General features: G+C 39.3%; 1 protein-coding gene and 1 long non-coding RNA gene across 2 annotated transcripts; one reads left to right on the top strand and one right to left on the bottom strand.

The window, feature by feature from the left end:
- Positions 1-44,391: 44,391 nt before the first annotated feature.
- On the top strand, positions 44,392-113,247 carry ZNHIT6 (zinc finger HIT-type containing 6). Its single transcript, XM_055402307.2, has 10 exons — positions 44,392-45,259; positions 46,375-46,440; positions 46,527-46,633; positions 46,722-46,807; positions 55,614-55,717; positions 86,820-86,888; positions 87,858-87,938; positions 89,505-89,582; positions 104,486-104,610; positions 108,539-113,247. The coding sequence occupies exons 1-10, from the start codon at positions 44,568-44,570 to the stop codon at positions 108,577-108,579; spliced, it is 1,449 nt and encodes a 482-aa protein (XP_055258282.2). The 5' UTR covers positions 44,392-44,567; the 3' UTR covers positions 108,580-113,247.
- Positions 113,248-134,104: 20,857 nt separating this feature from the next.
- On the bottom strand, positions 134,105-135,680 carry LOC129540496 (uncharacterized). The gene is made up of 3 exons (XR_008682665.2): positions 135,428-135,680; positions 134,559-134,654; positions 134,105-134,305 (listed from the first exon to the last, which is right to left on the bottom strand). It is a non-coding gene; the product is annotated as an uncharacterized LOC129540496 (long non-coding RNA).
- Between the last annotated feature and the right edge of the window lie 8,499 nt (positions 135,681-144,179).

The raw sequence follows: 144,179 nt of genomic DNA, 5'->3' as shown, positions 1-144,179 counted from the left end.
GCAACCAGGGGTGTATGCAGAAGAAGACTGAGCCCATCAGAAAGGCCAGATGCCATTGTTCAGGGGGCACAGAATGAGATGCAGAGGATTGCCACAGAAGGCTTTTTTCCCAGGTGTGCTCTCAGGCAATAACCACAGATGCCATCTTGGGCTCCAGAGGCAGGAGTAGGCTACAGCTGCTAGGAGAACCAAGAACAGGCACCATTCACTTACCCAACCATCCTAGGAGCACTCAAGGACTGCTGCTAAAAGACACATAAACAGGCACCAATCACTTCCTTCTCAACACAAGTCCCAGGAGCTCACTGCCACTGAGAGACCCAAGAGCAAGGGCTCACTGCTGACCCTGTGGCATGGGGCCCTGGCACCTGCACACCCCTTATTAACGGGATAATGGTCAGCCCACAGTGAAGAAAAAAGGCAGCAAATACCCATACTAACAGCAGGCTTTGTGCAAAAAATATTAAATATACACCAGCTATGCAGGGATGTTCCCGTATATACACAGCCTTCCAAAAAATACAGTAGATAAAGGTTTCTCCTAAATTCACAGAATAAGAGAAATATAAGTAAAATAAAGAAACAGAAGGAGAGACTGGTTCAAGATGGTGGAAAAGAAGGACGTGCACTCATCTCCTGCGAGAGTGTCAAAATCACGACTACCTATTGAATAACCTCAGACAGGAGGACTCTGGAACCCACACAAAAAAAGATACTCCACGTCCAAAGACAAAGAAGAAGCTGCAACAAGATGGTAGGAGTGGTGCAATCATGATAAAATCAAATCCAATATCTGCCAGGTGGGTGACCCATAAAATGGGTAACAATAATACCAAAGAAGTTCTCCCACTGTTGTGAAAGTTCTGAGCACCATGTCAGGCTTCCCAGCCTGGGGATCCAGCAAAGAGCTGGGAATCCCCAGGGACTCTAACTTTGAAGACTAGTAGGATTTGATTACAGGATTTTCACAGGACTAGGGCAAACACAGACTCCACTCTTACAGGGCATATATGAAATCCTGCCCATACCAAGACACAGGGAAAGGGAACAGTGACCCCACCAGAGACTAAACCATACCTATGTGCTAACTAATGTTGGAGGGTCTCCAGTGAAGGCCTGGGTTGACAGTACCTAACCAAAGGGACAGAGGCACTTGCAGCAGAAGCTCTGGAAGGTGCCTTTTGGCATAAGTCCTCTTGGAGGTTGCCATTAATCCTACCATAGAGCTCCTAGACCCCAAGGCTGGGCCTCTTCAAACCAAACAACTAACATGGATGAGCACAACCATACCAAACAGCAGATAATTGAGTTAAAATTTTACTGAGCACAGCAAGACCCAGGTTTTTCCATCAACAGTTACTCCTATCAGGAAGCTTACACAAGCCTCATAGCCTCATCCACCAGAGGGCAACCAGAAGAAGCAAGAGGAATCACAATTCCATAGTAGCTAGAACAAAACTACATCACAAAAAAGGTCATCAGAATAAAAAGGAGAGGGCTATGTCCCAGATGAAGGAACAAGATAAAACTCCAGGAAAACAACTAAATGAAGTAGAGATAGGCAAACTTCCAGAAAAACAATTCAGAATAATGATAGTGAAGATGATCTAGGATCTAGGAAAAAGAATGGAGAAGATGCAAGTAATGTTTATCAAAGACCTACAAGAACTAAAGAACAAACAGACGAACAAAATACTAGAAGAAATCAACAGCAGAATAACTGAGGTAGAAGAACAGACAAGTTACCTGGAAGACAGAATGGTGGAAATCACTGTTACAGAATAGAATATAGAAAAAAGACTGAAAATCAATGAAGACAGCCAAAGAGACCTCTAGGACATTCAGTTCAGTTCAGTTCAGTTCAGTCGCTCAGTCGTGTCCGACTCTCCACGACCCCATGAATTACAGCACGCCAGGCCTCCCTGTCCATCACCAACTCCCGGAGTACACTCAAACTCATGTCCACAGAATCGGTGACGCCATCCAGCCATCTCATTCTCCGTCGTCCCCTTCTCCTCCCGCCCCCAACCTTTCCCAGCATCAGAGTCTTTTCCAGTGAGTCAACTCGTCGCATGAGGTGGCCAAGTATTGCAGTTTCAGCTTTAGCATCAGTCCCTCCAATGAACATCCAGGATTGATCTCCTTTAGAATGGACTGGTTGGATCTCCTTGCAGTATAAGGGACTCTCAAGAGTCTTCTCCAACACCACAGTTCAAAAGCATCAATTCTTCGGCGATCAGCCTTCTTCACAGTCCAACTCTCACATCCATACATGACCACGGGAAAAACCATTGCCTTGACTAGACGGACCTTGGTTGGCAAAGTAATGTCTCTGCTTTTTAATATACTATCAAGGTTGGTCATAACTTTCCTTCCAAGGAGCAAGCGTCTTTTAATTTCATGGCTGCAATCAGCATCTGCAGTGATTTTGGAGCCCAAAAAAACAAAGTCTGACACTGTTTCCACTGTTTTGCCATCTATTTCCCATGAAGTGATGGGACCAGATGCCATGATCTTTGTTTTCTGAATGTTGAGCTTCAAGCCAACCTTTTCACTCTCCTCTTTCACTTTCATCAAGAGGCTTTTGAGTTCCTTTTCACTTTCTGCCATAAGGGTAGTGTCATCTGCATATCTGAGGTTATTGATATTTCTCCTGGCAATCTTGATTCCAGCTTGTGCTTCTTCCAGCCCAGCGTTCCTCATGATGTACTCTGCATATAAGTTAAATAAGCAAGGTGACAATATACAACCTTGACGTACACCTTTTCCTATTTGGAACCAGTCTGTTGTTCCATGTCCAGTTCTAACAGTTGCTTCCTGACCTGCATACAGGTTTCTCAAGAGGCAGGTCAGGTGGTCTGGGATTCCCATCTCTTTCAGAATGTTCCACAGTTTATTGTGATCCACACAGTCAAAGGCTTTGGCATAGTCAATGAAGCAGAAATAGATGTTTTTCTGGAACTCTCTTGCTTTCTCCATGATCCAGCGGATGTTGGCAATTTGATCTCTGGTGCCTCTGCCTTTTCTAAAACCTGCTTGAACATCTGGGAGTTCACGGTTTACATACTGCTGAAGCCTGGCTTGGAGAATTTTGAGCATGACTTTACTAGCGTGTGAGATGAGTGCCATTGTGCGGTAGTTTGAGCATTCTTTGGCATTGCCTTTCTTTGGGATTGGAATGAAGACTGACCTCTTCCAGTCCTGTGGCCACTGCTGAGTTTTCCAAATCTGCATTAAATGCACCAAAAAAAAAAAAAAAAAATCACATTGTAGGGAGTCCAGAAGGAGAAGAGAGAGAGAAAGGACCTGAGAAAATATTTGGAGAGATAACAGATGAAAAGCTTCCTAACATGGGAAAGGATATAGTCAACCAAGTCCAGAAAGCACAGAGAGTCCCAGGCAGGATAAACCCAAGCACCAATACACTGACACACATTGTAATCAAGCTGATGAAAATTAAAGACAAAGATAAATTATTAAAAGCAACAAGGGAAAAATGACAAATAACATATAAGAGAACTCCCATAAGGTTATCAGCCGATTTCTCAACAGAAACTCTACAAGCCAGAAGGGAATGGCACTATATATTTAAAGTGATGAAGATCCTAACAGCAAGAATACTCTACCCAGAAAGACTCTTGTTCAGACTTGACAGAGAAATCGAAAGCTTTCCAGACAAGCAAAAGTTAAAGAGAATTTGGTACCAGCAATCCAGCTGCACAACAAATGCTAAAGGAACTTTTCTACGTAGGAAACATAAGAGAAGGAAAAGACCTACAGAAAATAAAGTAAATGGTTTAACTACACCAACCAAAAGATATAGACTGGCTAGGTGGATAAAAATATGTGCCTGTATGCACTTCCACTTACCACATTTTATTTAACCCCCCAAATTGTATGTAATTATTTTATATTGTTAGGTTAATCATGTTTCCATCATGGTTTTCAATTGTAATTATCTTTTATTTTTTGTCTAGCTGTTGATTGTGAAAACTGATAGACATCTTTAACTATTGTGATTATTCACTGAATACCATTGTATCATGATTGGGCAACAGAAAATAACAGAATTCAATATCACTGAAAGTACCAGTTAATAGAAAAACATGTAATCACTTTTTAAAATCCAGATATATATCAGAATATTCTTGGAATTGCTTCCCTGGTGGCTCAGATGGTAAAGGACCTGCCTGCAATGCAGGACACCTGCGTTTGACCCCTGGGTCAGGAAGATCACCTGGAGAAGGGAACAGTTAACAACTCCAGTTGTCTTCCCTGAAGAATTTCATGGACAGAGAAGCCCAGTGGGCTATAGTCCATGGGGTCACAAAGAGTCAGACCAACTGAGAAACTAATTTTTTGAAAAATATAAATCCCCAGGTATTGCTTTTTTCTACAAAGCTCCACATGCGTTTCTAACAAGCAGCCAAACTTAAAAACAAGGGGAGTACATGATGATCTTTGACCTTTATCTAGTTTGTTTCGCTTTATCGATTTCATTTTCAATGCTCCCATTTCATTTAGCTCCTCTATTCCAATTTCTCCCTCTTTTTGTTGTTGCTGCTTCTCAAGGCTGTATCAAGTGTAAGAGAAAAGCTTCTGTACACATATATAAATATAAATAGTATGCATAATATACATATTTTTAGAAAACTTATGAATTTTTGCATAGATAAAAACTGTATGACATTTTTTATCTTCCACTGTTTGGCTTAGTATGAATAGAATGCTAGATTTCTAATTTATATTTACTCAGAAGTTTGATATAGTTCCATGTATTTTGGTATCTAGTATTATTTGTAAAAGTCTAGAAAGTTTATTACCTGAGTGATTAAAAAAGATTTTGAAGAGGCTTGAAATTTCTAATCCAATTTTCAGAGCATAAAGCAATACTAGGTAGTAAAAAATGTAAAAACCAGGAAATTAAAATGTGATATAGTTTTATTAATAAAGTACAGATTTTGTTCAAATTACACAAAATTTTATGCTAGTGTCCGTTATTTGTTTTCATACCTTATTCAAGATTCCACATTGTATATAATTGCATTCAGAGCATCTTCAGATGCATGCAACAAATTCTGATTCATTCTCTTCATTTTTATTTGGTTAAAGATATTTTCTAAATTTCCTTGTTATGGCTTCATAAATAAACGTATCATTTAAAAGTGGACATTTAATTTCCAAACACATGGGGGTTTTAAAGTTTTTTTTATATTAACTTCTCATTTAAATGCTTACTTCTCTGCAATCAACCTCTATGTTTCTTCAGTATTCTAACCTTAATGAGGCTTTCAATGGCTAAGTCAAAGATCTCTCATCGTAAATGTCACATTGCACTTGAAAATAGTGGGGTTGTTTTATTTTTTTTTCTTAAATTATGTATCAGATTTTTTTTAATTGGAGGCTAATTATTTTACAATATTATATTGGTTGGTTTTGTCATACATTGACATGAATCCGCCCCGGGTGTACATGAGTTCCCCTTCCTGAACCCTCCTCCCACCTCTGGGTCATCCCCGCACACCAGCCCCAAACATCCTGTAACATGCATCGACCCTGAACTGGTGATTCGTTTCACATATGATAATACACATGTTTCAATGCCATTCTCCCAAATCATCCCACCCTCACCCTCTCCCACAGAGTCCCAAAGACTGTTCTATACATCTGTGTCTCTTTTGCTGTCTCATATACAGGGTTATCATTTGCATCTTTCTAAATTCCATATATATGCGTTAGTATACTGTATTGGTGTTTTTCTTTCTGGCTTACTTCACTCTGTATAACAGGCTCCAGTTTCATCCACCTCATTAGAACTGGTTCAAATGCATTCTTTCTGATGGCTGAGTAATACTCCATTGTGTATATGTACCAAAGCTTTCTTATCCATTCATCTGCAGATGGACATCTAGGTTGTTTCCATGTCCTGGCTATTATAAACAGTGCAGCAATGAACACTGGAGTACATGTGTCTCTTTCAATTCTGGTTTCCTCAGTGTGTATGCCCAGGAGTGCGATTGCGGGATCATATGGCAGTTCTATTTCCAGTTTTTTGAGGAATCTCCACACTGTTCTCCATAGTGGCTGTACTAGTTTGCATTCCCACCAACAGTGTAAGAGGGTTCCCTTCTCTCCACACCCTCTCCAGCATTTATTGCATGTAGACTTTTGGATAGCAGCCATTCTGACTAGCGTGAAATGGTATCTCATTGTGGTTTTGATTTGCATTTCTCTGATTATGAGGGATGTTGAGCATTTTTTCATGTGTTTGTAGCCATCTTTATGTCTTCTTTGGAGAAATGTCTGTTTAGTTCTTTGGCCCATTTTTTGATTGGGTCGTTTATTTTTCTGGAATTGAGCTGCAGGAGCTGCTTGTATATTTTGGAGATTAATCCTTTATCCGTTGCTGCATTTGCTATTATTTTCTCCCATTCTGAAGGCTGTCTTTTCACCTTGCTTATAGTTTCCTTTGCTGTGCAGAAGCTTTTGATTTTAATTAGGTCCCATTTGTTTATTTTTGCTTTTATTTCCAATATTCTGGGAGGTGGGTCTTGGAGGATCCTGCTGTAATTTATGTCGGAGAGTGTTTTGCCTACGTTCTCCTCTAGGAGTTTTATAGAATCTGGTCTTTTATTTAGCTCTCTAATCCATTTTGAGTTTATTTTTGTGTATGGTATTAGGAAGTGTTCTAGTTTCATTCTTTTACAAGTGGCTGACCAGTTTTCCCAGCACCACTTGTTAAAGAGACTGTCTTTTCTCCAGTTTATATTCTTGCCTCCTTTGTCAAAGATAAAGTGTCCATAGGTGCGTGGGTTTATCTCTGGGCTTTCTATTTTGTTCCATTGATCTATATTTCTGTCTTTATGCCAGTACCATACTGTCTTGATGATTGTGGCTTTGTAGTAGAGCCTGAAGTCCGGCAGGTTGATTCTCCCAGTTCCATTCTTCTTCCTCAAGATTGCTTTGGCTATGCGAGGCTTTTTGTATTTCCATACAAATTGTGAGATTATTTGTTCCAGTTCTGTGAAAAATATCATTGGTAGCTTGATAGGGATTGCATTGAATGTATAAATTACTTTGGGTAGTATACTCATTTTTACAATATTTATTCTTCTAATCCACGAACACGGTATATTTCTCCATCTATCAGTGTCCTCTTCGATTACTTTCACCAGTGTTTTATAGTTTTCTATGTACAAGTCTTTTGTTTCTTTAGGTAGATATATTCCTAAATATTTAATTCTTTTTGTTGCAACAGTGAATGGAATAGTTTCCTTAATTTCTCTTTCTATTTTCTCATTATTAGTGTATAGGAATGCAAGGGATTTCTGTGTGTTGAGTTTATATCCTGCAACTTTACTGTAATCATTGATTAGCTCTAGTAGTTTTCTGGTAGAGTCTTTAGGGTTTTCTGTGTAGAGGATCATGTCATCAGCGAACAGTGAAAGCTTTACTTCTTCTTTTCCAATTTGTATTCCTTGTATGTCTTTTTCTGCTCTGATTGCTATGGCCAAAACTTCCAGAACTATGTTGAATAGTAGTGGTGAGAATGGGCACTCTTGTCTTGTTCCTGACTTTAGGGGAAATGCTTTCAGTTTTTCACCATTGAGGATAATGTTTGCTGTGGGTTTGTCATATATAGCTTTTATTATGTTGAGATATGTCCCTTCTATTCCCACTTTCTGGAGGGTTTTTATCATAAATGGATGTTGAATTTTGTCGAAGGCTTTCTCTGCATCTATTGAGATAATCATATGATTTTTATTTTTCAGTTTGTTAATGTGGTGTATTACATTGATTGATTAGCGGATATTGAAGAATCCTTGCATTCCTGGGATAAAGCCCACTTGGTCATGATGTATGATCTTCTTAATGTGTTGTTGGATTCTGATTGCTAGAATTTTGTTAAGGATTTTTGCATATTGTTCATCAGTGATATTGGCCTGTAGTTTTCTTGTGTTGTTGCAAGAGGGTTTTTACTATGACCAGTGTGTTCTCTTGACAAAACTCTATTAGCTTTTGCCCTGTTTCATTTTGTACTCCAAGGCCAAATTTTCCTGTTACTCCAGGTGTTTCTTTGACTTCTTACTTTCACATTCCAGTCCCCTAAGATGAAAAGGACATATTTTTTTTTGGTGCTAGTTCTACAAGGTCTTGTAGGTCTTCATAGAACTGTTCAACTTTAGCTTCTTCAGCATTACCGGTTGGGGCAGAGACTTAGATTACTGTTATAGTGAATGGTTTGCCTTAGAAACGAACAGAGATTATTCTGTCATTTTTGAGAGTGCACCCAAGTACTGCATTTCAGACTCTTGTTGACTGTGATGGCTACTTCATTTCTTCTAAGAGATTCTTATCCACAGTAGTAGATATAATGGTCATCTGAATGACCACTCGTTCCAGTCAGTTTTAGTTCACTGATTCCTAAGATGTTGATGCTCACTCTTGCCATCTCCTGTTTGACCACTGCCAATTTACCTTGATCCATGGACCTAACATACCAGATTTCTATGCAATATTGTTCTTTACAGCATCAGACTTTCCTTCCATCACTAGTCACATCCACAACTGGGCACTGTTTTTGCTTTGGCTCAGCCTCTTCATTCTTTCTGGGGCTATTTCTCCACTCTTTTCCAGTAGCATATTGGGCACCTACTGACCTGGGGATTTCATCTTTCAGTGTCATATCTTTTTGCCTTTTTTTTTTTTTTTTACTGTTCATGAGGTTCTCAATGCAAGAATACTGAAGTGGTTTGCCATTCTCTTCTCCAGTGGACCAAGAGACCTATGAGATATGCCCGTTCCGTTCCATCACTCAGTCGTGTCTGACTCTTTGCGACCCCATGGACTGTAGCCTACCAGGCTTCTCCATCCATGGGATTCTCCAGGCAAGAATACTGGAGTGGGTTACCATTTCCTTCTCAAGGGGATCTTCCTGACCCAGGGATTGAACCCGGGTCTCCCGCATTGGAGGCAGACGCTTTAACCTCTGAGCCACCAGGGAAGCCCATGAAATATGCCAGTCTATGCCTAATAAGGATTCCAGAAGGAGAAGAAACATAAGATGTAATTGAAAATGTATTTGAATAAATTATGACTAAATACTTGCCAAACCTAAAAAAGGAAACACATATAAGAAGCAAAAATGATACCAAACAGATCCACATCAAAATATATAATAATAATGGCAAAAGTTAAAGTTAAAAAGAAGATTCTAAAGGCAGCAAGAGAAAAACAGTTAATTACAAGGGGACCTCAATAAATCTATCAGCTGACTTCTCTATAGAATTGCTACAGGCCAAAAAGGGTTGGGAAAATACACTCGACATCTTGAAAGGGAAAAATCTGCAATCTAGAGTACTCTATCCAGCAAGATTATAATTTAGAATAAAAAGAGAAAGAATTTCTCAAGAAGCAAAAGAGCAAAACCAGAAAAAATACAGCAATATTATACCTATCCTAAAAGAAATATTGAAAGGCTTCTCTAAATAGTAAAGAAGAATACATAAGAAAGAAAAAATCACACTTTAAAGTTAATCACCTAAACACGCCAGTATACAGATCAAAAAAGGAAAAATATATATATATTTGTGAAAGCAAAGATAAACACAAGGAACAGCAAAGGAATGAAAAGAAAACAGGGTACCAAAATCACAAAATATGGGGTGGGAGAATAAGAAATAGTAGATTCTTTATTTGGAATGTGTTTGAATCTAAAGCAAATAGATATAGGAAAGGGTTAAAACAATTTAAAAACATACAAAGAAGAACTTAACTAAGCCTTCTCAAACTTTTCCCAAAAAGTTGAAGAGGAAGAATCACTCCCAAAGACATTCTATTAATGCAACATCACCCTGATACTGAAACCAAACAAAAATGCCACCAAAAAAGAAAATTACAGCCAATATCTTGATGAATACAGATGCAAACATTCTAAACAAACTACTAGCAAAGTGAATATAAAAAAATACATAAAAAGATCTTACATCATGACTAAGTTGGATTCACCCCAGGGGCACAAAGCTTGTTAAAAAATACTCCCAGCAATCAATGTGCTATATGTTGATACAACATGTGATGCTGTATACATTGTGATGTGAAACAACACATCAAGAAAATACAAAACCACACAACCACTGCAACAGATACAGAATAAACATTCAATAAAATTCAACATCCACTCATGCGAAAAACTCTTACTAAAGTGGATATAGAGGAAATATATCTCAACATAATAAAATCTATTTACAGCAAACCCACAGCCTATAACATACTCAATGGTGAAAAGCTGAAAGTCTTCCAGCTGAAATCTATAACAAGACAAGGATGTGACCTCACCAGTTCTCTTCAAAACAGTATTGAAAGTCCTAGCCACAGCAATCAGACAACAAAATAAGTAAAATGTATTCAAACTGGTAGAAAGATATAAAATTGTCTTTATACGCAGATAATGATACTATGTATAGAAAATCCTAGAGACTCCACAAAAAACAACTAGAAGTGATAAATGAATTCAGCAAAGTAAAAAGATAAAGAGGTTAACATACAGAAATCAGTTGCATTTCTATACACTAACATTTCTGCTAAATGAAACAGCAGATATCAAGTGTAAACAAATAATCCCCTTTAAAATGCATCAAAAAAGAAACCTTGAGAATAAACTTCACCAAGATGGTGAAAGATTTATATGACAAGAACTATAAAACATTAATAAAGAAAACTGAAGATAAATCAAAGAAATGGGGAGATATCTCAGGCTCCTGGATTGCAAAAAGTTGGTATTGGTATTATTTAGATTGGTATTATTAAAATAGCAATACTACCCAAAGCAATCTACAGATTTAATGCACATCATATCGAATTACCCATGACATTTTTCACAGAACTAGACCAAACAATCCTAATATATATATATATATATAAAGAATTGTCAAAACAATCCTGAGAAAAAGAACAAAGCAGGAGGCATAAACCTCCCAGACTTCAGACAACATTACAAAGATACAGTAATCAAAACACTGTGGTATCTGCATGGATCACATGGATCGTGGATCACAGTCTTGTCGTGGTGAAGGGGCTTGCATAACTCAATGAAGCTGTGAGACATGCCATGTAGGGCCACCCAAGATGGAAAGTCATAGTGAAGAGTTCAGAGAAAACATAGTCCACTGGAGGAGGGAATGGCAAACCACTCCAGGATTCTTGTCATGAGAAAGCCATGAACAGTTTGAAAAAGCAAAAAGATATGACATCAAACATGAGCCTCCCAGGTTGGAAGTTGTTCAGTAGGCTACTGGGGAAGAGCAGAGGGCAATTATTTATACCTCCAGAATGTATAAAGCAACTGGGACAAACAAATGGATTTCTCTGGTGGTGAGTCTGATACTGCAAAGAATAATACTGCATAGGAACCTAGAATGTTAGGTCCATGAATCAAAGGAAATTGGACATGGCCAAGCATGAGATGGCAAGACTGAACATCAACATCTTAGAAATCAGTGAAATAAAATAGATGGGAAGGGGCAAATTTAATTCAGATGACCATTATATTAATATCCACTACTGTGAGCAAGAACCCCTTAGAAGAAATGGAGTAGCCCTCATAGTCAAAAGGGTCTATAATGCAGTATTTGGGTGCAATCTCAAAAACGACAGAATGATCTCAGTTCACTTCTCAGGCAAACCATTCAGCATCACAGTAATCCAAGTCCCTGCTGCAACCATTAATGCCGAGGAAGCTGAAGTTGATTGGACCCATGAAGACCTACAAGACCTCAGGACTATAACAACAACAGAAAAGATGTCCTTTTCATCACAGGGGACTGGAATGCAAAAAGTCAAGCAATACCTGAAGCAAGAGGCAAGTTTGGCCTTTAAGTACAAAATGAAGCAGGACAAAGGCTAACAGTTTAATCAAGAGAACACTCTGGCCATAGCAAACCCCCTTTTTCAACAACACAAGAGATGATTCTATACATGGACATCACCCAGTGGTTACTCCCGAAATCAAATTGATTATTTTCTTTGAAGCCAAAGATGGAGAAGCTCTATAGAGTCAGCAGAAACAAGACCTGGAGTCAACTGTAGCTCAAATCATTGTGTCTGACTATTTGCAACCCCATGGACTGTAGCCCGTGAGATTCCTCTGTCCATGGACTTCTCCAGGCAAGAATACTGGAATGGGTAGCCATTCCCTTCTCCAGGGATTAAACCTGGGTCTCCTGCATTGCAGGCAGATTCTTTTACTATCTGAGCCACCAGGGAAGCCTCCTTATTACAAAATTCAGGCTTAAATTAAAGATAGTAGGGAAAACCTCTAGACCATACAGGTATGACCTAAATCAAATCCCTTATGATTATACAGTGGGGGTGATAAATAGATTCAAGGGATTAGATCTGGTAGACAGAGTGCCTGAAAAAATATGGAGGGAGGTTTGTAATATTGTACAGGAGGCAGTGACCAAAACCATCCCCAAGAAAAAGAAATACAAGAATGCAAAGTGGTTGTCTAAAGAAGATTTATAAATAGCTGAGGAAAGAAGAGAAGGAAAAGACAAGGTAGAAAGGGAAAGATATACCCAACTGAATGCAGAGTTCCACAGAATAGCAAGGAGATAGGAAGTCCTTTTTAAATGAACAATGCAAACAGAGGAAGACAATAGAATGAGAAAGACTAGAAATCTCTTTATGAAAATTGGAGAGATCAAGGGAAATTTTCATGCAAGGATGGGCATGATAAAGGACAGAAACTCATGAAGACCTAACAGAAGCAGAAGAGATTCCAAAAAAGTGGCAAGAATACACAGAAGAACTACAAAAAAGAGGTCTTAATGACCCAGATAACCACATTGCACAAGGACATCAGGGGATGAGATGGCTGGATGGCATCACTAATGCAATGGACACGAACTTAGACAAACTTCAGGAGATGGTAAGGCACAGGGCGACCTGGAGTGCTGCAGTCCATGGGGTTGCAAAGAGTTGGACATGACTGTCAACTGAACAACAACAACCATGACACTGTGGTCACTCACCTACAGTGAGATATCCTGGAGTGCGAAATCAAGTGGGGCTTATGAAGCATTACTACAAACAAAGCCAGTGAAAGTGAAAGAATTCCACCTGAGCTAGTCATCATCTGAAAAGATGATGCTGTGAAAGTGCTGCACTCAATATGTAAGCAAATTTGGAAAACTCAGCAGTGGCCACAGGACTGGAAAATGTCAATTTTCATTTCAATTTCAAAGAAGGGCAGTGCCAAAGCACGTTCAAACTATGGAATAACTGCATTCATTTCACACGCTAGTAGGATAATGCTCAAAATCCTTCAAGCTGGCTTCATCAGTAAGTGAATAAAGAACATCCAGATATACAAGCTGGATACAGAAAAGAAAGAGGAACCGGAGATCAAAATGCCAACATCCACTGGATCTATCCATTGGACAGAGAAAGCAAGGGAATCCCATAAAAACTTCTGTTTCATTGATTACTACGCTAAAGCCTTTGACTGTGTGGATCACAACAAACTGTGGAAAAGTCTTAAAGAGATGGAAATACAGATCACCTTACCTGCCTCCTAAGAAACCTGTATGCAGGTGAAGAAGCAATAGTTAGAACCAGACATGGAACAAGAGGACTGGTTCAAAATTGGGAAAGGGGTACAACAAGGCTGTATATTGTTACCCTGCTTATTTAACTTCTATGCCAAGTACATCATATGAAATGCCGAGCTGGATGACTCACAAGTTGGAGTCAGGATTGTCAGCAACCTCAGATATGCAGATGATACCACTTTAATGGCAGACAGAGAATAGGAACTAAAGAGCCTCTTGATAAGGATGCGAGAGTAAAAAAAGGTTGGCTTAAAACTCAACATTAAAAAACTAAGATTATGGCATTGGGTCCCATCACCTCATGGCAAATAGAAGGGAGAAAAGTGGAAACAGTGACAGATAGTCAAAGCTATGGTTTTTCCAGTAGTCATGTACAGATATGAGAGTTGGACCATAAAAAAGGCTGACCTCCAAAAATTGATGCTTTTGAATTGTGGTGCTGGAGAAGACTCTTGAGGGTCCCTTGGACTGCAAGGAGATCAAACCTGTCAATCTTAAAGGAAATCAACAGTGGGTACTCAATTAGGATTGTTGTTGAGCTCTAATATTTGGATCACTTAATGCAAAGAGTCAACTCATTAGAAATGACCCTGATGCTGGGGAAGATTGAAGTCTTTTAAAAGGAGAAGGGGGTGTCAGAGGATAAGATGGTTAAGTAACATCACCAACTCATTGAATATGGATTTGAGCAAACTCCAGGAAACAGTGAAAGACAAGGGAGCCTGGTGTGCTGCAGTCCACGGGGTCTCAAAGAGTTGGACACAACTTAATGACTGAACAACAACAAAACATATAGATCAACACAACAGAGAGCCCAGAAATAAACCCAACACCTATGAACAATTAATGGGGAGAAGACAGTCTCTTCATCTAGTGGTGCTGGGAAAGTTAGAAAGCTGGATGTAAATCAATGAACTCAGAACACGACCTGACACTGCATAAAAATAAAATCACTTGAAGATTTAAATATAAGACACAATTAACTCCTAGAAGAGAACATAGGCAAAACTTTCTCTGACATAAATCATACCAATATTTTCTTAAGTCAATCTCTCAAGGCAACAGAAATAAAGCAAAAATAAAAGGGAAATAATCAAATTCATCAGCTTTGGCACAGCAAAGGAAGACATAAAACAAAAAGCCAACATATATTGGGAGAAAATATTGCAAATGATGCCATCAACAATGCCCTTAATTTCCAAAATATACAGACAACTTTCATAATTCAACAACAAAAAACAAACACCCCAGTCATAAAATGGGCAAAAGACTTAAATAGACATTTCCTCAAAGGAGACATACAGATGGCCCATAAACACATGAAAAGATACTCATCATCACTAATTACTAGAGAAATGAAACTGCAACGAGCTATCACCTCACACCAGTCAGAATGGCCATCATTAAAAAGTCTACAAGTTGTAAAATAATGAAATTAGAACACTTTCTAACACCGCACAAAAAAATAAACTCAAAATGGATTAAAGACTTAAATTTAAGACCAGATACTATAAAACTCAAAGGAAAACATAGGCAGAACACTCTTGACATAAATCACAGCAAGATCCTCTATGACCCACCTCCCAGAGTAATGGAAATAAAAGCAAAAAGAAACAAATGGGACCTAATTAAACTTAAAAACTTTTGCACAACAAAGCAAGGTGAAAAGGAAGCCTTCAGAATGGGACAAAATTATAGCAAATGAAACAAGTGACAAATTATTAATCTCCAAAATATACAAGCACTCATACAGCTCAATACCAGAAAAATAAACGACCCAATAAAAAAGTGGGTCAAAGAACTAAACAGATATTTTTCCAAAGAAGACATACAGATGACTAACAAACACATGAAAAGATGCTCAACATCACTCATTATCAGAGAAATGCAAATCAAAACCACAACGAGGTACCATCTCACGCTGGTCAGAATGGCTGCCATCAAAAAGTCTACAAACAATAAATGCTGGAGAGGGTGTGGAGAAAAGGGAACCCTCTTACACTGTTTGTGGGAATGTACAGCCACTATGGAGAACAGTGTGGAGATTCCTTAAAAAACTGGAAATAGAACTGCCATATGACCCAGCAATCCCACTGCTGGGCATACACACTGAGGAAACCATAATTGAAAGAGACACATGTACTCCAATGTTCATTGCAGAACTGTTTACCATAGCTAGAACATGGAAGCAATCTAGATGTCCAATGGCAGATGAATGGATAAGGAAGTTGTGGTATATATACACAACAGAATATTACTCAGCTATAAAAAAGAACAAATTTGAGTCAGTTCTAATGAGGTGGATAAAACTGGAGCCTATTATACAGAGTGAAGTAAGTCAGAAAGAGAAATACCAATACAGTATACTAACGCACCCCACGTCCAACAGGCGGTGGCTGCGCGGGCGCAGGAGGGCCGAGAGGAGCTACTCCATGTTCAAGGTCACGAGGGGCGGCGTTGAGGAGATACCCATCGTCCAAGGTAAGGTACAGCAGCTGCACTTTGCTGGAGCGGCTGTGAAGAGATTTTCCACGACCAAGGTAGGAAAAACCCAAATAATACGGTAGGTATTGTGAGGGGGCATCAGAGGGCAGACACACTGAAATCATAATCACAGGAAACGAGTCGATCTGATCACATGGACCACAGCCAAATGTGGTCCACTGGAGAAGGGAATGGCAAACCACTTCAGTATACTTGCCTTGAGAACCCCATGAACAGTATCAAAGGGCAAAATGATAGGATACTGAATGAGGAATTCCCCAGGTCGGTAGGTGCCCAGTATGCTACTGGAGATCAGTGGAGAAATAACTCTAGAAGGAATAAAGGGATGGAGCAAAAGCAAAACCAATACCCAGTTGTGGATGTGACCAGTGATAGAAGCAAGGTCCGATGCTGTAAAGAGCAATATTGCATAGGAACCTGGAATGTTAGGTCCATGAATCAAGGCAAATTGGAAGTGGTCAAACAGGAGATGGCAAGAGTGAACATAGACATTCTAGGAATCAGTGAACTAAAATGGACTGGAATGGGTGAATTTAACTCAGATGACCATTATATCTACTACTGTGGGCAGGAATCCCTTAGAAGAAATGGAGTAGCCATCATGGTCAACAAAAGAGTCCAAAATGCAGTACTTGGATGCAATCTTAAAAACGACAGAATGATTTCTGTTCGTTTCCAAGGCAAACCATTCAATATTACAGTAATCCAGGCCTATGCCCCAACCAGTAATGCTGAAGAAGCCGAAGTTAATCGGTTCTATGAAGACCTACAAGACCTTTTAGAACTAACACCCAAAAAAGATGTCCTTTTCATTCTAGGGGACTGGAATGCAAAAGTAGGAAGTCAAGAAACACCTGGAGTAACAGGCAAATTTGGCCTTGGAGCACGGAATGAAGCAGGGCAAAGGCTAATAGAGTTTTATCAAGAGAACACACTGGTCATAGCAAACACCCTCTTCCAACAACACAAGAGAAGACTCTACACATGGACATCACCAGATGGTCAACACCGAAATCAGATTGATTATATTCTTTGCAACCAAAGATGGAGAAGCTGTATACAGTTAGCGAAAACAAGACCAGGAGCTGACTGTGGCTCAGACCATGAACTCCTTATTGAGAAATTCAGACTTAAATTGAAGAAAGTAGGGAAAACCACTAGACCGTTCAGATATGACCTCAATCAAATCCCTTATGATTATACAGTGGAAGTGAGAAATAGATTTAAGGGACTAGATCTGATTGATAGAGTGCCTGATGAACTCTGGACGGAGGTTTGTGACATTGTACAGGAGACAGGGACCAAGACCATCCCCATGGAAAAGAAATGCAAAAGAGCGAAATGGCTGTCTGAGGAGGCCTTACAAATAGCTGTGAAAAGAAGAGAGGCGAAAAGCAAAGGAGAAAAGGAAAGATATAAGCATCTGAATGCAGAGTTCCAAAGAATAGCAAGGAGAGATAAGAAAGACTTCCTCAGTGATCAATGCAAAGAAATAGAGGAAAACAACAGAATAGGAAAAACAAGAGATCTCTTCAAGAAAATTAGAGATTCGAAGGGAACATTTCATGCAAAGATGGGCTCGATAAAGGACAGAAATGGTATGGACCTAACAGAAACAGAAGATATTAAGAAGAGGTGGCAGGAATACACAGAAGAACTGTACACAAAAGATCTTCACGACCAAGATAGTCACTATAACGTGATCACTGACCTAGAGCCAGACATCTTGGAATGTGAAGTTAAGTGGGCCTTAGAAAGCATCAAGACGAACAAAGCTAGTGGTGGTGATGGAAATCCAGTTGAGCTATTTCAAGTCTTGAAAGATGATGCTGGGAACGTGCTGCACTCAATATGCCAGCAGATTTGGAAAACTCAGCAGTGGCCACAGGACTGGAAGAGGTTAGTCTTCATTCCAATCCCAAAGAAAGGCAATGCCAAAGAATGCTCAAACTACCGCACAATTGCACTCATCTCACACGCTAGTAAAGTCATGCTCAAAATTCTCCAAGCCAGGCTTCAGCAGTATGTAAACCGTGAACTCCCAGATGTTCAAGCAGGTTGAAGGCAGAGGCACCAGAGATCAGATTGCCAACATCCGCTGGATCATGGAGAAAGCAAGAGAGTTCCAGAAAAACATCTATTTCTGCTTCATTGACTATGCCAAAGCCTTTGACTGTGTCGATCACAATAAACTGTGGAACATTCTGAAATAGATGGGAATCCCAGACCACCTGACCTGCCTCTTGAGAAACCTGTATGCAGGTCAGGAAGCAACAGTTAGAACTGGCCATGGAACAACAGACTGGTTCCAAATAGGAAAAGGGGTACGTCAAGGTTGTATATTGTCACCTTGCTTATCTAACTTATATGCAGAGGACATCATGAGGAACGCTGGGCTGGGAGAAGCACAAGCTGGAATCAAGATTGCTGGGAGAAATATCAATAACCTCAGATATGCAGATGACACTACCCTTATGGCAGAAAGTGAAGAGGAACTCAAAAGCCTCTTGATGAAAGTGAAAGAGGAGAGTGAAAAGGTTGGCTTGAAGCTCAACATTCAGAAAACAAAGATCATGGCATCTGGTCCCATCACTTCATGGGAAATAGATGGAAAAACAGTGGAAACAGTGTCAGATTTTATTTTGGGGGGCTCCAAAATCACTGCAGATACTGATTGCAGCCATCAAATTAAAAGACGCTTGCTCCTTGGAAGGAAAGTTATGATCAACCTTGATAGTATATTAAAAAGCAGAGACATTACTTTGCCAACCAAGGTCCGTCTAGTCAAGGCTATGGTTTTTCTCGTGGTCATGTATGGATGTGCGAGTTGGACTGTGAAGAAAGCTGATCGCCGAAGAATCGATGCTTTTGAACTGTGGTGTTGGAGAAGACTCTTGAGAGTCCCTTATACTGCAAGGAGATCCAACCAGTCCATTCCAGAGGAGATCAATCCTGGATGTTCATTGGAGGGACTGATGCTAAAGCTGAAACTGCAATACTTTGGCCACCTCATGCAACGAGTTGACTCACTGGAAAAGACTCTGATGCTGGGAAAGGTTGGAGGCGGGAGGAGAAGGGGACAACGGAGAATGAGATGGCTGGATGGCATCACCGACTCTGTTACATGAATTTGAGTGTACTCCGGGAGTTGGTGATGGACAGGGAGGCCTGGCGTGCTGTGCTTCATGGGGTCGCGGAGAGTCGGACAGACTGAGCGATTGAACTGAACTGAACTGAACTGATACTAACGCATATATATGGAATTTAGAAAGATGGTACTGAGGACCCTATATGCAAGACCTCAAAAGAAACACAGATGTAAAGAACAGACTTTTGGACTATGTGGGAGAGGGCAAGGGTGGGATGATTTGAGAGCATAGCATTGAAATATGTATGTAAAACAGATGACCAGTGCATATGTAAATGGAGAAGGAAATGGCAACCCACTCCAGCATTCTTGCCTAGAGAATCCTGTGGTCAGAGGAGCTTGGTGGGCTGCCATCTATGGGGTTGCACAGAGTTGGACACGACTAAAGCAACTTAGTATGCATGCATGCTTTGGAGAAGGAAATGGCAACCCACTCCAGTATTCTTGACTGGAAAATCCCAGGGACAGAGGAGCCTGGTGGGCTGCCGTCTGTGGGGTCCCACAGAGTCAGACATGACTGAAGTGACTTAGCAGCAGCAGCATATGTAAAATAGATGACTAGTGCAAGTTCGATACATGAATCAGGGCACTCAAAGCTGGTGCTCTGGGACACTGAGACAGATGGGGTGGGGAGGGAGGCAGGAGAGGGGTTCAGGATGTGGGGACACATGTACACCCGTGGCTGATTCATGTCCATGTATGGCAAAAACCACCGCAACACTGTAATTAGCCTCCAATTAAAATAGATAAATTAATTTTTTAAAAGCCTACAAGTAACAAATGCTGGAGAAGATGTTGAAAAAAATGGAACCCTCTTACACTTCCTGCACTATTGGTAGGAACATCAACTGGTACAGCCATGATGGACAACTATATGGTGGTTTCTCAAAAAAAGTAAAAATAGAGTTGCTATATGATCTGGCAAGCCCACTCCTCAGCATATAAGAAGACAAAACCATAATTCAAAAAGATACATGCACTCCTATGTTCATAGAAGCACTCTACACAATAGTCAAGACATGGAAACAACTTACATGTCCATCGACAGATGCATGGGTAAAGAAGATATGGACATATATACAATGGAATATTAGCTATAAAAAAGAACAAAACAATGCCATTTGCAGCAACACGGATGCAACCAGAGATTATCATACAAACTGAAATACATCAAAGAGAAAGACAATTACATGTGGAATCTAAAATACAACACAGAGTATCTATGAAACAAAAACAGACCCACAGATTCAGAGAACAGATTTGTGGCTGCAAGGGTAAGAGGAGTAGGGAAGAGAAGGAATGGGAGTTTGGGATTAGCAGATACAAACTATTATATATAGAATGGATAGACAAGGTCCTACTACTGTATAACATCAGGAACTATATTCTATATCCTGTGATAAACCATAATGGATAAAAATATGAAAAAGCATATATATATTCTTTTACATATACAAAAAAATTATGTATGTATAACTGAGTCACTTGTTATACAGAAGAAATTAACGCTACACTGTAAATCAACTATACTTCAGGACAATTAAAACAAAATAAAGGGAACCAAAAATTTAAGAAAACAATAACAATCATTAATGATTTACTTATGTTATTTTTTTTTAATGTGAGGAACTGTACTAAAAGTGTTCATGCATTTAATCCTAAAATAAATTGACATATGAAGAACTGAGATTTTGCCCAAAGTCAAATGGCTGGATGGCATCACCGACTCAATGGACATGGGTTTGGGTAGACTCTGGGAGTTGGTGATGGACAGGGAGGCCTGGTGTGCTGCGATTCATGGGGTCGCAAAGAGTTGGACACAACTGAGTGACTGGACTGAACTGAAATGGCAGAAAACTTGCAGAGATATAATTATAACCTAGCTCTCTGTGATTTCACTGCCCCTCCTCTGTAACCAGGATAACTTATTTCATCCATGTATGTTCCATTACTATTCTATAAATAGCTTGCATTAGTTAAAAAACCCAGATAATAGCCCTATTTTTTCTATTTCAATTTGCTGCCATGTAACTGGTGTGAATGATACCTATTTCAAAATATTAATAGTAATATTTTCATTAAAAAAGTAATTCATTAAAAAAGGAAAACTTTAACTTTATGAATTTTATATTTAGTTTTTCTCAGTAACATGTTTTGGATTTGTAAAAGATATTAAGCCATTTAACAACCAATACAAATGCCGAGATGCTATACAAAATATTCAGATAAAGTAATATTCAATTGTCCCTTAATATCTCCTATATAATTCAAAATACCACAGAAAAACTTTCAAGTTTTCCTACAATGAAAAATTTAAAACTTTGTACAAAATGTAATTAGTAAACACAAACAAAGTTTTTGGTTTAACAGTTGGAAGTGAGAAATTAAAACAAGCAGAATTTGTTTAGTTTGGTTTCAAAACTAAATATTCTGGCTAGTAAAAATTGCTATTTTTAGGTTTTAGGTATTAAAAAGATAAAAATTAAAAAAAATTTTTTTTCCAGAAAACTTTAAAATCGTTTTAGGAACCTATTCCACATACTTCTTTGCAGCAAACACAATGCCTTCTGTATTAGGTCCTAGATTCCTCTGATAGCAATGACCCAATTACTGGATTCTTCTAAAGGCTCATCAATTATGACTAAACCCTCCTGAATCATGATTTATTAGATCCTTATCATGCTTTTGCCAATAAAAGATCCAGCCAATTCTTTGGGAACTGTTACTTGTGTTGTAATAACAAGCCCATCCAAATCACAGAACGTCATGTTCCCCTGCTAAAGAATAATCATACCCAGAACCAACCAGTGGTTTCTTCCCTGACCACTTGCTTCTGTGTCCCAACCTAAGAACACAGGCTCAGGAAATGAATCTGGCTCCTGACTGCCCAGGAAATGAAGGCACGCAAGCTTCTCTCCAAGGCCTATTAGGCCTTGAAGACCTGGCCTCTGATCACTTGTCAATCTACTCTCCCTCCTTTCTAACCAGAGTCATTATACTCCAGTAGTCCACACCTAACTTATCTGCTGTTCCCTAAACATGGTACACTTTTTCATTCCTCTGTCTAGAAAGCTTTCCCACCTTGACCTCCTGGCCGATTCCTGCTCATTCTTCAAGTCAGCTCCTTAGGAATGCTCTCCCAACTTTCCCTACAAAGGAATGCAAGCTGCCTCTTCTTTATATCACATTTTATCCTCTACACTTGCTTTACTTTATTGTTACTGCTTTTCACATGTTTGTCTTCCTTCGCTTAACTGTGACTCCTCTGAAGACAGTACAGATTTTAATGTTGATAATCACACAGAATAGCTTGGTGCATGATGCAAACAGGTGCTCAAGTCCTTCAAGTCTTCTTGTGTGCTGTAAACTAGACACGGTGACCCAAGTTGGAAATTTAAAATGAGCAAAACGGCAAGGTGTCTGTGCTTAATGAGTTCACTATCTGGAGAGAAACTAGTGTTAATAAAATGATAATATTCATGAATATATCATTACAATTTGAAAGAAACACAGAAGTTCTACTGAGGCTGGAGCAGAAGGAGGAAGAATAGCTAAGGAAGGCTCTCCTAGGAAAGTAGTGCTTACTGGACATCTAGAGGATGAGTAATTAGAGATGAGGCTGAGAAGCTATGGGCCAGAATATAAGGGGTCTTTGCAAACCAATAATAAGGATTTAGGTCTTTTGTCCTTAGAGCAACATTAGGCATTCAAGAGTTTTAAGGTGTTGACTGACATTATCAGACTTGTATTTAGCAAAGATGCTCAGGCAGCAGTCTGGAAAGTACACTGAAGAAACAAATATTTATTGACTGAATTAACAAATTAATAAGTGAACTAACACACTTAGCTAATTCTTGATTATTCACATTACGTTGCTGCTGCTGCTAAGTCGCTTCAGTCGTGTCTGTCTCTCTGTGACCCCATAGACAGCAGCCCACCAGGCTCCCCCTTTCCTGGGATTCTCCAGGCAAGAACACTCATTAGGCCCATCTAATTAGAATTTCCTTTTTCTCCTTTGCTTTTCGCTTCTCTTCTTTTCACAGCTATTTGTAAGGCCTCCTCAGACAGCCATTTCGCTCTTTTGCATTTCTTTTCCATGGGGATGGTCTTGGTCCCTGTCTCCTGTACAATGTCACGAACCTCCGTCCAGAGTTCATCAGGCACTCTATCAGATCTAGTCCCTTAAATCTATTCCTCACTTCCACTGTATAATCATAAGGGATTTGATTTAGGTCATATCTGAATGGTCTAGTGGTTTTCCCTACTTTCTTCAATTTCAGTCTGAACTTGGCAATAAGGAGTTCATGATCTGAGCCACAGTCAGCTCCTGGTCTTGTTTTCGCTAACTGTATACAGCTTCTCCATCTTTGGTTGCAAAGAATATAATCAATCTGATTTCGGTGTTGACCATCTGGTGATGTCCATGTGTAGAGTCTTCTCTTGTGTTGTTGGAAGAGGGTGTTTGCTATGACCAGTGCATTCTCTTGGCAAAACTCTATTAGCCTTTGCCCTGCTTCATTCCGTGCTCCAAGGCCAAATTTGCCTGTTACTCCAGGTGTTTCTTGACTTCCTACTTTTGCATTCCAGTCCCCTAGAATGAAAAGGACATCTTTTTTGGGTGTTAGTTCTAAAAGGTCTTGTAGGTCTTCATAGAACCGATTAACTTCGGCTTCTTCAGCATTACTGGTTGGGGCATAGGCCTGGATTACTGTAATATTGAATGGTTTGCCTTGGAAACGAACAGAAATCATTCTGTCGTTTTTAAGATTGCATCCAAGTACTGCATTTCGGACTCTTTTGTTGACCATGATGGCTACTCCATTTCTTCTAAGGGATTCCTGCCCACAGTAGTAGATATAATGGTCATCTGAGTTAAATTCACCCATTCCAGTCCATTTTAGTTCACTGATTCCTAGAATGTCTATGTTCACTCTTGCCATCTCCTGTTTGACCACTTCCAATTTGCCTTGATTCATGGACCTAACATTCCAGGTTCCTATGAAATATTGCTGTTTACAGCACCGGACCTTGCTTCTATCACTGGTCACATCCACAACTGGGTATTGGTTTTGCTTTTGCTCCAACCCTTCATTCCTTCTAGAGTTATTTCTCCACTGATCTCCAGTAGCATACTGGGCACCTACCGACCTGGGGAATTCCTCATTCAGTATCCTATCATTTTGCCCTTTGATACTGTTCATGGGGTTCTCAAGGCAAGTATACTGAAGTGGTTTGCCATTCCCTTCTCCAGTGGACCACATTCGGCTGTGGTCCATGTGATCAGATCGACTCGTTTCCTGTGATTATGATTTCAGTGTGTCTGCCCTCTGATGCCCCCTCGCAATACCTACCGTCTTATTTGGGTTTCTCTTACCTTGGCCGTGGGATATCTCTTCACAGCTGCTCCAAGAAAGCGCAGCTGCTGCACCTTACCTTGAGGGTATCTCCTCAAGGCGGTCCCTCCTGACCTTGAACGTGGAGTAGCTCCTCTCGGCCCTCCTGCGCCTGCGCAGCCACCGCCTATTGGACGTGGGGCAGTTCCTCTAGGCTGCCGGCCCTGGCCTCAGGCGTGGGGTAGCTCCTCTCCGCCGCACCTCTTTGCGTGGTCGGTTGCGCCACAGCTGCTGTCTCTCGCGGCTGCGCCGCTGGGGCCTGCGTGTCTCGCGGCTGCGCCGCTGGGGCCTGCGTCTCTCTGTATATTGTCACCTTGCTTATTTAACTTAAATGCAGAGTACATCATGAGGAACGCTGGGCTGGAAGAAGCACAAGCTGGAATCAAGATTGCTGGGAGAAATACAATAACCTCAGATATGCAGATGACACCACCCTTATGGCAGAAAGTGAAGAGGAACTCAAAAGCCTCTTGATGAAAGTGAAAGAGGAGAGTGAAAAGGTTGGCTTGAAGCTCAACATTCAGAAAACAAAGATCATGGCATCTGGTCCCATCACTTCATGGGAAATAGATGGGGAAACAGTGGAAACAGTGTCAGACTTTATTTTGGGGGGCTCCAAAATCACTGCAGATGCTGATTGCAGCCAGGAAATTAAAAGACGCTTACTCCTTGGAAGGAAAGTTATGACCAACCTAGATAGCATATTAAAAAGCAGAGACATTACTTTGCCAACCAAGGTCCGTCTAGTCAAGGCTATGGTTTTTCCCGTGGTCATGTATGGATGTGCGAGTTGGACTGTGAAGAAAGCTGATCGCCGAAGAATCGATGCTTTTGAACTGTGGTGCTGGAGAAGACTCTTGAGAGTCCCTTGGACTGCAAGGAGATCCAACCAGTCCATTCTAAAGGAGATCAATCCTGGGTGTTCATTGGAGGGACTGATGCTAAAGCTGAAACTGCAATACTTTGGCCACGTCATGCGACGAGTTGACTCACTGGAAAAGACTCTGATGCTGGGAAAGATTGGGGCGGGAGGAGAAGGGGATGACAGAGAATGAGATGGCTGGATGGCATCACCGACTCTGTGGACATGAATTTGCGTGAACTCCGGGAGTTGGTGATGGACAGGGAGGCCTGGCGTGCTGTGATTCATGGGGTCGCGGAGAGTTGGACACGACTGAGCGACTCAACTGAACTGAATTAGAATTTAAATTTTAATAGTATCTTCTTGGTCCATTGGTCCAGCATTGTCCAGTGAAAATTTAATGTGAGCCACATACATAATCTAAAATTTTCAAGTACCTACATTTTAAAAAATAAAAACAAGTGAAAATAATTTTAATAATGTATTATACATAGCCCACTGTATCTAAAATACTAACATGTACTCAATATGAAAGTTATCAAATTTTATACTAAATCTGTGTAATCCAATGTATTTCACATTTATACTACATGTAACCCAATGTAAATATTTCACACTTATACTACATCTCAACTTGGATCGGTATATCTCAAGTGGTCAATAGCCACTGTGGCCAGTGGTACCATACTGGACAGTGGCAGCTGTAATGCCTTCCCCAAGTGGTTTCCAAATCTGATTATACATCAGAAGTATGAACAAAGACACCTGTTAAAAATATTTCCTAATTAGATCTCTCCATTTTGATTAACTATCTCCAGGAAGAGGCCCAGAAATCTGTTTTTGATCAAGTACACAAAGTGACAGTGATGAACATACATATGGGAATGTCTGCATTGCCTCAAAGTTGGGAATATAAAGAAACCTCTGGGAATATAGTGAAATGTTTTGCATCCTTGGAAAATTTGAGCAATGTCACAGGAAGCCCAGTAGGAAGGATCTTTGACTTACCTTTAAAGTAATTTCAGAAATTCATGATCATGACTACCTCCTAAAAGTTCAATCTGTAGGATTCAGTTCCTGAAAAAGAAATGAAATTAACAACACTACTGCCTTCCTGAGGGACCCAAATCTAATCCTTGACATGTCATGTAAGTGAGAGGGTGATAATGGATCTTGGAGAATAACTCAGAAACTCTAAGGAAAAGAAACCCCTGGGAGAGGAAAGGGAGATGGATACCATCGTAGTGGAAAAAGGAAAGCCTGGTATCACAGATGGACACTGATTTAGGTAAGGAACAGAATGGAAAGATGGGCTCTCTGATTATGCCCTTTTCTAATCATATCATCCTGGCGTATCACAGCACACCCCAACTCGAGTTGGGCATGAAAACAGCAGGTCCAGTCCAGCACCTATCCAAGCAGGCAGAGTTACATAGGGAAGCTGATATTTACACATACAGGTAGGCTTGGAACAGTTCTGTCCTTTACTTCCCTCCACCCTGGGGTCTAAATGATGCCACAGAATACAGCAGTTAATGGAGAAGGGATAGCAAATTCAGGGATACTGGGGAAAAACCTAGGGGCACGTTCTCTTCAAGGAAAGGCAGAATGGAACTAGCAGAGTTCAGATTGTAACACAAACGGCTTTTCACCCTGAGGTTCCTCTTTCCTGTACCATCTCAAAAAAAAAAAAAGAAAAGAAAAAAAATCACATCAGAGGAATCACAGTCCAAGTCTCAGGTTTTTGATCCTCCCTTTCAAGTATGAATTACAGCTGAAGTTGCTGGTACTCCCAAGGGAATATGAGATCATAGGAAAAATATTACAATTGAGGAGTATAAATCCACAAAACAAATTTAAAAAACAACTGGACAATTTGTCCTAGAGGAGCAGAATTACTAGACCAAAACCTAGTGAGAAATCGTAAACGAGTAAAAGAAATGCCACCAAAAAGACAAGGGAGAATATTAGGAATATGAAGCACTAATAAGCTTCTGGCTTCCAGTTATTTCACTGGTTATGAAGAAAACAGTCATTGAAATGAACTAAGCAGATAGATTGCTGAAGATTAGATCCCAAAAAATAACAAATTAGTAAGGCAGAAATTAGTTGGGGATCTCTGCCAGAAATGTATCTAGAAGCAATGAAAAGATGGGAAACATAAAAGTTAAGGGATAAGAAGAAAACCCTGAAGACAAAACTTTATCACATTTCAAGAAAAGAGAGCTATAGACAAATATCCCTGATTAACATACATGGAAATATAGAAACAGAATACAGCAAATTCAATCAGATATACATTATATATAACATATATAATAAAATAAATTTAGAAAGGTTTGAGGATATAAAATCAACATAAAAAATCAATTGTATATCTATATGCTAGCAATGATGTATCTAAAACTTAAACTAATCCTTTTCAAAATCACATTAAAAAGAACACTTAGGAATACATTTAGCAAAAGATATGCAAAAAATTTTACACAAAAAACTACAAAGCATTGTTAAATGAAACTAAAAGACAATCTAAATGAGTGACATTCCATTTTCATGGACTGTAATAAAACACACCAGAAGAGCCTGGCAGGCTACAGTACATGAAGTTGCAAAAGAGTCAGAAACAACTTGGAGACTAAACAACCACAATAAAATATTACCATTAAGGTGCCAGTTCTCTCCCAAATGATTTATCAGTTCTACACAATCTTTGTCAAAATACCAGCAAGCTCCTTTGTAGAAACTGATAAACTGATCCTAAAATTTATATGAATATGCAAAAGACCTAGAATAGCCAAGATATTTTTACAAAATTCAGTTCAGTTCAGTTCAGTCACTCAATTGTGTCCGACTCTTTGCGACCCCATGAATCACAGCACGCCAGGCCTCCCTGTCCATCACCAACTCCCGGAGTTCACGCAAACTCATGTCCATCGAGTCGGTGATGCCATCCAGCCATCTCATTCTCTGTCGTCCCCGTCTCCTCCCACCCCCAATCCCTCCCAGCATCAGAGTCTTTTCCAGTGAGTCAACTCGTCGCATGACGTGGCCAAAGTATTGCAGTTTCAGCTTTAGCATCAGTCCTTCCAATGAACACCCAGGATTGATCTCCTTTAGAATGGACTGGTTGGATCTCCTTGCAGTCCAAGGGACTCTCAAGAGTCTTCTCCAGCACCACAGTTCAAAAGCATCGATTCTTCGGCGATCAGCTTTCTTCACAGTCCAACTCGCACATCCATACATGACCACGGGAAAAACCATAGCCTTGACTAGACGGACCTTGGTTGGCAAAGTAATGTCTCTGCTTTTTAATATGCTATCTAGGTTGGTCATAACTTTCCTTCCAAGGAGTAAGCGTCTTTTAATTTCCTGGCTGCAATCAGCATCTGCAGTGATAAAAATAAATCCAGCAAGGAATTAGAACCTGTGCCTCTGAGTGAAACTGCAGCTTGCCCTCCATCTACTGCTGGTGACCTTCAGCTCTACCATCTCCCACATCCTCTCCCTCCTCCAGTCAGTAACTCTTCTTGTCGGTTCAACTGATGCCAGCCCCTATATGCCAGCAGTATTACTGTATTACTATACTTTAGAATACTGTACTTTAAGATTTAAAATGTTTCCTTTATTCTTTGTGTTTCTTTGCTTTCTATATATTATTTGTGTGAAAAGTATTATAAAGCTATTACAATATTTGTTGGATACCTAGGCTAATTTTGCTGGATTTAAATGAGTTGGCCTTAATAAACTTGCTCTCAGAATGGAACACATTCATAGATAAGGGACTTACTGTATTTACAATAGCCAAGACATAGAAGCAACCTAAATGTCCATCAACAGATGATTGGATAAATGGCTGCTTTCCACGGAAAAAGCAGTAACTTCATAAAAGCCTGGACCAGACCTACCTGCGGGTATTGGAGGGTCTCCTGGAGAGGTGGGGGGTGGGGTGCAGCTTTAAGTCAATGTGCCCACAAGGAAACTGGTGGCAAAGGTACCAGTGATTATTCATTGGTGAGAGCTCTTCTTGAGAAAGCCATTTGGACACTAACGCCTGGTCCCACTCAAGAAAACATACAGATGGAAAACAAATACATGAAAACATGCTCAACATCGATAACTATTAGAGAAATTAAAATCAAAACTACACTGAAGTATCACATTACACTGGTCAGAATGGCCATCATCAAAAAAAGAAAATGTACAAACAAGTGCAATCCTTATCAAACTACCAATGGTATTTTTCACAGAACTAGAAAAAAAATTTCACAATTTGTATGCAAATACAAAAGACCCTGAAGAGCTAAAGCAATCTTGAGAAAAAAAAACAAACAAACATGGAGCTGGAGGAATCAATCTGTTTGACTTTATACTACAAAGCTACAGCCACCAAGACAGTATAGTACTGGCACAAAACAGAAATACAGACCAATGGAACAAGATAGAAAGCCCAGATATAAACCCATATACCAAAAGTCACCTTCAATTCAGTTCAGTTCAGTTCAGTCACTCAGTCGTGTCCGACTCTTTGCAACCCAATGAATCACAGCATGCCAGGCCTCCCTGTCCATCACCAACTCCCGGAGTTCACTCAAACTCACATCCATCAAGTCAATGATGCCATCCAGCCATCTCATTCTCTGTAATCCCCTTCTCCTCCTGCCCCCGATCCCTCAAAGCATCACAGTCTTTTCCAGTGAGTCAACTCTTCGCATGAGGTGGCCAAAGTACCTTATCTTTGATAAATGAAGCAATAATATACAATGGAGAAAAGATCCGTGAAAGTAGAACACTTCCTAATATGATACACAAAAATAAACTCAAAATGGATTAAAGACATAAATATAAGACCAGAAACTATAAAATTCTTAAAGGAAAATAGAATACTCTGACATAAATCACAGCAAGATCCTCTATGACCCACCTGCTATGGGAATGGAAATAAAAAACAAAAATAAACAAATGAGATGAAATTAAACTTAAGCTTTAACACAGCAAAGCAAACTATAAACAAGGCAACAAGACAACCCTCAAATAAGAGAAAATAACTGCAAATGAAACAACTGACAAAGGATTAATCTCAAAAATATACAAGCAGCTCATTCAGCTCAATCTCAGGAAAACTATCAATCGAATCAAATCAAATCAAAAACTGGGCAAAAAAACCTAAACAGACATTTCTCCAAAGAAGACACACAGATGGCTAATAAACACATGAAAAGATGCTCAACATTGCTCATTATTAGAAAAGTGCAAATTGAAACTGCAATGAGGTATCATCTCACACTGGACAAAATGGCCATCATCAAAAAATCTACAAACCATGAAAGCTGCAGAGGGTGTGGAGAAAGGGAACCCTCTTGCACTGTTGGCAGGAATGCAAATTAATACAGCCACTATGGAGAACAGTATGAAGACTCCTTAAAAACTAGGAATAAAAGTACCATATGATCCAACAATCCTACTGCTGGGCATACACCCTGAGGAAACAATAACTGAAAAAAACACATGTACCCCAAAGTTCATTGCAGCACTATATACAACAGCTAGGACATGGAAGCAACCTAGATGTCCATCCATAGATAAGTGGGTAAAGAAACTGGTACACACACACAATGAATATTCAGTTCAGTTCAGCTGCTCAGTCATGTCTGACTCTTTGCGACCCCATGGACTGCAGCACGCCAGGACTACCTGTCCATTACCCACTCCCGGGGTTTACCCAAACTCATGTCCATTGAGTCGGTGATGACATCCAACCATCTCATCATCTGTCGACCCCTTCCCCTCCTGTCCTCAATCTTTCCCAGCAAGAGGGTCTTTTCAAATGAGTCAGCTCTTTGCATCAGGTAACCAAAGTATTGGAGTTTCAGCTTCAACATCAGTCCTTCCAGTGGAACACTGAAGAAATCAAAGAGGAAATCAAAAAGTATCTAGAGACAAATGAAAATGAAAAATGATCCAAAATCTATGGGATATAACAAAACCAGTTCTAAGAAGGATGTTTATAACAATAAAATCTTACTTTATGAAATAAAAAGAATTTCAAATAAACTACCTAACCTCAGACCTAAAGCAACCAGAGAAAGAAGAGCAAACAAAATCCAAAGTTAGTATACAAGGAAAGAAGTCATAAATATCAGAGCAGAAATAAATGAAATAAAGACAAACATAACAATAGAAAAGATCAATGAAACTAAAAGCTGGTTCTTTGAAAAGATAAAATTGCTAAACCTTTAGCCACTCATCAGGAATAAAAGGGAGAGGTGTCAATAAATTAGAAGTGAAAAAAAGTAAGTTACTACAGGCATTATAGAAATACAAAGGGTCATGAGAGACTACTACAAGGAACTATATGCTAATAAAATGGGGCAACCTAGAAGTAATGGACAAATTTTTAGAAAGGTACAATCTACCAAGACTGAATGAGGAAGAAAATAGAAAATATGAACAGACTAATCACATACTAAAATTGAAACTGTGATTTGAAAACTTACAACAAAATCCAGGACCAGATGGCTTCACAGGTGAATTCTATTAAACATTTAGAGAAGAATGAACACCTACCCTTCTGAAAACATTCCCAAAAATTGCAGAGGAAGAATTCCCAAATGCATTCTTGTACGTAGAAAACTATAAAACACTACTGAAAGTAATCAAAGAGGACACTAATAGATGGAGAAATATACCATGTTCATGGATTGGAAGAATAAATATTGTAAAAATGAGTATACTACCCAAAGTAATTTATATATTCAATGCAATCCCTATCAAGCTACCAACGATATTTTTCACAGAACTAGAACAAATAGTCTCACAATTTGTATGGAAATACAAAAAACCTCGAATAGCCAAAGCAATCTTGAGGAAGAAAAATGGAACTGGGGGAATTAACCTGCCGGACTTCAGGCTCTACTACAAAGCCACAGTCATCAAGACAGCATGGTACTGGCATAAAGACAGAAATATAGATCAATGGAACAAAATAGAAAGCCCAGAGATAAATCCACGCACCTATGGACACCTTATCTTTGACAAAGGAGGCAAGAATATAAACTGGAGAAAAGACAGTCTCTTTAACAAGTGGTTCTGGGAAAACTGGTCAGCCACTTGTAAAAGAATGAAACTAGAACACTTCCTAACACCATACACAAAAAGAAACTCAAAATGGATTAAAGAGCTAAATGTAAGACCAGAAACTATAAAACTCCTAGAGGAGAACGTAGGCAAAACACTCTCCGACATAAATCACAGCAGGATCCTCCAAGACCCACCTCCCAGAATATTGGAAATAAAAGCAAAAATAAACAAATGGGACCTAATTAAAATCAAAAGCTTCTGCACAGCAAAGGAAACTATAAGCAAGGTGAAAAGACAGCCTTCAGAATGGGAGAAAATAATAGCAAATGTAGCAGCTGATAAAGGATTAATCTCCAAAATATACAAGCAGCACCTGCAGCTCAATTCCAGAAAAATAAATGACCCAATCAAAAAATGGGCCAAAGAACTAAACAGACATTTCTCCAAAGAAGACATAAAGATGGCTAACAAACACATGAAAAAATGCTCAACATCCCTCATAATCAGAGAGATGCAAATCAAAACCACAATGAGATACCATTTCACACCTGTCAGAATGGCTGCTATCCAAAAGTCCACATGCAATAAATGCTGGAGAGGATGTGGAGAGAAAGGAACCCTCTTACACTGTTAGTGGGAATGCAAACTAGTACAGCCACTATGGAGAACAGTGTGGAGATTCCTCAACAAACTGGAAATAGAACTGCCATATGATCCCGCAATCGCACTCCTGGGCATACACACCGAGGAAACCAGAATTGAAAGAGACACATGTACTCCAATGTTCATTGCAGCACTGTTTATAATAGCCAGGACATGGAAGCAACCTAGATGTCCATCTGCAGACGAATGGATAAGAAAGCTTTGGTACATATACACAATGGAGTATTATTCAGCCATTAAAAAGAATACATTTGAATCAGTTCTAATGAGGTGGATGAAACTGGAGCCTATTATACAGAGTGAAGTAAGCCAGAAAGAAAAACACCAGTACAGTATACTAAGGCATATATATGGAATTTAGAAAGATGCAAATGATAACCCTGTATACGAGACAGCAAAAGAGACACAGATGTATAGAACAGTCTTTTGGACTCTGTGGGGGAGGGTTAGGGTGGGATGATTTGGGAGAATGGCATTGAAACACGTATGTTGTCATATGTGAAACGAATCACTAGTTCAGGGTCAATGCATGTTACAGGATGCTCAGGGCTGGCGTGCGGAGATGACCCAGAGGGAGGATAAAGGGAGGAGGGAGGATAAAGGGAGGAGGGAGGTGGGAGGGGGGTTCAGAAGGGGGAACTTATGTAAACCCGGGGCGAATTCATGTCAATATATGGCAAAACCAACCAATATAATATTGTAAAATAATTTGCCTCGAATAAAAAATAAATTAATTACTTAAAAAAAAATAAAATAAAATTTAATGAATTTAGAAATCTGAATTAAAAAAATAAGGATTTTTCAATATCCTCAAATCAATCAGTTATGACACACCACATCAACAAACCAAGGAATAAACACCATACGATCATCTCAATAAATGGAGAAAAACCTTTTGACAAAATTCAACACCCATTCATGATAAAAACTCAATAAAGCAGGCATAGAGGGAATGAACCTACCTCAACATAATAAAGGCCATATATGTCCTACAGGTAACATGATACTCAGCTATCATACTCAATGGTGAAAATTCTCCAGCCAGGCTTCAACAGTACGTGAACCATGAACTTCCAGATGTTCAAGCTGGATTTAAAAACAGCAGAGGAACTAGAGATCAAATTGCCAACATTCAGAAAACTAAGATCATGGCATCTGGTCCCATCATTTCATGGGAAATAGATGGGGAAACAGTGGAAACAGTGTCAGACTTTATTTTTTTGGGCTCCAAAATCACTGCAGATGGTGACTGCAGCCATGAAATTAAAAGACACTTGCTTCTTGGAAGAAAAGCTATGACCAACCTAGACAGCATATTAAAAAGCAGAGACATTACTTTGCCATCAAATGTCCATCTGGTCAAAGCTATGGTTTTTCCAGTAGTCATGTATGGATGTGAGGGTTGGACTATAAAGGAAGCTGAGCACCAAAGAATTGATGCTTTTGAACTGTGGTGCTGGAGAAGACTCTTGAGAGTCCCTTGGACTGCAAGGAGATCCAATCAGTACATCCTAAATGAAATCAGTCCTGAATATTCATTGGAAGGACTGATGCTGAAGCTGAAACTCCAATACTTTGGCCACCTGATGCAAAGAGCTGACTCATTTGAAAAGACCCTGATGCTGGGAAAGATTGAAGGTGGGAGGAAAAGGGGACAACAGAGGATGCGATGGTGGGATGGCATCACTAACTTGATGTACATGAGTTTGAGCAAGTTCTGGGAGTTGGTGATGGACAGGGAAGCCTGGCGTGCTGCAGTCCATGGGGTCACAAAGAGTCGGACATGACTGAGCAACTTACTGAACTGCAAGGTGAAAAGCTGAAAACATTTCCGCTAAGATCAGAAGCAAGACAAGGATGTTGATTCTCACCACTTTTATTCCACATAGTTTTGGATATCCTAGCCAGAGAAATCAGAAGAAAATTAAATTAAAATGAATCCAAACTGGAAAAGGAGAAACAAAGCTGTTACCGTTTCCATATAACATGATACTTTATATAAAAAATCCTAAAGATTCTACCAGAAAACTATTAGAGCTCAACGAATTCAGTAAATTTGCAGGTTACAAAATACACAGAATTCTGTTACATTTCTATAACAAGGAAGGGGGAAAACCCCTTTCACTATCATATCAAAAAGAATAAAATAACTAGGAATAAACCTACCTGAAGAGGCAAAAGAGAGACGCCCGGCTCCGGCGGCGCAGACGCGAGAGACGCCCGGCTCCGGCGCAACCGACCACGTGCAGAATAGTGGCTGAGAGGAGCTACCCCGCGCCCAGGGTTAGGGCGGTGGTCGAGAGGAGCTGTACCACGTTCAGGAGGCGGTGGCTGCTTGGGCACTGGAGGGCCGAGAGGAGCTGATCCACATTCAAAGCAGAAGGGGCGGCCTTGAGGAGATTCCCCTCGTCCAAGGTAAGGTACAGCGGCTGCGCCTTGCTGGAGCAGCTGGGAAGAGATACTCCACGATCAAGTGGAATATAAGAATCCAGTGTTCTGGGGAGGAAGGAACAAGATGGCGGAGGGATAAGACGGCGAGACCACTTTCTCCCCCACAAATTCATCAAAAGAACATTTGAACGCGGAGTAAACTCCACAAAACAACTTCTGAATACTGGCAGAGGACATCAGGCTCCCAGAAAAGCAGCCCATTGTCTTCTAAAGGAGAGAGAAGAAATCCAGCTCCACCCACCAGAACACCGACACATGCTTCCCTAACCAGGGAAGCCAGACAAGTCACCCGTCCAACCCCACACACAGCGAAGAAACGACATAATTAAGAGAACTCCACAAACTGCAAGAAGAGGGAAAGGCCACCCCAAGCAAAGCAATATAAGCAAGATGAAGAGGCAGAGAAATACCCAACAAGTAAAGGAACAAGATAATTGCCCACCAACACAAACAAAAGAAGAAGATATAGGGAATTTACCTGATAAAGAATTTCAAATTTTGATGGTGAAAATGATTCAAAATCTTGAAAGCAAAATGGAGTTACAGATAAATAACCTGGAGAAAAGGATTGAGAAGATGGAAGAAAGATTTAATAAGGACTTAGAAGAAATAAAAAAGAGTCAATATACAATGAATAATGCAATAGATGAGATCAGAAACACTCTGGAGGGAACAAACAGTAGAATAACAGAGGCAGAAGACCGGATAAGCGAACTAGAAGATAGAATTGTAGAAATAAATGAAACAGAGAGGAAAAAAGAAAAACGAATTAAAAGAAATGAGGACAATATTAGAGACCTCTGGGACAATGTTAAACGCTCCAACATTCGAATCATAGGAGTCCCGGAAGAAGAAGACAAAAAGAAAGACCATGAGAGAATACTTGAGGAGATAATAGTTGAAAACTTCCCTAAAATGGGGAAAGAAATAATCACCCAAGTCCAAGAAGCCCAGAGAGTCCCCAACAGGATAAACCCAAGGCGAAATACTCCAAGACACATATTAATCAAATTAACAAAGATCAAACACAAAGAACAAATATTAAAAGCAGCAAGGGAAAAGCAGCAAATAACACATAAGGGGATTCCCATAAGGATAACAGCTGATCTTTCAACAGAAACTCTTCAGGCCAGAAGGGAGTGGCAAGACATACTTAAAGTGATGAAAGAAAATACCCTACAGCCCAGATTACTATACCCAGCAAGGATCTCATTCAAATATGAAGGAGAAATCAAAAGCTTTACAGACAAGCAAAAGCTGAGGGAATTCAGCATCACCAAACCAGCTCTCCAACAAATGCTAAAGGATCTTCTATAGACAGGAAACACAGAAAGAGTGTATAAACTTGAACCCAAAGCAATAAAGAAAATGGCTACGGGATCGTACTTATCAATAATTACTTTAAACGTAAATGGGTTGAAATTTTCAAAAAGGCTAGGAAACAATTCTCATAGCCATCAATAGTTCAGTGTTGAGTTCATGAATAGTTTTTAAAGTTTGGGACAAACTGTAGTATTTGCTATTTGAAGTACTATTTGTAATTGGCATATTACGATGTAACATTGGTCTTCATTTCCAACTTAAAATGCCTAAAAATGCCTAACAGGTTTTTAGATTTGTGAATTTTAGTTGAAATGTATTTTACGATGTTACTAAACCTGCAGAAATATTGAAATATTTCAGAGAACTTATTCACTGTACATTTAATTTATTTTATTTATAAAAGTTATGAACTGTAGAAAGTTTTACTTGTTGGGTCAAATGCTTGTTGTTTCAAATGCTTGTTGCATTTGAAGTGCTAGTTACAAGAAAATCAAATACCTTCAATGTATAAATGCTATTAAGTTTTTAAAGGACTCTGGAGTATAAGTAAGTTTGTTTAAAGAAATTTAGTCTGTTCAACTTGAAAATAAATAAATAAATAAAAATAGTTTTATACATTTAAAAAAAATAAAATAATGTATGTGGATTCAAAAAATATATATTTAAAAAATAAAAAATAAAATAAATACTGGATGAGGAGAAAAAAAAAAGTAATTGTGATTACAACTATGCAAAGAAGTTGATAGGAAAAAGAAGGAAACATTTAAAAATGCTAACAATGATTGCATTAGGATAGTATAATAATTTTTTCTTCTTTTTCTCTACATTCTGTAAAGGTAATTATATATAGTATATACATATTATATGTAATTATTATTAATCATTAATGTATTATTTTAATAATAAATATAATGTATATTTAATAAATAATTATATATAATATATAATATTATTTAAAATGTTTATATATAATAAATAATATGTATCATATATTATATTATATATAATATAACATGTTATATAATAATAAATATATAATAAAAAAGGTTGAAATTAAAAAATAAATAAATAAATAAAATTATGCACTTGAAAAAAAAAATAATAAAGATCCCTTGGAATAAGAAAAAAAAAATGAAGAGGCAAAAGATCTATACTCATAAAACTATAGACAGTGATGAAAGAAACTGAAGATGAGATGAACACATGGAAAGATAAATCATGTCCTGGACTGGAAGAATCCATATTGTTAGAATGACTATACCACCCAAAGCAATCTACAGATTCCATGCAAATTACTGATGGCATTTTTTGCAGGTCTAGAAGAAAAAAATTTTTAAATTTATATGCAAGCACAAAAGAGCCCAAACAAGCAAAGCAATCTAAGGGAAAAAAATGGAGCTGGAGGAATCAGCTTCCCTGACGTAAGCCTCATAAGCTGCAATAATCAAAACAGTACAGTACTAGCACAAAGACAAACTTATAGATCAACGGAACAGGACAGAAAACCCAGAAACAAACCCATGCAACTATGGTCAATTAATCTATGACAAAGAAGGCAAGACTATACAGTGGAGAAAAAATATTACTCTAAGTAAATGGAACTGTTAAACCTGACAGGCATATGTAAAGAATGAAATTAGAACATTCTCTAATACCATACCCCAAAATAAACTCAAAACAGAAGCAGAGACCTAAATGGAAGTCTGGATACTATATATCTCTTTGAGGAAAACATAGGCATAAATTTAACTCTGCATAAATCAGACATAAATTGCAATAATATCTTTTGGGACCCACATCCTAGAGTAATGAAAATAAAAACAAAGATAAACAAATGGGACCTAATTAACCTTCAAAGCTTTTGCATAGCAAAGGAAATCATAAAACAAAAAGGCAACTCACAGAATGGGAGATAATATTTCCAAACAAAGTAACTGTTAAGTAATTAATCTCCAAAATCTACAAATAGCTCATGCAGGTCAATATAAAAAAAAAACAATTAAAAAATAGGTAGAAGATCTAAATAGCTATTTGTTCAAAGAAGACACAGATAGCCAAAAAGTATATGAAAAGATGCTCAACCTCGGTAAAGAATCTCCCTGCAATGCAGGAGACCTGGATTCGATTCCTGGGTCAGGAAGTTTCCCTGGAGAAGGAAATGGCAACCCACTCCAGTATTCTTGTCTGGAGAATCCCATGGACAGAGGAGCCTGACAGTCTACAGTGCATAGGGTCACAAAGAGTCAGACATGACTGAGCAACTAACACTAATAATTAGAGAAATGCAAATCAAAACTACAAGGCAGTATCACCTCACAACAGTCAGAATGGTCACCATCAAAAAGTCTATAAGCATTAAAAGCTGGTCAGGGTGTGCAGAAAAGGGAACCCTCCCACACTGTTGGCAGAAATGTAAACTGGTACAACCACTGTGGAGAACAGTTCAGGTTCCTTACAAAACTAAAAACAGAGCCACCATACAATCCACCAATCCCACTTGGGGGCATATATTCGAAAAAAATGACTCTTAGAAAAATCCATGCACCCCAATATTCACTGCAGCACTATTTACAGTAGACAAGACATGGAAGCAACCTAAATGTACATCAGCACATGAATGGATAAATATGTGGTACATATATACAATGGAATATTTCTCAGCCATTAAAAAGAATGAAATACCATTTGCAGCAACATGGATGGACCTAGAGATTATCATACTAAGTGATATAAATCAGACAAAGACAAATATCATGTAATATCACTTATATATAGAATCTTAAAAAAAATGATACAAAATAACTTAATTACACAACACAGACTAACAGGCATAGAAAACTTCTATTTACCAGAGGGGAAAGGTGGTAGAAGGGATAAATTAGGAATTCTAGATTAACATATATATCCTGCTATATATAAAATTGATACTCTACAAGGTCCTAGTGTATAGTACAGGGAATTCTACTCAATATTCTCTAATAATGTATATGGGAAAAGAATCTGAAAAACAGAATATATATTATATGTATAACTGAATCATTTTGCTGTACACCTGTAACACAACATTGTATATCAACTATCAGTTCAGTTCAGTTCAGTCGCTCAGTCGTGTCCGACTCTCCGCGACCCCATGAATCACAGCACGCCAGGTCTCCCTGTCCATCACCAACTCCCGGGGTACACTCAAACTCATGTCCACAGAGTCGGTGATGCCATCCAGCCATCTCATTCTCTCGTCCCCTTCTCCTCCCGCCCCCAACCTTTCCCAGCATCAGAGTCTTTTCCAGTGAGTCAACTCGTCGCATGAGGTGGCCAAAGTATTGCAGTTTCAGCTTTAGCATCAGTCCCTCCAATGAACATCCAGGATTGATCTCCTCTAGAATGGACTGGTTGGATCTCCTTGCAGTATAAGAGTCTTCTCCAACACCACAGTTCAAAAGCATCGATTCTTCGGCGATCAGCTTTCTTCACAGTCCAACTCTCACATCCATACATGACCACGGGAAAAACCATTGCCTTGACTAGACGGACCTTGGTTGGCAAAGTAATGTCTCTGCTTTTTAATATACTATCATATCAACTATACTCCAATATAAAATAATTTTTAAGAAGATTAAAAACAATGTGAAACAAACTTTAGCTTGTTTCAAAGTATTACAAAAGATAAATCTAAGAAAAAATTTATAAAACCTATGTTTAAACAATAGCATCAAGAAAAGTAAGTGTATGCAATCCCTAGGTGACTACTTAGAAGGATAATATTCATTTGGATAAATATATCTAAAAATAAGTAGTTTTAATACACTATGGTAACATAATGTATACTCTCCTAATAAGCTAAAAGACAAAGTCTCACTTTATTTCATTAGAAGAAAACTACTCTGAACTCTGGTAACCCATGGCATAGCTGTTAAAGTGAACCAACTATGATTTTGGCAAAGGGCCAGCTGCCAAAGTGAGCAGGGCAGCGCACTATGACGCCTTGTGCAGGGATGGTGGTCAGAGATGATAGGGACAGCATGAAGTTTCAATCCTGTACTGAAGGAGCTGGGCTTGTCCTACTCCATTGAAGTAGAAAAAGGGAGGGGGATGAGTCTGAGGAACTGGATAGGAATTCGATGACAGCCTCACAAATATCTTCTCCCTACCCCCAACCCAGCATCCCTGCCATGTTTGTCCTAGTAGGCAATAACCTTGCTCTATACTCAGACAACCCAAAGTTCTCTCCTCTAGGACCGCTCAAGTCCTCCTCCTCCTTCAAAACTGCCCTTTAACAATATCATCACAACCTCTGCATGCATGCATGCTCAGTCACTTCAGTCACGTCTGATTCTTTGCGACCCTATGAAATGGCTCCTCTGTCCATGTGATTCTCCAGGCAAGAATCCTGAAGTGGGTTGCCATTCCCTCCTTCAGGGGATCTTCCCCATCCAGGGATCGAACCTGCATCTCCTGCATTGTAGGCAGATTCTTTACCCCTGAGCCACCAGGGAAGCCCCATAACCTCTGATGCCTCCATTAAAACTAGTCTTACAGTGTTAACTGTTTAACTCAGGTAAGTGATTAGCTGTGATGCTCTCAAGAATCCTTACTGGTTTAACAATTATCCCTCCAATGACCGTTACAAAACACACACAGATTACAAGAACAAATGTAGGAAAACGACAAATATCCAAAATACTCCAAAGTGTTTTTACTTCTGGTGTCTGATTTGTAGCTTCACAACTTGCCCTGTAATCTTAAATGGAAATCCAGATGGTTTTATTCTCTTGAGGATAAACATATCCTCCTATTACTATCTTCCCCCAAATTTTGTCTTTAGCAAGGCCATGTGGATTCCTTGTTATTTAGCACTATTCCTAGCATAAACATGTAATCCGGCCTGCAAATCTGAGACAGGCTAGGCCATGAGACCTGAGACCCTTTGTTGCAGTGCTTGCACTTGGACAAAAGTCTCCTCCAGCAACAAAATACAAAGAAACCATAAGGGACTAAAAATATAACTGCCTGCATGGGCAGCTGGGGCAAATTATGAACAAGACACAAAAAGACCAAAAACCCAACAACCCCTTCTAAAGAGTCTGGAACAAAAGCAGGAAACTGTGCACACACCCAGCACACAGCACCACCAAGGGGGTAAGCAGACCAACTAAGTGACCCTTTAATCCCGGAACCCTAGACCCTACCTTTAACCCACAGAAGGAACCAGCTTGCCCTGGAGCACCCCTCCCCCATTCCCACCAGTGAGCAAAACCACCTGTTACTTGCTTTCCCTCCCAATAAAGCCTTGCCTGATTTTCTTGCCTGGTCTCTTAGCAATTTCTGTTTATGAAGGAGTCCAACAAACTTGATTACTAACAGGGTTACCAGTAAGGCTCTCTTTGACTCAATGGGCAGCCGGTACCTCTAAGTATCTCAAAAAAACACTGTCATGACTTCTCTGTAAGCCTCTTTACCTTAACCCGTGAGAAAATTTCACAAAACGTTCTCAGCTTACTTCAGTGCTACTTCCAGTGCTACTGAATCAGTGCAGCCTCAACTAAAGTTTCAAAATGTCCTCATTCTGCTCACCCACTCCTTCATCAAGTGATAACAGCTGAGCATCCTGCAAACCAAAACAGAATTTGAGGGAATGGAAGAAAGCAGCCCACAGCTAAAAATCCGTTTCTTTGAAGTCTCCTTATGCACAGAGAAAAATAATGTATCTCATAGACACTATGTAATGATTAAGTGAAAACTCTTAATGCTCAGTATGTGATCAGTTCAGTTCAGTTCAGTCGTGTCCGACTCTTTGCGACCCCATGAATCACAGCACGCCAGCCTCCCTGCCCATCACCAACTCCCGGAGTTCACTCAAACACATGTCCATCAAGTCGGTGATGCCATCCAGCCATCTCATTCTCTGTTGTCCCTGTCTCCTCCCACCCCCAATCCCTCCCAGCATCGGGGTCTTTTCCAGTGAGTCAACTCGTCGCATGAGGTGGCCAAAATATTGGAGTTTCAGCTTTAGCATCAGTCCTTCCAATGAACACCCAGGATTGATCTCCTTTAGAATGGACTGATTGGATCTCCTTGCAGTCCAAGGGACTCTCAAGAGTCTTCTCCAACACCACAACTCGAAAGCATCAATTCTTCAGTGCTCAGCTTTCTTCAAGTCCAACTCTCACATCCATACATGACCACTGGAAAAACCATAGCTTTGACTAGATGGACCTTTGGTGGCAAACTAACGTCTCTGCTTTTTAATATGCTATCTGCTGCTAAGTCACTTCAGTCGTGTCCAACTCTGTGTGACCCCATAGACGGAAGCCCACCAGGCTCCCCCTTCCCTGAGATTCTCCAGGCAAGAACATTGGAGTGGGTTGCCATTTCCTTCTCCAATGTGTGAAAGTGAAGTCGCTCAGTCGTGTCCGACCCATTGCGACCCCACAGACTGCAGCCCACCAGGCTCCTCCATCCATGGGATTTTCTAGGCAAGAGTACTGGAGTGGCTTGCCATTGCCTTCTCCTAATATGCTATCTAGGTTGGTCATAATTTTCCTTCCAAGGAGTAAGTGTCTTAATTTCATGGCTGCAATCAGCATCTGCAATGATTTTGGAGCCCAAAAAAGTAAAGTCTGACACTGTTTCCCCATCTATTTCCCATGAAGTGATGGGACCAGATGCCATGATCTTAGTTTTCTGAATGTTGAGCTTTAAGCCAACTTTTGAGTTTTAATTTAACTTTTTGAATTTTTGACCCGGTCTTTAAATATATGTGATATATATAGATATATAGATATATCTACATTCTAAAGATAATTCAGTAGGATGCTATAAATGGGGAACTAGCTGATACCGGCTGTTATTGACAAATAACTGAAAGAATAAAAATAATGCCTTCTTTCTATCTGAAACCCATCAGGATTCCCGGTAATAATAGAGATGATATGTTGTTTGTTTCATCACTGCTAGCTTATTTCCATACATTATTACACGTAACATAAAAATAAACTAAAAGATTTGTAATACCATCGTCTCTGGAGTACTGCTTAAGAAACTGAAGCATGGAGAGGAGTTCTATTAGGTGTTTCTTCCATTTTCATGCAAGCTTTGAACAGAGTAGAGTAGGTCTTCACATTTGAATGCAGCGACGACTTCGCTTCCCTCCCTTATCCTGAACTCCTCTGGTCTCTTAAATCGGAAGCGTATAGCCTGGTGCAGAAGGCACCGCCTCTCCAAGGGAAGGGTTTGGTGAAACCCCGCCCCGGAGGCGGGATCTAAGTGGGCGTGGTCTCAAGCGGATCCAGGGAAGATCTGTGCGGGACTGCCGCAGAGCCGTAAAGAGCTCCAAGAGTCGTGAAAGGGCACGGCGCGGAAGCGTTGCCTTACGACTGTTCGGACAGGCGCGCCGGGTCGGCGTTCACTACTTACTACTTCTCTGATATGCACGTGGGCCGCTCTTCGTGGTTTTGCAGGTAACTCAGCCCTCTTGGCGTGAACCAAACACATTGAAGCACGGAGTGGCAACGGAGGTCAAGGATCTTGAGCTGATGGATTTTGCTGCTGAAAGTGAAGAGATGTCGGGAGGAGGTCTCCAGAGTGAAGCTGAGGGGGCGCGGCTAAGTCTCGAGTCAGATAAGGAGAGAGTAAGGACGGAGGAGTCCGGCGATGGAGAGGCGGAGAATGGTCTGACCGGAATGGAGAAGACAGGGGCAGGGGAAGAAGAAAGTATACGAAGAGCAGAGGAGATGCGAATGGACCTAACGGTTGTGAAGCAGGAAGTAATGGACTGGTCAGAAATGGTAGAAGGTACGCTGAATGGCCAGTGGGTAAAGCAGGAGGGGGACGGACCTGAGGTGAAAGAGGAAAAACCAGGCACATTGGAGGTGAAGCAGGAGATGGATAGTAGTTTGATGGTAAAAGAAGAAAAGGTAGAAGAAACAGAGATAAAGGAAGAGAAAGTGAAGGTGAAGGAAGAAGAAGTGATGGACTGGCTAGAAGTGAAGGAAGAGAAGAAAGATAGCTTGGTAGAAGTGAAGGAAGAGAAGAAAGACAGCTTGGAGATTAAACGTGAGGAAGTGTCTCTTGATCTGAATATTAAAAAGGAGGAAATAATGGATGAAGTGTATGTAAAAGAAGAGAAGTATTTCCCCAAAGAAGAAATGATGGATGATACAAAGGTGAAAGAAGAGGCTCAGATAAATCCCTCAGTGGGCTCCAAGCGGAAACTGGCCATGTCAAGGTAGGGCAGATCTGTGAAGGTCTTTTGTTGTCTAGGTTGAAAGAAACTACACGATCAGTAAGGTGTGGCATAATGAAAAATAAGCCGGGAGTCTGAGTGGTGGGGGGAGGGGTGATTAGAAAAGGAGGGTTTTGTAAGATAACAACAAATTCTGTGAAAATATGTGAGGTTGGTCCTAGTGTCCAGTGGCCAAGTTAGGAAGTGAAAATTCTTGGGACCAGAAAACCCTTGGAGCAGAATCTGGCTTGACTTTGTATGCCCTTGGCTCAGTATTCTTTTGAGGCAGGATAGGTGTGAGGAACAGTCTAATAAAACCAACAAGGGCGAAGTGGAGTAAGTTAAAATTAGGCAAAATACATTTGAACTCACTCAATTGGCTAGTTTCTCAATGGGTACTGTGAACATTTATTGCTTTTGATTTAATTTCTTTATAGTGTGATCATGTGGCAGCATAGGAAATAAGCGTAGTCAGATTCTTGGGACTATTTCTGTCTCGAATACAGTGAGTCAACATGTAGTTTGCTTGTGTGTTTGTAGTTTGATTGTCATTGTACACTGATTGTAACTCAAGTGAAAGATCAGTTGGAGACAGATGATGGGTAGTTGTATTTCTAGAGTTTTTTGATGCCCATTCTCAGTTGGATGAGGAACTGTGGAAGAAAGATGCAACTGCTGCTCTCTAAATTTGCCTGGGTCTTCTTTTTCTGAATGTTTCTGCCTTTAAGATATATAAACAGCTCATGGGTTGGCTTCTGGGTATGTGCACACACACAGTTAACAGTGTCAGGAATTACAAGTTAAAATATCAATAAGTGATCTCACTGTCTGATTATATAGAAAAGGAAGTCACAGTGAGATTCTTTTTTAAATTTAATACATGTTGTCTTGAATTACCTATCATTAAACAACATTGTAAATGTAGTGTCATTTAGAGATGGTTTCCTAGAGGAGAATTTTCTAATGATGTTTGGCAGCTGTCCATTATTTCGTTAGAGTTACTTGCATCTACTTTATTCACTGTGACTGCATGTCTGTAAATTGTGATGGATTAAAAGTTTATAAATAAATATATAGAATTAATATTTGATAATTAAGTTTCTGGTGGGCTTTTGTAGATGTGAAACTTGTGGTACAGAAGAAGCAAAGTACAGATGTCCACGTTGTTTGCGGTATTCCTGCAGGTATATATGTAATTTTCTACCTTATTATCTCTGCCTGTACCCTTTTTACCTCAAAGCATTAAAGTTCCTTCTCTTTGTCCCTTCAGTTTGCCCTGTGTAAAGAAACACAAAGCAGAACTAACATGTAACGGAGTTCGAGATAAAACTGCGTATGTTTCAATACAACAGTTTACTGAAATGAATCTCCTAAGTGGTAAGCCATCTTATGTATAGCACATTGATGCTTCCTGGCCATAGGCATATATCATTTATTAATTTTTCTGTTTTTTTGAAATTTGTAGATTATCGATTTTTAGAAGATGTGGCAAGAACAGCAGACCATATTTCTAGAGATGCTTTCTTGAAAAGACCAATCAGCAATAAACATGTAAGTATTTCTTCTATTCTTTTCCAGTTAGAGTTTCTTCTAATCAAATAGATTGTTTTTTTCTTTTTGCACTCAACAGATAATATATATTTAGTGGCTGCTATGATCCAGGGCTATTCCAGTTGCTAGGGATACAGCAGTGACCAAAACAAAATCCTTCCCCTTATGGTACTTGTATTATAGTGGGAGAGACAGGGGATGTGTACAGGAACAAATATAATTTCAGATAGAGTTAAGTGCATGTGAAAGATAAAGAGGACGAAAGGAGGTTAAAGAAAATCAAAACGGTGTTTGTGGGGGAAGGGGGTTCTGAGAGTAGTCGGGAGAGTCTTCTCTGAGAGATGACATCAAGCAGCAATGTGAATGATGAGAAAGGCAGTCACGTGATCGTTTGAAGGACGACTCTACAGGCAGAGACAAAAGCAGAAGTATAGAATGAATCAGGGTCAGAGTTAGTGTGTTTGAGGGCTTAAAAGAGGAGCCCAGTGACTGTAGCATAGTTGAGTGAGGAGCATGTTGAACGGTGAGGTTAAAGAAACTGATGAAGTCTCCTAATGTATTCAAAGTAAAAATGGAGGCCATGGGAGGCAATTAAGCATGTTTGCTTTTTGAAAGATCACTCTTGAGGCTCTCTGGAAAGTGGACTTGAATAGGCAAGAGTGGAAGATTGGAAGCTGGGAGATCAGTTACAGAGCTATTGTTGTGGTTCTGGTCACAGATGATGTTAGAATATTGGGAAGTGATTAGATGTGTTCTATTTAATTGGAGTATAGTTGATTTACAGTGTTGTATCAGTTTCTGCTGTACAGCAGAGTGAATCAGCAACATGTATAAATGTATATCCCCTCTTCCTTGAATTGCCTTCCATTTAGATCACCACAGATCACTGAGTTCCCTATGCTATACAGGGGAAGTGATTAGATTTGAATTTGGAAAGAAGTGCTAATAGGACTTGCTATTTTAATAAACTTGTTATACTCTTTAATTTCCTTTTCATTCCTTAAGCACTGTGCAAAATTAAAAGCTTACATATTAGAAATATTTTCCAACTGCTATTGTTCTAAAAATTATTTAATATTATTTAATCACATCATGGAATTATCTTTGTTTTTCAGAGACCATAGTGGTATTGGAGTTGCAGAATTTTAATACTCTTTAAACAGTTTATTTTATTGGTATTATTGGTACAGACATGACATTACACGTATCTGAAAGAAAAATTACCATATATCAAGTTTTTTTTCTCAAGCTTGCTGCTGCTGTCAAGTTGCCTCAGTCGTGTCTGACTCTGTGTGACCCCATAGACGGAAGCCCCCCAGGATCCCCCGTCCCTGGGATTCTCCAGGCAAGAACACTGGAGTGGGTTGCCATTTGCTTCTCCAATGCATGAAAGAGAAAAGTGAAAGTGAAGGCGCTCAGTCATGTCTGACTCTTTGTGACCCATGGACTGCAGCCTTAGACATAATTAAATTATATACTTAAAGGATAAATTGCTTTTTGCTTTTTAAATATTTTCTTTTTATGAAATATGGCATGCATATAAAAAAGCGTAAAACAGAAATATACCATTTAATAATAATTATGGAGTGAGCATCCATGTAGCTACTACCTAGATCTAGAATTAGAACATAACCAGCTTCTCAAGAATTCCTGCCGCCATGTTATGCCCAACCCAGAACCATTCTTATTCCTGGGTTTTCTGTAATAAATTTTATGAAAAATGCTATAGTGAACACTTTTGTTTAGGAATTGTGGTTTGCTTTTGCATGTTTTTCTGGAGTTCATACCTAGGAGTGAAATTGCTTTGTTGTGGAGTATGCATATCTTCAATTTGAGTGTATGTTACCAAAATATTTTCTAAAGTGGTGATGGCAGTTTATACTCACAGTATTTAAGTATACCTGTTGTCACATCCTCTCCAGATATTTGACTTGGTCATAGTTTTTAAGCTTTTGTCAGTTTGATGGCTTTGTTACTTTATTATGATTTTTAATCTACAGTTGTCCAATTCATAATGAGATTGAAAGTGAAAATAAAAGTTGCTCAGTTGTGTTCGACTCTTTGCAACCCCATGGGACTATGCAGTCCGTGGAATTCTCCAGGCCAGAATACTGGAGTGGGTAGTCTTACCCTTCTCCAGGGGATCGTCCCAACCCAGGGATAGAACCCAGGTCTCCTGCATTGCAGGCAGATTCTTTACCAGCTGAGCCGCAAAAGAAACCCAAGAATACTGGAGTGGGTAGCCTATCCCTTCCCTAGTGGATTTCCCAACCCAGGAGTTGAACTGGGATCTCCTGCATTGCAGGAGGATTCTTTACCAGCTGAGCTATCAAGAAGCCTCTTAATGAGACTGAGCACCTTTCAAATATCTTATTGGCCTTTGGATGTTCCCCTTTGTGATGTATGCCTGTTAAGTCTCTGTCCATCTTGTCATTGTTCTGTTGTTTTTTCCTACTAGTTTTCTTTGTATTTTTAGATGCTTATGTTGATTGTTATAAATCCTTTCATTCTGTGGCTTGTGTTTGTACTCTTTCATGTCTTACGGTAAACAGCTTTTTAAAATTTTAATGTAGTAGAAATTGTCTTGTGTTTCCTTTGTAGTTAATAGTTTTATGTGTTTATAAAGAAATCCTTCCTTTCCTTGAGGTTATAAAGCCGTTCTCCTGTAAATATTTTCTGAAAGCTTTGTAGTATCACGTCTCCCATTTATGTCTGTAAACATGGAACTGATTTTTGTCTATCTTGTGAAGTCGAGGTCCTATTTAATTTTCCACATGAATAATCTGCTTTTTCTAGCACCAGTTATTGAAAAGTTCATCCTTTCTCTACTGCTTTGCAGGACCATCTTTGTTATATATGAGGCATCCACATATGCTTGGCCTGTTTGTTTCTGGCCTATCTGTTCTATTCTGTTAAATCTCTTGTCTCTCGCAACTATTGTAGTCTTTCATGAACTCACTGAAGAAGTAAATCTTCTCACTTTGTTCATTGTTTAGATTAGACCACAATCATTTTTCTAGAATATTTGATAGAATATTGTGTGAAATACAGATGTGGCTCTTCGTAACTTTATACAGATATAAAAATCAGCCAACTGCTTTATAGTCCTACCTTCCCCACTTGGATATTTTGATTGGATTTGCATTTATTTTGTGGAGTTACTTGGGTGATTGGATTTAGTGGCATTGGATATTTAAATCCTTGATAGTTGTATCTCTGCATTTATTTGGGTCTTTAACATCTCTGTAATTTTCTCAGTGAAGGTCTTGCACATTTTTTGTTAGACTTATTCTTGAGTACTTTATTTTTTCATAGTATTTTAATAGTATTTTCTTTAGAAAATTTTTATTATCTCTTTGTTGGTATTCAGGAATGAAAGTTTTTGTTGTTGTCCATTTTATGGTAGTTCAGTTCAGTTCAGTCAGTCAGTCGTGTCCGACTCTTTGCAACCCCATGAATCACAGCACGCCAGGCCTCCCTGTCCGTCACCAACTCCTGGAGTTCACGCAAACTCACGTCCATCGAGTCGGTGATGCCATCCAGCCATCTCATTCTCTGTCGTCCCCTTTTCCTCCTGCCCCCAATCCCTCCCAGCATCAGAGTCTTTTCCAGTGAGTCAACTCATCGCATGAGGTGGCCAAAGTATTGGAGTTTCAGCTTTAGCATCAGTCCTTCCAATGAACACCCAGGATTGATCTCCTTTAGAATGGACTGGTTGGATCTCCTTGCAGTTTAAGGGACTCTCAAGAGTCTTCTCCAGCACCACAGTTCAAAAGCTGTGATCAGCTTTGGTGATCAGCTTTCTTCACAGTCCAACTCTCACATCCATACAGGACCACAGGAAAAACCATAGCCTTGACTAGACGGACCTGGGTTGGCAAAGTAATGTCTCTGCTTTTTAATATGCTATCTAGGTTGGTCATAACTTTCCTTCCAAGGAGTAAGCGTCTTTTAATTTCCTGGCTGCAATCAGCATCTGCAGTGATTTTGGAGCCCAAAAAAATAAAGTCTGACACTGTTTCCACTGTTTCCCCATCTATTTCCCTTGAAGTGATGGGACCAGATGCCATGATCTTTGTTTTCTGAATGTTGAGCTTCAAGCCAACCTTTTCACTCTCCTCTTCCACTTTCATCAATAGGCCTTTGAGTTCCTCTTCACTTTCTGCCATAAGGGTGGTGTCATCTGCCTATCTGAGGTTATTGATATTTCTCCCGGCAATCTTGATTCCAGCTTGTGCTTCCTCCAGCCCAGCGTTCCTCATGATGTACTCTGCATAGAAGTTAAATAAGCAGGGTGACAATATACAACCTTGACGTACTCCTTTTCCTATTTGGAACCAGTCTGTTGTTCCATGTCCAGTTCTAACTGTTGCTTCCTGACCTGCATACAGGAAGTTTTTGTTGTTGTCCATTTTATGGTAGTAGCCATATTAAAATCTATTCCAACACCTTATCTATAGATTTTTTGAGGTTTTCTCTGTAAACAGTTCATCACGATTTGTTTCTAGTTTTCTGTCCTTATTCTCTCTTTTTCTTACCTTATTAGAATAGCAAGAACTTCCAATAAAGTAAAATAGTAGTGATGATAGTAGATATTTAAAGTCCACTCCTGAATTTGATGATTTGCTCAAGGGGTTCACAGGATGTAACATACAATTGAACTCATGGCTGAAGTTTATTACAATGCAAGAATACAGAGCAAACTTTGCAAAAGGAAAGTGTGTATGGGGCCAAGCCTGTAGGAATCCAGCCCCAAGCTTCCCAAATTCCTCACCTATTGGAGTCATACAATACACAGTTAATTTCCTCAGGCGACAGTTTGTGATAACTAATGTTTAAAGTTTATTGTCTACCAGGGAAACTCATTAGAGACTCATTGCCCAAGGTTTTTATGAGGACTGGTTGAAGAAGCATCCTTAGCCTAGCAGTTGCCAAGTTCCATACACCCAGAAGGAAAGCAGATAAAAACCACATTTTTATACAATTTCAGCATAATGAAGCAGAACCTACCATTTTTCCTACCATTTTAGGAGAAATTTTTTGTCAGTGTAGGATCCATTTACCAGTCAAATTGCCAGACCTCAGCCAAGAGCAAACCTTGCCAACAGAACTTTCTAAGGATAAGTTTCAGGCCTCGTATATTAGCTCTTTTCTATATCTTTGTTTTATAACCCTGATCATAGAGGGAAAAGATTTAAGATTTCCCTTATAAGATTTCATTTAAGTTTACTTTTCAGTTTTTTGTGGGTATAGTTTGATATCTAGATTAAAGAAGTTCTGTTCCCAGTTTGCTAACACATGTTAACATGAATGGTGGTTATATTTTATCAAATCTTTTTTCTATATTTTATTATTCTTTTAGTATATACTAATAAGAATACGTGACGAGTTGACTCACTGGAAAAGACTCTGATGCTGGGAAAGGTTGGGGGCGGGAGGAGAAAGGGACGACAGAGAATGAGATGGCTGGATGGCATCACCGACTCTGTGGACATGAGTTTGAGTGAACTCCAGGAGTTGGTGATGGACAGGGAGGCCTGGAGTGCTGTGATTCATGGGGTCGCGGAGAGTCGGACACGACTGAGCGACTGAACTGAACTGAACTGAACAAGAATATGAATAATAATCTTTTAGCTGATTTTCTAAGCTAAACTTGCATGGTGTATTATTATCATATGATGCTTTTTATACTTGGCAGAATTCAGTTGTGTTATATATGTGTACGCATTATCCTTTCATTCATTTTGCATTTCTGTTCATGAGTGAGATAACTTCTGATTTTCCTTTTTGGTATTCTTAAGTTTCTCTGTTGATGTGATTCCAGTTTCATAAAATTATTTAATGATGTTCCCATTTTGTTCTTAAATACATTAACGTTGGGATTATTTCTTCCTTGGGAATTTGGTATAATTTTTTAATAGGCTGCAGAAGTTTATTCTTTACTATTAATGGGACTGTTCAGGTTGTTTCTGTCTTAAGACTACATTTTCCTAAGAATTTGTTCGTTTTACCTAAATTTTCCAATGTATTGGCATAAAGTTCTTCATAACATTTTCTTTAATGGGTCTGTAGGAATTGTAGTATCATTTGTGATATTGCTTACTTGTGTCTTTTGTTCTAGATCAGTTGCTATTACCGATTCCTTTTCTATTTAGTTACTGTGTCCTCTTGACTTCTGTTATATCCTTATTATTTTTAGCTTAATTGCATTATGGTCAAAGAACATATCTTTTTCTGAGTTCATTTTTTAAAAAATACATTAAGACTTGTGTTTATGTCCTAGCATATAGTCAAATTTTGTAACGTTCGCTGTTTTCTTGGGGAAGCGGGGGAAGTATTCTACAATTGCTAAATGTCTTATTTTAAACATATTCCTTTAGGTCAGGTTTGTTAAATACGTTGTTCAAATTATAACATTACTGATTTTTTTGTTTGTTTCTTTCTTTCTTTCTTCTACCAGTTACTGAGAGACATATGTTAATACTTCCCAATAGATAAAATCAGAAGGATTTGTATGTTTCTTCTTGCGGTTCAGTTAGCTTTGCTTAATATGCTTTAAGGGTACATTATTAGATGCATTCTTCAGGAAATTATTGGTGTGTTTACCCTTTGGCCCTTATGTTGTAACCCTTTTTGTCTCTAGCTTTTTGTGTATTTGTCTGTTATTAAGCTATTTCACTCCTTTGGTGTGTTTTGTCCCTGACTTTTACTTTAGGCCTTTCTGTATCCCTGTGTTCTGTGTGTGTCTTTTCAAAGTACCATATAGTTGAGTTCTAGTTTTTCTCCATTCTGACAATCTGTAACTCTTACCTGAATCTCTTTTTCTCTTTTGGTTCCTGTATACTGAGACTTACTTTCTTCTTTATTTTTTTTTTTCATTGTGGTGGCTTCTGTTGTTGCAGAGCTCAAACTCTACAGTATATCGGCTTTAGTGGTTGCAGCATACAGCTCAGCACCTGTGGCACTTGGGCTTAGTTGCCCCTTGGCATATAGGATCTTAGTCCCCTAACCAGGGATCAAACCTTCATTGGCAGGAGGATTCTTATTCAGTAGACCACCAGGGAAGACCCCCTTATTTTCTTATATTGGTTATGCTTGTTTATTTTTTGTTGAGTATTCTTTTATTTTTCCCTTTAAAAATTACTTCTGAGAATTATTTGAAGGCTGGAATAAATAAATAGGCCTTCTTTGATTCTACCAGGTACCTAGAAACATTGCAGATCTAGACTATCTTAAACCAGGTTGAAGGTTTAAGATTACATTAATCCCAAAGCAAGGCAAGGGGAAGGCAATGGCAACCCACTCCAGTACTCTTGCCTGGAAAATCCCATGGACGGAGGAGCCTGGTAGGCTGCAGTCCATGGGGTCGCCAAGAGTTAGATACGACTGAGAGACTTCACTTTCACTTTTCACTTTCATGCATTGGAGAAGGAAATGGCAACCCACTCCAGCGTTCTTGCCTGGAGAATCCCAGGGACAGCGGAGCCTAGTGGGCTGCCGTCTTTAGGGTCGCACAGAGTCAGACATGACTGAAGCGACTTAGCAGCAGCAAAGCAAGGCAAATCATTTCAAGTCTGAGCATGGACTGCCATGGCCAGGCTAGACAATTTCTAATGGATTTTTTTTCCCCCCTGTTCCAGTCAAACTAATAAAAAAATTCTTAGCATGCTCTGGTCACCCTTACCCTGAGGGTGTATTATTCTGTGACTCAGTTTCATTTCATTTGAGAGTAGTTTCCACAAACATTACTGGATCTTGACCGTCTTGCTGAGGAGGCTCTAGAAAGGGGAAGCCTATATTTGCCATAATTAGCAAAAGTGGCTTCAGTGCTTTTTGCTTACTTCTCTGAGTTTCACTTTTCATTAAATATTGGCCTGTAGTTTCCCATTTCTGTTAGCTCTTCAATGCTTTTAAGGTGATCTTTAAAAATATTTACACACACACAAATATATATAGCATTCTTAGATGTTTTCAGTAGGAAAGTTGGTTCCTTATAATCACTGTCATTACTTAAACCAAATTTCACATGCACTGTGAAATTGCTTGTAATTTCTTAAGTCATTTTCTTACTGACCCTCCCTTCCCCTTGACTTATGACTTGATTGTCTAACTCTGTACATTGCAAAGTCTAGATGCCACTCACTTAAAAAGTTGCGTTTATATTTTGCCACTTCTTTGAGTGATCTTTCTTCTTCCTTGATGATATTACTTCCTTAAGCACTCTCTGGAGTTGACTAATTCAGCTCCACCAAACTATGTGGTCGGTGGAATAATACATGTCAGAGCTATAATTCTCATACCTCATTTTGTACATCCTACATTAGTGGCTACTTTTAAGTTAAGCCTTGTAGTAGGCAGCGCCATAGTTCCTTCCCTGAATGAGCTACCTGCCTAGTAGTAGAAGCAGGCATATATATAGCTAACTATGGTATGAAACCATCAGTAAAAAAGAAGAAAAAAAAAACTGTATAGGTAATTCTTGTGATTGCTAAAACCTGTATTTTTTTTAAAAATCCCCATGAAATTCTTCTTTTGGCTTATAGGATATATGGTTAAAAGCACAGACTGAAATTAGACAGACCTGGATTTTAATGTAGACTTTACATCTCTGAAATAGCAGAAATGAGAGTAATAATAATACCTGCTTCATAATATTGTGAGGATTAAATGAGATATTGCTGTTTAGTGTAGTTTGTGAAGCGTAAGTATTTGATAAACCTTAATTTATGTTTTAAACATTGTTTTATGTGCTTTTGAAATTTAAGCTATTTGAAAATTAATTTGTCTATTTGTTTTTGTTTGTTAGATGTACTTTATGAAAAATCGTGCTCGAAAGCAAGGTATTAATTTAAAACTTCTACCCAATGGATTCACAAAAAGGAAAGAAAATTCAACATTTTTTGATAAGAAGTAAGTTTCTGACTTCTTTTTTAGCATATTAGATGTTCTAATTTGATGAGGAGCATCTTTTAAGGTTTGGTTTGCTTGGAACATTGCTCCTCAAAGTGTGGCCTATGAGATGTTTGTCATTGATTGATACAGGACAAGATGACTGCAGAAATTGGACTTAAGCATTTAAGAACTTATGCTAGTTTTATGTCATGTGACTTTAACATTTTTTGTTTGCTCCCTATGTATTTGTATGTATTTGAGAGAGAGAGATGGAGAGAGAGAAGGAGCTTGAAGAAGCTTCAAAGACAAAACAAGAAGTCAAAGCAGAATTTCTGCATATTTTTAACCAGAGGAGCTTGACTTTTATACTCCTTTCTACTTTGGAATTCCAAATAGTAATTCGAGAGTCAGTGATGGAGAAGAAAGGAACTTGGAAAACATTTCAGTTCAGTTCAGTCGCTCAGTCGTGTCCGACTCTCCGCAACCCCATGAATCACAGCACGCCAGGCCTCCCTGTCCATCAGAAAATCTGAATAGAGAAAATACATTAGAGATTAGTTTCTTGCTCTCTGAAATTGCTAAGTCAAAAAGGCCCCATTCGTACAGAGGAGAACAGGATCCCAAAGTACTGTAAGTAGCCCATTAAATTATTAGATAGTACCTTTACAAAGTCAAGATTCTGGTTTTAGAATCAAAAAGCCTGAGTGAGTCCCTCCCTCTTTAGCCTCTTAGTAACTGCAAGGCTTTGAGCAAATTACTTCCTTTCTCTGGGCTCTATCTGTATAATGGTGGGGGTTGAGCTAGGTAACGCTACAGTTCCTTTAAAATTTTACTACGTAAATTAAAAAAATGGAACCATCAGAATTATCATTATTCTAAAAGTCTTCCACCTTTTCAACAGATGTTATATTTTTAGAGAATGGTGTTATCCACTTACATACTTCAGAACAGATGGTTATAAATAAAGGTGGTTTTCTCTTTTTCTGGTTGGTTTCCAAGATTATAGTAATATTTTGCATTTATTATACTTCTCTGTTGGCTCAGACAGTAGTCTGCCTGCATTGCGGGAGACCATGTTCGATCCCTGGGTCGGGAAGATCCCCTGGAGAAGGAAATAGCAACCCATTCCAGTATTCTTGCCTGGAAAATCCCATGGATGGGGGAGCCTGGCAGGCTACAGTCCATGGGGTCACAAAGAGTCATACACCACCGAGCGACTTCACTTCACTTTGCATTTATCAAATAAAAGATAATTCACTTGTGTGTTTTGAAACTGACGTAGAAATTGACATAATTTGTTTGAAATTTAAAGTAACCGGTTTGTGCCTTCTGAAATATAAAATATATTCCTGTTTTATGAAAGAAAACATTCAGAGCCTCAAATGTAAAACTTTGAGGTCTTTAGATACATAAATGTTTGTGGGAATTTTTTTCCAAGATTACTACATTCAGTGTATCTTCTGAGTTTAGATTACAAATTTATGCTGTTATTTTGGAATACCTCATCTGTGAAGTAGCAAATCAGACTCTTCTTGCGTTATGCCTTTTACTCATGAATTTACAATGATTTGGGCTTGATGTTTTTATATTTTTAGTGTCTTGCCATGAAGAGATTAGCAACATAGAACACAATAGACTTTAATTAGTTTTTCAGCTGTTTTTACCACTGTAAAATGGAGCTAATGATAGTTACTGTGTAGTCCTGACCTTAGTGTGTTAATTTACTTAGACACTAACTTGAGGGTAGGAAGAAATCAGCACATAGTAGCAATTGTAAAAGTAATAAAGCCTCAGCATAAAGAGTTTAAAGGAAAAATAGCAACTGTAATTCCACTATGTAGAGACAACCAATGATAATATTTCATGTTTCCTTCTCATCATGTTTGCTTCTTTTTTTCAATTAATAAAATAAAATGTAATATTAAATACTTACATAAAAGTATAAAAATTTGCCTGACTCTCAAGTTAAGCATTACTTTATAAATAAAGGTACACTTTTTTTCTACAGCTAGCTTTTTCCTATTTAGCAATATATTATGAACTTCATGCTTGTTAATGCAAGTCTGCCTCATTTTATTTTTTTTTTTTTTTTTTTTTTTTTTTATAGTTAAAAGTATTTTTATTAAAAAAGCACAAATGCAAAGAAATGAACAGAGGAAAATTTATGCGTCGAACCTGGACTGGTCACTTATGATAATATACATGCTACAATTCCATTCTCCCCAATCATTCCACCTTCACCCTCTCCCACAGAGTCCCAAAGACTGTTCTAAATGCCTATGTCTCTTTTGCAGTCTCTTATACAGGGTTCAGGTTACCATTTTTCTAAATTCCATATATATGTGTTAATATACGGTATTGATGTTCTTCTTTCTGGCTTACTTCACTCTGTATAATTGGCTCCAATTTCATCCACCTCATTAAAACTGATTCAAATGCATTCTTTTTGATGGCTGAGAAATACTCCATTGTGTATATGTACCAAAGCTTTCTTATCCATTCGTCTGCAGATGGACATCTAGGTTGCTTCCATGTCCTGGCTATTATAAACAGTGCTGCAATGAACATTGGAGTACATGTGTCTCTTTCAATTCTGGTTTCCTCAGTGTGTATGCCCAGGAGTGCGATCGCTGGATCATATGGCAGTTCTATTTCCAGTTTTCTGAGGAATCTCCACACTGTTCTCCATAGTGGCTGTACTAGTTTGCATTCCCACCAACAGTGTAAGAGGGTTCCCTTCTCTCCACACCCTCTCCAGCATTTATTGCATGTAGACTTTTGGATAGCAGCCATTCTGACTGGTGTGAAATGGTATCTCATTGTGGTTTTGATTTGCATTTCTCTGATGATGAGGGATGTTGAGCATTTTTTCATGTGTTTGTTAGCCATCTTTATGTCTTCTTTGGAGAAATGTCTGTTTAGTTCTTTGGCCCATTTTTTGATTGGGTCACTTAGTTTTCTGGAATTAAGCTGCAGGAGCTGCTTGTATAATTTGGAGATTAATCCTTTATCAGTTGCTTCATTTGCTATTATTTTCTCCCATTCTGAAGGCTGTCTTTTCACCTTGCTTAGAGTTTCCTTTGCTGTGCAGAAGCTTTTGATTTTAATTAGGTCCCATTTGTTTATTTTTGCTTTTATTTCCAATATTCTGGGAGGTGGGTCTTGGAGGATCCTGCTGTGATTTATGTCGGAGAGTGTTTTGCCTACGTTCTCCTCTAGGAGTTTTATAGTTTCTGGTCTTACATTTAGATCTTTAATCCATTTTGAGTTTATTTTGGTGTATGGTGTTAGGAAGTGTTCTAGTTTCATTCTTTTACAAGTGGCTGACCAGTTTTCCCAGCACCACTTGTTAAAGAGACTGTCTTTTCTCCATTTTATATTCTTGCCTCCTTTGTCAAAGATAAGGTGTCCATAGGAGCGTGGGTTTATCTCTGGGCTTTCTATTTTGTTCCATTGATCTATATTTCTGTCTTTATGCCAGTACCATACTGTCTTGATGACTGTGGCTTTGTAATAGAGCCTGAAGTCTGGCAGGTTAATTCCCCCAGTTCCATTCTTCTTCCTCAAAATTGCTTTAGCTATTCGAGGTTTTTTGTATTTCCATACAAATTGTGAGATTATTTGTTCTAGTTCTGTGAAAAATATTGTTGGTAGCTTGATAGGGATTGCATTGAATGTATAAATTACTTTGGGTAGTATACTCATTTTTACAATATTTATTCTTCCAATCCACGAACACGGTATATTTCTCCATCTATTAGTGTCCTCTTTGATTACTTTCACTAGTGTTTTATAGTTTTCTATGTACAAGTCTTTTGTTTCCTTAGGTAGATATATTCCTAAGTATTTAATTGTTTTCGTTGCAACAGTGAATGGAATAGTTTCCTTAATTTCTCTTTCTATTTTCTCATTATTAGTGTATAGGAATGCAAGGGATTTCTGTGTGTTGATTTTATATCCTGCAACTTTACTGTAATCATTGATTAGCTCTAGTAGTTTTCTGGTAGAGTCTTTAGGGTTTTCTGTGTAGAGGATCATGTCATCAGCGAACAGTGAAAGCTTTACTTCTTCTTTTCCAATTTGTATTCCTTTTATGTCTTTTTCTGCTCTGATTGCTGTGGCCAAAACTTCCAGAACTATGTTGAATAGTAGTGGTGAGAGTGGGCACCCTTGTCTTGTTCCTGACTTTAGGGGAAATGCTTTCAGTTTTTCACCATTGAGGATAATGTTTGCTGTGGGTTTGTCATATATAGCTTTTATTATGTTGAGGTATGTCCCTTCAATTCCCACTTTCTGGAGGGTTTTTATCAAAAATGGATGTTGAATTTTGTCGAAGGCTTTCTCTGCATCTATTGAGATAATCATATGATTTTTATTTTTCAGTTTGTTGATGTGGTGTATTACGTTGATTGATTTGCGGATATTGAAGAATCCTTGCATTCCTGGGATAAAGCCCACTTGGTCATGATGTATGATCTTCTTAATGTGTTGTTGGATTCTGATTGCTAGAATTTTGTTAAGGATTTTTGCATCTATGTTCATCAGTGATATTGGCCTATAGTTTTCTTTTTTTGTGGGGTCTTTACCAGGTTTTGGGATTAGGGTGAAACGAAAGGCTGTGAAACGAGACAAAGAAGGAAACTACATAATGATCAAAGGATCAATCCAAGAAGAAGATATAACAATTATAAATATTTATGCACCTAACATAGGAGCACCGCAATATGTAAGACAATTACTAACAGGTATGAAAGGGGAAATTAACAATAACACAATAATAGTGGGAGATTTTAACACCCCACTTACATCTATGGATAGATCAACTAAACAGAAAATTAACAAGGAAACACAATCTTTAAATGATATAATAGAACAGTTAGACCTAATAGATATCTATAGGACATTTCACCCCAAAACAATGAATTTCACCTTTTTCTCAAGCGCACACGGAACCTTTTCCAGGATAGATCACATCCTGGGACATAAATCTAGCCTAGGTAAATTCAAAAAAATTGAAATCATTCCAAGCATCTTTTCTGACCACAATGCAGTAAGATTAGATCTCAGTTACAGGAGAATAACTATTAAAAGTGCCAACATATGGAGACTGAACAACACGCTGCTGAATAATGAACAAATCATAGAAGAAATCAAAAGAGACATCAAAATATGCATAGAAATGAATGAAAATGAAAACACAACAACCCAAAACCTCTGGGACACTGTAAAAGCAGTGCTAAGGGGGAAGTTCATAGCAATACAGGCACACCTCAAGAAACAAGAAAAAAGTCAACTAAATAACCTAACTCTACATCTAAAGCAACTAGAAAAGGAAGAAATGAAGAACCCCAGGGTCAGTAGAAGGAAAGAAATCATAAAAATTAGGGCAGAGATAAATGCAAAAGAAACAAAAGAGACCATAGCAAAAATCAACAAAGCCAAAAGCTGGTTCTTTGAGAAGGTGAATAAAATTGACAAACCACTAGCCAGACTCATCAAGAAACAAAGGGAGAAGAACCAAATCAATAAAATTAGAAATGAAAATGGAGAGATCACAACTGACAACACAGAAATACAAAGGATTATTAGAGAATACTATCAGCAATTATATGGCAATAAAATGAATAACCTGGAAGAAATGGACAAATTCCTAGAAAAGTACAACTTTCCAAAACTGAACCAGGAAGAAATAGAAAATCTGAACAAACCCATCACAAGCACGGAAATTGAAACTGTAATCAAAAATCTCCCAGCAAACAAAAGCCCAGGTCCAGACGGCTTCACAGCTGAATTCTACCAAAAATTTAGAGAAGAGCTAACACCTATTCTACTCAAACTCTTCCAGAAAATAGCCGAGGAAGGGAAACTTCCAAACTCATTCTATGAGGCCACCATCACCCTAATCCCAAAACCTGCCTCATTTTAAATAGTATATTTCAACTATGACTACTCTATCGTAATTTATTTATTACCATATTCACGAACAGTTGCTTAATTTGTGGTTTTTAATTATTACAAACAATGCTGTTGTAAACATCCTTGAACAGATTGTTTTGCATGCTTATGTGACTTTTCTGTAGATCGATCCCTGATAAGTGGCATTACTGGGTCACAGATTACATGCATTTAAACTATTGAGAGAAACTCCAAATTGTCCTCTCAAAAAAAGTACCACTTTGTAGCTTTTACAAAAATGTATGAGTACCTATTTTAGTTATCAGTCAGTTCAGTTCAGTACAGTCGCTCAGTCGTGTCCGACTCTCCGCGACCCCATGAACCACAGCACGCCAGGCCTCCCTGTCCATCACTAACTCCCGGAGTTCACTCAAACTCATGTCCACAGAGTCGCTTATGCCATCCAGCCATCTCATTCTCCGTTGTCCCCTTCTCCTCCCGCCCCCAACCTTTCCCAGCATCAGAGTCTTTTCCAGTGAGTCAACTCGCCGCATGAGGTGGCCAAAGTATTGCAGTTTCAGCTTTAGCATCAGTCCCTCCAATGAACATCCAGGATTGATCTCCTTTAGAATGGACTGGTTGGATCTCCTTGCAGTATAAGGGACTCTCAAGAGTCTTCTCCAACACCACAGTTCAAAAGCATCGATTCTTCGGCGATCAGCTTTCTTCACAGTCCAACTGTCACATCCATACATGACCACGGGAAAAACCATTGCCTTGACTAGACGGACCTTGGTTGGCAAAGTAATGTCTCTGCTTTTTAATATACTGTCAAGGTTGGTCATAACTTTCCTTCCAAGGAGCAAGCGTCTTTTAATTTCATGGCTGCAATCAGCATCTGCAGTGATTTTGGAGCCCAAAAAAATAAAGTCTGACACTGTTTCCACTGTTTTGCCATCTATTTCCCATGAAGTGATGGGACCAGATGCCATGATCTTTGTTTTCTGAATGTTGAGCTTCAAGCCAACCTTTTCACTCTCCTCTCTCACTTTCATCAAGAGGCTTTTGAGTTCCTCTCCACTTTCTGCCATAAGGGTAGTGTCATCTGCATATCTGAGGTTATTGATATTTCTCCCAGCAATCTTGATTCCAGCTTGTGCTTCTTCCAGCCCAGCGTTCCTCATGATGTACTCTGCATATAAGTTAAATAAGCAAGGTGACAATATACAACCTTGACGTACCCCTTTTCCTATTTGGAACCAGTCTGTTGTTCCATGTCCAGTTCTAACAGTTGCTTCCTGACCTGCATACAGGTTTCTCAAGAGGCAGGTCAGGTGGTCTGGGATTCCCATCTCTTTCAGAATGTTCCACAGTTTATTGTGATCCACACAGTCAAAGGCTTTGGCATAGTCAATGAAGCAGAAATAGATGTTTTTCTGGAACTCTCTTGCTTTCTCCATGATCCAGCGGATGTTGGCAATTTGATCTCTGGTGCCTCTGCCTTTTCTAAAACCTGCTTGAACATCTGGGAGTTCACGGTTTACATACTGCTGAAGCCTGGCTTGGAGAATTTTGAGCATGACTTTACTAGCGTGTGAGATGAGTGCCATTGTGCGGTAGTTTGAGCATTCTTTGGCATTGCCTTTCTTTGGGATTGGAACGAAGACTGACCTTTTCCAGTCCTGTGGCCAGTGCTGAGTTTTCCAAATCTGCTGGCATATTGAGTGCAGCACTTTCACAGCATCATCTTTCAAGACTTGAAATAGCTCAACTGGAATTCCATCACCTCCACTAGCTTTGTTCGTAGTGATGCTTTCTAAGGCCCACTTGACTTCACATTCCAAAATGTCTGGCTCTAGGTCAGTGATCACGTTATCGTGACTATCTTGGTCGTGAAGATCTTTTGTGTACAGTTCTTCTGTGTATTCCTGCCACCTCTTCTTAATATCTTCTGCTTCTGTTAGGTCCATACCATTTCTGTCCTTTATCGAGCCCATCTTTGCATGAAATGTTCCCTTGGAATCTCTAATTTTCTTGAAGAGGTCTCTTGTTTTTCCTATTCTGTTGTTTTCCTCTATTTCTTTGCATTGATCACTGAGGAAGTCTTTCTTATCTCTCCTTGCTATTCTTTGGAACTCTGCATTCAGATGCTTATATATTTCCTTTTCTCCTTTGCTTTTCGCCTCTCTTCTTTTCACAGCTATTTGTAAGGCCTCCTCAGACAGCCATTTCGCTCTTCTGCATTTCTTTTCCATGGGGATGGTCTTGGTCCCTGTCTCCTGTACAATGTCACGAACCTCCAACCAGAGTTCATCAGGCACTCTATCAATCAGATCTAGTCCCTTAAATCTATTTCTCACTTCCACTGTATCATCATAAGGGATTTGATTGAGGTCATATCTGAATGGTCTAGTGGTTTTCCCTACTTTCTTCAATTTTAGTTATACTGTGCTTTAATTGAATATTATTAAACTTCTTTGCCTATCTGATTAGAGGTTGAATTCTTCAACTTTTTCATTCAGATAAGGATATTTTTATCTCATCTTGATCAGTTGCATGCATTGTAAATGTTTTTACCAGTCTTTCTATGCTTAATTTTGCCTTCCAGTCATCTTTGATGGATTTTAAAGAATTGCTAAAAAAAAGAAAGGTTCTATAAAACATAAAGATAGTAAAGTGGAGTGGTTAAGAACACAAACGAGCTAGGCTGCCTGGGTTCAAATGTCTGACCTTCCTCTTCCAGCCATGTGGTACTAAGCTAAGCCACCTAACTTCCTTGTGTTTCAGTTCCTCATCTATAAAGTAAGGCTAGTAATAATAAACTAGGGATAAGCCAGTTTTCATTTCCATTTACAGTAACTTAGAAATCCTATTTAAACATTTTACTAGCACTGAATTGTCTCTTTTTTAATATTTGTTGCTATTTTGGAAGGTGGAAATTGTTTTAATTTGCTTTTACTTAATTGCTATTTAGATAGGGAGTGTTTGCCCATGTGTTTCAAAACAATATTTTAAAATTCAAATGTGAAGTTTGACTTAATCCAATCTGTGGTAGTAAGATAATCTTAGAACTGTTTTGATTAAGTAATTCAGATCCGTGGGACAGAATTTTTCCATTTGTTCTTTGTTAAATTGCCCGTTATTATTTCTAAATGGAAAATAATCATGCCACAAACTGAATTTAAAATGTCTGTATTTGGATATTCCTTGAATAATAAAGCATGAAGGTGAGTTCCCATTTAGTTAATAGCCATACTTATTAGTTAGTCAATAGTCTGCTCAATTGGTTAATAGCTTGGAAGTCTTTTGAGTGTGTCCTTATACTCTGTTCGTTTTTCAGCATTTTCATCAGTGATTTAGGTCATGATTTCTTATCTTGGTGCTGCTAACATATTGAACCACAGAGCTCCCTGTTGTGAGTGTGCATTTTAGGATGTTAGCAGCATCCCTGGCCTCTGCTCACTGGATATCGGTAACACACACACAGAGGCATTCTTTGTGATACCTGTGGTTTCTCAGACATTTGTATGAAAATGGTAAAAACTTTCAATGATCATAATGTTATCAAAGAATTATTTTTACCTCCCATATCTCCGATAGTCTGTTTTTAAGAGAATTGTTTATAATGCTTTTTTAAACTTTAAGAAGTGGTTAAAGTTTTGACTGAGATAAACATGAATTTGAATATTGTTTCTACACTTGATATATGTTAGGTGTCCTTGGGCAAAAGTGAATTTGCTAGATTGTTGATGGGAATAAATGAAATAATATTAAAATAATATCTAGCACTTACTAAGTAGATAATGTGCAGCAATAAAAGATCTGCATTTTCGTACTGGAAATCTTTGGGAATACATTTACTATATTAAATTCATTCCTAGTAGGTCTAGGGCAGCATTATAATCAAACAATACCATTTCTGCAGTGAAACCTCCAAATGTTTAAAATGGGAAAATAATGATTATAAATGAGCTCAGTCAGTTTTTTGCTGCTAGAGGAGTTATGAAAATCTTTCAGCTTCAGAGATTCAGGGCTTGGAATTGTTCCCATGTGATTTTGGTCCTGTACTAAGATTATTGTAATTACTCCCTAGGCATTAAATTGGTCCTTTGCTTATTTAAGCAGCTTAAGCTACAATATACACAAAAACTCAAATTGAAGTTATTTAAAATTGAATGTTCCAGTGGTAACTTTTGAGCAATCTGAGTGAAGAATTCTTTGTGGTAATTTTGTAAGTTTTCTGTAAAGTTTGAAATTATTTGAAAATAAGAGGGTTTAAAAAAAAAAAATTGAATACCTAACCCCCCTCTGCCCCCGCCACCATGAAGTGTGACTAATGTACATTGTGCCTGAATTAGCTCTGTAGGACTAATAGCAAGTTATATAGTAGCAAATGCATTAATACCTTAGAATCATAGGTTCATTTTAAGCGAGGCATTCTTTATGGTAAAAGTTTTTGACCAGTATGACTTCAAATCTCCAAAATCATATGCAAAATTATGTGATATATACATTTTTCTAAGACTAGCAACCATAATTTTCATTTTATAGTTGAAGTGTGATATAACACTAACCAGCCTGTGATGTCAAAAGTATATTTAATAGCTGTAAATTTTAAAGGTCTGGTAAATTTGACTGGTGAATTTGTCATAATGGATAACTTTAATAAACAAAGAAAAGTTAAGAGATGTTTATGTTAAGAATAACTTGAGCCAATACAAAATAGACATTCTCTGTTAAAAATAGAGGAGCTTGGTAAGAAAATGGTATAAGGCTCCCCTGCTTATTTTAGTCATTGTTATTCAGCCACTATGTCATGTCCAACTATTTGCAACGCCATGGGCTGCAGCACTCAGGTCTCGCTGTCCTTCAGTATCTCGTGGAGTTTGCTCAGACTCATATCCATTGAGTCAGTGATGCCATCAAACCATCTCATCCTCTGTCGCCCTGTTCTCCTGCCTTCACTCTTTCCCAGCATCAGTGTCTTTTCCAATGAATTGGCTCTTTGCATCAGTTGGCCAACGTTTAGAGCAGACCCCAAACTACTTCTTTTAAATAGTGACTTTTTCAGAGGTAAATGCTCTGCCTCATCTTTTTGTATGGCGTATAACTTTATATGTATTCTCACCTAGGGCTAATCAAAAACTGTTGAAAGAATAGGAAAGATCTGTGTGAAGAAAACAAATTCTACTGAATGGTTTTAAAAAGTCGAGCATTTATTTCCAATATTCTGGGAGTTGGGTCTTGGAGGATCCTGCTGTGATTTATGTCGGAGAGTGTTTTGCCTACGTTCTCCTCTAGGAGTTTTATAGTTTCTGGTCTTACATTTAGCTCTCTAATCCATTTTGAGTTTATTTTGGTGTATGGTGTTAGGAAGTGTTCTAGTTTCATTCTTTAAACGAATGGGACCTAATTAAAATCAAAAGCTTCTGCACAGCAAAGGAAACTATAAGTAAGGTGAAAAGACAGCCTTCAGAATGGGAGAAAATAATAGCAAATGAAGCAACTGATAAAGGATTAATCTCCAAAATATATAAGCAGCTCCTGCAGCTCAATTCCAGAAAAATAAATGACCCAATCAAAAAATGGGCCAAAGAACTAAACAGACATTTCTCCAAAGAAGACATAAAGATGGCTAACAAACACATGAAAAAATGCTCAGCATCCCTCATAATCAGAGAAATGCAAATCAAAACCACAATGAGATACCATTTCACACCAGTCAGAATGGCTGCTATCCAAAAGTCTACATGCAATAAATGCTGGAGAGGGTGTGGAGAGAAGGGAACCCTCTTACACTGTTGGTGGGAATGCAAACTAGTACAGCCACTATGGAGAACAGTGTGGAGATTCCTCAACAAACTGGAAATAGAACTGCCATATGATCCAGCAATCGCACTTCTGGGCATATACACCGAGGAAACCAGAATTGAAAGAGACACATGTACTCCAATGTTCATCGCAGCACTGTTTATAATAGCCAGGACATGGAAGCAACCTAGATGTCCATCTGTAGATGAATGGATAAGAAAGCTTTGGTACATATACACAATGGAGTATTACTCAGCCATTAAAAAGAATGTATTTGAATCAGTTCTAATGAGGTGGATGAAACTGGAGCCTATTATACAGAGTGAAGTAAGCCAGAAAGAAAAACACCAATACAGTATACTAACACATATATATGGAATTTAGAAAGATGCAAATGATAACCCTGTATAAGAGACAGCAGAAGAGACACAGTTGTATCGAACAGTTTTGGGGACTTTGTGGGAGAGGGTAAGGGTGGGATGATTTGAGAGAATGACATTGAAACATGTATGTTGTCATATGTGAAACGAATCAGCAGTTCAGGGTCAATGCATGTTACAGGATACTCGGGGCTGGTGTGTGGGGATGACCCAGAGGGAGGATAAAGGGAGGAGGGAGGTGAGAGGGGGGTTCAGGAGGGGGAACTCATGTATACCTGGGGCGAATTCATGTCAATGTATGGCAAAACCAACCAATATAATATTGTAAAATAAAAAAAAAAAAAGTCGAGCAAATGGGGGGAAAGGACCTTGTTATTAGCTGACCTAATATTATAGAAATAACATTTATTTCTTAAATGAATGATCTTTAAACCTGATATGATCCTAATGAAATCACAAATGAAATTGTTTTTTATTTTGGAAAAAAAAAATTTTGCGGGGGGAGAAGGAAAGGATCCATAAAATGACCTAGTTCATTCTGAAGAATAAACATGGGAGAAGCACCAGGAAAAACCAGGGGAAAAAAAGAGGAATAAGGCTGGGCTTATTAAAATGTATGAAATTTTAGTAAAGTTTTATGGTATTGATGTAGAAATCTACAGTGAGATTATAGAAAATAGACATGGGGCTATTTAGCAATGTAGTATATGATCAGATAGAGATAGCATTTCAAATTAGTATAGATAATGACTTATTCAATAAATGCAGTTGACACAGCCTGCCATTTGACGATTTTTTTTTTTACTAGAAAGTCCAGTCAGTTCAATTCCTCAGTCATGTCCAACTCTTTGCAACCCCAGGGTCCACGGCACTCCAGGCTTCCCTGTTCCATCACCAACTCCCGGAGTCTACCCAGACCCATGTCCATCGAGTCGGTGATGCCATCCAACCATCTCATCTCCTGTGGTCCCCTTCTCCTCCTGCCCTCAATCTTTCCCAGCATCAGGGTCTTTTCAAATGAGTCAGCTCTTCGCATCAGGTGGCCAAAGTATAGGAGCTTCAGCTTCAACATCAGTCCTTCCAATGAACACCCAGACTGATCTCCTTTAGGATGGACTGGTTGGAACTCCTTGCAGTCCAAGGGACTCTCAAGAGTCTTCTCCAACACCACAGTTCAAAAGCATCAATTCTTCGGCGATCAGCTTTCTTCACAGTCCAACTCTCACATCCATACATGACCACTGGAAAAACCATAACCTTGACTAGATGAACCTTTGTTGGCAAAGTAACGTCTCTACTTTTTAATATGTTATCTAGATTGGTCATAATTTTCCTTCCAGGAGTAAGCGTCTTTTAATTTCATGGCTGCAATCACCATCTGCAGTGACTTTGGAGCCCAAAAAAATAAAGTCTGACACTGTTTCCCCATCTATTTCCCATGAAGTGATGGGACCCGATGCCATGATCTTAGTTTTCTGAATGTTGAACTTTAAGCCAACTTTTTCACTCTCCTCTTTCACTTTCATCAAGAGGCTCTTTAGTTCTTCATTTTCTGCCAGAAGGGTGGTGTCATCTGCATATCTGAGGTTATTGATATGTCTCCCAGCAATCTTGATTCCAGCTTGTGCTTCCTCCAGCCCAGCATTCCTCATGATGTACTCTGCATATAAGTTAAATAAGCAAGGTGACAATATACAGCCTTGACGTACTCCTTTACCTATTTGGAACCAGTCTATTGTTCCATGTTGAGTCCTAACTTTGCTTCCTGACCTGCATACAGGTTTCTCAAGAGACAGATCAGGTGGTCTGGTATTCCCATCTCTTTCAGAATTTTCCACAGTTTATTGTGATCCACACCGTCAAAGGCTTTGGCATAGTCAATAAAGCAGAAATAGATGTTTTTTTGGAACTCTCTTGCTTTTTCGATGATCCGGAGGATCTTGGCAATTTGATCTCTGGTGCCTCTGCCTTTTCTAAAACTAGCTTGAATATCTGGAAGTTTACGGTTCATGTATTGCTGAAGCCTGGCTTGGAGAATTTTGAGCATTACTTTACTAGCATGTGAGATGAGTACAATTGTGCGGTAGTTTGAGCATTCTTTGGCATTGCCTTTCTTTGGGATTGGAATGAAAACTGACCTTTTCCAGTCCTGTGGCCACTGCTGAGTTTTCCAAATTTGCTGGCATATTGAGTGCAGCACTTTCACAGCATCATCTTTTAGGATTTGAAATAGCTTAACTGGAATTCCTTCATCTCCACTAGCTTTGTTCGTAGTAATGCTTCCTAAGGCCCACTTGACTTCACATTCCAAGATGTCTGGCTCTAGGTGAGTGTGAGTGATCACACCTTCACGATTATCTGGGTTGTGAAGTTCTTTTTTGTACAGTTTTGTGTATTCTTGCCACCTCTTAATATCTTCTGCTTCTGTTGGATCAGTACCATTTCTGTCCTTTATTGAGCCTATCTTTGCAGGAAATATTCCCTTATATCTCTAATTTTCTTGACGAGATCTCTAGTCTTTCCCATTCTGTTGTTTTCCTCTTATATCTTTGCACTGATCGCTAAGGAAAGCTTTCTTATCTCTTTGCTATTCTTTGGAACTCTGCATTCAAATGGGTATATCTTTCCCTTTCTCCTTTGCCTTTTGCTTTTCTTCTTTTCACAGCTATATGTAAGGTCTCCTCAGACAGCTATTTTGCTTTGTTGAATTTCTTTTTCTTGGGGATGGTCTTGATTCCTGTCTCTTGTACAGTGTCACAAACCTCCATCCATAGTTCATCAAGCACTCTGTCTATCAGATCTAGTCCCTTAAATCTATTTCTAATCCCTTGAATCTATGTGTCACGTTCACCATATAATCATAAGGGATTTGATTTAGGTCATAACCTGAATGGTCTAGTGGTTTTCCCTACTTTCTTCAATTTAAGTCTGAATTTGGCAATAAGGAGTTCATGGTCTGAGCCACAGTCAGCTCCTGGTCTTGTTTTTGCTGACTGTATAGAGTTTCTCCATCTTTGGTTACAAAGAATATAATCAATCTGATTTCAGTATTGACCATCTGGTGGTATCCATGTGTAGAGTCTTTGCTTTTGTTGTTGGAAGAGGATGTTTACTATGACCAGTGCATTCTCTTGACAAAACTCTATTAGCCTTTGCCCTGTTTCATTTTGTACTCCAAGGTGAAATTTGCTTGTTACTCCAGGTAGCTCTTGATTTCCTACTTTTGCACTCCAGTCCCCTATAATGAAAAGGACATCTTTTTGGGGTGTTAGTTCTATAAGGTCTTATAGGTATTCATAGAACTGTTCAACTTTAGCTTCTTCAGCATTACTGGTCGGGACATAGACTTGGGTACAGCGATATTGGACTTCCCTGGTGGCTCAGATGGTAAAGTGTCTGCTTACAATGTGGGAGACCCGGGTTCAATCTCTGGGTTGGGAAGATCTCCTGGAGAAGGAAATGGCAACCCGCTCCAGTATTCTTGCCTGGAAAATCCCATGGACGGAGGAGCCTGGTAGGCTGCAGTCCATGGGTTCGCAGAATCGGACACGACTGTGCAACTTCACTTTCTTTTCACTTTTACAGCGATATTGAATGGTTTGCCTTAGAAACGAAAAGAGATCATTCTGTCGTATTTGAGATTGCATCCAAGTACTGCATTTCAGACTCTTTTGTTGACTATGATGGCTACTTTATTTTTTCTAAGGGATTCTTGCTCACAGTAGTAAATATAATGATCATTTGAGTTAAATTCACCCATTCTAGTCCATTTTAGTTTGCTGATTCCTAAAATGTCAATGTTCACTCTTGCCATCTCCTGTTTGACCACTTCCAATTTGCCTTTTTTCATGGACTTAACATTCCAGGTTCCTGTGCAATATTGCTCTTTACAGCATTGGACTTTACTTCTATCACCAGTCACATCCACAACTGGGTGTTGTTTTTGCTTTGGCTCCTTCTCTTCATTCTTTCTGGAGTTATTTCTCCACTCTTCTCCAGTAGAATATTGGGCACCCACCGATCTGATGAGTTCATCGTTCAGTGTCATACCTTTTTGCCTTTTCATACTGTTCATGGGGTTCTCAAGACAACTATACTGAAATGGTTTGCCATTCCATTCTCCATTGGACCATGTTTTGTCAGAACTCTCTGCCATGACCCATCCATCATGGGTGGCCCCTACACGGCATGGCTCATAGTTTCTTTGAGCTAGTCAAGGCTGTGGTCCATGTGATCAGCTGGTTAATTTTCTGTGGTTGTGGTTTTCATGCTGTCTGCCCTCTGATGGATGGGGATAAGAGGCTTATGGAAGCTTTCTGAAGGGAGAGACTGACTGAGGAGGAAACTGGGTCTTGTTCTGATGGGTGGGGCTGTGTTCAGTAAATCTTTAATCCAGTTTTCTGTTGATGGGCATGGCTGTGTTCCCTCCCTGTTGCTTCACCTGAGGCCAAGCTTTGGTGGAAATAATGAAGATAATGGTACCCTCTTGGAAAGGTCCCATGCAGGCGCACTCAGTGCCTCTGACCCTGACGCAGGCCACCTCTGACCCACGCCTCCGTGAAGACTCCTGGACACTCATGGGCATGTCTGGGTCAGTCTCTTGTGGGGTCACTGCTCCTTTCTCCTGGGTCCTGGTGCACACAAGGTTTTGCTTGTGCCCTCCAGGAGTTTGTTTCCCCAGTCCTGTGTAAGTTCTGGAAGTTCTGTGGTGGGGTCAGTGGCAACCTCCTCCAAGAGAGCTTATGCCATACCCAGGTCTGCTGCACCCGGAGCCCCTGCCCCTGCAGCAGTCCACTGCTGACCCGTACTTCCACAGGAGACACTCAGACACTGTTCTGGCTCAGTTTCTGTGGGTTGGGCATGCATTTTGTGCCCTTCCCTGGTCTCAACAGCTCAGTTGACCAGGTGCTTGGCGAGCGCACTTTCTCATGTGGGCTGTGCATCTTAATCACCTTCCGGGTCCTGGCTGCGCAGCAAGAGCATGTGTGCTGTATGTCTCCTCTGGAGAGCTGATCTCAGGCTGCAACACTCCTGGCAGATGTCAGCCATCCAGGATCTCAGGAAGAAGTGGTTAGCAGCTGGGAGCCTGCTCACAGTTTGGTGGAAGATACCCTCTTTGGGGCTAAGAGCCCCTTGCCTTCAGGCTCTGGCAGTGTCAGGGCTGCCTCTCTGCCTCTGGGCGGGGAGGGACTGGTACACTGCTTGCTCTCCTTTGGGATTTGCTCAGTCCTTTGTGCTGTGATCAGGCCAGGCTGCATGTTAGATTGTTAGGTTAGAGCCTTTCCGGAAAGGTTCTCTTTTCTACAGTTGCGGTTAGGCGTGTATTCTGTGGGTTTTTTTTTTCCCTCTAAGTTATTTTGCCTTCTGAGATGCCAGAACTCCCCACAGACCTACCTGTGAGAGGGTTTCCTATTGTGTGGAAACTTTACGACTTCCCAGGACAGGTCTCCATCCCTAACTGGTTTGTCTCTTTGTCTTTTATATTTTGTCCTACCTCGTTTAAAAAAGAATGGGCTGCCTTTCTGGGTGCCTGGTGTCCTCCGCCAGTGTTCAGAAGTTGTTTTGTGGAAGTTGCTCAGCCATCAAATGATCTTTTGATGAAGGTCCAGGTGAAATTAAAATCCTTCTGATTTTGAGATATAATTGACATACAACTCTGTGTAAGGTGTACAGCCTAATGATTTGATTTACAAACATCATGAAGTGATTATCATAATAAATTTAAACATCCCTCATCTCATAGATAAAAAATTAAAGATATAGAAAAGTTTTCTTGTGATGAGAATGCTTACTCTCTGAGCAACTTTTACATATAACACACTGCAGTATTGGTTATATGTATCATGTTGTTTTTTTATCTCCTTAGTGCTTATTTCTCTTGCAACTGAAAGTTTGCACTTTTTGACTACCCTTCTCCAGTTCCCCTTCTTTCTCCCTTCTCTCAGGTAACCAGAAATCTGATCTCATTTTCTATGAATGAGTAAATTTATTTTGGAAGTCTAAGTGACCTACAACATCATGTTAGTAAAATCTAAAACTTGGAATAAAAATATGGAAATATTTTCATAATTTTGAAGAGAGAAGCATCCCATCCAAAGCCATTAAGGGAAAAATAACTAAATTTACATAGCTTTTTAAAAAAAAAGTGTATAGCCTGAAAAGACCATAATAAAATCAAAAGACACCCCCTCTCCAGAAAAATCTTTGACATATATGACAGAATGTTTATGCATTGATAAGAAAAAAGACGAGTAACTAAGAAAGGACGAAGGATAATAATAGATGGTCATAGAAAGATGTGTATGTATGTGTGTGTGTGTGTATACACAGAGTATGTGTCTGACAAACATATATTAATAATATCTAATACAGTGAATGTGTGAGCTACCTGGACCATTTTCTTCTTTCACTGTTCTTGAGAGTAAAAATGTATGAGTCATTTTAGAAGGCAGTATTTCTAAAAACGTTATACATGCCTATTCAAGGAATTTAGCCTACACATGCATTAGTACAGTTCACAGAGATATACGTACATATTTATCTAGTGCAGTATGGTTTTTAATAACGCAAAACCTGGAAACAACTTTGAGTATCCCTGAGTAGTGGACTGATGATGCCTTCATACAATGGAATTCTGTGCAACCATTAAACAAAAACAATTAGATATAGAAGTATTGTCATGCGATGACATCCATGATAAATATTCAGTGAAAAAATAATATTGGAGTTTAGTTGTCTGAAAGATAAGAAGCTAAATAACTTTTACTATTGTTGTGAAATTTACATGCAGTGAAATGCACAAATCTTGTGTATATTTGTTGAGTTTTGACAAATGCATATATACCTGTATAACCAGTCCCTATAAATAGGTAAAACACTGTTAACACCCAAAAGATATTTCCTAGTTATCTCCTTTCCTCCCCAGACAACCTATTCTAATTTTTCCCCTGAAGATGAATTTTGCCTGTTTTAAAATTTCATATATATGAATCCTATAGCTCCACCCTTGCTTTTGAACAATAGTTTAGCTGAATTTGAAGTATCTCAGGGTCACATTTTAGTACTTCAGTTTAATTACTTATTACACTGTCTTCTCACTTATTTTGCCGCTATTGAGAACATTGTTGTTTTATGTAGCCTTTCTATATCAGTTGCTCTTCAGTTCTTCATTTTTGTCTTTGGGTGATTTATCTTCCTTTGGTGGTGGTGTACTTTCTGCGTAATTCTGGAAAATTCTAATATGTTACCTTAATTTTTTGCTTCTTTGTTCATCTTTGCTGTATTCTGGGCAATTAATTCAGCTGTATCAACCAAGTCACTTTTCCCTCCTTGTTGTGTCTAATTAATCTGACCTTTAGCCCATGCACTGGATGGGTTTTTTGTTTCAGTTACTTTTTTCATGTCTAGGAGTTATGTTCCTTTTTCAAATGTATCTGGTCTTTTAAGTAGAATGTTTTCCTTTCTCAGGTTTTAACCTCCCTTTTTATTCAATAATTTAATACATCTGTTATCTGCATAAATAATTCTGTCTGAATTTCTTGGAAATTTGCTACAGCTATCTGCTGTTTCTGCTGATTTTCATTATGTTGGCTTATTTCCTTGTTTTTTTTCTAAAATGTAATTGTGAAGTCAAGTTCATGTAGGAGGTGGTATGCAATTGCTTATGCCAGATACCCCATTTTACCAGTCCAGGACACTCTAATTTCTTAGTTTGCAGTTTATCAGACTATACTATGGTAATGATTTGAACTCCAAACCCATTTGAGGATTTCATAGTTATTCATTCTCAATTGAAACCTTTCCCCCACCCCCTGATCCTTTCTCTCTCCCTCAGGCTTAAACTGAGATGAACAGGTTTCCTCCTTATCTCCCTTTGCTGGTAGGCAGAATTTTTCAGGTTCACGCTTTCACTAGTTTTATGCAGTGATCTCAATTTAAGGTCTTCGCCTTATGTGATACCAGTATCTTGTCTCATGTTACCCTGTGACTGTTGAAACATAAGCCTTTTGATTACCAAGCCTCTTGGTTACTCAGAGGCAAAGGCCTCTAGAGCAGATGTAGTTTCCTCATTCCACTATGGTTTTTAGTTCCTGCTTCCTTTTGGCTCCTGAAGATTTTTCTTACTTTTTGATGAGCTCAGTACGTTTGCTGTATTTCTCCAGGATTTCTTATTGAGTGCTTTGAGAAGATTTTCAGATTATCTTCTTTACCATTTTGCACTAATTACTTAAAATAAGTAGTAGCCCAGAACAAAGGGAACATCAGTTGTTGAAGAGAGATGGATCAGGAAGGCATAATGACTTGTTCACTGAACAGTTCTACTCTTAGAAATGTATCTGGCACATATAATCATATGTATAGAACATGAAATATGTACAAGGATATTCAGTGCAATGTTTTGATAGTAAGAGAGTAGTATGAATCTAAATACCCTTCAATAGTGGATTACTTAAGTAAATTATGGTGTGCCTTTATAATGGGAAAAAATTCAGCAACTCTAAATGTATGAATATGGAGTGGTTGCCAGAAATACTAAGTTGTATTTTAGTTTGTTTGTTTTTTTTATAGGAAGGCATGGGTAGCAGACCTGGAGATTATCCTGATTGTGTTTGAATAACATCTCATTTGGTTGCCTAAGTTCCTTATTTTATTTTCCTGGGCTATTAGGGTCTGAGCTGAGGATTCAGCAGTGAGGGGCAATATATTTTGAGTTGTCATTTGGAAAAAAAGAATTGGACTGAGGACTCCTCCCCAGTAATATATTTACCTTATCTCCAGGCATATGCTCTCTTGTGTGGTCTAACCTCTTATTCCCTAGGAGTGGATCCAACTTTTGACCGTCCTCTTCTGGCAGTTTATCTCCACATGACCCCGACCCTCAGTTCTAAGCAGCCCAGTCTATCTTCATTCCTTTACCACTGTCAACTTAGAACTGAGTTGCTATCTTACTTTTGGCTCAGAATTCTTAGGCTTTCTGTCTATGGGTCTCTCTTAGAGTGTTTAGATAGTAGAAGTGTGTCCATTGTTAAACAACAGTATGAATTGGTATTTGAGCTCCAGTCCTGTTTTAGAAGCTAGCCACTAGATGTCTCTCTTGTAAAGAAATAACCTTTTACAGAGTCTTAAAATTACTTTTTGTAAAAACGTCTACGTCTATATGTGTATAACTGAGTCATTTTACTATATAGCAAAGATTGGCAAAACATTCTAAATCAACTACACTTCAGTTAAAATTTTTTTCATTACTTTTTTGAATAAAATTATAACATTCAATTTATATTGCAGTGATATACCTATCCATCATTGTAGCACTTTTTTCCTTCAACAATTATATGGCAATACATTTCTTAAAGGACAGGTTTTTGGTTTTGTTTTTGTGGGTTTGAGCTTTTTGTTTTGTTTTGGGCATGGTGTTTTATAAGTAGTATAGGTTTTTACCTTGCTGCAAACTGACTTTAGAAAAGAACAAAAGAAAATGAAATAATGGGTTTAGCAATTATGGTCGTGATGAGAGAGGTGCATTAGAGACTATGACATAGTAGAGAATATGATATAGTACCTACTATAGCTCTGTGGTTTCTTTCCCATAACTGTTGTAGTTTGATGGAAGAATTTCAAAGCAACAACAAGGACTTAATGCCTCTATTCTTTCACACTGTTCTTCTAGTGGTTCTTCGGTTAATCAGGTGTTTCCTTATTGGGGCCATGTAGACAATGGTAAGGAAGTTTTTACTCCACAGCATCAGAGAGGGTGTACCTTTCCACGGCAACAGGCAGCATTCACGCAAGTGGAAACCAAACGTTGTTGATCATGTTACGGTCCCTATATTGGTTCAGTTAGGGAAGTCTGTCCTCAGTCGCCACGTCTGCTTGTTCATCTCAGGAATGAGTGCCTTTCCACTTCCTTCACTGTAGCATCTGTCGTGTGTAGTGTCCAGCAGCTATCATCTTGTCCCATGCAGGCCCCTCTTGCCTCACCCGGATTATCGGGGAACCTCTAAGGAACTCTCCCTACCTTCCTTCAGTGTCTCCTTACCTCAGTCACTCTTACACGTAGATGCCAGTACATCTTCTGAAAGCGTGTGTTTACTGTGATGGTCACCTGCTCAGAATCCTTTAATACTTCTGTACCCACAGGAGTCATTAGCTCAGAGATACGTTTACTGGTCACAGGCAGAATTGCCAGTAGGTGAAATCTGTCACCTCACCAGCTTTGGACTCTCTGAAGCTCTCAAGTGTTTCACCCTTTTCTGTGACCTAAAATTACCTTCCTTTATCCCTCCTACCTGCCCCGCATTTGAAATTGCTACTTTTCAGGCAGTTGGAAATATCTCTTTCAAATATTTCTTACTTGAAGCAGTATGTTCCTGTTCCTCTAAGGATTGGGATCCATACTGAATAGTAGATTTTCATAGATGTCCCCACCTGATTTCCTAGTGTATTCAACTAAAGGTACCCAGAGTGGTTATATTCTTAAGCCTAGAATGCCTTCCCCTTTCCTGTTTCCTAGACATCTGGGAAAGTACACGTGGTAGCTCATCCTCTCCATTATTTCTCCTTTGCCAGGGTTCCTATGGTACGTATTTCCTCCAAAGTTAATGTAAAACAGATGCCTGCATTTAGTGCTGCTGTCCGGTTTTTGGTATGCGTGTATCTGTTCTCCTTTCTGTATTCTAGTGTTTCTGTTGACATTTTGAACAGGACAGATTTTGTTGTGTGGGACTTCCGTGTGCATTACAGGAAGGTTGGCATTTCTGGTCCCTGCCCACTGAAGTGCTCCCCAGTCTCGGAACAATCAAAACTGCCTAGCCACTTCCAAATGAGGTTGGTGCCACTCCCGGTGGAGAACTGCCTTACTAAGCGCTCAAATATATATTAGTTATTTGAAGCAAAATGTACTTTTTTCATTTCGATCTTTGCCTACTATATCCGTTTTCTTAATACACTGTCTACCACATACTCCACAAACAGGTTAACCTGTTTCCTACTATTATCATGTAGTAGTGAAACTGGTTTTTAAAAGAGCGAAATATAACTGGAATTTTTCAAAGTATTTCATAATGATGTGAGGCATAAAATTACGGTTTTCATTCTCCCCAGTTCCAGTAACCCTTTGCATTCACTCTTCCAAGAACACTTACTATGGTACCAATCCTAACAAAATAGATGGGCTATTTTTATGAAGATAGTTATGTTTATTTTTGAGGCTTTAAATTTAAAAGATAAAAATTTAAATTTCAAAAGATAAAATGCCTGTGAGTGAAGAATTATGTGCATTTATTTATTATTGAAGGGTTTCACATTTTTGTAGATTTTCTTTCTGCTTTAAGTTAAAATAAGATTTTATAACCCACAGTGGAATAAAATTCCTTTTACCTGATATTCCATAGAGTGTTATTTGCTTTTTGCAAATTTTATAGCAGTTGACAATGTATTGATTAATCTATCTTCACTATGGCTTAGAAATACAAGAAGGAACCTAGAAAGAAAATGTAATCCCTTGTATGAAACAAGATGCTTTGTTTGCATGAAATAAAATATTCAGTTCAAACCAATTTGAGCTATAAATGTGGTGTATTGTTGAACTTTGATTTCTGGAAAGTTCATAATGCTAGATTCAGCATAAACTCTTAAGAGTTAAAGTGCTGCCTGGTTCAAACCCTAGCTCTGCCACTTTCCAGCAGAATAATAATGTTGGAAGAGTGCCTGACTTGTCTTTACCTTAGTATTCTCTCCTTTAAATGAAATAGTAACTTTTATCCCCTAGAATTACAAGAATTAAATTAATTGATACATATAAAACACTTAGAACAATGCCTGGCATTCAGGAGGCACTTAATAAACTAGTCAACCCTCTGCATCTGCCAGTTCTGCATCTACAGATTCAGTCAATCACAGATTAAAAATATTTGGGGAAAATCCTGGAAGGTTCCAAAAAAGCAAAACTTGAATATGCTATACACCAGCAACTGTTTACATAGCATTTATATTGTATTAGATATTATAAGAAATCTAGAGATGATTTTAAAGTATTTGGGAGGATGTGTGTAGGTTATATGCTGATAGACATTTTATGTAAAGGACTTGAGCATCTTCAATTTTGGTATCTATGCAGTGGGGTGCAGGGGAGAACTGAACCAATTCCCCCAGGATACCAAAGGATAACTATTGTTATTGCTGTTGCTACTAGCTAGTGCTTTCTGATATAAGGCTTCACTGGTAGTTTGCATAACCTGTAGACTTTTCTGAGTTAATAAGTGGTATGGGTTCGATGCCTGGGTCAGGAAGATCCCTGGAGGAGGGCATGGCAACCCACTCCAGTATTCTTGCCTGAGAATCCCATGGACAGAGAAGCCTGGGGAGCTACAGTCCATAGGGCCATGAAGAGTCAGACACGACTGAAGTGACTGAGCACACACATACACATGGTAGTCTGAAGATCAGGCTTGTAGAAAATTTAGCTTTAGCTTACCTCATGATGTCACCTGTATTTATGAATCATAAGTGAAAATTTCAGGCATATTTAAATTGCACTGTATCAGCAAGCTTCTCCACAATAGTAGGAATTACTTCCCGTAATAACTGTGAGCAAGGGTTGAAGAGTTAATGGCCTTAATATACTGCAGAAGCAGTTATTAGGAGAATTAAACAGCAGGATGAGAGATTTCCTTCCAAGCCTTCATTTCGCTCTTCTTTAAAAACCTTTGTTGGTAGTGCGTTAATCAGAATAAAATCCATGTTGTTTGACAGAACATTCAGAGCACTTTGCAGTCTGGTATTAGTCCACATGTCCAGTTTCATAAACACTGAATTCCATGAAAGTAGAGTTTGGTTATAATTCATGGTACAATATTCTAAGTTGAAGACGTTAAATTGAATGTAAAATTATAACAGTAGTAATAACAGTGACTGATGTTTTTGGTTGTGATGTTCTGAGCTCTTGACATATATATACTCACTTAATCCTATGATATAAATATTGTTCTCCCTGTTTTACTGTGAGAACGCTGAGGCATGGAGGAGATGTGTCTCTTGCTCAAGATCACATGAAGTAATAAGTTTTGTTAAGAGTAGGATTCAGAGTCCACTCAACCGCTCCCCTCTCCTACCTCTGTGCACTACAGTATATTGGATATCTTTTCTGTGTACAGTGTCATTAAAGAACAGAGTTCTCTTACTCTATACTCTTCTTACAGTGATTTGGAAGGAAAAACATCGTGCGTTGGTGGTTCATTCACTGCCCTTTTAAAAAGAGGCCGCTTTGGGCTCATCCCCTGTCTCTTTGCATCCCTAATGCCCAGCGAGCCCTCACAAGTGTTCTTTGAGTAAATGTTGGTTAATCAGTGATGTAATGGAATGAGGATTGGCAATTTTTTTAAGGAACAAAAGTGTTCACATGCATTTAAACTTTGTATTAGAAATCTTAGTTCTTAGAATTCAGTCTCCATATGTTCCTCTTAGTTGCAGCATATTTCTTGAGGCACAAAGCTTTGAAGCTGTCAGAAGATTAAATACGGAACCCTAGTTCTGGTTGAGTAATAATTTCTGAGATAAACATTTTAAAATAGGACTTCTAATAATAAAATATATTTTATTTGGAAAAACTTGAGAATTTTCCCCTGAATATTCATCACTTTTATTTATTTGTTTTTAATAGGATAATTGCTTTACAGGGTTGTGATGGTTTGTGCTATACAACAACGTGAATGGGACATTTATTCAACACAGGTCGTCACAGAGCACAGGCTGGGCTCCCTGTGTTATACAGTAGCTTCCCACTAGCTGTCTGTTTTACATATGATAGTGTATATATGTCAGTGAATAAAATATTTTTAAGTTTAAAAAAAATGTTAAAATTATTCTTGTCTTTTCTGTGACTTCCCCATGAAAGCATCTTTGATTTTTCTGATAATAAAAAACAGCCAGTCATTATGTCAACAGTTTGTTTAATACAGACACACAAAGAAAGAATGAAGTCCTTTCATATTGTTAAGAAATAACCATAGTTAAAAATTTGGGGCGTATCCTTCATACTTCTAAATACAAAGTCATGGAGTCAGAGTAGTTGAGTATATAAATACAGTACTTCCCCAGCCCCAAATTTTTGTTTCATCCACATATTACTGTCTTGGAACTGTGGGAGAGAATGAACCTCAACAGTTTCTAGTAAGCAAGTGTTGTTGAATAAATGTCCTATGTTAACTCACTAAAATCAAGTGTAAAATAATGATTATTTTTGTCATTTAATACTTGTTCGCATAGGTGTTTCTCAGTCTTTTCTCATTATCTCCTCCCAAGGAACCTTTTTAAACATTTTCCCTCAAATTGCTGCCTGCCCGCCCACCCCGATATTTTGATACCGCAGCTATACTGTATATATATGTTTATGTATGGGAGCTCTCCAAAGGGCCACAAACAAACCATTATACTAATTTTTTTTACCCTGTGTGTGTGTGTGTGTACAGTTTTCAGCCTTTTGGGAGTGATGTGTGTGTGTGTGTGTGTGCAGTTTTCAGCCTTTTGGAAGGGATGCTTCCCACATTGAGAATGTATGGGTGGGTGTATGTGTGTGTGTGTGTGTGTGTGTGTGTGTGTGAGAGAGAGTGATGCTTCCCACATTGAGAATGTATGGGGGTGTGTGTGGGGGTGTGTGTGTGTGTGTGTGTGTGTTATTACTTTGTCAGGTTGTGTGTGTGTGTGTGCGCATTATTACTTTGTCAGGTTGTGTGTGTATGTGTGTGTTTTATTACTTTGTCAGGTTGTCCAGAAGGGAACATTAGATTTAAGTATCACCACCATTACTTCACTGGTCTATTGTGTGTGTGTGTGTGTGTGTGTGTGTGTGTGTGTGTGTGTTTTATTACTTTGTCAGGTTGTCCAGAAGGGAACATTAGATTTAAGTATCGCCACCATTACTTCACTGGTCTATTGTGTGTGTGTGTGTGTGTGTTTTATTACTTTGTCAGGTTGTCCAGAAGGGAACATTAGATTTAAGTATTGCCACCATTACTTCACTGGTCTAGTGTGTGTGTGTGTGTGTGTGTGTGTGTGTGTGTTTTATTACTTTGTCAGGTTGGTCTAGTGTGTGTGTGTGTGTGTTTTATTACTTTGTCAGGTTGTCCAGAAGGGAACATTAGATTTAAGTATCGCCACCATTACTTCACTGGTCTACTATCGAACTACAAACGTTGAGCTTTAGGGTGCCTAAGTTGCTGAGAATAATCTGGGTATAGTAATTCCATCCTTGAGAATGTTGATAAATATGGTAGGGACACAATGACATCTTTACAATTTAAGGCATTTTGTTGAATTGAGGGAACAGAAGTCCTAATGCATTAAGAACAATAATAAATATTTAAACCTCTATCCCAGTGGTTGTAATTTTGCCTCCCAGAGGACATTTGCAGTATTTAGGAACATTTTTAGTTGTCACAACTGAGGGAGTGGGTGTTGCTAGTGGCATCTTGTGGTGAGAGGCCTGTTGCTAAACATCTTGCAGTGCACAAGGTGATGTATACCCATACCTTGAACCATAATAGAATTATCTGGTCCAAATTGTCAGCACTGCTGAGGTTGAGAAACCCAGCTTTATCCTAATGATTCTATATCTTGGAATCTATATTTAGAAAATAACCCAAAATTCAAAAACAATTGTATGTATGCCTAGAGATGCTCACTGAAACATTATTAATTTTAATCTTTTTTTTTTTTTTACAAAGTATCCTTTCGGAAAACTTACAAACAAAAGAGAGGGGGACTCAGTTCCCCCTAAAAATAATGTTGTTGGGATTTTGATGTATGTATTTTTTTTTAAGTAGGACTTTTATCACTATATGGGCTTCCCTGGTAGCTCAGCAGTAAAGAATCTGCCTGCAGTGCAGGAGATGCGGGTTTGATCCCTAGGTCAGGAAGATCACCTGGAGTAAGGAAATGGCAGTCCCCTCCAGTATTCTTGTCTGGAAAAACCCCATGGACAGAGGAACCTGGTGGGCTGTAGTCCATGGGGTCACAAAGAGTCGGGCACGACTGACTACTTTCACTCTGATGTATGTATTTTTTTAAGTAGGACTTTTATCACTATATGGGCTTCTTGTGTGGCGCAGCAGTAAAGAATCTGCCTGCAATGCAGGAGATGTGGGTTTGATCCCTAGGGCAGGAAGATCCCCTGGAGAAGGAAATGGCAGTCCACTCAAGTATTCTTGTCTGGAAAAACCCCATGGACAGAGGAACCTGGTGGGCTGTAGTCCATGGGGTCACAAAGAGTCGGGCCCGACTGAGTGACTACTTTCACTTTCATGTAGTGATATGCTGCTATTCAGTTACTCCGTTGTGTCTGACTTTTTGCGACCCCGTGGAGTGTAGCCCACCAGCCTCCTCTGTCCATGGAATCCTCCAGGCAAGAATACTGGAGTGGGTAGCCATTCCCTTCTCCAAGGGATCTTCCTGACCCAGGGATCAAACCCAGTCTCTTGCATTGCAGGCGGATACTTTACTGTCTGAGCCACCAGGGAAGCCCATATCACTCTATATACGTATGGAAAAATGAAAAACAAAGCTAATTCTTTCAGACTTAGAGATTTCATTGCCTTAGTCAGGACCACATCAATTTCAGGAACACTGAAGAACCACTTCAGAGGTAATTCATTAACTCATTCATTTCAGGAATTTTTTATACAGTACTCTTCAGCCTCTTTGTCCACCTTCTCTTAAATTTTAGACTCCGCATTACTGTTCACAAATGCCTCTTATACAATCATAAAAACATGGAGGCAGTTTTTCAGTGAAGTTAAGTTCTATGTACCAGAAAAGGTAGATGATAGCCCCATCCCTGAGGCCATTCTTCTGTGTTTTCTTTACTGTGATGTAAGAACAAGAACAAGTGGTAAAAAATGGGAAATGTCAGAGAGTCGATAAATAGATTTTGGCATTCTTCGTGCAATGGAACACTATGTAATCGTTAAAATTAATGAACTAATTTACATGTATCATCATAAGTCTCCAAAGTAAAACATAAAGAGCATGACATGAGGTATTTAGAGTATGATAACAGTGAAATAGGTGTTGCTATCACACGAAATATTGCTTATAGGTATGTTTGTATATGTATTAAAAATGTAAAACCATAAATGGCAAAAATAGATACCCAACCTCAGGATAGTAATTACTTCTCTTAAGAAGAAGGGAATTGGATCAAGGAACAGTGAAGAGACTCATCAACCACATTTATAATCTTACATTTCTTAGAAGAAAGTATCTCAAGCATATAAATATGGCAACATGCAAGTTGATTGACTATGTGTATGTTGAATGTTTTTATTCTCTTTTTGTTTTTAAGCTAAATACACTTTTCAGATTTGTTCATGTTTGGAACTTGGGCCAAATATAAATAGATAATAGGCATAATTTAGCAATGTATAATAAAATAGTAATGAATGATTCTCATATAGCCACAACTAGTTAACTACAACTAATAAAATTATTTCCAAGGACTTTTCTATCTTTGTTTTTGGAATGTTAAGTACTTTCTGAGGGTATCTGGGGTCCACTGAATGTTAAAAAAGGCAAATGGTTCTTGAAATTATTCAAGCAACAATTGTGGTGATTATGATCTACAATTCCAAAACATGACAAGCTGGTAATCTTTCCTCTTCCCTCTGTAACTTAAATATGAAGGAAACCATATCGTGCATTAAGATTAAAAAATTACTTTACTTCATACTAAGAAATGTGGTGCCTCTTGGCCTCTTGATACTGATACTATACTTACCTATTTCACAGATAACAAATACTGCAAGGTGTTTCATTTTAGAAGAATTCTTTATTTAAAACCAGTAACTTTGTGTTTGTGTTCAGGTTTTTTGTTCTTTTTTTAAGTTTTCTCCTCTGAGATTCTAGATATCTAACCTTTAAATCAGTAAGGGGTGCTTTGCAACTTAAATCTATCCAAAAAAAGAAAATTAAATTTAAGATACACTTCTTGTGTAAGTGGCACTATCAAGCATCATCAATATGTTTTTCTCTAACTAGTGCCCAAAACTATCTTGTTACTGAAGAAAGCATCCATAAGCAAATCTGTGATGACTTACATTAAAAGGATTTTTACTTAATTTTATGTTAGTCTTCACACAAAAAATTGACCAAATCATATAAATGTTTGATGGGAGATATTCTACCAGATTGTATTAAAAAAAATTATTTTAGATTTTGGGATCGTGCTGCTAAGTGATAGATTTATAGGAGATGTTGACCATTGCTTGTACATACAGCTAGCAATAAATTTGCCAGCAGGTTGTTAGAAATTTATTTGCTAAGAAGGAAAACATGTATAAAATGATCATGTAGTGAAGACATTTAAATTCCTGTAATGGATTGAATATTTGGAGCATTAAATTTTTTTTAAAAGTAATGGTCTCCAAATGTAGATGCATTGGATAGAGCATATGGCCATTTTTCTAAAATCACACATTTAGTGAATTGTTACAGTTGATTCTGTGTCAAGCCAAAGTTTAGACTAACAGCGAATGGACTAACTCAGAGTGCTTTCTGCTTAGCAACCAACTTGTTGTCTCCTGTTTTGCTACTGAATGCACGTACTCATGGCTCAGAAGTGTATCTGCAGCCAGCTGGTCTCAACTGGACTATACTTCATTCACCTAATTTTCAGACTAGTCAGGCAGAGACATCAACTCTTTATTTTTAGTCATGAGGAAATTTATTTGTAAACTTTAAGTAGTAGCTCACTGATCTCAGAAGCCCCTGAACTATGAGAAATTGCCTTTTAATTTAAGAATGCGAAGTCCTTGGAATTTCTGTTCTGCTTAATATTTTTTCCTCTCAAAACCTCTTGCAAGTATATTGTTTAAAAAACATAGCCTCTAACATTCTAGAAAAGAGAAAATAGCTTTTAATAGAAAAAAATTTTAAACTCTAAGAATACTTTTAGAATTATTATCTGAAAACAAAAATTTAGGAAGTTAGTTGTGTGTTCAGATTTCTGTTGTCTGCCTTTATCCCATGATTATTTTCTCTCTTAGAAAACAACAGTTTTGTTGGCATGTGAAGCTTCAATTTCCTCAGAGTCAAGCTGTGTACGTAGAAAAAAGGTATACTCTATCTGTTGAGAATTTACTTGTTTTCATTACATCTCCGTATTTAAAATAAACTGTTAAATGTGCTGTTAGTAGTAGAATGGATAACTAAGTATGGTATATTCATACAATGAAATGCTACACACCACTGAAAATGAATCAGCTATAATTACACATATCAACATGGGTGAACCTCAAAAGTAATGTCGAGTGAGAAAACCAAGTTAAGGAAGAATATAGAGTATGATTTTTGTATGCAAATATGGAAAAAATAGAGTATACTTTTCAGGAATACCTATAGTAGTGGTAGAACTCTGAGGGAAGTGATTAGCACAGAAATCATAATAGTGTTTACTTCAACATGGGGAGAGATGTTAAGGAGAGCAGCATAGGGCTGAATCAAGAGGAAACATCTTCAGCTGGGTGGTTATACAGGAAATGAAAAATAATCCCAAATTCTACTGTGATAAAATTACTGCTATTAACATCACAATGTGTCCTCAGAAAATCCATTATTTTGGACATGAATAATATGTATACTCATAATTGGAATTAATTCACATAATAGTTGTTTATCCTACTTTTTTCACATTATGAACATTTTCAGATACCATTTAAAAATTTGAATGGTGGTATACTATTTGATTCCTTGGGTTAAGAAAATTTTAAAGTTGCCTTTTAAATAATATCTTTAGCATATATTCATACTATGCATAAATTATTTAAGGTTGCATAACTGACTAACAACAGGGAAAGGACTTATATTTTACAGGTAGGGATATGTACCACAGTAGTGTATATGAGTATGTATGAGCTTTTTTCCTAAGTAATTTTTGCTTAAAAGGATGTTATATTTTGCCAAGACTAGAATAAAAAGTCTGTGTTCAGTTATTTCTCTAAAGCCACAATATTTAATAATTCTAAATTAACACCTTTAATAGAAAATTATAAATAATAAATTTTGTTTTTGTTTTTGTTGGGAAGAGTACCAGATGATAAAACTATTAATGAAATCCTAAGACCTTACATTGATCCTGAAAAGTCTGATCCTGTAATTCGTCAAAGGTATGTTTCAAAAATCTTGTAACTTTCTGAAATTATTCTACATAATGAGGTGTGTATTTTGTGCGTATTTATTAAATAAAGCCATGTTTTTATTAGAATGTGATATTTTCATACAGTTTACTTTCTGTCCCATTTCCTTGGGGTGTACTCAAGGCTTTATCAGTCAGAGGTGATGTTTTGGGTGAGAATTTTGGTTATAATAATAGTAACAGTACTCAACACTTTGTATTAATTCATTTAATCCTCACAATAACCCTTTAAAATAGATTATTGCCATTTTATCCATTTTACAGGTGGAGAAACTGAGCCTTAAAGTGGTTAAGTGACCTCATAGAGCTAATAATTAGGGAAACTAGGATTCAAATTCAGGTGGTCTGGATTCAAGAGTCTGTACTCTTACCCCTTAAACTAAACTGCCTTCCAAAGTTGAACTCAAAACTCTGAAAATTAAGAGTTTCCAAGTAGTTGAAGATAGGAAATCCTGTTTCAGCCAAGTCTTCATAAAATTAAGTAATGTAGTTCTGCCTTCTGTCCAGAAATACATGGACAAAAATGGTTAACAAAGCATAGTGGAAAGATTCAGTTTTGAATATCTGCTTTAGAATGGCTAATTTTGTCCCTTATTAGCTATGTGATCAGGAACCAACTTACTTACCTAACTTCTGGGCCTTAATTTTTGCCGTCAGTAAAATGAGAATGATGGTGTTTACTAGATAGAGTTGTTATGAAGCTTTTAAAAAATTACATATATAAGGTTCCTGGTACAGAGTCTTACACATAGTAGCCAGCACTGAAAGAAGGAAACTATTAGTATGTGAATGTGTTTCTGAGCAGGAGTTTCTTTTCACCAGGGGATACCTGCTTAAGATAGTAATGTTTGGTTTGTTTTAAATTTTAAATTGGGTGAATTCTAAAGCATCTGATTCAGTTCTAGTTAAACCTCATCTTCTTTTCATAAAAAATGTTGACTCAAACCCAATTGATGTCGCATACCACACAGTGTCTTTGGGACCACTACCATGTTTCTTTTCCTCTTACTGTAGTCGTTGTTTAGTCATTCAGCTCATGTCTGACTCTCTGCAATCCCATGGACTGTAGTCCCCCAGACTCCAGCGTTTGTGGGATTTCGCAGGCAAGAATACTGAAGTGGGTTGCCATTTCCTTCTCCAGGGGATCTTCCCAACCCAGGGATCAAACCCGCATCTCCTGCTTAGCAGGCAGATTCTTTACCACTGAGCCACCAGGGAAGCCTTTCCTCTTACTACGAATAATCTAATTGTTATCACTGGTCATATATTTAACAATAAGGTAAAATACCTGTCATCAAATTGGATACTTTTAAAAAAAAATAAATTAGCAAGATTAATCTGTACAGAGAGAAGATAGGTAATTTTTTACATTTAGATTGTCGGTTAGAAAATGTTTTCAACACTTTTTCTGTGCTTGGATAGGTAAATTTTAAGTATTATAATTAGCTATTCATAGATGCTTAGTTTTCCATAGACACAATTTTAAAATACACTACAAAGCAGTTTTACTTTCTTTAATATGACATTTTTATTTCAGGTTGAAAGCCTACATTTGCTCTCAGACTGGGGTCCGAATTTTAATGAAGGTAGAAAATATGCAGCAAAATTTAATAAGGTAAAGTTGCTTCTCTTTCCATTTCTTTAAATGTTTTCTAATTCTGTAATACAACTAAGTAGCTTGCTTAGTGGAAGTGGCTAGTTATTTTACTAATTATCTGGCTGTCAGCAAAGCCTAGGCTTTTAAAAATGACCTTCAAATTAAAATTTTTAAATAATCACACATCATAATATAGGATTAAATGCAATTGAAAAGTCACCCTGGTTAGAATATTTTAAAATAGCATCCTGTGCAACTGAAAGGTTTTTAAATTCCATTGTAACTTATTTCGAGAAATATTCTGTACAGGTGTATGTGCATGCATCCTCAGTCATGTCCAGCTGTTTTACAACTCCGTGAACTGTAGCCCATCAGGCTCCTCTGTTCATCGAATTTCCTAGGCAAGAATACTGGAGTGGGTTGCCATTTCCTACTCTAAGGGATCTTCCTGACCTAGAGATCAAACCCGAGTCTCTTGAATCTCCTGCATTGAAGCAGATTCTTTACTACTGAGGCACCAAGGAAGCCTATTCTATACAACAGAGTTCCAATGTTCCAGGTTTTGCTTTAGGAATAAAAAAATTCATGTGATAAACTGACCATTGAATATATCACAGTGGAAAGAGCTCTACACAGAACGTAAAGAAAGCCAGGCTCTAACAGACCTTGTGATTTGAGAGTTTTAATATCAGTAGGCTCTCTGTCCCTTCTTTAATGGGTTGATGAAGTAGACAATGTTGACAGATTTTTGAGAGTCCCTGCAGTGTGTCTTTAATAAGTGCCAGTTACGTGTGCATTACACTAAATTGCAGAACACTGATCTTTTAAGATCTGTGATGCTTTCCCCCTTTTGTTTCATTAACAAAACTACTAGATCCACTTCAGACTAAATATGATTGGTCTCATCTGCTTGTATAGCTTAGAGATTTAAGCAACCAAGCTGGGAAACAAAGCTGGGTTTGAATCCCGGTTCAGTCTGCTTCTAATTACATTAACTTGAGTAAATTAGATAGCCTAACTGCCTTAGTTTCCTCATCTCTAAACTGGGGTTAATAATAATCAGGTTGTCATGAGAGATTGAGATAAATATTTAGCACATGGTAAGTGTGTGCTTTTATTATTACTATTGCTGTTACTGCTACTATTACAACAGATAAATGGATTCTTACAAAACATTTTCCAAAATTCAGGGAAACCAAAATTCCTTGAATTCCTTACCTATTATAAAAGGTAAGATATTGCTTAAAGTTTATAATATAAGATAGACTGCTTAGGCCCAGATAGTGTTCGTTTTTGACTTGGAAATACCTACTGTAAATCTGTGTAGGGAGAATGGGAATGGTGATCTCAGCTTGTCCTAGAGGACAGAGTTTTCTCGGAGAGTGACAGAAATGCCTGGAGCATGACACAACCCAGAGGGGAGCTGTTGGTAAAACCTTTTCAGGAAGTTGCATAGAAAGAAATCCGAACATAGCACGACAGGAGGATACAAGTGAGATTGGTAGATTGTATTTTAACAAAGGACCAAAGAGGATAAACCCTCACCAAAAAAGGTCAAAGGACTGTACTGCAGTGAAGATCAGATGACCTAATTCTAGACACGCAACTTCTCTGGGCTCCATTTCCCTGTGAGAGCCTTTATTTTCTCTCATGTTATGGCTTTCCTTCTTTAGAAACCTAAGAAGGACTTCGATTGGGCCTTGGATTAACCTTTTTAATCCCCAAAGGGGAGATAATGGTACGGTAATAAAGATGAGTGGTATTGACTTTAAGGAATACCTCGAATACTAAACCCAAGCCAAACTGAGTAACATGAAAAGTATTCTGACTTTCGCTTATCTGTTTAGGAAAACATGTCCTCCAGATTCCCCCACTTGAGTTGTTTACTTAAACTCAATGATATATGAAAATACCATCAAAGAAGAGGAAGCAGTAGCTTACAACCAAGGTCTAAGAATTTTGTTCTTAAAAATTGCCATGTTGCATAACTTTGACAAGTGATGTTTTCCACTTTAAGGCAATAATAATGTTAGAAACTCTAAGTGAGATCCCTTTTCTCCTGAAGGTGGACCTATGTTGGGCTAAGGTACATCCTTTTATCTCTGACTGTTAAGTCATCCTTAAGTATAGTTATCCTAATTTCTACAAAACTCCCCAGTTGTATTAGTTTCTAATCATGAATAATGAAATTTGATTCTATGGAGATACATTTAGAAGTAGATTTTTTTTTTTTAATTAAAGATTTTTAAACCTGTGTTCATCAGATTACACATTCATAGATAGGCTAAGATGAGCGTTTACATTTCATTGTATACTTAATTACAGTTACACCATTAAAGGAAAGTACATTCAGAAAACATCTAAGTAAGATTATTATAGGTTATAAAATGCAGGCTTCTAATTTAAGATAAGGAGGATTTTATTATTTCCTGAAAAGTACTTAGAAGGTTGAAACGTATTTTCCTTGTGGCTTTCTGGTTTTAAATATATCATACGATTTATAGCACTCCAGTAACTTCAGAGTAGTCTTTTGACCAAATCCTTGGTATTGGTGATTTTCACTGGTTGTATTTTTCACTCTTGGAGGGTTTATGACAATTGTCCCATTATATAACTGATCAGCTAGAGCAATCTTAAATTTTCCCATGCTTTAACTTTACTTCATTCAACTTTTATGTTTAGATTTAGGTGATCATAGAATGTGTATCTCACCCTAAGGAATTTGTTGCTCTTTAGGCGTTTTCTTTCCAGAATACACAGGATTGAATTTGTATCTTCTTATAAAAGTAAGTGGGCCTCCCTTGTAGCTCAGCTGGTAAAGAGTCCACCTAACCTGAGCTCGATCCCTCGGTTGGGAACATCCCCTGGAGAAGGAAAAGGCTACCCACTCCAGTATTCTGGCCTGGAGAATTTCGTGGACGCGACTGAGCAACTTTCACTCACTCACTCACTATAAATTTAAGTAAGTCTGCTTAAGTAAATCCATTCATTCATTCAGCTGACACTTAGTGAGTACCCATTGTGGTCCAGGTGTTACAGACATTAGACTGATAGCAGCAAGGAAAACCGTTCTTGACTCTGTGGAGCTTACATTCCCAGTGGAGGAGAATTCATGTAAGATACTCTCTTGCACATCATTTCTCACTATGTTTCTGTTTTCAGAGAGTAAATGAGTGTTTTGGAGCAAAAAAGGCTATGACGGTAATACCAGGCACCATCAGAGGCAGCCATTATATTGCTGCTAACTTATTGACAAAATAAGTTAGAATACTCCCAGCTTTGATGCTGTTTGTTCAATTGTAATTTTTCAAATCTATTAAATTTTAGACCTATATTCTACTATTTACTTTCCATAAAGAGTCATTTTTTTTCCATAAAGAAATTCAGATGCATTTTCTATTGTTTTATGTTTACTTTGTTGCTGCTTTGATGTTTATATAAGATCCTGATTTTGATAACAATGTGGTTTAAGCTGTTGTGGGATGAATTCTTTTCAGATTTACTCAAAAGCCATTAATTAAGTGCATTTACTGTCCTTGGCCTATAAATTACAAAAATTGGGGTTTATATAAGACTGAGTAGGGTACAGTTTTGTTGTAATGAAGAAAACAGACATGAAGCAACGTTGACTGGGGTGCCTGGTGTGGATCTGTCTTCTGAGAGATGGAGATAAGGTCTGGAGAGGGTTAAGGCACATTGAGTTTCAAGTAGAAGTGTCATCATTTTCTCAGTCATTACTTTCAAAAAGAATGGCCTTTCTGTATTAATCCCTTATTACTAAGCCCCCCTATTTCTGTATCCTTTGAGCCTCAAAAGCTTCTCATAGATTCCTGAATTCCTGTCTTATATTTATCTCAATGAAACATCCCATATGGTGATGAACTCCCTTTTGAAAACAGTGGCTGCCATGTGCATCTTCATTTTTATATTCCTTACAGTGCTGAGTCAGTGAGTTTCCCATAGTAGGAATTCAGTCTTAACTCTTTTAATAAGTAGTGTGGTGGTGGTTTAGCTGCTAAGTCGTGTCCAACTCTTGTGACCCCAGGAACTGTAGCCTGCCAGACTCCTCTGTCCATGGGATTCTCTAGGCAAGGACACTGGAATGGGTTGCCATTTCCTTCTCCAGGGATCTTCCCAACCCAGGAATTGAACCCAGATCTCCTGCAGTGCAGGCAGACTCTTTACCAACTGAGCCACAAGGGAAGACCCAATAAGGAGTATGCTAATTCATTTAAATATATGTGTGCCTGCTATGTGCTAGGCATTGATACCACTTTAAAGCAGGGTTCGGACAGCTTTTTTGCGAGTGGCCAGACAGTACAGTTGCAACTGTCAAGCTGCCACGGTAGCACATAAACAGCTATAGACAGTGCATAACTGATTGTCTGGGTGTGACTATAAAACCTTATTTACAAAAACAGACAATGGACAGAATTTGGCCTGCTGACCGTATTTGCCGATTCCTGCATGCTTATGAGAGAGAAAGATAGATTATTAAAACAACTACCAAGTATAATGTAAAATTTCTTCAGAAAAAGCACTTGTTCAGAGAACAGGCTTTTTGATATGTAACCTTGACCTGAAGTATCAATAGGTTAAGATTGATCAGTCTTTATTTTTCATTTATTCGGTTAATATTCATTGAGTCCCTTCCATATGCCAGCACAGTGCTAAGCCTTAGGAACACATAAACATCTAAAAGACTAGGCCTCAAGATGCTCACAGTTGAGGAATGGAGATAGGTATGTGGTAAATATTATAATAGATATGTATTTAATAATACGGCATAGCAGAAAACATAGGCATCTTTGCATGTCAGTTTTTGATGGGTGCAGAGACCAGTTGTCTTCACTCTACTTCCAAAAATAGGCATATAGAGCCAGGAGTTGAGACTTTAAACCCAGACCAAATTAAAATATTATCTAAGCTTTGATTTCATGAATGTCAGAGAAGACGTTATTATTCTTTTGTGGGTACCACCTATTGTACTTGCACAGATTCTTTTAGTTGTTTCCTACTATGCTGGTTGTTGGTTATAGTTAATAATTTCGGAACGCTTTTTTCTTTTTTTTTTTTAAGCAAAAAAAAAAACCAGCAAAAGAATGAGCTATTTCTCTTGGATGATTTTATTTCCATGCTGAGAGGATGTTTTTTAAATAAAAAACTAAAGTTACTTTACTTTCTTTGGATCTGTAACTTGAAATATTTAAAAATCATTTACTGTGAAGTTAAGAGGTAAGATACTTTTTCCTATGCCCTTTTAGAGAAATTGGTTTTGCCTCCATAAAGGCCTCAAGTGAGACCCTCCTGACGTCTTTTTGATTTTCACTAACACCCACCCACCAGCAAGCAAAGACCGCCCCCCCTCCGGACTTCTACCTTAAAGCAGAGTGACCCCCCAGCTCAGGTTACTTGCTCAGATTCTGACTTCCTAGACTCTGAATTCTGCCTGCAAGGCACTACCTCTCAGACTTTGTTGATTCTGAGAGCCTGGTCTCTTGCCTGTGTCACCTCCTCCAGGTCTCTCCTTGCTTTTCACCTCGCCCAGACACGTACTGGCTGATTTTGCTCCCTTAGCTTCTCCAACTGATTATTTAACCTGTGTTTCCTTTCTCAGAACATTGCTTCTCAGATTTCGGTGTCCATCATAATTATCTAGGACAGATGAAAATGTTGATTTTCAGCCCACCTTCACAGTTTTGGGTTTAGTCAATCTTACAGAGAACCCGCATTTTTTAGTCTCTGCCTCCTAAGGGACCATGATAGAAGTTATCCTGGAACCACACTTAGAAACACTGCCCAGAATGGTAAACTCCTTGAGGACATTTTTAAATCCCATACAAGTGTCTAATGTGTTTTCTGTATAAGAAGTATTTGGTAGATGTTTATGCAGTTGAGTTGTTGAAGTTGTATGTAGAAATGTGTAACATTAGGATGAATTTTTGAAGTCAGATTTCTGCATCTTTAAAGATAGGGTCTGTACCCTTTGCCTAATCGAACTAGTAGTAGGAAACTAAATCTTATTTCAGGCTTACAGAGAATGATTGAAAAGTATACTTTGAAGATATTCTAAATAAAAAATTTATAATATACATGTTAAAAATTAGGATTTTTTTAAAAAGATATCCTGCCATTAAGGAACTGAAGACCTTTGAACTTAAAATTATTTTGATAATAATGGTATAGAATTAAATATATATCAGAGAACATTAAAGGAATTCCAGGATTTCTAAGAACGGCATTAACTACTTTCAGATGCCTTGTCTTATGTAAATAGCCAGAGATCGGTTTTGCCTTTTAGTTAGATCCATTGAAAATAACTGTGATGAAGGAAGGGTTAGTGACTAACAGCAGTGTGCTCTCCAGATGAGATTACTTAAACTTCCTTTTGTTTCCCTTTTGGAATTTAATTCTAGTAATGAATTCTGCAGAGATAAATGGGGGGAAATCACTTAATCTAAGAGTCAGTTGTAAACCTAACCTTGCAGGTTAGTAGAAGATGCCATCATCAGCACTCACTTATCTCATTAAGAGATGCATTCCCAGCAAAATTGTACTTTAAATGTTTGTAATATGTTTTTGTTTTGATCAGTTTTATACTAATAATAATTACAATTATTCTATCCAGAAGAAATTTTAATATTTAATGCCTTAAGGTCATAGATAATAAAATGAAATTTTTACCTAACATACACATTTTTGTTACAGGGAAGTATAACTGGGTGATAAGTAAAAGGTTTTCAAGCATGAATGTATTTAGGATAAAATTCTGTGGAAAATTGAAATGGAAAGACAATCAGGAGAAAGGGAAACCATATAAGATTTCTAACTATTAAGGAAGAACTTGTTCAGTTTTTAAGTTAGTGATACTGGTACCATTCCCATTTTATTTAAATTCCAGTGAATTTACTTGAGTGATATAAGATTTTCATTTTAAATTATCAGTATTTGCACTGCACTACAAATTATGTTCTTTATAATCTGTTTAAACTTGTGAATAAAGATTTTTAAATGAAATCTTAGATGTCTGTTTTAAAATGGACAAAAGTACCTTTGTTTTCTAAAATTATTTTGGGTTATGATAAACAGAAAAGTGTGAAGAACGTGCATAAGTTTTCCCAAATGGAGACATACACAAATGTTTGCTGCAAGGGTGTTTAAAATCAGAGTTAAATCTAAAGGCTGATGGATGTCTTTATGGAACATATAAGTATTAATGACACCCTTTTATTGAGTGCCTCCTACTGTTTTTTAAGTACTTTGTTAAGCATTTTATAGACATTACAATTATGTTACCCAGTATATACCTTGGGCTTCCCTGGTGGCTCAGTGGTAAAGAATCCGCCTATACTGCAGGAGATGAACGTTCGATCCCTGGGTCCAGAAGTTCTCCTGGAGAAAGAAATGCCAACCCATTCCAGTTTTCTTGTCTGGGAAATCCCATGGATTGAGGAGCCTGGTGGGCTACAGTCCGTGGGGTCAAAAAGAGTCAGATATGACTTACCAACTAAACAATAACAACATACGTACATTATACATCATAAATATGTTTCATTACCCAGAAAGCCCTAACTGCAAATTTGTAACCGCTAACTTCTGCTGCCGTTAAGTCGCTTCAGTCGTGTCCGACTCTGTGTGACTCTATAGACGGCAGTCCACCAGGCTCCCCTGTCCCTGGGATCCTCCAGGCAAGAACACTGGAGTGGGTTGCCATTTCCTTCTTCAATGCATGCAAGCAAAAAGTGAAAGTGAAGTCGCTCAGTCGTATCCGACTTAGCAACCCCATGGACTGCAGCCTACCAGGCTCCTCCGTCCATGGGATTTTCCAGGCAAGAGTACTGGAGTGGGTTGCTGTAACTAGTGAAACCTAGATCCAAACATAGGCACACCTGCTTCCAAAGCCTTGGTATGGTCTTTTCGATATAATACATGCTTCTCAGTGCCATAAATGACCAGAGTGCACGGTCTTGGAAGATATAGAACTCAACCCCAGTTCTTTGTTATATCCATTACTGTGATTATTGATTATTTCCCAAAGTGAGAATTGTGAGCAGGATGAGTATGTGCTCAAAATGGTCTTAACCGTTGGCCACATTTTGGATCTAGACTCTAGAACAGAGGAAGCAAGGGATCATTTCAGAACTGGAAAATGTTAGAATCAACCTGAAGAATGTCTGCACACATAAAGAAAATATGTAGCACAAGTCGCTAAATACTTTCATCATCTCACAACACATCCAGTGATGAAATGGGTTTTATGTGTGGCATTCTGCTTGAGGCAGTTTTATGATAAGAATTGTAAACGTAGCTTTAGAGAAGTTTACTCTTACTTAGCTCCAGGGAAGCTGAAACTCAGCTGGATGGATGGGTGGTTGAAGTTTCAGCTGCTGTGAACTTGTGAATATTAATTTGAGAGACTGTAAAGAAAAGTAGATCCAAAATGATATGACAGTCAAAGTCTTAATGGATGTTAAGTCTACAGTTTCCATAGTAATGATCTCATACCAACTATGTACTATTTTGATTATTGATTAAGAGGATTATGTAAAACATAAAGAGTTTTCTCTAAAAACTTGGAAAATAAATTTAAACTCTCAGCTTGATGTTAATCCACTAATTTTATCCATTCTAGTTATGTTACATAATAACTTGTGTCAGATTTTATATACTCTGCAGAGAGAATAACGAAATATTGAAATTTCTAGGTGATTCATTTTAGCCAAAGTACCTCATCTCCTTTTCAACCAGACTTCACACTGAAATTTATAAGTACCAAAACTGTTTGAAGTCTGTGTGTGTTATCTATTAATACCTTGTACATGTGATTTCTTCCTAGAAAGCCTTCATGTTTTCACGTCTAGTGAATACCTAACAGTTCACCATTGTATTCCCGGTTCTTGAAACAGCATCTGCTACATGGTAGACCTTAGTACGTATGTGTTGAGTGAGGAATAACCAAACAGGCAAATAATTCCATGGTATAGTTAATTCATGAACCACTTAACATTTAAGCAAGTTATTTGGAGGAACATGATCATATTTTCCAAAGTGATAGTTCCTAATGAAGATTGAAGGTGTATCAGACTCTTGCATTTAGTCTAGCACCAGAAGAAAGATATGCTTTGTTAACAGGAGAAAGGCTACTTAAAATTCCCTGTTTTAATTAGGAGAAAATCCATGCAGGGGGAAGGATTTTTAAGAACCAATTAAGGAGGGAAGGAGCTCGAGTTAGCAAATGAAGTGCCTAGATACTACAGGCACCTCTGCAGTCTGAAAGAACATTTGGAGGTGAATAAGGGATAAGAGAGAAGGTTTATTGAGTATCTACTTAGGTTTAGATTTTTATCATGACATGTGTCCCAATGAAATGTGATAGCTTGTTTCTTTAACTGACACTTCCAATAAACTGTAGGGTTTATTTCTGTGAACTTCCATTTGCTAGGAGACTATCTTTATCTTAGTCACTCAGTCATATCTGACTCTGCAACCCCAGTGGATTGTAGCCCTCGAGGCTCATCTGTCCATGAGATTTCCCAGGCAAGAATACTGGAGTGGGTTGCCATTTCCTTCTCCAGGGGATCTTCCCAGCCGAGGGTTTGAACCTGTGTCTCCTGCATTGCAGGCGAATTCTTTACCATCTGAGCCACCTTACATGGTAGATACTAAATAAATATTTGAGGAATTGATTGATGAATGAATGCTAGGGACTGTTTACATTTTCATGTGCATTAATTCTAATGAAGCATGTACTGTATATCTACAAGATAGGGATCATGGACTCTGAGAAATTGAGTTACCCAAAGAAACCAAATTACAGTTACAAAGTCAGGATTTGGACTCAGGTCTTTTTGTCTACAGAATTTATGCTTTTTTCTAGTAACTTGTTCAAAATGATGAACATAATTCCTGAAAAGTATGTTATTTCCTTGCTAAAGGTGCAAAATTACCTTTGAAGTGCAAAGTCTTATTACTGATACTAGTTACATTTTAGAAACATTTTCACCTATTAGATTTAATCTTTACAAGCTAGCTGATGAGCTAGATAACTTTACAAGCTAGATAACTTCCATCATTATACTGATGAGGAAAACTGAATACTCTTGAGAAATCAGAGCATGTAAGGACCTGTGATAAGATTGGAATCTAAGCCTTCTGGATTTACAAGTAATTGAGCTTACTACTAATGACATCTAGAATAAGAGCCTTGTAAAGCCCTATTTAAAGAATGTTTTAAATTGTGTAGTTGGTCAGTTTATTTCACTACATCCCATAGCTTTCATGTCATCAATAGACTGGGATCATCTACCTGTGCATTTCTGAGCTGTAGAGCTTTATGAATGGAGGCAGGTGTCTGCACTGCCCCACTAATGACCAGTGCTCCATGCCAAGCATGTGGAGTCCTCATTTACATGTTTAAATAAATTACATAAAAGTCCCAAAACAAGGTGCAACAAACTACTGGTTCAACTACTGTTATATTTTTAATATGAAGTAAGTGAAATTAGGTAAGAAGAAAATCTGACTTCTGTGTCTAATGTGACGTGGACAGTTTGAGTTGCAAAAATTGTCACACAGGAGTATCATTCGGAGAAGTTTTAACTAAAGCCTTTTTCTTTTAAACAGAAGAATTAAAAAAATAAAACTGTCTGACCCCTGTATTTAGTTTGGTTTTACATGTGTTAGTTTCAATTTATGTATCCTTTTTTCCCCTATTCTGGGTCTTCATTACTAATCTGGTTTCTTTCTTCCATTTCATTTGGATTTTAAAAACTAGTTTGTTCACTTAATCTGTTCTCTTTCTGCTCTACTGAAATAAGTTTAGTACTTTAAAATTACTTATTTTAAAGGAATTTGATAAGTATGAATCTAAAACATTTAGTTTATAATTGATTAACTTTACTGAATTCAGTTTATACCAAGATAAATCATACTTGAAAAACATTTGCCTATCAGATAACAACAAACTGATTTATGTTAAGGCTAAGCTTGTTAAACACCGAGAGATTCAGCTGTGTACAATTTGCGCTTTTAACCTAGAAATCTAAATTAAGAAATAAATACACACAACTATGAAGAATATAGGTTAAATGCTGCCTTTTGTAGATAAATATCAAAAAACTTGCACAGTTTTAAAGCTGAAGGGATCTTGGTGATCACCTCATTGGATGACCTTATTTTGTAGTAGTAAAATTCTGTGGCCTCGGGATTGCTATTAAACCGTTAAATTTGGAGAATATTCAATTTTAGTTCACCTGTTTCTTAAGGGGATGAAAGGGAAGATGATCTAAGGCTTGTCAGTGGTTAGATAGGAAATAGAGTGGTTTGTGACTGCTCTCTTTTTTAAAAAAATCTGTCTCCTTTTAAGTTATGGGAAGTTTAAAAATTCCCAATTTGCTAATAAAGTGCAGAGAAGGAAGTTCAAGAGAACTTGGCCAGTTTCTTTGAAAGTTAGCAATAGAGCTAAGCTTAAAAGCATACCCTTGAATATCAATCCCCTTTTACCTATATGGTGTCAATCACTGTAATACCTGTTTAGCCTCCTGAGCTGTGCTGCCCTTGTGATGCCCCAGTGAAGGTGTCTGGAGCTGGGTCGGCTAGTGAGCCTGTGAGAGTAATAAACAAGTGAAATAACAAGAGAAAATGTCTAAGAGGCTCCCTAAGGGAAAAAGAAAAGACAAATGTTGGTATGTTAATTCTTTCAAACCCAAGTAGTTTGTCTTGTGGTAGTAGAACCCTTTTACTAATGGGAACACCAGAGTTCGTGAAAATTTCAAAAAGACGCTTTCGCTTAGGATTCGGTGACTTAATGGCTTGCAGAGGAGCTGACTCCTAAAGGTTTTGGGCAGTGCCAAGCTAGACTACAGCTTGCCTCAAGATAATGGAAACAGAAGCATTCAAAGTAGTTATAGCCTCTTGGAAGTAAATGTAATACAAAATAATGTTTTGAAAGTTGTGAGGAAGGCTGTGAGGCTACGTTTAAAAATGCAGAACGCATAAAAAAGTAACTGGTTCAGTGCTACATAAGTGCCATTCTTCATTATTGAAAATGTTCACTGACTGTTTTGAACTAAAGTTTCTGTAAGAATGCGTTGTTATTTTAGGTAAATACAGTGGTAAAACTGTGTTCACAGATTAAGTAAATGAGTTAACAATTTCTGTGTTTTATCATTTAGCCCTTGTAATAACTCTGAAGTGATACGGTTATTATCTCCACTTTTGAGCATGGAATAGGAATTAGAGAAGTAACTTGTCAAGAATCACAGACCAGTAAGAGATGGAGCCCGGACTTTGAGTGTTAGACTCCAGACCCAAGCAACCAGCAAAAGTTACTGCCTCCTTTAACTAAACCCCAGGTCCACAAAATGTTACCACATTTATGTTTAATAGCCTTTCTTTAGGAAACAGTTTACATAATTTACTTCCTAATTACTGGCAGATATTAATGGTAGATTAAGAGTAACCACTAGTAAGAAAAATCAAAGAAATTCAGAATTTCAGTGAAGTCTAATCCTCTTTTAAGTAACAGACTGGAAAACAGGTCTCCAAGCTTATTGACACTTGATAGCAATATTGCTATGATAAGTTTGCAACATCTTTTAGTAAAAACTAAGTAAAATTCAGTGATTCTAATTAAAACTACACAACATACGAGGTTTATTTTAATTGCTTCACTTTGGAAATCTAGAGAAGCTTAATGAAGATTTAATATTTTACAAAGAAAATACCTAAAACATTAGATATGAACTGAAAATTCTTTACCAAAAATAATTAAATATGTAGAAAACAATCCCTTATTTGGAAAATGTCTCTTAATAGAAGCCTTATGATTCAGTTAAACTGTACAGAAGATAAGTTACCACAGGTGTTTGTAGGATGCCACTTGAAAAGTTCCTATTTGAAAGTTCAAGTCAAACTTTCTCCTAAGAAAGGTTGAGTTACATCCATTTTGTATTTTACTTTATAAAAGTTAATTGTATACTTCTATATCTAATTCAGTCTCTCTTTTTTGTATAATCACTGTTAACTTAAAAAAAAAAAAATACAGCTTGTTTCAAATGGAAATAACGTGTAAAAGACGTGAAGCATTTATTCCTTGAAGGCTGGAACCACTTTTAAAGTATCGTAAACACATCTGTATTGCATTACACAGGGAAAAGAATGTATGCATTCTGTGGCCTATGGGCACGAGGGTGACTAGTTTAGGAAAACTGAGTGTTCTGCATTTCAGGTTTCTTTTCAACATAAAAAATATTCTGATTCTTAAGTGAAGAATTTAATTGTGGTCATGCAAACATAAGTAAAGTTTTGGTTTTACAGTTGTTTTCTCACTTGTCACTCATTTCTTAAAAAGAAGTCAGTTTTTGTAGTGAGCTCAGCTTTGCATTTTGTGAAGAAATTCTGTTTTCCCTCATTGGGAAACTATTGCATGGGACAGAGTTAGCATACAGAGGAATCACTACACCAAGAGTTCTTATAAGTGTGTTGCATGTCTCAGTCAGCTGCAAAGTGTGGTGCAAATAGTTTGTTGCTCATTAAGAAATACCCAAATTTGAATGTTTTACTCTTAAAATTACAGAAGATTCAAATGTATCTCAATGGCAGCCTCACTGTTGATCACTGGTATTTCAGTGTACTTTCTTGAGTAGAAGGAAAGAGGATGGTGTTCCAGCTGTCAGGCCTGGTATATCTTGGTATATGTGCTTTGCATGTGAGTATCATCTGTCATCTGTGGAGATAAGAGGAAAAAAGTTGGAGAACTTCCGCACTACACTGGTGGAGGTTCTGAGGTTTCTCCTCTTTGTCATGACATGATAGTCACATGCCAGCACATTCTTTTAAACAGTGCCTAATGAGCCAGCTGAAATTCACCCCTTTCTTCCTACCTCAGAGAGCAAGCAAGGAAGAATGCTAGGGGCATATATCTTTAATCAACTGAAAAAAAATTTTTTTAATAATTACTTGAAAATTTCATACTTTAAGGAATATTAACATCTAATTTTCTGTGACACATTTACTGGCTTATGTCATAGTGAAAGTAAAAGTTGCTCTGTTGATTCTGTGACCCCATGGACTATACAATCCGTGGAATTCTCCAGCCCAAAATTCTGGAGTGGGTAGCCTTTTCCTTCTCTAGGGGATCGAACCGGGTTCTCCTGTATCACAGGCAGATTCTTTACCAGCTGACCTATCAGGAAAGCCCAAAAAGTGCAAGTCACTCAGTCGTGTCCAACTCTTTATAGATAAACTCCATATTTCTTATTGTTCTTTTACCTCATTCATAATCTCAAACCTGTGTGTTTTTTTTTTAAATTTCAAAATAAAGCCAGATTTAATTACATGGTGGAGTTGGTGATGGACAGGAAGGCCTGGCGTGCTGTGATTCATGGGGTCGCAAAGAGTCAGACACGACTGAGCAACTGAACTGAACTGAATACAGATTTTGGAAAATGTAATTTAGAATTAAATTTTTACAGAAGTATAGCCAGTTATTTTACTGCCATATATTACTATAAACTATCAGGGCTAGTTGTTTGGTTTTCTTTTAAGACTTAAACTAAATATATTTGAGGAATTTGAGTTTTTAGCTAGTCAGTATTTTATCCAAGAAAAATTCATGACACATCAAATATAGATATTATATAAAAGCCTTTATCCCTTAAGATGAAAATGAATGATTTATTCTAGAGCTTTTCTAATGTCAAATTATTTGATATGCTTTTGATTTACTTTGGGACCTTATAATAATAGCTCTTTTACCGAATTTTCTTAGTGGTGGTAAACTTACTATATTATAAGGAAACAGCTATTGAATTATTGTTATCTCCATGTAAAATTTTTTAATATAAGGGACTCATATTTTGTTTATGAGTAACTTCAAATAAAAGGGTGCTTATATTTTTGTTTTGCTTTTTTTCTAAAAGATATTATGAGCTGGATTCTGACAAAAGTCTCCTTGACAATTTGAGGGGCAAAGTGATCATTGAGTACCCAACATTACACGTGGTATTAAAAGAATACAGTAATGACATGAAAGTTCTTCACCAAGGTGAGTGTAAATTTCTTCCTGGTAACTTTTAAATAACTGATGAAATTGAAACAGTTACATGATTGTCTTTATATATTTTCTCACTGTATTTACACACTTACCTGAATTTCGTCTTTAACTACAGATAATGCTATAAAGAAAAATATGATTGAGCTGTTGCTTCTGTTCTGTTTGAGAGCCTGTAAGCTTTTATCAACTTAAAATGAATGAATCATTGAATGTCTGCCTATGAAAAGATGTCCTTTGCCTCTTTGGAGTTTTTTGTATTTTGTCTTTTTCTATCTAAGATCAGATAAATTTATTCCCTAGTTAAAACCCCTTAGAGATTCCTAAAATGAGAGATCACAAAACATTTTTAGTATTCTATACTTTTCCCTCTTTGGTGAGTAGTGAAGTTGGGAGGAAGTACCAAAACTGGAAATGGTATGTGTAAAATGTTAGTATATAAGGTGACATCCGTATTTGCAGTTACTGTTGAAACTAATTCTGTAGCTGAGTGTAAATTCTAGAAGATGAATAAAATTTAAAAATTACTTCTAGAAAGAAAAAGAAGTTACTTACCTTAGCTCAGAACCACTAGATAGCACTTTCAGGTAAGAATTATAGGTACAGGCCGGGTCTCATTGTAACTCCAGAGAACCACAGAATCCTTGGATTGGAAATAGATGGTTCAGGTTTTATTGTTATACCAGCATTATAGACTCTTAATAGGCAATAACCTTTGTTGTAAGGTCTTCTCTGTATGTGTGTATGGCAGCTGTTTTTCTTTGTGAAAGTTAATAGAAAAAAGATTTTTTAACTAGCCAAATTTTGTTAGTGCCACAATTTGAAGCCTAATTTTTAATTGGCAAACATGAAGTTTCTAATAATCAATTAGCTCTCTAAATCTTTAGGTTAATTCTTGACTTTATGTTTTGTTTTGTTTTGTTTTACAATTTAAGAGCATCCATTTTTATTTTTTCAAATTAAAATAGAAATTTCAGTACTTAATGGCCAGTTTCACTATTTTTTTTTTAAACTGTGTAAAACCTTTCTTTTTCCTTAGTATAATTCACATAGCTCTCTCTCTAAATGTTGGTTTCAGGGAAAGTTGTTTAGTAAGATGGGTTACTAGCCAGAGCAAACATTGTCTGTGTAAATAAACACAGCACACACAGCTCCTCTTTCACCTTGTTTAGGAATGCACATTGAAGTAAGCCTTCCTGTCACGAAGCAAAAAGAAAAGGCTACTTTTGTAGTGTACTTGGAACCTTATGAAGTAAAATTTGGTATTTTTTGGTGGTTGTTCAATATTTAACTTATTTACATGAACCTCAAGTGGCTTGCGCTTTCAGTATAGAGGATCATTTAGAGCTGCTGTGGCAGGGAACTGAAGACGATCTAGCAGGATTTTAAGGACCACATCAGTGTTGTCACATCATGAATACATGGACTAAAAATAATGCCAGGGTCTTCCTGTAGATGCATTTCTTTGTGTAAGCACTTCAAGGTGTCTTTTCCTTTGTACATTCTCACAGCACTGGATATTCTACAGGGTGGTCCCTTAGTGCGGGGGGCAGAAAGGGGGTGTTACATAAGAACGGGGCATTTTCTTTGGAAAGCCTTGAAATTTTTTCTCTCTCCAGAGGCAAAAAAAGTTGGATTTTGATCTTGAGTTTATAGCAAAGGTGTCTCTCTTCTAGTTTGGGGAATGTGTATTTCTGGCCTGGGATTCAGTTGTTTTCACATTTGATGATTGTTAAAATGTTTGTTATGAGTATAGATGGCCATAGTTTATTTTTTAAAAAGTCTATGGGCAATAGACAAGTTTTGTTTCCTTCTGGCTTTTTATGGAATGGAAAAGGTTAAGCAGTTAATATAGCCCCACTGGATTGGAGGCGTAGAGTGCTGTCCCCACACCTTGTATCAGTCCAGTGGGAAGTGCTCAGAATGGTGTTTCTTGTCTCATAGGTCCTGTTTGCCAAACTTAGCTGGTAGATTTAAATGACACAGTAAAGGCATGCTACATTTCAGACTAAGGGAAAAAAAGAGTGGAGCTCCATTAAAAGAAGAAAACTGGGCAACTTCAGTAAGCAGCAAAAGGAAAAGCATCCCAAACTGCAATACCAACCAGCACAAAGCCCATTAACTTAAAAAATTAGCAAAATATATTTCTCTAATATAACTCAGAATCACAGAATACTCCTGCCTTTTTAGGTTTCCCAGGTGGCGCTAGTGGTAAAGAACCTGCCTGCCAGTACTGGAAACTTAAGAGGTGCGGGTTGCATCCCTAGGTTGGGAAGATCCCCTTGGAGGAGGCTATGGCATCCCACTCCAGTATTCTAGCCTGGAGAATCCCCTGGACAGAGGCGCCTAGCTGGCTATGGTCCATAAGGTCTCAAAGAGTCAGACACAACTGAAGTGACTTAGAATGCACGCACACAACCCAAAAATGATTACTTGAATTAGTGAAAATACTAACATAGAAGTTACTTATATATCAGCCCTTTCTTATTTATTTATTTATTTTGATCACGACATGAGGCTTGTTCCCCAACCACGGATTGAACCTGGGCCCTCGTCAGTGAAAGAACTTAGTCCTAATCACCAAACCATCAGGGAATTTCCACATCAGTCTCTTCTTGGGCCAATAAATCCTTTCTTCCTTTCTCCTGCCTCACTCCTGCTTACACCCTCGTCTCTCCCTTTTTGTTTCTGTGGGGGTGGTGGGGGTGGGGCAGTGGGATGGGGATGGAGTTCAGGCACAAGAACACACATAGCAACTTTACAGTGCAATAAGGTCTATAATGGTTTCAGTCCTGAGAAAGCCAGAGGAGAAAACAACTAACTTGTATTATCATGGAGAGAGACCTGAAGGACTCTGCTATGAAGGACTCTGATAGGATCTTTATGAACTTCTACAAAGATCAGGACCATATCTTGGGTAGAACCTATTTCAGTGCCTTCCTTGTAAAAATGACCCGATGGACACCAGTTTGGTTGCTGGTACAGTGTTACATCTAGGTACCATTGGCAAACCCAAGGAACTTGGCAATTGGAATATGAAGCAAGATCCAAATTTATGGTTCTAGCATTACCTCTTATTAGCTGGGTTCTTGGCATTTACTCTGCCTCTGAGCTTTATTTTCCTTACCTACACAATGCAGATAAAGGGCGATAAGCCTCAAGCAAATAATCTGTATTTTAACCTTAATAGTTCTCAAAGTGTTTATGTACTGTTTCCTTTTAGCTTCCCTGTACAATAAAATAAATAGAGCAGTTATTCTGTTTCCCATTTTGCAAATTGAAAAAAAAAATCTATAAGTTGGAGTAGCTTATAGTTATATTAATTCAGTATACATGCTACACTGGGGAAATAAATACAGGAGAGAAAAACCCAGTGTCTATCCTCGTAGAACTGTCCATTAGTGAGTAAATCATAGTTTTGCTGTAGTCAAGACAGCTCCTTTAAAGGAGCTCCATTTCTGCTCTCAGTCTCCTTTCCTGTGAAAAGAAGGAGACGGCGATTAGCTAGTATTCTGTCAGCCCACATTCATGCAATATATACTGACCCTCAATTTTAGGTTTAAAAAAATCCTGGAAAAATTTATTCCAACCACACTTGGCCAGCCTGAGTGATAATAGTGGTCTGTTCAGTGGTGCAAGTATCGGATCCTACCCACACTGTGAAGTGACCATTCCTGAGTCTTCCGCAGAGTCAGGAAGGATGTTACCTCACAAAATATAATTGCCACTTTCAGACATCATTTCTGTATTTATTGTGGCCAGAAATTGTGTATCTCAGCTGCCTGGGACATGACATGGTTTGTCTATCCCCACGAGCAGTGCTGTTGGTATGAATCAGAAGGGAGGAGAGAAGAGGGAAAAACAGAATAGGCTAAACAGAAACAGTATACACACTTGACTGTATGTTTACTTATTTTTTCAGTGAAAAGTGAATCTACTAAGAACACTGGTGATGAAAATTGAGCACTTCTTTTGGAAGAAGAATGTGACAGTACCCAGATAGTGGCAGAGGACCTTGTTGGAAGATTTGGGGGTACTTTCACTTGGTCGTTGGAAAGTTTTGTTTCTCTGAAAAGTGATTAAACCATCTTGGAAAAAGAAAATGTTTTAATGTATTTTCTAGCTTCCTGAATTGACTTGTAAGGCTCACACTTTAATGTGCTTTATTCTGTAGGCTGAAAACTGTTAGTTTGATCCAAGGATCCTGCGTCAGCCAAAAGTTGGCATTCTCTTTAGTGGAACCTCACTAAAGAAGGGCCATATGGCACACCATCTAACCACAGGAGGACTGGTCCCTCAGATGCCCATTCTTGTCCTTGAGATTTGTATGTAGCTTAACTTCTTGAGACAACTGAATGGATCTTTTATATTTGGGTGGCACCTGGTATGATGTCCTATGTAAAAGGTTGTATAAGTACTAGAACTGCTGTTTCTTACAGTCAGTTCAGGAAATCAGCGGCTCCATATTGTTCTTTGAATCATCGGTGCTCACAAATCTGGCTTTCCTTATTCACACAGTGAGCTGTGTCTTACTGTGAATTCTGTGCCTTTCACCCCATTCTTGACATTACCACACGGGGTGTCGTGATGAGCAGTTTTATGCTGTGTTTGGAAACATCTAGCAATAGCTAAACAAGAAACACTTGGAACTCTTCAAAGTGCTTTTGGAATGTGTATTTATGTATATACATGATTTAATTTATACCTTATGGCAGCTCTGTATACATTATGATCTCACTTATTAAAATTAAAGTTTCCTAGTTTTACTGGAATTTATAGTTATGAAATTGAAATGTGACTATAAAAGATTATTACATCTGTATTGCATCTGTGTACTTAATGGTTAAGAAAACAAATGATAAAATTGAATATCAGTGAAATTCATTTTTAGTTTACAATTAGGATAAGTTTTAGACCAAAAAGAAACCAGAGGTATTCATTAAAAGAGACTTGGAAAGATTAGAAATATGAAAACATAATGAGAACATTATAAGCACAGAAGAAACTTGTAGAATACAAATATATGTAACTTGGGGTAGAAATTGGAGAAGAGCATCTAAAGACAGTAATGGCACAATGACCTTTGATATAGAGCAGTGGTAGAAATGTGATTCATAGACAGTGAGGGTTAGGCGTTTGAAAAATACATATACTTCCTTAAGCAGCTTCAGGGATCTTCTCCCCATATGTAGTAAAAACTTTGTGTAGAATTATGTTTTTCACAATAATTACTGGATTGGCAACTAAATGGGATTTCACAATCTTAACAGTGAGATTTATCTTCTTGAGACAGGCAAGAAAGAGAATGAATTGAATCAAACATGTCACAGAATTGTTATTGGGAAAAGTGGGATAAAGTACACAAAAAGAACATGTGATCTGAGTATCAGGGTGGAGAGGAATTTCCTGACAGTGGAATCTGTTATGATGTAGTCTCATTTCCAAGAAAAGTGTTGAGTTCCATCCCATCTAGAATTTAAGTTGAAAAACTGGACAAAAACCAAAGGATTTATCCTGTACTTTCCCTCCCTAGGAGGGGAAAAAAAAAAACCCACATGATCTAATGCATCTTTACCATATCTATTGTCTAGAATTCTGTTAGATTTTAAATTATGGACTATACCTTAGGAAAGAATATAGCAGAGTTCCCATAATATAACTATCAGATCATTTGATTAATATGCACATTTATTCCCACAGAATTTACAGTAAATGTGTTTTAGTGAATAACTATGTCAGCTGCTTGGATGGGGTAAACTTGGAATAATTCACTGAGAGCCCTTTAAGTTTATAGTATTAAAACCCAATTTCTTTTTTAGAGGCCTTCACCATTTTGGATTCCTGACAAATTCTGATGAATAAACAAACTTCCTAACCCATGTTAAGTTCAACATCCTGCATTTCATCCATGAACCATATTTTAAAAGGAGAAAGGCTCCACCTGGCCTTATTTTTTAAACAATGATTTCAAAGGGAAGGTAGGCCTTTCATAATTGCTAATTATTACATATGGGATTAATAGACATAAATTTACAGTAAACAAAACTTGCACCTGTTTATATTATAAATAGGAATTAAAGAAAGTTACTGTAATATTCCTATGTGTAGTTGAGCCAGTTTGTTTCACTGTAGCAAGTGGTAGGATTCAGGTTTCATGATGTGTAGTGAAATGTTAAACGTATAATGCCAACAATTTACTTTATATGGTTTGTTTAATTTGTTTGGGATATGCAGTGTGTTGTACCTGATTTCATATCAGGCATTAAATTTTAAGTAAAGATAACCTAAGCTGCTTTTATTTAGTCATAAATTACTGTATTAAAATGTGTTAAATACTTTTATTAACCAATCATCCTTCAACTGCAAGTGTCAAAAACTTAAACCAGTGTCAGCATGAAAGGCAGTTTATTGACTCCTGTGCTGGGAATTCCAGGCGTGATTGGGTCCAAACAACAAAGAAGCCATCTGTCTTTCCATCTCTCATACTTGACCCTGTTTTTCTTTTTTTTTCCATGGATTGGTTTTCTTTCCCAGGCAAACTTTCTCTTTGGGGATGCCCACTTTGGAGTGGGAGGCAGCGAGGTGAGGATAGTAGGTGACAGCTGTCGACAGCTTCAGCCTACATCATCATACAAAGCTTGGCAGCAAGTTATATAAAACTGGGGGTAAGAACTTTCATTTTAACCACATGAGATCACATTCTATCCCTGAGCTGATGAGGAGTTCTCCCAAAGGAAGGGGAAATTACCAGAAAAAGGAAGGGTGTAGGGAAGTGTAGAGGAAAGGTGGTTCCTGAAAATACAAAAGAAACAAACAGATGTCCATTGCACATTTATTGGAATTTGAGTATCGGGGGTTTCTGATTTGAAATCACATAAGGAGTAAAATTCAGAATTAATCTGCAGGCCTTCATTGGCTTTAACTAGAGATTTTAGTTCCTACCTGTGCCATTGCTGCTGAGTTGCCATTATAGGCTTTTTTTTAATGTTTCCCATTTGTGTTTGACATTATGTTGCTACTGGTTTGATCAGATGCACCGAGCACCAGTCTGTTTCCAAGATGGATTTGGAAATGGCCAGTTTTGTCAACATGTGAAAAATACTGATTTTGAAATTAGCGTTGTACTGGAGAATAATGCTTCAAAAAAATGAAGACTATTTTAGTAAAAATAGACCCTTAAACCTCTGAGGATCTGTACTTCATTACAAAATATTTTCTTTTAACTTTGGTCAGCTGAAAGCTATCTAAAGTATGTGTGCATGTGTTCTTTAAAATGAACTAAAATGTGGACATTTTCCATACTGAAGTGTGGTGGGCTGCACTCATTTTGAACTTCATAACCAAATGCATCCTTTAGCCTTTGATAAGCTGCTACACAATTCTGCTGTCACCAGTTTTGTTTTCTTAATGAACACAATACCACTTACTCCATGACTGGGCCCCAACCTAATTTTACAGCCATTTCTTTCCTTTATCTCCACCCTTTAACTTCAGTCTCGTAAAACAACAAAAACGCTGCCATATATACATCCGAAACATTTCCCCCCTGAAGTGCCTTTCTCCTTGTTCATAATCTCCATATGAACATACTCTCCCTACTCGCTGAGACTCAGCTTGACCAGTCATGGCTGTGAGCCTCTCACTTAGAACCCAGAGTTCTGTTCACACTGCATGCGTCTCCTGATAGGCAGATGCTCATGCCACACTGCTTGTTAAGTGTTTTTAATATCATATTGATAATAAGGTTAATAACTAGCATATATTAATAGCTTACTAAATACCATGCCCTGTTCTGACAATTGTGAGCCAGTCCTATGTCTGTCTTGTACATCTAAGAAAATAGCAGGAGCCCAGGAGTCTCTCAGGTAGTCAGTGCCCATCTCAGCACCCCTCTCTGAGATTAACTCACCCTCTGCCTCCCCACTTCCTGAGACAGCCTACCATCTCCTCACCCACCTTCACCCTCTCTTTCATGTTCCTCACCTCAACCAAGAGTTGGGATTTGAGCCCACGTGCATTTGTGAACAGGGCCTCAGGTGGAAAATGGAACTGATTCATGTTATGGTAGACAGCATTATCGACAGGGTTTACAGTAAATCCATTTCACAGATGAGAAAACCAAGGCAATAGAGGTTCAGACTTATCCTAGGTCACACTGTTAAATGATGAATGATGAGTGTTCGATATTTTCCTTCTCTTAATTCCTCTCAGAACCTGGTATTATCTTTCTTCCTGTCTATATTATTATTGCTAAAACTGTTGTTTAACTGGTCTTAAGGCCAAATCTGTAGTTGATAATTATGGCACAATATCAAGCAGTTTCTGGCATAAGGTAAGATCTCAATAAAGACTGGATTTTGAGATAAGTTGGGAGAAGTAGGGAAGCTCTCTAGGTTGAAAGCAAATTTTTAAGGTTTTGTTATAGATTGATATCTGTCAATCTATAGTAAAGCCCCTGACTGATAGGCTAATATTAATGTCTAAAAGCATAGAACATAGGCACCATTCTAAGCACGTTAAAACTGTTCATCACTGATTCTTCACAGTCCAGTGAAGTAAGTACTGCTGTGTTTCATTGACTCCACAGTGTCATTAGTGATAAGATGTGCCATTTTATTAACAGAAAACAATGCTGACAATTAAATTGTGACAATGTTTTTTAGAAAATTTAGAATGCTTATGCAAAAAGCTCTTTTGGGCGTTTTATTTCAGTAAATCTCAGACTTTGTCAGTTGTAAGACATACCATTTTGTATAGCACTAAGAATAAAAATACATGGCTCAACAAATTGTATGACACATCCTGACTTGAGATGTTAAAATATGGAAAAAATAGCTAGAATTGATGTAATGTGATATTGAGACAAACATATTCTATGCTTATATTTTAAACAAGTGAAATTAACTTGGTAAGGCATTCCTAAAACTTCACAGTCTGACCTTTATGACTCAGACCACATGATGCAGCAATTCTTAATGAACTGCTCCACCACTGTCTGTGCAATTTCCCTCAAAGTCACTGACACCCATTCTGCAAGTTCTGATTCTCGTGTTTTCTTAATCAGAAGGTATTTAACAGAAAGGTGTTGGTTAACTGTTAGTAAGATGATGGTCTGTGGAATGAGGGCTTCCCAGGTGGCATAGTGGTAAAGAATCTGCCTGCAATGCAGAAGACACAAAAGACATGAGTTTGATCCCTGGCTGGGGAAGATCCTCTGGAAGAGGATATGGCAACCCACTCCAGTATTCTTGCCTGGAAAATTCTGACAGGAGCCTGGCGGGCTCCAGTCCATGGGGTCACAAAGAGTCAGACACTGACACCCATTCTGCATGTTCTGATGCTGATGTTTCCTTGATCAAAAGTATTTAACAGAAGAATTTTGGTCAGCTGTTATTAAGACGATGGCCTGTAGAATGAAATATTGAAAGATTGCTGATGTCCATTTGTGCCACCAGAAACAACCACATATGCACAATCATATGTGACAGGTACATCATGACTATGGCTTGGCCACCAGCCTTTTTTAAGGCCCTAAAGATTTCAAGAATGTTAAAATGTGGGTTCTAGAGTCAATAATCATCCCCATTTTATATAGGAAAGGAAATTAAGGTCCAAACTGGATGGGTTACATGGAAATTAACTAGGCGGGTCACGATTTAAACCAAGGCAAGTCGGGCTTCAGAGGTCGTGTCCTTAACCATTAGGTTAATTGGACTCCTGGATGGGCTCTGCCCAGGTCATCAAGTCATCCTGAAGTCATACTATGTTTCATAATGATTTTGAGATGATATTACAGTTTACTGCTACTTAAAAATGGATAATTATTTTAATAGGCTACTTTACCTAACGAAGTTTTTGAAAAAGTAGGACAGTTTCTTCAGAGTTTGTGAAACCGCTTTTCTTGGAGGTTTTTCTCGCCGTTGATGGACAGTGGGCTGTTTTTCCTAATGTTTTCAGTTCCTGTCTTGAGTCTTTCATCCATGTTACTCATATTTTGCTGGTTTGGGCATAAAAACTTCAATCACTTCAGTTAGTTTGAAACCAGCTGTTAATGCTAGTGCCAGTTTCTTTCAGTGGAATCCAAGATGTTAGTATCAAGTCTGTGTCACTGTCCATGATGGATTGTGCACGGCTGAACTGAGCACTGCTCAAAGCTGTTACAACCGACCTCAGGGAACATGGCTGTCCAGGACTATATGGTAAAGGGAGCCCACATGGAAAGGACATAAGGACACAAAGACAGCTGTTAATGATTGTCGAGTTGACCTTATGTTGAGCTGCGGCAGGAACATGTGCTTGGCACACTGGTAAATCCAACTGAGAGCTGCTGGGCATTGCCTCTGGAAAGGACAGACTTGGGGAGCTAGGACAACCATAGGGGAGGAAGTGGAAATCTTGAGAATGACTTCAAAAGTGGAAATGGGACAGTTGGAGAAAATCCATGAAAAGACAAAGGCCTTGTAAATAGTGAAATCTGAGTCTTAATTTCATGAAAGCAAGTGTTCATGCTCTAAACTGTATAACCAAGGAGAGTAAACTAAGCCTCTTGATTTTTAAAAGGGAAATTTCTGTCTCCCTTGGCTAGGTAATGCAGTGTTCATCAAATAACGGTTTCACTTTATATCTCAGAAAAGCTTTCCTTCTCCCAGTTTTCTGCTAAGTATTCTGTTATTTTTACCATGAGAAGAGATTGCCACATATCACCTCTTGGTATGATTTCTTTTGGCTCTTTTAACAGTTGATTCTAGTTTAAGTCTATACAGTATGAATCTGTGGTGGAAAGACAGTCCCTGAAGCCCAATAACTTCTTATTTTTCCTAGAACCCTGTGGTCCTATGCTTGACTGCTGCTCTGTGTTCCTAAAGAAAAACAGTAGAGTTTGATCTCTGTGTTTTGAAGTTTTAGCAGTTGGTTAACCAGATGCTGTGATGTGCTTTGGCGCCCCCGCCAATGTAGAAGAGACAGCAACTTTTTCCATGTTCCTGACAGATTGGAAGGTGTTTTTTCAAATCCCCTGCTTCAGATCTCTCCCTGGAAAGGTTGGTCGGTTGTTCAGCCAACACCCTTGGCCTGCACAGCGAGTGCAGCTTAGAAGCCTGTAAATAGTTCCTGCCACATTTGGACCCTCACAAACAAAACTTCTAAGCATTGGAAATGGAAAACTTGAGGTGGTCAGGAAAGCCAAATGAGAGCAGGCATCCAGTCTTCCTGGTAGTGAATTAATGTGACTCTGCAAGAAGGAAGCTACTGTGTGTGGACAGTCAAAGGGAAAGCATGATCCAGGTGTTCTTTTCTCACTTTCTTAAGTGCCAAGACCTGTTGGGAGGTTTGGTTTGATTTTTTTTTCCTAAGCAATCAAATCTTCCTTTCCCCTACCAAACTTCTGTGCCCCTTAGGAGTATGAAGGACAGCAAGTTCTTTCTTAACCCGTCAAACAGTACTTAATTTGAAATCCTATAACTTAGTCTATTCAAAAGGACTTTAAAATATTTTGTAATCTCCTTTAGTCCTGTTTAAGATTTCTGCAAAGGGTGGTAATGAATCTGTAAAGCTTAGGCCAAGTGATGGGCCAAGTATAAATTAAAGAGTATGGTAAAACGTCTTGTTTGCTACTCAGCATGCATCCCCCGTCTCGGAACACTACCATGAGTTTCTTTGGGAAGCTAGCAGCTCCTTCTGTTCACAGGGATCCAGTTCAGATGGAATTAAGACCAACCCTAGCTCTAGGGTGGGTTTTCAGCAGCCTCAACAGATCCCACTCCCATGATCCTGTGTTTGGTTCAGAACTGTGCAGGTGACCTAAGCTGGTGCAATCCAAGAGACTACAGAACAGGCAGATAGAATCTCCCCTACTATAAAGGTTCAGGTTAAAAGCGGGTTAGCTTGTTTTGCTACTGTAAGGGGAGCCTGCCTGAGACTGGTGACAACTCAGAGGAAGCTGATCGAATCTAGATTAAGCCAAGCCCATATATCCCTGTGGAGTGCTCAGTTACATTACCCATTACATTCCTCTTTTTTCCTCCCTTAATCAAGTCTGTTCGTAGTGATGCTTTCTAAGGCCCACTTGACTTCACATTCCAAGATGTCTGGCTCTAGGTCAGTGATCACGCCATCGTGATTATCTTGGTCGTGAAGATCTTTTTTGTACAGTTCTTCTGTGTATTCTTGCCACCTCTTCTTAATATCTTCTGCTTCTGTTAGGGCCATACCATTTCTGTCCTTTATCGAGCCAATCTTTGCATGAAATGTTCCCTTGGAATCTCTAATTTTCTTGAAGAGATCTCTTGTTTTTCCTATTCTGTTGTTTTCCTCTATTTCTTTGCATTGATCGCTGAGGAAGGCTTTCTTATCTCTCCTTGCTATTCTTTGGAACTCTGCATTCAGATGCTTATATCTTTCCTTTTTTCCTTTGCTTTTCGCTTCTCATCTTTTCACAGCTATTTGTAAGGCCTCCTCAGACAGCCATTTTGCTTTCCGCAAAGAGTCGGACACGACTGAGCAACTGAACTGAACTGAGCTGAATCAAGTTTGAGTAAGTTAGATTTTCTGTCAACTGTCAGAATTTAATACCAGGAAATGAAACATGGCAAGTTGCAGCCCCTGGATTATAGAATTGGATGAGTAAAGATAGAAGAACTTCTTGGTGTTAGCGAGGATTAGGTTGGTCTGTAAAAGGAAAAATAATCTTAATGGGCCTTTTATGGACAGTTTGTGGAAGTTGCACACAGCACTTCTGTTGATATCCCATATCCAGAATTTGGCCATATAGCCACACCTGCTTTCAAGGGAGTGGGAAAAAGTCCTTCTGATTGGCAATGTGCCTAACTAAAAATTATGGCTTCTTCTTACTAAGGAGGATAATTAGATGGGTATTGGGACAGTAACAGTCTTTAACACAGTCGGTTATTGGCAGCTTGTTTTGTGGTAAATTGTCTAATGTATACTGGGATTTTCAGCCCATGTGACTCTGGGCGGCAGCATTCAGGGACTTGGACGGAAAGTTCAGGTTGTAGGAATGTAGTGGTTGCAGGTTGAAGCCTTTGTAAATTTTACAAGAGCTAATGCCTCTAAAACCAAGAAGGAATGAAATAAGGCTTTGCTACAAAAAACAGTTTCTGCCTGTGACCCAAGTCAACTGAGTGTATTCATCTGGATCCTTTGCTGAATGGAAAAGCCAGATTCCTTGTAAAGTTAAATTAGTTTGAGCAAAAGAAAAAAGAAGGGAAAAGTACAATAAAGATAGATTGTTACTGTTGTTTATTCGCTCAGCCATGTCTGGCTCTTTTGCAACCCCATGGACTGTAGCCTGCCAGGCTCCTCTGCCCATGGGATTTCCCAGGGAAGAATACTGGAGTGGGTTGCCATTTCTATCTTCAGGGGATTTTCCCAATCCAGGGATCGAACCCTGATCTCCTGCATTGGCAGGAGGATTCTTTAGCCACCTGGAAGCCCAAAGAAAGATTAGGACCTAGAATAAGTGTGATCTCCCATACCTCTTCTAGAATCCTCTTGTTGCACCCTCCTGACCTGTCAAAAGGGATAGCCATGCCTCTTGAACAGATGCAGCTGGTGTGCACCCCTCCAGCAAAGGGAGAGTAGCTCCAGGTCATTGCATTGTATTGCTCCCAAAAGAGGCCAATATAGAGGCAGAAGCCATTAATTTACAGCCACCCCAAATCTGTGTTCTAAATGAAGCTATAAATCAGCTAGATCTCTACTTTTATTACTAACTCATGGAATTGACCAGTGTATTATCAGGGTTATTCAGAGAAGCAGAACCAATAGGTATATATGCAGAGAGAGAAGCAACTTATCAGGAACTGGCTCATGTGATTATGGAGTCTGGCAAGTCCTAAGATCTACAAGGTAAGTGCTCAAGCTAAGACCCGTGAGAGCAGATGTTTCAGTTTGAGTCTGAAGGAATGTCCCTGTTCAAAGGTGGTCAGGTCAGAGGGATTCTGTCTTACTCAGGGGGTGATCAACCACTTGACTCTAATCAGACCTTCAACTGATTGGCTGAGCCCCACCCATATTAAGGATAGTAGTCTGCTTTACTGCCTCTTCTGATTTAAATGTTAATTTCATTCCAAAATATCCTTACAGAAACATCCAGAATAATGTTTTACCAAATACCTGGGTACCCCATGACCCAGTCAAGTTGATACATAAAATTAACCATCACAACCAGAAACACATAGATGGGAACCAGTCTGAAAACTGTCCTTGGAACCCCTTCCCCCACCACAGGTGCACTCCCATTTATACCAGAGAGCAATGGTATTAAAGCTGTGCTGTTGATGAAAAGGCTCCCTCAAAGAAACAGGGGACAAGGGGATCCTCTTAGAAAGTGAAAGTGGGGCAGCCCCAGACCACCACTTCACTACAAGATAAGGAGTCTTTGCCACTTTTGTCCAAAAAGATTGTAATATGTGTGAGCCACTGGATGTCCTTTGCAGTTTGGAATTTTTCTGTTTTCTCTGTCCTAATATACATAGGGTGTGACTTAACTTCTTATTTACCCATAGATCAATGGACAAAGAAGAACCGCTTGACAAGATTTGCACACTGACATGAAATATTGAACTTGGATCTAGCTTTAGTAATGAAGAAGTTTCACATGACGTCCCTTTAGAGAAGTAAGGTGCTGTGTGTGTGTGGAAGCTGTGGGTTGCTGTCAGGCAGCTGAAGACGACCAGGCAACGTTGCTGAGTCCTTCCGTCTGGTTCTCCACATTTCCTCTGAGAGCCACTTCCCCATATTCTCAGCTGTAGGGCTGGGTTGGGATTGATGCCTGCCTTCCCATTCCATCTCAGCCACAGTCATTGGTTCAGGAATGGGCATGGAAATCCATACCAGAATGAGCCTCCAATTTTTGCCAGAACTGCTAGAACTCCATCTCTCTTCCTCACTAGCCTAACTCATAGGGATGTCACTATTTTTGCTGCCACAAGGGGACCCAGCATGAGAAGCTAGAAGCGGAGCTAAGAGATGGATCCTGGTTATAACAATTTGCTTTCATTTTGGAGTCATTCTGGAGGGCTTTCCCCTCATTTGCAACAACAACAAAATTTCCTAAGTGACATAGAGAATGTGAGGAAACTCAAACAAGCACCTCCTTTTAGTGGTCTCGTCTTTTCCAAGGAGGTTTCTTTCCCCTGCGTGTCATGACCTTTAAGGTCTCTGCAAAACCGCAGAATTGTAGAATCTTAGAACCAAAAGGACCATAGAGATCAACTAGTCCAGGACCTCCAAAGATGCTTCAGGGGTTTAAGCAAGGTGATTTTTATGTGATTCATGAAAAAATTTATTTTAAAAAATATAATTATGAATCCTAGTAAAATATAACTAGTATTTTCACATTAAACTTGTGATTTAACAGGTTTCATGTAATCCTTTTACTGAAGAGAAAATTGAAGCTTTGAGAGATTACTGGGTGTTTTAGGGATTGCCCAGATGGTGAATGAAGGGTGAGAGATATTAAATGGGGAATCTCATAACTGGAAGGGAGCCTAGAGGTCATGAAATTACCCTTGCCCACCTCCAATTTCAGAATTTCCTCCAAAGTATCTCTCACATGTGGTCATCCAGCCTCTTTTTGCATATCCCGAGGTTGGAAAGCTTATCACCATCTGAGGCAGCACATTCTGTTTTGGAAGTTTTGATAGAAAAATTCTCCCATATACTGAACCAAAATCGGCCCCTTGAAATTTCTTTCCGTTTGGTTCCAGGTTTTCCCTCTGAAGCTGCTCCCTGGCTTCAAATGTTTCAACACACTTAATCCTGCCGTCTTCCACTTTTCCCTCAATACACACATCAGATCGCTTCATGAAATGTGGTTTTCTCACTTTTTTTTTTTAACACCCAGATGTCTTTGTTACTATTAAAGCTGTGTGGCTAGAACCTGACTTAATATATATACAGTGTAGACTGAACTAGAGCTGTCCCCCGCTTTCTCCTAGGCTCTGTGTTTCTATTCAGGCAGCCTAAGATCACCTTATCCACTGCTGACCATGAAGTAACAACACCCATCTTGGTTCGCCATCGTTCTGCAGTCAGTCAGCTGACTAACTGAACCTCAGTTTTCATGACTTGTCATTTATTCTCACTCATTTTCATTCTATCATTTCAGCCTGATGAGATTTTTTCCTTTTGGTCTTGATTCCTATCAGCCAATAAATCTAGGAATAAGAGAGTATGAGGATGTCCCTTGAAACTTAAAAGTAATTCAGAGTACCCAAAAATATAGTAAATGTAGAAGATAATAAACATATAGAAACTGGTATCCAAGAGATTGATGTAGACTGAAAATATTAATGGATTTAGCATATATCAGTGAGAGATTAGGAGATACTTAGGGAGGTACTCAACTTTTTTAATATGATGTCCTAACCTTGCCTCTCTAACGTTCCTGCTGGTCAACACCAGAGGCAGACCATTGAGTTATATTAGTTAAAGGTTAACTCAGCATGGGATCTCTTACCAATTTTTCCCTGTTGCAGAAATGAATCTATCTGTGGCCCCTGGAGCCAGTCCGGGATACTGATTGAAGGAACCAATTAGTGAATTAAATAGAAATGAGTTCAAATGCTGAGTCTTTGATTTTCTAGTCCTATGTTCTCTGACAAGCTGCACAGCCTCTCTGAGCCTCAGTTAACCCAGGAATCAACATGGTACCTGTCTCAGGCCAAGAATTACATAGGGTAATATATATAAAGCATCTGGCACATGGTAAACACTTAATATAAGTGGCTATGATTGTCTCTAAATCTCTTAAAACACACACAAAATAATTAGAGGAGTTGAAAATAAAAGTTAGCCCATGGAGACTGGAGCTGTCCATCATGACCTTGTGTACCCAGGCTGAGTCAGCTTCTGTCCTGAAGTACTGTCATCAGGACTCTTGACAATTTGGTGAAGAAAACAAAGCCTTCGCATGTTGGGAGGAGCAGTATGAGAGGTTCAGAAGCAGCTTTGATGAAGGAGCCAGCAGAAACCAGCTGGAAATGTTTCCTCCGCCAGCGGGCAAATGCAGCATTGTCTGGAAGGAAACACAGAGATGCCTGGCCACTAGAAGGCCACTCACTCCAAGTGTCACCTGCAGAGTCTTAGGGGACTGAGGGCTTTGGGGTGAAGAGCAAGAAGAGGAGTGGACGGTAGGCCGTTTCTCTCCCAGTATATTTTTTCCAACCCTGGATTTGCTAGCCCACCTGAACGCAATTCTGAGTTTAAGGCAGTTGTGGGTACACGTGTCTGGGCAGGCACAAGCTTCTAACGATCATGCTTTCAAACACTGACTGGGCTTGCCAAAGTTGGGCGAGGGTGGCCTCATCTGATCTGAGGATTATTGTCAGGCAGGAGGGGTTTAAATGTTTAAATCCCAGATTTTTAACACATAGGAAAACACCTGGCTTCCTGTGAAATCCATGGCTTCAGTTGGCTTCCTTTTTTTTTTAAAGAGTGATTAGATTTAGTGCTTCTTTTCTCTTCATCAACAAATGAGCAATGGATGTCCAGACAGACATCCATCTGTGGGCCCCACTGCTGGGACTCCAGAGGCGCCCAGACGTGCACCTTCTCGGGCCCATGACTTACAGCACCTTTCTTCCTCGCTCCGTTCCTTTAGCGTTCAGTGCTGCCCCACTGAGACAGAAGTACCAACAGACCTTTTACTTGGAAGTTCCTAGGCTATTTAATTAGTCATTCATCCTACATTCAAAGGGCATGTGTATGTGTGTCTGTGTGTTTTGCCCTTGGCCACACTGAGTGTCGTGCTTTGCGTGGGGGTTTTCTGTTTTCTTTTGTTTTTTCCCATTTACACAGGGTCACGCTCAGAGTTCTTCCTCCCTGAGAGGAGGTTGCACATTCATCACTTAATCTGCCTCCCATTTCCTTCAGTTGGGATCATTCAGCCCTTCCTGAGGTGTTACCATTTTTCCATTTCTTCTTTGCTCCCTCCTTTCTTTTAATAACTCTGGGAGACAGGGAGGCACCTTGTAAAGTTAATTTCCTCAGAAGCTTTCAAAGTGAAGGCATCTCTCAGCCCAGACACCACCACCCCTCTCCACCCCTCAGCAAGGACACACACCCCTCCGCGGAGCCTTAGTCACTCTGGGCTGTGCCCGCCGCCCTGGCCTCTCCGTGCCCAGCTCTGTCTCAGGGGCACAGTGAATTGCTCTGTCTACTGACTCTTTGGCCTGGGTGTGGGGAGCCCAGTTGGGAAGAGCCTCCCCGTTTATTTTCCCTGCACCTTCCTCCCGTTTTTCACTTCCCAGCTGTGCTCCCCCTACCCCTTCGCTGCTTTCAGCTTCTCTCTGGTACTTTCAGGACTTGGGGGCTGGCTCTCTGCCTGTCCCAGGGCTGGCATTTCCTCTTCAAAGGCCTGTGGCTGCAGCCACCCAGCTCTAAGGAGCACACAACGCTTTGGAATCGCTGTGGCTTTTGCTGCCTGCCTACTTGGAAGGCAGGGGCAGTTTTTTAAAACACCCTTTTGGTTTCTTGGGGTGAAGCTTTTCTCAATCCTGTTTTATTTATGTGAACACGATCTGTGGCTTTTGAATGTTTGCTTTTGAATGTTTGTGTTAATGGACTAAGCTGAAAGCGTTTCCTCTTACCGGAGAGAGGGCCCTGCACAGCTGGGGGCCAGGCTGCTCAGCTTCGGCGAAAACTGTCCCAAGAGGAACAAGGCAGTCTGGAGACTCTGAGAGAAATTCATTGAGACCTGCATGGGCAGCAGTGGTCAGAGCTGGGATCATAGACTGGGCCACAGAGCTCAAGAAAAAATCCTTTGATTAATAGGGAAGGCTGGACTGGAGGCAACTAGATTTTTGCAAATACATTTTTTAAATTGTGCATGTATTTACCAAAACTGTGGTTTTCAACAGCTTGGGTGTCTGATCTTTCCAGCCATATCCCCAGCCTTCTGAGTTACTCCTGGCAGTATTAAGAAATCCAGCGCTTAGCTGATTCCTGAACCATCTTGTCTGTAGGTGAGCTGTCATCTGAAAGTGTAGCAAACTTCTCAGCCTATTGACATGCTTCCTGTGTGTATCCCTTCCCTTCTCTCTGCCTGATACCTAAGGGCACTGCAGATGGAAACAGAAACAAAGACCCAAAGGATCCACTGAATATACGATCCTTCCATCTTTAATGACTGGATGTCCTAGTGCCGGTGTGAGGAAAGGAGGCAGGAGAGGGTCAAGTGGCACCAGAGAGGATGGTGTGGAGGGAGGAGGATCCTCTGATTTGCCATGAAGACCGAGGAATAGAGTAAAAAGGGCTCAGGGCTGGGATGTCATCAAGGGGTAGACCCACCATCCCACCAACAACAGCCCATAGCCTGTGTATCCCTGTGTCCAATGGCCCCAGAAACCTGTAAGCCCTTGAACCAAAGGTGGGAGACTTACCTGGACAGTCTGTGTGAGGATGTGGGCATGATGAGGAACATGTGTCCCTCCAAACAAGGTGGAACTGAACAGATTTAGTTGAGAATCCTTCTATGATCTGGGCCAAACGAGTCCACCAGCAGTGTTGCTTGAGTTAGTAACCTCCTTACATGCAGGGCTGGCGACTGAAAAAAACTGCAGCAGAAAAGAACGGATGTGGGGCTCCATGGGAAACAGACAGTTCTTAAGGCAAACTATTCCAGAGTTCCTTTATTTAAGATATGAGTTCAGTGTTGGTGACCCATCTATTCAATCTACACCCTCTCCTTGGGCATCTGCTAACTCCTTGGTTCAGTGACCACTGGATCTCTCTTCTGACCTTCAGACCTGACCTAACTGCTTACTTGACGTGACAGTCACACACGTTCTCAGTGTAACACACGGCTGGTTCATTCTCTTCTCTGCTTCCTCCTAACCAGCTCCCCCGGGTCATCACTATCCATTCAGTTGCTCACACCAGAAATATCAGAATTATCTTTTTCCTTTTCCCTAATACTCCAACCAGCTACACGAACCTATCCATTCAGCTTTCTAAATCTCTCTTTATTCTGTCCACAACTCATTTTCTCTTTGGCCACCAAACTAGTCCAAGTTAACATCTTTTCTCATCCAGCTACTACACTGGTCCTTGGACTGGTCTCTTGGCTTCTGTTCCTATCGCCTCATAGTCCATTCTCTATGGACTTACAGTACAAATTAAAATAATGTATCTAAAATACAATCTGATTGTATTTCTTACCTGTCCAAAACCTTTAAGTATTTTATATTGCTTTTCAGATAAAATCCAAAGTCCAATTTCCAGCCTTGCTTCCTCCTTCCAGCATCATCTGTTACTAGGACAGAGACCTTGTCTTTCCATTTCATTGCTGTTCCTTCAGCACCTAGAACAATGTATAGCACAGCATTGCTTTCTATAAGTAGAAATTGGATGAATGAATGAGTAAATAAATGAATACACAGAATTTCTATGTATTCAAGGATAACCAAGTAAAATGCAGAGTGAGAGAAAGCCAGTATTATAAACTCTCAGGAAAAACTTTCTTATTCTAAGACTTCAGTGTATTTTTTGCTTTTGGCTGCACTAGGTCGTCATTTGGTGTGCAGGTTTTCTCTAGTTGCGATGCTTGGGCTTCTTTATTGTGGAGAAGCCCAACAGGCTCTGGAGCACTTCAGTGGTCACTGCACCTGGGCTTTCTAGTTGTATTGAGCAAGCTTAGTAGCTCCACGGCATGTGGAATCTTAGTTCCCCATCCAGGGATCGAACCCTCATTTCCTGCATTGGAAGGCAGATTCTTAACCACTGGACCACAAGGGAAGTCTTGACTTAAGTGTTTTGATCCCAGGGCTGGAATAGGAGGAAATACTTGAGAAAGCATAGCACAAGATGCAAGTTGAATAAGAGGGTCTCTGTTATTCTGCCCCATGGGGTCCCCATTCTGGATATAAGCAGCCTGCTATGCTATCTGAAAGATGATCTATGAAGACTGTGGGAACTGAAAGGTTTACAAGGGGAAGAGAAGAAATGGCAGTTGGAAAGATTAGTGTAGGGGATGGTTTTGTTTGTTCTGTTTTGGTTTTGGCTGACTAGCATCCACTTCATTCGCTAACAATACCCCAGTTTTCTTTTGAAGAAGGATCGCTTCCTGTTGGATTCAGTCTATTGGGATTGTAATTAAGAGCCTGCCTTCCCTTGAGGCCCAAGTTAAGCCAATAGATGCTTTCTTCCTAGAAGTAGACTCTTGAGCATAGAGATCAAGAAATTTAAAACATTTGCTGTGTGGAGACCTTCCAGCCATACCATGCCTGCTATGAGACCACCAAGGTAGTTTCTGGGGGTAAGTCATCCCATTAATTAGCCCAATTGTGGGCTCTCAACCATTACAAAATAAACTTATTATCCATAATTTGGTCAGAGTTGTTTCTGTTGTTTGTAACTGCTAGCGTGATAATGTTGGCACAAGGGAAAATAATCAAAATATAGTTCTGACATCTTTTAATGTTCTGGGCCAAAGCCATTATGTAAAGCCAAGAATAAACATCACATGCAATTTGACCTTGGGAGTACAATTATGACTGACTTTCTTAACACGGAAATGTGTAACATTCAAATGTGGATCTTCTTAAACTGTGCTTAGTAGCTTAGTCATGTCCGATTCTTTGTGACCCTATGGACTGTAGCTGCCAGGCTCCTCTGTTCATGGAGATTCTCCAAGCAAGAATACTGGAGTGGGTTGCCATTCCCTTCTCCAGGGGATCTTCCAACCCAGGGATTGAACTCAGGTCTCCTGCATTGCAGGCTGATTTTTTACCATCTGAGCCAAAAGGAAGCTCTCTTAGAGATCAGTAGCTGAAAATATTACACGTTGGATTGGTCATCTGTATCTAAAAGAAATACATTAAAACCACTCCTTCAACTTTGTCTTTCATTGTACCTATAGTAAAAGACTAAAAGTGATCAAACTTACTACTGGCCTGGTAAATACAAATTAAAATAAGTACCATGCTCTTGCCAATCAGTTCTGCCAAAATTTTAAAAAAAAGAAAAAGGAAAAAAAGCAGGCAATATCCATTGTTGATGGGAATGTGAACAAAGGGCATTCTTCCATAGTTAGTAGATGTGCAAATTGGTCAGTCTTTCTGGAAGACAGCTTGGCAGTGCCTATCAAAATTCAATACATGTATACCCTTTGACCCAGCAGTTCCACTCTTAGAAATAAAAAGAGTAATACATGTATAAGAATGCTCAATGCAGCATTAATCTGTCCTATCAAAATATTAGAAACAACCTAAATGTTCCTTAATAGGTTGAATACATTTTGGTATAGTTCCATGATTCATTCAGTAGCCATTATAAAGAATGTGGTTGCTATGTATGGAACAGTAGTTCACAATATTTTACTGACTGCAAAAAGCAAGTTATAGAATAATGTGAAGAGAAAAATTCTTTAAAGAAAAAAAAGCTATACACAGACTCTATAAGCACATGTATGTATATGTAAAGATGTCTGAATGTGTACAGAAAAGATCCAGGTGTGTTTGCACTGCAGTTAGTGGCGGCTACATTTGACAATTGGGTAGGTGCATTGGAAGGGGAGAAGAGAGGAAAAGAAAGGAAGTTTGATTTTATGTTTTATATATTTTGGTATATCTGAATTTTTATTGCCCTTCTCTTACTCTTGGGATTTAAAAAATTACTTTTTCATTTTCTAAAAACAGAAAAAAGGAATAAAACTGCTAACATGTAAATAAATAATCAGATAGCAGGCAAAGTAACCTTTCCAGAGGTCAAGGGTGGGTTCTCACCCATTGGTTTGGACAACAGTCTGGTCTGTCCCAATAGGTGGGAGCTGAGGGACGAAGCGTACCTAGGACACAACCAAGTTTCTGTAAGAGAACCACCTAGGCAGCCAAAGGAGTTCCTTCTGGAAGCCTTTCCCAGGCTGGGTGGAAATCAACTCCTAAAGGAGCTGGAATTGCACAGCTGATTGTTTTCACTGGCTCTGCCCATCTTACCTTGAATACCTCCTCTTTTGTTCACGAACGTTTAATGTGCCATCATGTTATAGCTGCAACAAGATTCCTGTCTATCTAATGAACTTAATGATACTGACGTAGGTGTCTAACAGACAGCAATTAGAACTGTTCTGTTCATTGAGATATTGTACCACCACCAGGTATCTGTTTTTCATGCTGCCTTGTTTGGGCAGAAAGTTTATTTATTTTTTTCTTATATTCTACTTCATTCCAAAACACATGGTATGTGAAACACATTGTTTAAAAAAAAAAAATCATAAAATGGGGAATGAAAGAAAAATAAGGGTTAAAAACAAAGTTAATCCAATAATGACGTGGACTTCAAGCTACATTTACCTAAAGTTTTCTGTACTTATTAGTGAAGGATGGGCCTTGGTTTGACTCTGAGTTTCCTAGTTGGCTGAGCGACATGGTAAGGTATAGGATCAAAGTAACAGTCTTGGTTTTCCTAAGAAATGAAAGGAGAAAGATTTATCAGCAAGCTTGAATGAATGCATAACTGAGAAGAAAAGAATCCTACCACAGTCTCATGGATTTTAGAGCTGAATCCTGACTAATGGCCGTCAACTTACAGTCATTTTCCACGGCGACAGTAGTTTCCTTCTTTTATATGAAATAACATACCTTGAGTCACTTGGTCCCCTTGCATTGTGGTCCCTCCTCTCCAGAGAGGAATCCTTGTCCTTTCTCTCAAAGCCATAAGCTTGGGGAAGAAAGCTATTTGGTTCAAGTTATTCTTGATTACTTCAGAACTTCCTAAAACTCCTGTCATGTGGTTCCAAGTTTAACCATAGTCACTTCGGACATGAGTCTGTTTCCGCAGTGATGTATGTCAGCAACCACAGAGTGAGCTTCTTGTATTTTTATATCAATATGATACCCTTTGTTTATTTGTTCCTCAGAGGTTTCACTTTCGCTTATGTAATGGGCTAAGGCATTCTTCGGTCATTAACTCATGCTGGGATCTCCTTTTCCTTTGTATCTCTGATGCGTCATATTCCTGACACTTGACTCTCTTGGATCTCTGAGATACAATGCTCTGAGTTAGTGGGCGGGAGTGGGTGGGAGCCAGATGACATGATAACTTCTCCACCCTTCCCCACACAAGAACCGCCTGAGTTTGTCACTGAGTCGTTTCTGAACTCAGACTTTTGACATCCCTCAAAAAGCACATTGCCTTAAAACTACAGCAGCTACCAAAATCATCAGGGTTACATGGGCCTGGAAGACTGCAAGCTCCCATGCTCAGTTAAGCAATGGGGCCAAAAGAGTCTCCTAAACTCCAGAGCTCCATTGAACCTGCTCCCAGAGTCTGTAGCTAAAAGTGGTCAGTCCCCCATGCATACCCCCATCCATACCTACACTATAGGAGGATCTTGAAGGAAACATAAGCTGCAAAATAGGAACACTCCTTGGCTTGGGGCTCATTTTCCTGAGCTTCTTCATATTCTCATATACAGTATCGGCTCAGACATCTGACAGGACTCTCAAGCTTAACATGCACAAAGAAGAACTCCTGTTTCATGTTCCCACCACACTCCCACCCACATACTGCTCTTCTACTCTTCTCCATCTGGAAAACGGCACGGCTATTCACCCAGTCACTCAATCCAAAAATTTAACAGTCATGCTAATCCCGCCTCCCCTTTCCTTCACCTTTTAAAAGAAAGTGAAAGAAATAAAGTAAGTTGCTCAGTTGTGTCCGACTCTTTGCGACCCCATGAACTGTAGCCTACCAGGTTCCTCCATCCATGGGATTTTCCAGGCAAGAATACTGAAGTGGGTTGCCATTTCCTTCTCCAGGAGATCTTCCCGAGCCAGGGATTGAACCCAGGTCTCCCACATTGTAGGCAGACACTTTACTGTCTGAGCCACCAGCCAAATACCCTGTTTCTACTTCCAAAATATATCTGAGTCCCTCCACTTTTTTCCATACTCATGGCCATCATCCTAGTCCAAGCTGCTGTCATCTCTTGCCTGAATGACTGAAATCACTAGCTGGGATCCCTAATCTATTCTTGCTACCACTACAGTCTATTACCACACAGTATGCAGGGTGGCAGAATAGATTGTTCCTGTGCTTAAATCCCTCCAGTGACTTCATGCTGCTCTCAAGGGGGAAAATACTGTTGTTCCTGCCCATCTCTCAGATCACATCTCATACCACTTTTTGTGTCAGCTCTAGACACATTGACTTCTTTCTCTTCCTCAAAAATGCCAAGTTATTTCTCACTCAGGGCCTTTGCACTCACTGTATCACTCACTTGTAATGTCTTCACTTGACTTCTTAACATTGAGCTCTCACTTCATCAATGAAGTTATTCCCAGTCTCTCTATTAAATGACCCTTTCACTTTCTTCATAACATTTCTTACAGTGTTAAAGTATCTTGAATATTAATTTGTTAATTTATTATGTTTTCTTCATCCAGAACATAAGTTCAGTGAAGACAAGGATTTTGTCTTTTGTTCACAACTGTATCTTTAGTGAATATTTTTAAAATAAATAGGTGTATGAAGTAAAGGACAAGCAAGTTCCACAGCACATGTGTCAATTCAACTCAACATTTACTGGACATCTACTGTGTGTCAGGCCCTTGCCAAAGTGCTTTAGATTCAAAAATTAAACAAGTCCTATTTCCTGCCCTTAACTCTGGAAGTCCTTCATTGGAAGGATTGATGTTGAAGCTGAAACTCCAATACTTTGGCCACCTGATGCGAAGAATTGACTCATTTGAAAAGACCCTGAGGCTAGGAAAGATTGAAGGCAGGAGGAGAAGGGGACACCAGAGAATGAGATGGTTGGATGGCATCACTGACTCAATGGACATGAGTTTAAGTAAACTCTGGGAGTTGGTGATGGACAAGCAGGCCTGGCATGCTGCAGTCCATGGGGTCACAAAGAGTCAGACATGACTGAGTGACTGAACTGAACTGAACTCTGGAAACTTTAGCCATTTTATCTAAATGCTGCCTTTCTTATATTCTATTTTTTTTCTTCTGACTCCTTTAACATCTTATGTTTCACATTTCTTTGTCTCTCTAGCTCTCCCTTTTTTTCCTGTATCATGAGCAATTTCTTCACATCTGTCTTCCAGTTCCCTAACTCTCCTTTTATCTGTATCTATTCTACTTTTATGTATTCACCATATTTATAACTTTAATAATTATGTATTTTTTATTTCCAGAAGTAGCATTTGGTTCTTTCTCAATTCTTCCTGGTCTTTTAGATTTTATTTATTCTTTTTCATGTTTTTGTTTCCCCCTTTTATTTCTTTAAACATTTTAAGCAATTTATATTTCATATATGATAACTGTTGTAATGTCTAGTTCTATGGTTTCTACTAGTTTTCACTCATTGTAGCTTGTTTCCTAGTGTGATTTGTAATTTTAGATTGTGATCTCATGTTCAGTGGGGCTTTATCTGTTAGACTTCAGTGAGACCTTGGTGACTATCCCTCCAGTGAAGATGCCAGGTGCTCTGGCTTGTTACCAATCTGGGACCAACTTAAACTAATTTTTAGCTATAGTTCCCAGACCATGCAGGTAATACAAATTTAAACTCTAAATCTGTGATGGGGAAGTCTGTGATTTTAACATCTTATGAGCCCAGGCCAAGACAGACATTTCTTTTGTTTTTCTTCATGCACTTAGGGTTGGTTTTTTTTTTCCCCTTAGTCTACCCTCATGAGTCTCACTTTTATGCAGACATCTCACTCCAGCTTACCAATCTTTTGAAGACACTATGCCTTGTCTTCTGTCCTCCATAAAGTGCCTGAAACCAAACCCCAAAGTCACCAGATAGTCAGATTTCCCAAAGCAGCAGAGTTTCAGTAGCAGTTTACCTCTCTGAATTCCAGTCCCTCTTGTGTGTGTGTCCATGAGGATTTCCCTAATTTACACAAGAGTTTGGCCATGCATTCAAAGTATATTTGTTGTATTTTATTTAGAACATCTGGGTGTTTTGTCTGCCTTATAGCAAGAAACACAATACTACCTTCCTTCTATGAGCATAGGAGAGAGATTGAGGAGACAGAAACATCCATTCATCCAACCATTGACATTTATTGAATGTGTTTTCTGTGCCAGACACTAATAACCCTGTACACATAAGAATGTGCTAAGGCATGCCCACAGTGATGTGAGGCTACAGAAGCAAAAGAGATCAGTTCTGATGGGGGATCTGGGAAGGCTTTGCAGATAAAAAGGGACTGGAGCTGGATAATAACAACAATTCCTAATTTTTATCTAGTGCTTACTCTGTACTAACTGTGGCAAGTACTTCCCATGTATCTTATCCTTACAACAAAGCATAAAATTGGCACCATTCTTATCATCCCAATTTTATAACTGAAGTACAGAGAATCTGAGTAATTTGCTCAGTCATACCAAAAGTAGTTAGCATTGCCTGGATATGAATTCAAGAAGTTTGAGTCCTGTTACAAGGCTTTTAGCTATTATGCTACATTGTGCCTGAATAGACAGGGATTGGGAGAGGGCATTCCATCCATACATTAAGAAAAGTCACTCCAACCTCCCAGATTGTTGTGACGATTATCTGAGATACTGTAAGGACAAGCAGGTAGCACACTGCATACCACACAATAAGTACTCAATAAATGCCTACTTTCTTCCCTCTTTAACCCTGTACCATCAACTTGTCCAGAAATTCCTTTAGAGATGGGGCCATCCTGTATATGAAGACATGTCCTGCCCCCACAGAACCTAGTATTAATTAATGATTGATCCCTTGATGCATTCATGTATTGAATATTTTAGATAGTAGTTTTGGTACTTAGGTTTGTATTGGGTTTAGTTCTCAAAGCACTTTTATGTCTGTCAGCTCAACTTATCGGCACATCAATTCTTAGAGATAGGACAGACACCTAGCTTTAGTGACAAACATGAATTTTACTGAGATAGGAATAGCTCAGTTTTGAGAAAAGGGTAAGTTCTAAGCATGTGCGACTGGATGAGAAAGAATTAGAGAAGATCGTGAGTGTGGTGCCTTGGAAGGAGATGATGGCAGGAGGCCAGGTTTCTATTCCCAAATGATCTCTTTAGTTTCAACTCGACAGTCATCAGCCATCTGTGAGAGCTTAGATAAGGTGTCCCATCTCTCAGGGTTGGCTGCCTCATCCTTCAGCCATCACTCAGCACCTGAATATGGGTTTCCCTATCACACTCATGGTTGGTGTCCCTCCTGAGACTGCAGGCTCCACGAGAGCAAAGACTCCTTACTCACTTGTAACTCCAGCATCTAACACAAGTCTGACACACAGAAGGGGATCAAATAGCTAGTAAATTAATGGTGAACGAGTGATCCAGATAAAACGGAAAAAAGAAAAGAGGACCAGCAAGGCCACTGTCAGATTCAGACCTAGGGCACCAAAGAGGAAGCAAGCAGAAAACAATGAGAAGGCTGAGTCAGAAAGACCGTCCTGCCCATTCAATAAGCTGGGCACAGTCATGTCTGATTATGAAGCATGTTAAGAGTCAGGGGGCTTCCCTAGTGACTATCATACATGTCCTTTCCATTTGTTCAGCCCAACCTTAGTTCAAAGTAGTAGCATGGACGTCAACTTTAGCCCTGGCCTTGACCGAAGGGCCACAAACTCCACGTAGTTGAGAAAGCTCTATCAGTAAAGTGTGTATCAATGAGAGTTTACACCAGTGGGGCATTGTAGAGCACTTTGTGGACATGGCCCTGATCAGCTTTCACCTGCCAAATAAGCCTCCTTTCCTTTGGGATCCCCTTTCTCTCTCTTCAAAGTCCTAGTTTGAAGTCCAGCCTCTGTACTGACCTGAGCATCTACATGGAATTTCCGCGTGCACTTCTGGAGGCAGCTGGCCCTTCCTCCTCATCCTGTTAATTTCCTTTTCTTCTCCCTTAACCAGGTCTTCAGCAGACCTGCCACAAACCAAAAAGCCACAGGCTTCCAGGAAACAGTCCTTTCTCTTGTCTGGAGCATAGCAATACAAGGTTAGAATTGGCACAAAGAACAGGATGACTAGATCAGCAAATTAACCCAAAACTTACGGAGACAAGATGTGCTTAGCCACCATTACAAAGGGATGTCATGGTTTCTTTCCACTTGGTTAGATGGCTTACATTAATGTTGGGTGCAGGTAGTGTCTTTGGGACCAATAGGATGGGAATCTAATTACACATCCCAGGAGGGAATCAGCTAGCAGCTGCAGCTCATCTCAGGTCTGAAGTATCTCCTCACCCAACTGTGAAAATGACCTAATTGTGTACAGACAACAGCAATTGTACAGAGAAAATAATACAGCAATGCAAATATTCAAACCAAATTGGAAAAGCAAAGCAAGAAGGAGCCAGAAAACATTAGATCATTCAAACTGCAACCTGGCCAAGACAGCATCTGGGCGTGCATCCTCTGTCCAGCTTTTGTTCACATACCATCCCTAATTCTTCTTTACATTTATAGAATCATGACTCGGTATTTGCACAAAACACTTTGTGTGGCTGCATTCTAAAGAACAAGATTTTCTCACAGTGTCCCTCCAGCAGGGGCAGAGAATTCCCCCAGTGGAATGCTTTAATAGGTTTCCAGGTCAAAAAGAGCCTTTCTCACTCTGAAGAGATGGGCAGAGGAGTGATGCACCTTTGGCCGGCGTATATGTTTTAATTGTGTGGCCAGGGCAGGCGGTGCTCACTTTCCTTCCTCACTGGGTCATTTCCACTTTAGTTCTGAAAACAAAAAACAATTGATTAAATAAAGAACCTTCCTGACTGAACTTTGGATCCCCTCTTTGGATCCAGACAAGAAGCGGGGGTGTTCCCACTCCTCTCCTCCTCCTCCTCCCCCACCATGTCCTAAAGCTGGTTCAAGACCACCTGAAAGTCTGTGTCTCTCCTGGCACAGTCTTATGGGTGTCTTTTTGGAGTGGCCCTCTACCCCCTTCTCAGGTGGCATAGGAGACACGACTGAGCACACACTCACCCACTTCTGGGGCTCCCCGAGTGGCTTCCCTCGGTCACGCTCTCTTGCCTGCCAAAGCAGGAAACATTGGTTCCATCCCTGGGCTGGGAAGATCCCCTGGAGAAGGAAATGGCAACCCATTCCAGTATTCTGCCTGGGAAATCCCATGGACAAAGGAACCTGGTGGGCTATATATATCTGACTCTCCAAGGAGTCAGACACCACTGTGCCACTAACCAACACCCTCCTCTATGGGAAATCGCTGCTGGACAGGCTCTGGAGTCTGAAGCCCTGAGCAGAACCCGCTCTGCCACTGCAGGATCTGGGGCATAACAGATTACCTCTGAGAGCGCTGGATTTCTCATGAGTTAAATGAGAATAAACAGTATTATCTGCCTCCCCTGTTTTGTCAGGATGAAATGCTCTAAAGGGTTTCTCAGAGTGCCTGACAGCTAGCAAGTATTTCAGAAATGGGAGGTTTTCTTGTTATCATCACTTGGATGTTCTTCAACCCACCCACCCCCACCCCCTCCCACCCCCTCAGCAGTCAACTAGATACCTCATCACAAGCTCAGTGAGGAAGCAGCCAAGGACATTCAGGTTTTAGCACCTGCCCATAATAAGTCTCTCCGGCTCATGAAAATGAAACACAGAGAATAGCATTTACTCAGTGACAGCCACACCCATCCCCCATCAGCTGGTGCGTGCTGGGCCTTTCCCTATGGAAACGAGAATAAATCACTGCATAAACCCCAGATGCTTAGTTTGTTTGGGATTCTCTTCATTTCGGTAGTGTCGCCATTTGTCAAGACATAGAAAGCCTTAAACAGCTGGGGCTCTGGGAGGAGGGAGAATCAGAGGAGAGAAGCAGGGACCTCAGACTGACAAACCCGCCTTTACTTGCATCACTCAGCGCAGCCGATGCCTCCGCCCCAGCGCTCCCCAGGAGGCGCACCCAGGACTGCCCCGGGAAGCGTCACGACAGCCGGCTCGAAGGGGCGCGAATTACCGTCCTTGGCTCCCTAGACGTCGGGAGCCAAGCGAAATAGAGTAAAAGAAGAAGAAGAGGGGGGAAAAAGTCCTGTATTCAAATCCCTTCACTCCACCTTCCCAGCCGAGGGGGCTTAGGCAAGTTCAGATCGTCCGTGAGGCTGGAAGATTTCGTTTGTGAACGTGGCTCATGGCAACACCGCTTTGGAGGTTCGTGGGGAGGATGAAATGGGACCGGCCGGCGCCACGCCCGGGGGTGCAGAGGCAGAGCGGCAACGGAAGGATGTGCCCGCATCCCGGCCCCTCCCCTATGGGCACCCGCGTTCCTGCGGGTCGGGTGGCGCCCGGCCTCCCCCGGGGACCTGACCCGGCTCATCTTGCGAACCGCTCTCAGGTTCCAAGAGGCCGGGTCCGCGGCCCCCGCGGCTCCGCGTGCGTCAAGCGCCGGTGGCCAGGGCTCCCGGGCCGGGAGTGGCGCGCGCGCAGCAGGCAGGGGCCACTGTCCTGCAGGAGGCCCGCGTCGCCCTGGCGGCTCCTCGGTCACCGAACTGGGGCTCTGCTTAGTCACAAGTGGTACAACCCAGTTTCTGATGTTCTCAAACCCTTACCTGCAAAGAAAAGAAGAAAATGCTTAAAGAGCCCTCGTTTATGTTTGTATTTGTTGCCATGGGGTTCAGTTCAACTGTATACAGATGTAGTTGGTTTTTTTTTATATATTTAAAAAAAAAACTTTTCAAACTGTGTACTGCAGTGGACAAAGATTACACCATGTTTGTGTTGTAATGTTGCTATGGAAGTGCTTATGGTTTTATTTGGTAAAAATTTGCAGAGAAATCGAAGGAAGTCTTATGTATGCTTGACAAACATGAAGTTTCAGAAGACAGGATTCCAAACACACTAGAATTAAGAGGGCTTCTGACAATAACTTGAAATCTGGAACTGGAGTGTATGAGTGCTGCTTTACCAGCAGGGACTCTGACTCAGGAAGCAAAGGGTTTAGAGTCCAAGAGTCAACGATTTGACCAGCTCTGCCGCTTACAAGCTGTGTGAGTTAAGTGGGTGAGTTAATAAGCCTTGGCTGACCTCTGCTTTCCTCGTCTCTGTATCAGGGAGCCATTCCCCCTACCTTGCATTGCTGATTTTGAGAGGAAATAAGATAACAGGTCTTGAGCTCTGTACACAATAACTGGTCAATAAACAGTAGTCCTCCTTGGTGGCTCAAAAATAAAGAATCTGCCTGCAATGCAGGAGACTCAGGTTCAATCCCCGGTCAGGAAGATCCCCTGGAGGAGGGCATGGCAACCCACTCCAGTTTTCTTGCCTGGAGAATTCCATGGGCAGAGAAGCTTTGTGGGCCACTGTCCATGCAGTCACAGAGTCAGACACAGCTGAGCAACTACAATTACTACTGCTTTTCAAAGCTATCCTTGTGGCGTGGTGAGAGCAGTCCCATTAAGCTCAAAGGGTGTGGGCTCATTCATCAAACTGTCTTTGGGGTTCTGAGGTTTGGAGCACTTAGGGAGCGCCAAGGAGGTTCAATCTGCTATGACCAGTGCGTTCTCTTGACAAAACTCTATTAGCCTTTGCCCTGCTTCATTCCGTGCTCCAAGGCCGAATTTGCCTGTTACTCCAGGTGTTTCTTGACTTCCTACTTTTGCATTCCAGTCCCCTATAATGAAAAGGACATCTTTTTTGGGTGTTAGTTCTAAAAGGTCTTGGAGGTCTTCATAGAACCGTTCAACTTCGGCTTCTTCAGCGTTACTGGTTGGGGCATAGGCCTGGATTACTGTAATATTGAATGGTTTGCCTTGGAAACGAACAGAAATCATTCTGTCATTTTTAAGATTGCATCCAAGTACTGCATTTCGGACTCTTTTGTTGACCATGATGGCTACTCCATTTCTTCTAAGGGATTCCTGCCCACAGTAGTAGATATAATGGTCATCTGAGTTAAATTCACCCATTCCAGTCCATTTTAGTTCACTGATTCCTAGAATGTCGACGTTTACTCTTGTCATCTCCTGTTTGACCACTTCCAATTTGCTTTGATTCATGGACCTAACATTCCAGGTTCCTATGCAATATTGCTCTTTACAGCACCGGCCCTTACTTCTGTCACCGGTCACATCCACAACTGGGTATTAGTTTTGCTTTTGCTCCATCCCTTCATTCCTTCTAGAGTTATTTCTCCACTGAGCTCCAGTAGCATACTGGGCACCTACCGACCTGGGGAATTCCTCATTCAGTATCCTATCATTTTGCCCTTTGATACTGTTCATGGGGTTCTCAAGGCAAGCATACTGAAGTGGTTTGCCATTCCCTTCTCCAGTGGACCACATTCGGCTGTGGTCCATGTGATCAGATCGACTCGTTTCCTGTGATTATGATTTCAGTGTGTCTGCCCTCTGATGCCCCCTCGCAATACCTACTGTCTTATTTGGGTTTCTCTTACCTTGGGCGTGGGATATCTCTTCACAGCTGCTCCAAGAAAGCGCAGCTGCTGCACCTTACCTTGGATGAAGGGTATCTCCTCAAGGCCGCCCCTCCTGACCTTGAACGTGGAGTAGCTCCTCTCGGCCCTCCTGCGCCCGCGTTGCCACCACCTATTGGATGTGGGGTAGCTCCTCACGGCTGCACCTCTTTGCCTGGTCGGTTGCACCAGCGTCTCTCGCATCTGCGCCGCCGGTGTTTGTCATAGCAAAACACCCTCTTCCAAAAACACAAGAGAAGACTCTACACATGGACATCACCAGATGGTCAACACTGAAATCAGATTGATTATATTCTTTGCAACCAAAGATGGAGAAGCTGTATACAGTTAGCAAAAACAAGACCAGGAGCTGATTGTGGCTCAGATCATGAACTCCTTATTGCAAAATTCAGACTTAAATTGAAGAAAGTAGGGAAAATCACTAGACCATTCAGATATGACCTCAATCAAATCCCTTATGATTATACAGTGGAAGTGAGAAATAGATTTAAGGGACTAGATCTGATAGATAGAGTGCCTGATGAACTATGGACGGAGGTTCGTGACATTGTACAGGAGACAGGGACCAAGACCATCCCCATGGAAAAGAAATGCAAAAGAGTGAAATGGCTGTCTGAGGAGGCCTTACAAAGAGCTGTGAAAAGAAGAGAAGCGAAAAGCAAAGGAGAAAAGGAAAGATATAAGCATCTGAATGCAGAGTTCCAAAGAATAGCAAGGAGAGGTAAGAAAGCCTTCTTCAATGATCAATGCAAAGAAATAGAGGAAAACAACAGAATAGGAAAAAAGAGATCTCTTCAAGAAAATTAGAGATTCCAAGGGAATATTTCATGCAAAGATGAGCTCGATAAAGGACAGAAATGATATGGACCTAACAGAAGCAGAAGATATTAAGAAGAGGTGGCAAGAATACACAGAAGAACTGTACAAAAAAGATCTTCACAACCAAGATAGTCACGATAACGTGATTACTGACCTAGAGCCAGACATTTTGGAATGTGAAGTCAAGTGGGCCTTAGAAAGCATCACTACGAACAAAGCTAGTGGAGGTGATAGAATTCCAGTTGAGCTATTTCAAGTCTTGAAAGATGATGCTGTGAAAGTGCTGCACTCAATATGCCAGCAGATTTGGAAAACTCAGCAGTGGCCACAGGACTGGAGAGGGTCAGTCTTCATTCTAATCCCAAAGAAAGGCAATGCCAAAGAATGCTCAAACTACCGCACAATTGCACTCATCTCACACGCTAGTAAAGTCATGCTCAAAATTCTCCAAGCCAGGCTTCAGCAATATGTGAACCGTGAACTCCCAGATGTTCAAGCAGGTTTTAGAAAAGGCAGAGGCACCAGAGATCAAATTGCCAACATCCGCTGGATCATGGAGAAAGCAAGAGAGTTCCAGAAAAACATCTATTTCTGCTTCATTGACTATGCCAAAGCCTTTGACTGTGTGGATCACAATAAACTGTGGAACATTCTGAAAGAGATGGGAATCCCAGACCACCTGACCTGCCTCTTGAGAAACCTATATGCAGGTCAGGAAGCAACAGTCAGAACTGTACATGGAACAACAGACTGGTTCCAAATAGGAAAAGGAGTACGTCAAGGCTGTATATTGTCTCCTTGCTTATTTAACTTATATGCAGAGTACATCATGAGGAACGCTGGGCTGGAAGAAGCACAAGCTGGAATCAAGATTGCTGGGAGACATATCAATAACCTCAGATATGCAGATGACACTACCCTTATGGCAGAAAGTGGAGAGGAACTAAAAAGCCTCTTGATGAAAGTGAAAGAGGAGAGTGAAAAGGTTGGCTTGAAGCTCAACATTCAGAAAACAAAGATCATGGCATCTGGTCCCATCACTTCATGGGAAATAGATGGGGAAACACTGGAAACAGTGTCAGACTTTATTTTTGGGGACTCCAAAATCATTGCAGATGCTGATTGCAGCCATGAAATTAAAAGACGCTTACTCCTTGGAAGGAAAGTTATGACCAACCTGGATAGCATATTAAAAAGCAGAGACATTACTTTGCCAACAAAGGTCCATCTAGTCAAGGCTATGGTTTTTCCCGTGGTCATATATGGATGTGAGAGTTGGATTGTGAAGAAAGCTGATCGCCGAAGAATTGATGCTTTTGAACTATGGTGCTGGAGAAGACTCTTGAGAGTCCCTTGGACTGCAAGGAGATCCAACCAGTCCATTTAAAGGAGATCAATCCTGGGTGTTCATTGAAAGGACTGATGCTAAAACTGAAACTGCAATACTTTGGCCACCTCATGCGACAAGTTGACTCACTGGAAAAGACTCTCATGCTGGGAAGGATTGGGGGTGGGAGGAGAAGGGGACGACAGAGAGTGAGATGGCTGGATGGCATCACCGACTCTGTGGACATGAGTTTGAGTGAACTCTGGGAGTTGGTGATGGACAGGGAGGCCTGGCGTGCTGTGATTCATGGGGTCGCGGAGAGTCGGACACGACTGAGCGACTGAACTGAACTGAAGGAGGTTCAGTGCTGGCCAGCCTTGGTTTTATGGACAGTTGTCATCAGATGGGACCATCACTGAAAAGTATAGACTTCAGCTACCAAAGGTGATCTGCTACAAACAACTAGGGTGCCTAGTTGAGGCAAGTGAGTTACACTTACCAGGAGTGGCCTCCCAGCATCTGACTCCTATCAGTCCACCCATTCTGTTTTATCAGCGGTGATCTAGAACTGCAGAGACTCCAGCACCTCTAAGAGAACAGAAAATCTGTCTCCAAAGCGTTCACACCTAAACACTTTGGAGGGCTGGGTAATGATTATAATCAAAACATTTAAAAATCTTCATTTAAATATTCAAGTTAATTCATGTAGATTGAAATATGCCAGGGGAGTATTCTGCATACACATTTTGTATGGCTTGCAATTTGAAAAATACAGGAGGTCTCCCAGTATTGTAGATGTTTTAGCTAACCTACATTAGAAAACAATGAGAAAAAACTCTATATCCTCTCTCAACTTGGCATTCTAATTACTCAGTTCTTTGAAGGGCCCCCCAAAATAAGCATCTAAAATATAGCGGCTTACCCATGGCTTTCATAGGCAAGCCCTTCTTCCTTGTCCCGATTCAGGAACTCCACTATTGGACAAATGTTCCTCATCCTGCCAGGGATGATTGAATGGACTTTATGTCTGCTCTTCCAACACCTTCATTACTTTTTAAAAACTAGTCACTTTTTAAAACTAATAAACAGTGAAAAAGAGGAGGGGGCCTAACCAATTTTGTTTTTAAACTACAAGCCATATAACTTTGTGAATAATTCAAAGGAATTTTTTTTCCTGGCAAAATTAAAGGACAAATGTTCATTCATTCAATCTACATAATAAAATGGTCAAGGTGTATATTTAGTGATTATATAAATCTCCACGTGTGTGTGTGTGTGTGTGTGTGTGTGTGTGTATGCTCATCATATCCAACTCTTTGTGACCCTTTGGCCTGCAGCCCACCAGGCTCCTCTGTGCATGTGATTTTCCTGGCAAGAATACAGGAGTGGGTTGCCATTTCCTCCTCCAGGGGATCTTCCCAACCCAGGGATCAAACCCAAGTCTTCTGCAGCTCCTGCATTGCAGGAGGATTCTTTACCCACTGAGCCACCAGGGGTATATATATATATATAGCTAGAACCCTAAACTTGAAAAAAATGTCTGCCAAATGGCTAATGGTACCAGTCCCCTCATTAGTACAATAGATTCTGCCTCTTACATTGAGGACATGGGACATCAGCAGAGTTAGCTGGCTAATGATGTCAACTGTATATCTAATGTTAGGATTACTAATGTCTCAAAACCCATAACTCTTCCCCTTCCTTCTGCCGCTGACTATTTTGATCTTGGGTTATACATTGGCTGAGGTGTGGCAATGAAAGCCAGATCACCTTGAGGCTGGTCACAGCTGTGCCATTACCCAGCTCTGTGACCTGGGACAAGCTTTTACCTTTTCTGGATCTAGGTTTCCTCATCTCTAAAGTAGAGGACTGGGGCTTGGGCCATCTCTAAGATACCTTCTGGCACTAACAGTCAAGGATTCGACTCTCTCTCAGTTTGGAGAGGTTATCTGCTGCCAACTACTGTTGGTTCCGGGAACTTTTGTTCACATGAGACTGACTCTCAGTTCCTATCAGACTGAAAAGCCCTTGGCCCTTGTACTTCATACAGCTCTTCCAGGAATCAAGACTGAAGCTTTTGCTCAGGCTTGGGTTCAAAGCCGCAGAGTTAATTAGAACCTCCTCATGTTTTGAGAGTAATCAGTTCAGTTCAGTTCAGTCGCTCAGTCGTGTCCGACTCTCCGCGACCCCATGAATCACAGCACGCCAGGCCTCCCTGTCCATCACCAACTCCCGGAGCTCACTCAAACTCATGTCCACAGAGTCGGTAATGCCATCCAGCCATCTCATTCTCTGTCGTCCCCTTCTCCTCCCGCCCCCAACCTTTCCCAGCATCAGAGTCTTTTCCAGTGAGTCAACTCGTCGCATGAGGTGGCCAAAGTACTGCAGTTTCAGCTTTAGCATCAGTCCCTCCAATGAACACCCAGGATTGATCTCCTTTAGAATGGACTGGTTGGATCTCCTTGCAGTATAAGGGACTCTCAAGAGTCTTCTCCAACACCACAGTTCAAAAGCATACATTCTTCGGCGATCAGCTTTCTTCACAGTCCAACTCTCACATCCATACATGACCACGGGAAAAACCATAGCCTTGACTAGACGGACCTTGGTTGGCAAAGTAATGTCTCTGCTTTTTAATATACTATCAAGGTTGGTCATAACTTTCCTTCCAAGGAGCAAGCATCTTTTAATTTCCTGGCTGCAATCAGCATCTGCAGTGATTTTGGAGCCCAAAAAAATACAGTCTGACACTGTTTCCACTGTTTTTCCATCTATTTCCCATGAAGTGATGGGACCAGATGCCATGATCTTTGTTTTCTGAATGTTGAGCTTCAAGCCAACCTTTTCACTCTCCTCTTTCACTTTCATCAAGAGGCTTTTGAGTTCCTCTTCACTTTCTGCCATAAGGGTAGTGTCATCTGCATATCTGAGGTTATTGATATTTCTCCCAGCAATCTTGATTCCAGCTTGTGCTTCTTCCAGCCCAGCGTTCCTCATGATGTACTCTGCATAGAAGTTAAATAAGCAAGGTGACAATATACAGCCTTGACACACTCCTTTTCCTATTTGGAACCAGTCTGTTGTTTCATGTCCAGTTCTAACCATTGCTTCCTGACCTGCATATAGGTTTCTCAAGAGGCAGGTCAGGTGGTCTGGGATTCCCATCTCTTTCAGAATGTTCCACAGTTTATTGTGATCTACACAGTCAAAGGCTTTGGCATAGTCAATGAAGCAGAAATAGATGTTTTTCTGGAACTCTCTTGCTTTCTCCATGATCCAGCGGATGTTGGCAATTTGATCTCTGGTGCCTCTGCCTTTTCTAAAACCTGCTTGAACATCTGGGAGTTCACGGTTCACATATTGCTGAAGCCTGGCTTGGAGAATTTTGAGCATGACTTTACTAGCGTGTGAGATGAGTGCAATTGTGCGGTAGTTTGAGCATTCTTTGGCATTGCCTTTCTTTGGGATTGGAATGAAGACTGACCTATTCCAGTCCTGTGGCCACTGCTGAGTTTTCCAAATCTGCTGGCATATTGAGTGCAGCACTTTCACAGCATCATCTTTCAAGACTTGAAATAGCTCAACTGGAATTCTATCACCTCCACTAGCTTTGTTCGTAGTGATGCTTTCTAAGGCCCACTTGACTTCACATTCCAAGATGTCTGGCTCTAGGTCAGTGATCACGTTATCGTGACTATCTTGGTTGTGAAGATCTTTTTTGTACAGTTCTTCTGTGAATTCTTGCCACCTCTTCTTAATATCTTCTGCTTCTGTTAGGGCCATACCATTTCTGTCCTTTATCGAGCCCATCTTTGCATGAAATGTTCCCTTGAAATCTCTAATTTTCTTGAAGAGGTCCTTTGTTTTTCCTGTTCTGTTGTTTTCCTCTATTTCTTTGCATTGATCACTGAGGAAGTCTTTCTTATTTCTCCTTGCTATTCTTTGGAACTCTGCATTCAGATGCTTATATCTTTCCTTTTCTCCTTTGCTTTTCGCTTCTCTTCTTTTCACAGCT

Source organism: Moschus berezovskii, chromosome 4 (assembly GCF_049115385.1).
Source record: "Moschus berezovskii isolate FMDL1 chromosome 4, NW_MosBer_1.0, whole genome shotgun sequence".
Classification (NCBI taxonomy): Eukaryota; Metazoa; Chordata; class Mammalia; order Artiodactyla; family Moschidae; genus Moschus; species Moschus berezovskii.
This window is presented reverse-complemented; position numbering and strand designations above follow the sequence as displayed.

Coding starts and splice junctions, on each gene's coding strand:
- ZNHIT6 (XM_055402307.2), top strand. CDS start 44,568: ATGGATTTTGCTGCTGAAAGTGAAGAGATGTCGGGAGGAGGTCTCCAG. Junction 45,260..46,374: donor CGGAAACTGGCCATGTCAAG/GTAGGGCAGATC, acceptor GGGCTTTTGTAG/ATGTGAAACTTGTGGTACAG. Junction 86,889..87,857: donor GCTGTGTACGTAGAAAAAAG/GTATACTCTATC, acceptor TTTGTTGGGAAG/AGTACCAGATGATAAAACTA.